We start from the raw sequence: 144,179 nt of genomic DNA, 5'->3' as shown, positions 1-144,179 counted from the left end.
AGCACCATTTGTCTAATTAATGCAATTTCGGTGTTTTGCATTTCATCTACTTCCAAACTGGCATTTACAAACACTTGAAACCTGTAGTCAATTGTTTCAATTCGTAGCATGTTTTTAGCCACTCCAATTTGTGGAAAGAGCTAACATCACCTTACTTCCCGTGCTATGGTGTTTGAATTGTTCTGGAACATCAGTTCCCCAGATCGAATCATGGGGCTTAAACGACACTCTTCTTTTCACATGATGGTGCGCTGGACGACTGGTAACAATGAAAGTATTGTCAGTTACAGTAACAGGTGCGCACAAACCGTAGGCTCTCGGAGGAATAAAAGAATATACTTTCCAACCGCATAACCACCAAAGATGTGAAGATACGGGTAAGATGGTGACATTGGTGTTTAACGGTAGCACATATAAACATCTATCCTCATCTATAAAACCTGAGTTTTAACCTGTACCGTATATTGCAACGCATACTGGTAATCGCAATCCGCTCTCGGTCATAACCTGATTTTCAGTTTCCAAAATGGTATCTAAACTTGGAACAATCTCTCCTCTCGAAGCATTGCGAAGAACTGGAAAATGTTGATCAGGTTTATGCGAAGATATTAACATATATGCAGCTCAAGCCATTTTATCTCCAAATACCTTTGAATGCACTCGTTGTTGCGTCACTGAATGTGGCATATACGAACAAACAAAGCAATTACTTTTCCTATTTTGTTTAGCAATTAGTGTAGCATAACGATACCACATGTTTGATAACAACGAATTCCAGTCATGTTTTTCTCCTGCAAACGGTTGATATAATGCGCCCATGACACCTGAATTTTGGGCTTTTTTGGCAGGTATTTCAACATAGGCTGTCAGTCTAATGTGCGGTTTATTTTGGAACGGCGATGTCACGACTGGTGATGTCAAAGATGACATGATGCATATAGTTACGGGAAAACCAGTGTGATGTTCACGAGAATCAGGACAGAGTCTCAAGTCCATGCATCCTGCAACATCATGAGTTATGATAGCGAGTTGGATATCAGTCATTGTACCTGTTCCTAACCAGTTCCCTCGAGCTATCTTGACGACGATTCGTTTTGCTTCTTGGGCACAGCTATTTCGAACCCATTCTGTGTTAGGCTTAGAACGGACCACAACGGAATCCCAAACAGTGGTCCAAGCCTTCCCGGACTTGATACGAGCGTACCAAAACTCTTGAGGATAATTGCTTCCATCTTGTCGTGCTTCGTTCACGAGGACGCTAAGGGGAAATGACACAATTCCTGCAGCTTCTAGTGGAAAGCAGGCTACAGGATGTGCCATGCTTGGGCACTTTTCTGCCGTCGTTGGATGTAAGGGTGGAGTTTGGCAGGCTGATGGAATGCGAGGCTTTACGTGCGTCATCTGGATTGCCTCCACTAATTCATACAGCAAGATGATGTGGACCAAACCCATGGCTATTGAGTAGTTTGGCTCCGTCTCTCTTCCACCTGCTCCGGATCTGGTTGGTGAACGATTTTGCAATGGCTTTGATGCACCCAGGTAGATCTGTCGGCGATCTTGATGGCAGTTGGCGTTGTTATCAGCACGGTAAATGGCCCCTCCCACTTTGGTGCAGACCAGGACTTCCTCTTGATCGGTTTGATCAGCACCTGGTCTCCGTGGCGCAGCAGCCTCTGTTCCTGTGGAGGGAACAGAACGGACTGCAGCAGTACACATGCTGACTGGACCTCTTTTGTTGTAAACATTTCACACAACCATTTTGCCAACAAAGTGCCTGGATCTGATTCATTTTCTTGCCAGGGCACACCTTCCCATAATGGGAGGATGAAAGGTCTGCCATGCAAGATCTCAAAAGGCGTTAAGCCGTTATTAGTGGGTGTTATTCTCATATATAATTTAACCAAAAACAGACATTCAGGCCATGGTTTGCCTGTTGCCTCCATAGTTTTTCTAAGTCGATTTTTTATCGTACCATTCGTTCTTTCAACTAATCCTGCACTCTGTGGATGATATGCCCCTCCCACTTTGGTGCAGACCAGGACTTCCTCTTGATCGGCTTGATCAGCACCTGGTCACCATATTACAGGAGTGATGCCAATAATAGCATCCTGTTTTAATGGATATTGTTTAAGTCTTGGTCGATAAGTCGTTTTAGGCAATACTTCAACTGGTTTTGCTGTTTTAAGTAAGCCCACATCTGTTTTTCCCGATGACCAAAGGGTGGCAGGGACATCTGGAAAGTCCTCCGCCCTTAGAGTGGCCATTAGTCATAATTCTAGTGAATCAACTTTTACTGGGTCTCCCATAGCGTCAACTACGAAGGACTCCAGAAAGTTCACTTTTCTGGGTTTGTACCCTTCTTCTGTTGGTATTAAAGCTATTTGTAGTTGTTGTAACAGGTCTCTCCCCAACAAATTTATAGGACAATCTCCACTCAAGACCATAGTGACCTTGTATGGAGTTAGTCCCTCATCTAAAATTTTTATTGGTTTAGAAATAGGTAACAATGTCACTTTCCCATTTGCAGATACCACAGAAATTTGTTGTCGACTTGGAGTGACACCTGGAATGGTGTCTCTTAACACTGATCTGCATGCACCACTATCGCAAAGAAATTTGACATCCTTTTTCCCAATTTTTAGCCAATAATAAGGTTTTTCGTTTTCCGGCAAAGTCAAGGCAAAGACATTTGTCAAATCCAAGATTTCAACTGGTTTCATTGATCCCCATTTCCCACTGTTGTGACTGTTGTCATCAGTGTCGAAATGGGGTTCCGCACGTCAATCTGAATGTTTTGTTTTTTGTCCTCCACCATATCGTGTATTATATGGTGGAGGTCTGTAAGGTTTCCCATGTTTCCTTTTGCAGTGGCGAGCAATATGCCCTACACTGCCACAACTGTAGCATTGATCACAGGGCGGCATCCGTCTCTTCACCCGATCTTGGTACAACACGTTCTCCATTATGTCACCCATGGTAGATGCCATCACATGTTCCATCGGCGAATTTACACCATTTCCCCACTTTTTTCTCACCACTTCTTGGGCGTGTATTGCCCACTCCATGAGATCAACCAACCTTCCAGTCCTGTGTTGGACATAATGTTTGCGAATGAAATCTCCAATTTCCGGCGTCAAATTCTGGAGAAATGTTTGCTTGAATTGGTTGACATTAATGGAATTCTCATCAGCAGATTCAGGAATACAGCAGTGGTTCCGAAAAACATTTTCCAGGCGTCCCCGAAAAATATTAATATCTTCTCCACGTAACTGTCTACAATTTTGAATCATGCCAAAGTTTGGTGATTTTTTCCATAATGTTTGGTTGTTCTCACAAACCGATCTCCGTTGGGCTGTCACCTCCTCATACGTCATATTTGTTCCAGTTGACGTTTTCCCAGTATAGTCACCTTTCACCCGATTCCAATGGTGTACCAGGCATCTTCTGAGAACCTTCAGCGTTTCTTGTCCATTCAACTGATAAGAAGCACAATTCCTCAAAATTCTCAGTCCAACTTTCTGCATTCTCAACAAAATCACCTAACCCTCTTCACGCTTCAGCTACATCACTGTCGCACCAAGGCCAATAAACCAAGATCGTTTGGTCCTGTATGCCCGTCTATCTAGTCTATCTGTCTATCTGTCTCTCTAGTTTGTCTATCTCTATCTCTCTCTCTCTTTATCTCTCTACCTCTCTCTGTGTCTACCTCTACCTCTAAATCTCTATCTATCTCTATCTCTATTTCTATCTCTCTCTCTCTCTCTCTCTCTCTCTCTCTCTCTCTCTCTCTCTCTCTCTCTCTCTCTCTCTCTCTCTCTCTCTCTATCCCTATCTCTCTCTCTATCTCTAAATCTATCTCCCTATCAGAATCAGAATCAGAATCAGAATCATCTTTATTGCCAAGTATGTAGAACACACAAGGAATTTGTTTCCGGTAGAACACGCTGCACTAGTATCGTTGTCAAAAAAACTGCTAAGTGGCACTATACAGTTCCATTTTGGCTACTGTTGAAAGAGTTCAAAGAGTTAATGGCTTGGGGGAAGAAGCTGTTTAAATGTCTGCTGGATTTGGTGCGCATGGATCGGTAGTGCCTGCCTGAGGGGAGTAGCTGGAAAAGGTGGTGGGCAGGGTGCGGAGGGTCCAGTAGGATTTTCCGCGCCCTAGTTTGGATTCTTGCAGTGTGCAAGTCCTCGAGAGTGGGTAGGGCGGTGCCAATGATTTTTTTCGCCGTCCTAACTGTCCGTTGAAGTCGGATTTTGTCCATTTTTGTGGCGGCCCCGAACCAAACGGTGATGGAAGAACACAGGATGGATTCGATGACAGCCGTGTAGAAATGTTGCAGCACCTCCTGTGGCAGGCCATGCTTCTTTAGCAGCCTCAGGAAGTACATTCTCTGTTGGGCCTTTTTCAGGATAGAGTTGGTGTTGACCTCCCACTTCATGTCCTGGGAGACTGTGATTCCCAGGAACTTGAAGGTCTCAACGGTTGACACCAGGCAGTTGGATAGTGTGAGGGGTAGCTGTGGTGATGGATGTTTCCTGAAGTCCACCATCATCTCAACTGTCTTGAGCGTGTTCAGCTCCAGGTTGTGACGGCTGCACCAGAGCTCCAGCTGCTCCACTTGTTGTCAGTACGCAGACTCGTCGCCGTCTTTGATGAGACCGATGACCGTGGTGTCGTCTGCGAACTTTATGAATTTGACAGCTGGGTGCGTTGAGGTGCAGTCGTTCGTGTAGAGAGAGAAGAGCAATGGAGAGAGGACGCATCCCTGCGGGGCTCCAGTGCTCGTGGTTCGTGTTGTGGATGATATATTTCCCAGTCTGACCTGTTGTGTCCGTCCTGTCAGGAAGCTGAGGGTCCACTGGCAGATCGTGGGGGACACACCAAGCTGGAGAAGTTTGGGGATGAGGAGTTCTGGGATGATGGTATTGAACGCAGAGCTGTAGTCTCTCTCTATCTCTACCTCTACCCTCTCTATCTCTCTACCTCCCTCTATCTCTACCTCTACCTCTCTCTATCTCTACCTCTACATCTCTATCTCTCTCTCTCTCTATCTCTAGTTATCTCTGTCTATTTCTATCTCTCTCTCTATCTCTTTCTATCTCTACCTACCTCTCGATCTCTCTCTCTACCTCTACCCTCTATCTCTAGATCTCTCTCTCTGTCTCTCTCTATATCTATCTTTACATCTCTCTCTATATCTCTCTCACTACTGACGATGGCACACTACAGACGATGTGTGTCATCTACGATGTCCCAAAGTCACAACCTCCCATCCCTGAGGCACAGCTCCCACACCACTCTCAACATCAAGGCTAATCTCATGTGAGGACCATCCATTGGCACAAATGGACAGAGTAACATCACGTCCAGTGTTTCATGATTCTTTGTATCTGGATGCTATCCAGTGACTGCTGTGAAAGGACAGCTGACAACATAGGAAAGTCTGTGTGACAGCTTGGAAAGACAGCTGACAGGAGGGAATAGACCCCACTGGGGCTGTCATGGGCTAGCTACCCATTGTGGCAGTCACCAACGCTGGTTCAGTTTGTTGGAGGCACCCGCTAAATGCTACAGAAAGAATACAAAGAAAGATACCCCTAGAGGCTGCGAGAGCGGCGGCGCAAGATGGCTCAATGACTGACAACACGGTTACCGACCCAGGAACGAACCTGACTACGAGCAAGAACATGGCACATGAGACAACGGCAGCAGGATACTCACTCAAGGTGTGCGTCTGTGGCTGGGCAAAAGTAACATCAGCTATCGGGTTAAAGATCCACCAAGGGAAGACACAGTGCTTGGGAAAGCAGAGACAAGGGCCTCGCATTGACTAATATTTCTTACGAAGTCAGACGTCAAATAAGTCGAGTGAAGCACAGCGACGGGACGACAACCAAAGTTCGCAGAGCGTCTACACCCCTGTCAGGGACGATGGTAATGCACTCACAGAACGAAAGGTGGAAGAGCCCACGCAACCACAGAGACCTCCCAAGGAGGACAAGATCAAAGGGCACAGACCAAGGTGAAGTGGCCAAAAGCTATCGAGAAAAGAGAGTGGGAAACCGTCAATAACGATCTGACCAAAATCTTGGAGCAACAAGTGGGCACAGCAGAGAAAAAGCTGGGAAATATTGGTGACATCATCTATCACTACGGGGAGGAGCGCTTTGGAGTGTACATCCGGAAAACCGCCAATGCAAGACCACCACCAACCAAATCCAGGAGGCAGCAAGAGATAGACAGACTGGTCAGAGAAAGAAGGGACCTGCGAAAACAATGGAAGAAGGCCTCTGATGCAGAGAAAGAAGGTCTCATGCTGCTCCAAGGGGACATCAAATGCCGGTTGGCAACCTTACGAAGGGCAGAAAACTTGAGAAAACATCGCAAGAACAAGGAACAAACAAGAACACGGTTCTATAAAAACCCCTTCAAGTTTGTCAAAGACCTCTTCGCGAAGGACAAAAGCAGAATCCTTAAAACCTCCAAGCAGGAACTTGAAAAGCATCTGGAAAAGGTCCACCAGGACACAAAAAGGCAGGAAAAACTAGCTATCCCACATGACATCCCCCCTATTGAACCACCAGAATTCAACCTCGAGACTGGCCCTCCAAAATGGAAGGAAGTGGACAATACAATACGGCGTGCAAGATCAGCATCAGCCCCGGGGCCAAATGGAGTTCCATATAAGCTCTACAAGAACGCACCAGATGTTCTGCGTTATCTTTGGAGACTCATGAGGATTGTGTGGCAGAAAGGGATAATACCAAAGGCATGGCGGAGAGCCGGAGGCGTACTAATTCCCAAGGAGAAGAATGCGGCAGACATCAGTCAATTCCGTCCAATTAGCCTTCTCAACGTTGAGGGGAAAATCTTCTTTAATGTTTTAGCACGGAGACTTTCCACCTACCTGGAGAAGAACAAGTACGTCGATACATCTGTACAGAAGGCAGGCATCCCTGGGTTCTCTGGTTGCTTGGAGCACACAAGTATGATCTGGCACCAAATCCAAGCGGCAAAGAAAGACAAGAGAGATCTTCATGTCATCTTCCTCGACCTGGCCAATGCCTTTGGCTCAGTTCCCCATAACCTTCTCTGGGAATCGTTCAACTTCTTCCATGTTCCACTACCCATTACTGCCCTGGTAAAAGCCTACTTCGAAGACCTGCAACTCTGCTTCACAACACCTGACTTCACAACATCATGGCAGCGTGTAGAAGTCGGCATCATGGCAGGTTGTACGATTTCACCAGTGGCCTTCACAATGGCCATGGAGGTCATCATCAGGGCGGGAGGTGATCAAACAAGGAATGGGATCCACCTCCCACCTATCCGGGCATACATGGATGACATGACCACCTTGACCACTACCGCAGCTTGCACCAGGCGGCTACTTGGAAAACTGCAGGAAAACATTAAATGTGCCCGGATGAAAATCAAGCCGAGCAAGTCACGCAGCATCTCAATCGTCAAGGGACAGCTAAAAAATGTGAACTTCTGCATTGGTGATGACCCAATACCAACGGTGTCTGAGGAACCGGTCAAAAGCCTGGGCAGGTGGTACAATGCAAGCCTCAGAGACAAAGATCAAGTGCAGCAACTGAAGCAGGACATCACCAATAGTCTGGAAAACATCAACAAGACTGAGCTGCCAGGAAAGCTCAAGCTCTGGTGTCTGCAGTTTGGACTTCTCCCTCGGGTAATGTGGCCACTCACAGTCTATGAGGCCCCACTCTGAACTGTGGAGAAGATGGAGCGAACCATCACTAGATATGTGAAACGCTGGCTTGGTGTTCCACGCTGTCTGTCTAACATCGGCCTTTATGGCAAAGGGGTCCTTGAGCTTCCAATCATAAGCCTCACCGAAGAGTACAAGTGCGCTAAAGTGAGACTTCAGATGACCCTCACAGACTCCAGAGACCGGAAGATCAGTCAAGCTGCACCCCCCCTATCAACGGGACGGAAATGGACACCATCCATTGCAGTGCAGCAGGCCACAGCAGCCCTAAGGCACAGCGACATTGTGGGACACGTTCAGCTCGGAAGAGGGGGGTTTGGCCTTACAAACAAACCTTCTTGGCATAAGGCTTCAACATCGGAAAGAAGGAAAATGGTGATAGCAGAGGTGCGCCGCCAAGAGGAAGCTGAAAGAACTGCACGGGCTGTCTCTCTTGCCAAGCAGGGACAATGGATGAGGTGGGAAGGCCTGGAGAAGAGAAGGCTCAGCTGGAAGGATCTCTGGGAAATGGAGGCAAGCAACATCAGCTTCATCATCAGAGCTATCAATGACGTGCTCCCATCTCCAAAAAACCTCCACCAATGGTATGGCAAAGATCCAACCTGTGACCTCTGTCGAACGCCAGGAACTCTCAAACACATCCTGACCGGTTGTAAGACCAGCCTCACACAAGGCCGCTACACCTGGAGGCACAACCAGGTCCTAAAGAGTTTGGCAGTTGTCCTTGAGAGCAAGAGGAATACCATCAACTCCTTGCCAATGCGAGCCACCACATCCAGCACAGCACCATTGATCTTCATCCGAGAGGGACAGGAAAAGCCCAACCATCCTACTGCCAAACCAGAAGTTGGACAGCTATCCGGGGCCCGCGATTGGGAGATGCGGGTTGACCTTGGCCAGCAATTGGTTTTCCCAGCGGAGATTGCAGCCACCACCCTCAGACCAGACTTGGTGCTCTGGCCCTCGTCACTCAAGGCTGTCTACATCGCAGAACTTACAGTCCTGTGGGAAAACTCTGTTGAAGAGGCCTTTGAGCGTAAGAAGCTGCGCTACACAGAACTCGCAGTGGATGCGCAACAGCGGGGATGGAAAACGAAGGTATACACAATTGAAGTTGGATGCAGAGGGTTTGTGGCTTCCTCCACCATCAGGCTCCACAAATAACCTGCACAAGTCATCTGTACATTTACTGCAAAAATCTATAGACCCAGCTAAACAGAACACAATTGATAAAGAACTAGGCAAAATAATCGCAGAAAAAAGCACCTCCAAGGGATCATTCTTCAAGATAGTGAAAGAAGAAGGCTCCGTTCCTTATCAAGTGTTTAATTCTGATGAAACCGGCCACTCCATTCCATCAAGGCATCAACGACCATCACCAAGGTAAATAAAACGACTTTATTATACAGTTTATTTATATAATTATAATACAATAGCACATTTATTATACATAAAATAAGGTATATTTTGTGTAGTTTTAAGGCTTAGAAATTAGAAAGTAGAAAATTATGTTTTATGGGGACCTGGGAACAGATTATTCTCATTTAAATGGTTTCCAATGGGAAATTATTTTTTGGGATACAGACTTTTCGCCTTACACACTCTGTCTGGTAACCAATTAAGTTCGTAAGTCAAGGTATCACTGTATTTGAATTTGGCAGCCCAGTGGTTACTGATTAACACGACCGCCATACGGTGCAGTTGTGCAGAGTTCAACTCCAGCTCTGGCCTGTGAGGAGTTTGCATGATCTACGCATGCCTTTGTGGGTTTTCTCCGGGTATTCCGGTTTCCTCCCGCGTTACAAAAATATACATGGCAAGTTAATACAACGCTTCGGATTGTCCCTTAGTGTAAATAGTTGTTCATCTATGTGTGTGCTCTGCAATTGTGTGTGACCAATTCAGGGTGCACCTTGCTGACTGCTCGATGACGGCTTGGATAGCCTGCATGACTCTCGTGAGGATAAACCGTTTGGATAATGGATAGGTGGAATAAGTGTTCGTATTTGAGTTCTGAAGTTATGTTGCATAACAGAATTGTAACAATTTGTGCAGCTGTGACAAAAAAATACAGACCAATTGCTTTTACTCTCCAAATGAATGTGCAATTGTAATGAGAGGCTGAGGATAAATAAACACCACACAATGACAGTTCAAGATGCTTGGCGGTTTCTTTCAAACCTGGCTTTGGTAATGCCGTTCCAGCATTGATCTTTGTTGGCGCCACCTGCTGCCAATTTGCTGCAGAGTGCTATGGAGAGCTGCAGCCAATATTGGCTCATTTCCCTTAATTTACTGGAGAGATCCAACACCTGAAGATGACATTCAAACACATAATCCAAAGGAAAACTATTTGGCATCAATCTACAATACGTATTTCCGTCCATTTCAAGAATGGATAGGAATACAGGAGTACAGTCAGTTCCTAGGCAAGCCGCAGACAATCAATCACATTGACAGTTACACCAACAAGAACAGAATAGTCCTAATTTTGAAACCCTGGCTGACAAATGTTTACTACATCACTATGATGGGAGATACATTAGACTTTTATGAATGTTTTTGTCATATTTATGATTATAACCCAGTTTTCATTTATCAAGCACATCCGGTTTGAGTAATAATAATAATAATAATAATAATAATAATAATAATAATAATAATAATAATAATAATAATCATGATTATTATTATTATTATCATAATCATAATCATAATAAAATATGACCCTGCACCTTAGAAGCCGGTACGGCTTATAATGTGTATGTGGCTTATAAAGTGCAGCGGCTTATAATACTACTACTACTACTACGACTAATAATAATAATAATAATAATAATAATAATAATAATAATAATAATAATATGTACTGTATTTTCCGGTGTACCCAAAATCCTTCATTTTCTTCAAAAGATGATCCTTATATTTATGATATATTCTATATGATACATTATTATTATTATTATTATTATTATTATTATTATTATTATTATAAGTTGATGCGCCTTATAAGCTACATATTATAAACTGTACCAGCTTATAAGGTGCAGGGTCATATTTTATGTGCCTTATATGTGAAGTAATATTGAGCCATAACAGGTCTCGCAACTATCCTGTCAGCAGACATGACTCCATTTCCCCCTGTAGAAGAAGCGGTGCGTGGTCCATGTTGGGGTATGTAAAACGTAACCGCAGCCTCTACTGTAGCGACTTAATGTGGTGTGCCTTCTGTATATATGGAAAACTTTATTAACCCTCAAATTATGTTACGGGTCAATTTTACCCGTTTCCAAATTTGTGTTGACGAAAGCACCAGAGATCTGACATCAGAAAAACGTTTTATGGCATCTAAAATACCCAAAACACGCAGTATTGTATTTTTAGTCAAATGCAAAACACCAATAAAAATGACTGAAAGGACAACCGACGTCTCCGGACAAGTTGTGTCCATAATTTCTAAAATGGCTTCAAATGACTTCTACTGAGCGTATTTTAATAAGATTCCACCACATATAGCTATATTTTACGTTTTAAGACTCGCTCTGAATATTCAGGAAGTCTTGTTTTTGAGTTGGTGACGAGTCCGTACGTGACGTCATGAAAGGACCACCCCCTGACCGTAAAAAAGACGCATTGTAGCGTCCTTCCATCACGTCAATGTATTTTGCTGTACATGTTTGGTTTGAGAACCGTGTTGCACCCAAAAGCCGCCAGAAGAGGGAATCCAAGCTCCATATAAGGCATTTATCAGCCTGTGGAAGCGGAGGTGGCCACTGGAGGTCGCCATTTTGTGCCTCTTTTCTGTTGATCCATAGTTGCCTCAAAATGGCATGGAATAAATTCTTTAATCGATTGCAAACATGTATGCTTTCCTCTTCAGGACTATTTGCATCATATTCATAAGTGGATGTGTAACAAGAAAGCATATTCTCCGAATCTGAAGCCATTGTTTGGATTCTCCAACAATGCAAGACGTCTTGGCGTGACATCACGAACTGGGGGCGGGACTTTCTGAAAATGCCCAATTCGCAGCTCATTTTTTTGCAGATTTTGGACACTTTAAGTCATTTTTATTGGTGTTTTGCATTTGACTAAAAATATCATACTGCGTGTTTTGGGTATTTTAGATGCTATCAAACGTTTTTCTGATGTTAGTTAAAAAACAAAAAAGTGATGTCGGTTGTCCTTTAAAGTGTCCAAAATCTCCAACAAAGTTAACCCGGAAGTGGCCAGTTTCAGAAGGTCCCTCCCCCCTTGTTCGTGATGTCACGCCAAGACGACTTGCCTTGCTGGAGAATCAAAACAATGGCTTCAGATTCGGAGAATATGATTTCTTGTTACTCATCCAGTTATGAATATGATTCAAATAGTTCCAAAGAGGAAAGCATACATGTTTGCAATCGATTAAATCATTTATTCTGTGTCATTTTGAGGCATCAGGGGGGATATGTCGCACCCAAAACGAGGCAGAAAATGGCGGCAAAGCTCTATGTAAGGAATTAATCAGCCCGTTTCCACAGGCTGACCAAACAAGTACAGCAAAATGCACTGACGTGATGGAAGGTAGTAACATCCGTTTTGTGCATGGTTGTTCGGTTCTAATTCTTGTTTCTCATCTGGTTCGGTGTTCAACGAAGTTCTGTGATGAAATACCAGCGAGGACGATAGATGGTGAACAAAAAACTACTTTATTCTAGTGAAACAAAATGAGAACATCTCTCGTCGGGATGGGAAGCCAAGAGAACAAAGCCCGCCCGCTCAACCTAGTTTTGAAAGTACACAGCAGCGATCTGTTGTCCAATCAGCTACGGAGAAGTATAGGAAGTCACACAGCAGCGATCTGTTGTCCAATCAGCTACGGGCAAGTATTTTGGAGGACATCAGACTGAAAGTTGATACTTGTTACAGTCTGCTTTCACAACTATTCAACTAATAAACTTCATAATTCCATGTAGTCTAAATTAAACATGCAATAACATAATATGTACTGATATAAACATAAAATAACATAAAATGTACTAAGCTAAACATGGAATAACATAATGTTTACGAATGTGCATAAAAACACTCTATCAATGGTTATAGGTGAAACCTAAAAAACTAAATGAAAATCCATCTAAAAATTAAGTAGACGTTTCTTTATTCAGTGTGAAAAATAAATTAAGGGACATGAAAAGCTATGTCTGACTAAAATTCTCTGTTGACTCGTGTTGTTGAAATATTGGATAATACATGTGTCTATACTGAGAAACCAGTCAAAAAAGGAAGATCAATTTCACACAGTAAGATGACTTTCTTTCCATTGGGTAAGAAGTGAGCTCCATACCTGTATCTCGAGTCTGAGCCCTGCAGTAGGAGAAGGTTTGTATTCTGAAGCAGTCAAAGAACCACTCTTTTTTTTCTTTGGCCCGAGAAGTGTTTGACTCCCCGTGCCTGGCTCAACTGGAGTGCCACAGGTTTGGGACACCTATTTTGGGATAAATTCAAATGTTGCAGGCTTATTTTCAAGCACATTTTAGTATTTCACAACAAGGAAAATAACAAATGGGATATCTTGACTTTGTCAAGAACAGCAACTTTGTCATGTTGGAGCGAGTCTGTTTTCGATTAAATACACAATTACTAGTGTTAAATAATAATAACAATAATAATAATAATAATAACAAATTTCATTTCTAAACGCCTTTCAAAATTCTCATGGTCACTTTACAGTAGCAGGATATTTTTTCTGCGGGTGAGCAACGGCAGCCACACGTGCCAGCGTTCGTTCACTCAACCCGGAAGAAACTCAAATAGATAGCAAGCTAACAAGCCAATAGATAACTAATACCTAGCGAATAGATGGCCATTCGCTCGCGAATAGATATCTAAAAGCCAGTGAATAGATAGCTAATAGCTAGCGAATAGATAGCTAATACCTAACGAATAGTCATTCGCTAGCGAATAGATAGCTAATAGCTAGTGAATAGATAGCTATTAGCACTTGAGACGTGAAACAAAATGGCAGAACAAACAATGAACATGCTTAAAGATCGTGTACACGAAACAAACACCAGAATCACCCCATCAAAAACTGTCAGAGAAGAAGTTTTTTGTGTGGGTGAGCAGCGGGAGACACACGCGCCAGCATTCACTCACCCCGGAAGTAACTCAAATAGATATAAAGCTAGCTAATATACAGTAGAGCTAATAGCTTGCCCGCTAGATAGCTAGCCAGATAGATATCTAATAGCCAGCTAGATAGCTAATATATAGCCAGCAAGACAGCGAATAGATAGCAAATGGGTATCTAGATAACAAATAGATAGCCAGCTAGGGTAGCTAGCGAGATAGACAGATAGACAGACGGCCAGATAGACAGCTTGATGACAACAATAATAATAATAATAATAATAATAATAATAATAATAATAATAATAATAATAATAATAATGTGTTTGTTCTTTTCTTATACTGTGTATACGAGTGCATCAGAGTTAATCTCTGGCATAGTGACTATGAAAAGTAAAATTCGCCACTAGATGTCCCCATAGACATACAGTATTTAAAATGTTCATTTTTTTGGTAGTAGAATAGAATTGTCAACGTTTTCGTTTATTGGACAAAATAAATTAAACATTAAATCCATTTCCGATCGGTGCTGCTTGATTAATATACTGCATTACAATAAAACCAGTCTTCAAACAGAATTAGTTTTAATATATATTGATTATTAATACATCAAAAAGTGGATTTCGAAAAAAAACATCCAAGATTTACACCTAACAATGACTGCAAGACGTTTCACAAAAATATGACATTTAGCTGTCGGAATGACAGTGGAGTTCAGTCCTTTTTATGGGTTCCATACTGTAGTATCAAGGCATACTACAATACAATGCAATACGTATTGCTTTATACAGCTGAATCTGTAACACAATAAACGACATTTTCTTCAACAGTGGTCCTGTTTCAGCCCCAAGTATTAAGTACCAAAGCATCCATAACCTTGTCCTCCCATACCTATCTGACCTTTTTCAAATTTCTGTTCCATCTCGTTCCCTCAGATCCTCATCCTCCCTCCACCTCTGTGTGTGTTAGGGTTGTTGTTTTAGTTATCATACATTTGCTCATGATACATTGATTCTGCTTGAAATGAATGCTTATGCTAATAGTAAAAATGCTCAACCATGTAATCATACATGTAATCAATCACACATTCACATTTCTTCTTTGTCTTTCACGTTCCACTTAATCATTCAACTATAAATTCAATGTCGGTCTGAAGTTATTAATGTGTGCTGTGAAGAGGTAGTATTCTGGATGGAATGGAAGGGAAAGTTGGAGGGATGTTTTCAGATAATCTTCAACGACTGGATGGCAGAGTGACCCAACTGTCGGCCAAAGGTCTGCGGGGATGTTCCAAGTGCCACAAGAACTTGGATTAGAGTAATAGAATATCTTGTTTATGAGAAACTATCTACCAAGGCCAGTCACTGTAATAAAGGGGAAGGGTAGTAAGATTGTTTTGAATAGGTGTGAACGATATACCCTGTACTCTGTCTTGTCTATTCTCCTTGCAAGTAAAAAAGCAACAAAGGGATGTCTTCCCTCCTTTTTGTGTAAGTTTCAATTATTTCTTCATTTCAACTCTAACAGTTTGCCCCCTGCCTCAGCAAGATGAGGGACAGGGCTTTCGGCCTCTCCGCCCCCATACTCTGGAACTCTCTTCCTCCCAACATCGAGAATATTGATTATTTTCCCACCTTCAAAACCCACCTATTTAAAATGACATTATCTGTATAGTTGTATGTCTTTGATGGAGAATAAGAAGTTATCATATTTGAAAGTTTCATGCTGTTATATGCTTAGTCAACATGTGTGACTCGAATACACAATTGAAGCACAGACAACCTGGGGTCAATCTGAGGTCAACAGACACAGCTTGTTAAACTGTCATCTTCATCTAGGAGATCTGGCCTGGGACAGAATTTAGGACTTGGGAAACTCATTTATCACAAGAGCAATTTACGACTTGAAACTCCTTCACAGGAAGAGCTCATTAGCCAGGTTACAAATTTATCAGTTCATGGAAAAGACAATGTTTTATTGCTTACAGTTGTTCGTGTCATGATCTGGTTGGTGCTGTCGGCCCCGCTTGCACCTGCACAGGTGCTGGTCATCCCGATCAGTGGCAGACTGCCACGTTCGGATTGGCGACCAACGGGTAGCGCTGTCAGCCCTGCTGGTTGTTTCCAAGGTCATTTTGAAGCAGTTTTGGGACACTTTTAGTCATTTTTATTGGTGTTTTGGAGGTGCTTTGTTCAGCTAATAGTAGGCTAATGTAGCTAATAAAGATACATACAGCATGTGTTGCCTCCATTATGAGGCTTAGTGTATTTTGTAGTGGCTTCAATGGCCCTTGTTTATGTTTTTCTTTGGTGCAATATAGCCATTTCAACATTTTGAGTTACTGAGCCCTGCCCGAACCAAAAGAGTACTTTTGGTTCGGGCTTGTAATACTTACATACTTGTAACATAATTTGTCCATTCAGGCAAGAAATTAATACTAACCATGTTGGATTTACACTTGCAGACAATGTACCAGTGTTTGAAATAACGTCTGCCCGGAGGCCCGGGGCGTACAACTTTTACGTCGGGCGTACAACTTTCAAAACATCTCGGTGGCCGACAACGTCTTCCAGAAAAAAAAAAGTTTATTTCTTCAAATCAAACGTTTGTTGTATTCAATAAAGCAAAAGGTACAAGCAAACAGCTACACGCCACGTGGACTCCTCTTTCTAAGCGCCTTTCAAAACATTCAGAAAGAAACAACAGTCCAGTGGCTTTAAGCAAACAAGGCAACGCAAACATTTCATTGTGCACCATGACGACAAACGACAACTGGAGCAAAATCTTCAGCAAGGGATATTTACCATAAATTAAGCAAGGGAGCATTTGTGACTGGTACTTCTTAATTTAAAAAATCCTTTATACTTTGCATCAATGTTTTTTTTTTCGATTAGTCATCTTATTTCAAGTTGTGAAAAATGGGGCAGGCAACTTTATGGCCGAGCAGGCAACGTTACCAAGTTGTCTGCCCTAATGTCCGCTAACTTTTTGTCATGCGTTTCAGACACTGCAATGTACAGAAAGAAATGTTCAATAATGGTAACTTACTTTGGCTGAGATGGTGTCAACATTTTCTGTGAGCAAGCGGACAGCCTCAAACACTTGAGAGGGCATGGATGACACAACCACATCGAGACTGGGCTCTGTGCTGAAACTCGATGCCACTTGTATCATGGTATCTGAAAATTCGATTGCAATTGCTCAATATGCCATCATTTTAGTCAGGTTCCCTTGGACTTGTATGTTGGGATATTTTTTACCAATAAGATTCTGCCACTCAGGGTTAAGATCGGCTTGGTTTGCCAGGCAGCCCTTCACAACATTGGCGCAGTAGTTGGCGCAGGGTTTGACAGAGGCAAGGCCACGGCAATGTGGGCAGTAAACAAGTTTCAACAAGGCCTTCACGCATTCTGGGCTCAGAGGAACCTGGAGAGGAATGATGTACTGTAATTAGTTTGTATTGTATTCTGGACTGTATGCCATGATTTATAACTCTTAAAACTTGTATCTGTAGCAAGCAAGATAAAAAAATGAAAAGGGTCATTGTGCTCTGAAATGTCAATAATAGAAATTGAAAAATGAAATACAGGCATACATTGGCTTATGAACTTCATTGGTTCCCAGACAGAGTGTGTAAGGTAAAAAGTGTGCATCCCAAACATTAATTTCCCATAGGAAACCATTAAAATGAGAATAATCCGTTCCCATAAAACATACTTTTCTACTTTCTAATTTTCTAAGCTTTAAAACTACACAAAATATACCTTATTTTATGTATAATAAATGTGCTATTGTATTGTAATTAAAGAAATAAACTGTACTGTATAATAAAGTCGTTTCATTTGCCTTTGTGATGGTCGTTGATGGCTTGATGGAATGGAGTGGCCACCTTGAGGAAAGATTACTTGTAAGCTTTGGCAGCTTTATCGTCAGAACTAGCTGCCTCACCATTGACGAATGACACCATGAATCCCTGTACGACACTTAAAGTTCTCGAACCATCCGTGGCTAGCATTGAAATCATCAATGGATGACAAACTTCCAGGTTGCCTCTTGACGGTATCCAAGTGAAGTTGCCGTGCTTTCTCTGCGATAATTTTACGTAGTTCCTCATCAATTGTGTTCTGTTTAGCTGGGTTGATAGCTTTTTGCATTAAGTGTACAGATGGCTTGTGCGGCTTATTTGTGGAGATGGGATATTTTAACCTTGCAGTCTAAAATCTGCCTTTGAACTATCAATAAAGTTGAAACAAGTCCAAATTTCACTGTTTTCTATCCATTTCTCACTTTCTCTCTGTCGTCTGCCTATCTATTTTATTTGCAGTGTTTCTGTACGCCCCCTTCACTGCTGCGTTCTTGACCAATCACGTGCGGCTTTAATCTATTTTTATTTGCAGCTCTGTGTTTCTGTCAACCCCCCTCACTGCTGCGTTGTTGACCAATCACGTGCGGCTATAATATATTTTCATTTGCAGTTCTATGTTTCTGTAACCACCGCCCCCTCACTGCTGCGTTCTTTGGATTGGATTGGATTTGCCTTTATTAGTCTCACAGTGGAGAAATTTTATTTCACAGCAGAAAAGCGATGAAAGGAATGAAAGGGTCACTGTCCACCCCAGGGCCGACATCTCCTGGGACAGGGCGACACACAGCTTGTCGTGTCGGCTGATAACATTGTCTTTGAGTGCGACGCAGCGACCCAACACATGGGCCTGGGATTCTTTGGCCATACTACAAGCTCTACAGGTAGTCAGGCCACCCTGACCCGTCGCTCCCCGCCTCAGATTGGGTAGCGCGTTGCCGGCTCTCAGAGCCAGGGCCCTGATGTAATGCTTGGGGCGGATGATGCTGTCGGTGGCTCCCCCAATCCAGGCATTGCTAAGCTTGTCGTTCCGAAAGGCTGCTACGCCATGGCCCTGGACCTCGAGGCGCTCCCAGTCTTCGTTCTCTTTGATCCTCCAGCAGGGAAGTTTCGGCTTAGAGGCGGTGGCCAGATCCGCAACGGCCGGAAGGTCCTCTTCCGCGCCGCCTGCGGCCTTCCACCACAGGGACCAGACGGGTTGACTGATAGTCTCGCGGGCCGCCGCACGGGCCCAGTGGTCCTCACTGCGGCCCATGCGCCAAAGCCTCCTGATCATTGCGGCAGGCACATGCTTCTCCAAACGGAGGATTCCAAGACCCCCGTCCTTGCGGCGGGAGTAAAGAATGCCGTTGCATGTGCTTGGTTCCAGATGGAGCCACCGTTTGACGGCACTCCTCACTAGCCGGTCCAGGCCCCTTAATTTGGTGACGGGGGCTCTTCCAAGCGTCACGGCATAGAGTAGTCTGGGCAGCAAAGATTGGACGAGGATACCGACTTTCTGGCCGGGCTTGAGCGAGGCGCGGCCTACCGCCTCCAGCCATAAGTGTGCTTTTCCGGTCATGTCCTGGTAAGTGACCCCTCTGGTGGGGCCGATGTGTATCCCCAAATACTTTATCAGGCCATCAGGGCCACAGCTGGCTATGGGTTCATTGGACACTATCCAGGGGTCCATCCTGGAGAGGCAGCCCCTCCGCAGCATGAAGCCCTGGCATTTCTTTGGTTGTACCGACAAACCGGTGTATCTACAAAATCTATCTAGAACGGCCAGTTGAGCCGCCATGTCGCAATAAGAGCCACTCACCAGGACAAGATCGTCGGCAAAGGCCAGGGTAGCTAATTTCAGGCCCCCCCAATCGAGGCCAAATTCGCCTCGCTCAAGCGAGGCCAGGAGCGGGTCCACCGCCAGGTTGAATAGGAAGGGTGACATCGGGTCGCCCTGCTTAACTCCCACCTCCATCCGGATCATCCGGGATTCTTTACTCCCGCACACAATCTGGGTGGTGCAGTTGTCGTACATGTGCCTAATCAGCTCGCGGACATGCTTATCAACTCCGGCCCGGTTCAGGGCTCTCAATATATGGCAGTGGTCCACCGTGTCGAAGGCCTTGGCGAAGTCAATGAAGACCACTGCCAGGTCATCCTTCCAGCGGACCGAACTGCGAATGATGAAGTCCAATATCGTAAGGTTCTCGCCGCAACCGTCGACCCCCGCCGAGAAACCTTTCTGCCTTGGATGTAAGGGGCATGCTAGGGTGAGTCTTTTAGTTACTATCCTAGAGAATAGCCTCATCAGGACGGAGCTGATCGTGATCGGGCGCCAATTGGTAACTGCCCGCAGCTCAGCCGGGTCCTCGGTCTTGGGGATCAGCGTGGTGCGACAGCGTTTTAAGCTGGCCGGGGTGGCTCCGTTCGCCAGCCAGGTGGTGAAGATCGAAGCCAACGCGGTATGCTGTGGGTCGTGCTGCATGATAAGGGCTTTGGTGATCCTATCGGGTCCAGGGGCAGAGTCGCCCCGCATGGCCTTAAGGTGTCTGGCGACTTCGGAGGGACGGATGGGTTCACACAGCAGGCTATTGTCGGCTACGGTGTCGGAACGAAACCGACCGAGCTTAAGGAAGCTGTGTCGGCCGCTCCACCTATCACGGAAGTGGGCCTCTAGTGTCTCTATGGCCACCGGGCATCCGGGCCGTTCACTCCCATCGAGGATGGCCTGGGCGAGACAACGGCGGGCGTCTTGGTATTGTTCCTGTTGGCGTCGGTATGTATTCTTACGCCTGTTCCTTCGCGTCAGGGCGTTGTTCGGATACGGTCGGGGCCCGCGCCTCATTGTGTGCTCGCTGATGGTAGGGATGGGAAGTGCCATGGCTCGCATGAGCGCCCTCAGCTTCCGCCTCGCGTCCTTGTCGGTGGCCACGATTGCGGCCTTGAGAGCCCTAGATTCGCTATCAGCGGCGTCCCCGATCGATCGTGTTAGTTTGTCGAGGAATTCCGATTTAGCTCGAGCCGGGGGGGGGCGGGGGCCTCTGGGTCCGAACTGCACGGTGCTCTTGGTCTTGGCCCACAACGCGGTTTGACGTTCCAGGGTGGCAGCTTGGGCGCGTTTGAGGGCCGCCCATTCCAACTTGATTTGCCGGACCGTGGGTTCACAGCCAAGCTCCTCTGCCACCCTTCGGAATGCGTCGTCGTTTTCCCCCTGGGCCTGCACGATGTCTCTGAGAATCGCCCTCGAGCTGGGGGACCATGTCCACCTGGATCTGGGGGCTCGTCGGACGATACGGCTCCATGCCGCGGGGTGTGCCTGTCTCCTATGCTGAGAGAGGCTCCTCCCGGAGGGGAACCGCCGGTGGCAATCAGGGCATGCATGGTCCCCCCCTGTTTCAGGTCCCCGGGGTTTGCATTTGGGCAAGTGGCAGGCGATGGGGTGGCTCTTGTCCGAGGTCTTGCCGCATGCTCGACAGGCGAACCGGATCCTGGCCCTACTGTGGCAGACAACGAAGTGCCTCACTAAGGCGGCGACACGTTCAATGAGTTTCCCGCAGAGGGGGCATGCTTGAACAAACCGCGGCAGTTTGACTGTCACCACTGGCGATTCACCCATGCAGTGTGCGTGCGCTAAGCTACTCGGTGTGGGGGCCGCTAGATCCGTCATCGCCCTTCTCTTGTTAGGTGGAGAACTGGGCTCTTCACTATCTCCCATCTGTTGGAAAGGAGGGGTGGTCAGTAGGGGAGCTAAGGGAAAATGTGCCTACTTGTCTGCCTCACGTTCCCCATAAAACCACACGGCGTTAGGTGCGTTGTAGTAGTTTATTGTGCTGCAGCAGCAGTTCCGATGTCGCGACTGTGACCCGCGGGCGCCCGTCTTGGAGTGGGGAGGTAAAGGGCTAAGATCTAAAGCGGCCCCTTGAAGTCGAACCCACCCCCGTGGACATGCAAGGAGGCGACAGGCACGAGAGACTACGGGGTACCTGGTACTTACCACCGTGGGCCCAAGGCCACGGGCGTGCCCGTGACCCCGGCCTCGTTAGAGGGTGGGTAGGGGTTGTCGGACCCCATTCTACCGACAGAGGGAATCTCGTTCATCCATTCATGCGCGTCACTAATTAGATGACGAGGCATTTGGCTACCTTAAGAGAGTCATAGTTACTCCCGCCGTTTACCCGCGCTTCGTTGAATTTCTTCACTTTGACATTCAGAGCACTGGGCAGAAATCACATCGCGTCAACACCCGCCTCGGGCCTTCGCGATGCTTTGTTTTAATTAAACAGTCGGATTCCCCTGGTCCGCACCAGTTCTAAGCCAGCTGCTAGGCGCCGGCCGAGGCCACCCCGCGGAGAAACGCCCCCGGGCGACCGCCCGCCCGCCCCCCCCGGAGGGGGAACGGGGGTAGCGGAGGCCGCCGCGTGGGGGAAACCCGCGGGGCGCCGCAGCTGAAGGGATCCGCGGGAAGGGCGCGGCTCGCGTCCGGAGTCGCCGCCGACACCCGCCGAAACGACACCCTCGCCCGACCGCCTTCCACCGGGGCGGGCGCGGACGCCCGGCGGGGAGCCGCCCGCGGACGACGGGCGCGGACGGGGCGACCGCGCCGGGTGGCCAGAGCGGCGGGGGGTCTCCCCCGCGCCGCTCCGCCTGCCCGGCGCGACCGCGCGCCGTCCGACGCCGCGCCGCTCGCCGGCGACCCGTATTCCCGCCGGGGCGGCTCCGCGCCCCGCGCGCCGGGTTCCGACGGAGGCGAGGGGCGGTCGGCGGGGCGGCGGCTCACTCCCACCCCAACCCCATCCCTCTTCAATTGCTGCTGTGGACTGCAAATTTCCCCATTGCGGGACGAATAAAGGTATTCTGATTCTGATTCTGAAATAATATGACAGCACAGAGACAATATGACAACACAAAGACACAGAGAGACATTCATTCTTCAGGACTTGCTGTACCCTCTTTGTGATGACATGAAGCAGTTCTAGATGAAAGAGGAGAGGATCAAAGCGTCTTTCCACCAGTGGATCAGGGACATCATGGTGGAATGTGCATGTCGACTACAAGCTAAATGTTGAAAGCAAACACGCAGCTGTAGCATCCATTGACGAAAAGAGATTGTCTCACATCTCCTGTTCCACATAAATCTGCTTCAATTCCAAACCGCAAATGTTCCACATAAGCATCGGCACTCTGCGCTGACGCGCTTGACCAATCACGTGCGGTTTTAACCACTGGGGGCAGGGAATAGAGGACAAATAGGGGGGGGGGGGGGGGGGCTCTCCCGGCCGTTTTCCACCCGCTGTCATTCTCTAATCACGGACACGGGGCATTTATGCGGTTCGCAATCACCTCGCCAATGCCGGATGATTGACTCAAATCGCCAACGTACCTGGACTCTTCCTTCGATGCGCGAGTGTACCCGGTCCGAGGTATTTTCCCTGCGTCCCGTAAATTTATGTCATCTTCCGGGATTGTGTAATTTTGCACCCTCGTGTGCCATTTGCTTTTTGGCGTAGTAAGCGGGTCGGATCACCCCCTGCCTTCTTACTCGTGTTTTCTTTGATTTGTGAATAAACATCCTGCTTGGGTAGTACGTGTCTGTTTTGGGATCCCAAACATTCCACTACGTTCCGACGAGTCATCTGCCGTCACTCTCGCTCGGAACGTGACAGCTTCGGATGACTCGGCTACAGGATGTTCTTTTCTCTTAAAATATCTATCCAATGACACTTGCTCTCACTCCCACAGCAACATCACTGTTTCACAGCCTCCTTATTCTTTAATATCATTCTGATCGTAGATTTCGCCATGCTGTATTCCCTCGCCAGATCAGACACTCACACACCTCCTTCATATTTTGCGATTATTTCTTTCTTAAATGCAATAGTTGTACGCACTACTTTTCTTTTGTCACTTTAAGCAGCACTTACTTTCTTTGGAGGCATGATTAGGGGCTAAAACTCTTTGTACACCTATATTAAACGCTAGAGCAAAACACAGCACGTCCGCTAGCGACAACAGTTGGTCACGGAGAGAGCGATACATCCGTGCGCTGCTAAGCTCCCCACCCTCGCGTACGCACTCACGCGTCGTATTGGCGTTCGAACACCGATTGATGTTTGAACGCCGAAGCAAGAATATCTTGAATATTTTGTTCGAACACTGATTTGTTCGAACAGTGAGGCATTCGAGAACCGAGGTACCACTGTATATATTTCTCTACTGTCCAGATGTGGCGGTGCCAGACTGCTATGATTGGTACCTGCTCTCAGGTTGGGGGGAGCAGGGATAATACTAGTGGGCCTCAATTGGCAGTACATATGCACCTAAAAGATAGCAACCACTCATTTGACAACAATTAGGTTAAAATCTTAGCAAAAAAAAAATAGATGGTTCGAAAGGGGAGTAAAAAAAGCTAGTTTCATAAAATAGCAAAATCCTTCACTATGGTGGGGTGAGGTTCAATTTGGATCGTTCGTACAACAGACTTCTTAGGCAACATAGGCTTAGTCATGCTGATGAGGTGATACCTGAGCAAATGGGCCAATCAAGCTAGTCGTAGACCTCATACTCAGGCAGGATAATAGAAGTAATCAGTCAGGACAATAGAAGTAATCAGTGTAGCCGCAGGGAGTAATCCTCTGCTACCCCCAACCTGAGACAGGGACCAATGACGGCTGAAGAAACCTTCCCATCGATGGACCACTCCCGTACCACTGAGAGCTTACACAGACATAATTCACCCTTGTATCTCGTAGCTGATTGGTTCCTTCGAAATGATGTCATTCCACTGGTATATATGTGCTGGAGACGCAGGCCCCCCTTCCCCTTTTGTCCCTCTCCTCTTGTGAAGAGCATATCTCTTTCTCTGCAGCCCAAGAAATTTCCTGCTGATTTAACATTATCACAACACCATCGAAGAACCCGAACCAGAAGAATAACCATTATTACCTAACAATTTACATTCATGAACATTTGATTTAACATTTTGAAAGGCGTTAAGATTATTTGAGGCTCTCATACCCAGGACCCAGCATTCTTTTATTAATTTTCTGTCCTGTTTAGGGTCACGGGTAGCGACAACTGATTCACGGCGATGGCAGATCAAACCCTGAACTGTGTCACAGGACACATATAAAGAAGAAACCGACAACCATTCAGATTTCCATTCACTGTTACGGAGCAGCAAGTCAAACCACCTTGACTGTGCCAAAGCCAAGGGAATATATCAAGTCTAATAATAATAATAATAATAATAATAATAATAATAATAATAATAATAATAATAATAATAATAATAATGCATTTAATTTATAAGTGCCTTTCAAAACTCTCAAGGTCACTTTACAGTCACAGGATATGGTTTTCTTTGGGTGAGCAGCGGAAGCCACACGCGCCAGCATTCACTCAGCCCGGAAATAACTCAAATAGAACGAAACCTAGCTAGCTAGCTAATAGATATCTATCTAGATTGCTAGCTAGGTATATATTGTATAAAATAGATCATTAATAGATAGCTAATAGATAGCTATCGAGATTGCTAGCTAAGTATATAGCGATACAGCTAACAGATAACTAAAATATGCTAAATTGAGCAAAAACTTCCCAAAAAGGATACTGTCATGCAATTTTGGGGGAGATTGGGGAGGGGTTGAGGTACTTACTACTATATAGCTAGCCAGCCAGCTAGATAGTTAGCTAGCCAGCTAATAAATAGTAAATAGACAGCAAATAGCTAACTCGCTTGAAATAAGGGACAGGCAAGACCCGATACCGATACTGGGTGTCAATATCGTGCCGGTATCAATGCATCGGTTTTCTCGGCCAAGTCTGAATTTATAAGAAATAAAGTAACACATATATGCAATGTTTGCAGGTTTTTTCAGTGGTCACAGTCACAACATGAAAGGGGTATTTTTCCTTGTGATACAAGATTGTGAAAGTCATAAACGGTTGGTTACTTATTGAAGCCACAGTGACCGACAGTCAGCGTGGCCATCAAATTGATTAAGACTGATTCACATGAGTCATGATGACATGTTTGTCACCTGCAGCATTCTGCCATATTTCTTGGGTCATCTGTCTTTTTGACTCCTTTCGCTTTTCTCCCTCCATTCCTTTATGTCTCAGATTTGCAGAGTTGCCTTCTCAGTGGGTCATCTGCTCATGAGCTGAACCAGCCATTGCCCCAGGGGACATCTCCTGTTCATGTGTGTGCGTGTGTGTGTCGTTAGGGATCAGTGGATCGGCTGATCATGTTTCATTGTGTCTGCCTGACTCTGCCCTCATTATAACACCCAGTTAGGGGTCCGCTGGACGGGTTTAACATACACCTCCCCCCCCTCACACATGCACCATTACGATTGAAGTTCTGACCATCTAGACCTTGAAGCAAACATAAAGTTGCCGAGCTCATCCAGTAATGAGTTCATTCTGCAAGCGTGTGCGCGCACACACACATACATGTAATCACACACCCACACACGCATGCACACATACACAAACACACACACACGCACTCACATGCACATGCACACGCGCACACACACATGTACATCTATATATGGCGATGCGGGCAACCACAGCGACTTGAGTTGACTTCAAACAAATTCATGAAACTGATCATCAGCAGAATAAACAACAAATAGCTTAAATTGAATTTCAGAACACCCACTGTGCCTATAGCAAGCATAGACATCTGCTCACTCAACAGTCATTAAATTTGACTCCGTTCATACGTAAAGCAACATGCAAAAGAAAACACTGCGGTTTGCAAATTCCGTGGCAAACTCACTGAGTTTGCAGACAATGTCAAACGTTTGCCTCTTTTCTGCAGCTCAAAGGGGCTGGTGGTTCAATCCCCGGCCATTGTGACCATGTTAAAGTGTCTTTGAGGAAAACACTGAACCTCTCGTTGCTCCTTAAGTCATCAATAAGTGAGTGAGGTAACCGTATACAACCCTTTAAAGGACAACCGACACACTTTTTTGTTTCCTTACTGACATCAGAAAAACGTTTTATAGCATCTAAAATACCCAAAACACGCAGTATGATATTTTTAGTCAAATGCAAAACACCAATAAAAATGACTTAAAGTGTGCTGCAACTGCAAAAAAATGAAACCGGAAGTGGCCAGTTTCAGAAAATCCCGCCCCCTTGTTCGTGGTGTCACGCCAAGACATCTTGCTTTGCCCGAGAATCAAAACAATGGCTTCAGATTCGGAAAAGATGCTTTCTTGTTACTCATCCAGTTATGAATATGATTCAAATAGTTCTGAAGAGGAAAGCATACATGTTTGCAATCGATTAAAGAATTTATTCTGGTCATTTTGATGTATCTGAAGAGAAATGTAGTGACAAACTCTTTAGTACTCACAGTACCCAAAAAAAGGCAGAAGATCGCAACAAAGCTCCGTGGAAATTGTCTCATGGGAAATTTTGTCAGCGAATATCAAATACTTTTCGGTGCAACACACAAGGATTAACCATCGCATTATGTTTTCCTTCTCATTTCGCCATGCACACGCACACACACACATGTACATCTACAGTAAAGTCTCGTTATATCGATATCGGATATATCGATAGTCCCGGTTATATCGATACTATTTCTATGCACGCACGGAGAAAATTACATGCAAACAGGGTCGGATATATCGATAGTCCCGGTTATATCGATATTTTTTCGGACTCCCTTGAATATCGATATAACGAGACTTTACTGTATATATGGCGATGCGGGCAACCACAGCGACTTGAGTTGACTTCCAACAAATTCATGAAACTGATCATCAGCAGAATAAACAACAAATAGCTTAAATTGAATTTCAGAACACCCACTGTGCCTATAGCAAGCATAGACATCTGCTCACTCAACAGTCATTCAATTTGACTCCGTTCATACGTAAAGCAACATGCAAAAGAAAACATTGCGGTTTGCAAATTCCGTGGCAAACTCACTGAGTTTGCAGACAATGTCAAACTTTTGCCTCTTTTCTGCAGCTCAAAGCGGTTGGTGGTTCAATCCCCGGCCATTGTGACCATGTTAAAGTGTCTTTGAGGAAAACACTGAACTTCTCGTTGCTCCTGAAGTCATCAATAAGTGAGTGAGGTAACCGTATACAACCCTTTAAAGGACAACTGACACACTTTTTTGTTTCCTAACTGACATCAGAAAAACGTTTTATAGCATCTAAGATACCCAAAACACGCAGTATGATATTTTTAGTCAAATGCAAAACACCAATAAAAATGACTTAAAGTGTGCTGCAACTGCAAAAAAATGAAACCGGAAGTGGACAGTTTCAGAAAATCCCGCCCCCTTGTTCGTGGTGTCACGCCAAGACGTCTTGATTTGCCCGAGAATCAAAACAATGGCTTCAGATTCGGAAAAGATGCTTTCTTGTTCCTCATCCAGTTATGAATATGATTCAAATAGTTCTGAAGAGGAAAGCATACATGTTTGCAATCGATTAAAGAATTTATTCTGGTCATTTTGATGTATATGGAGAGAAATGTAGTGAAAAACTCTTTAGTACTCACAGTACCCCAAAAAAAAGGCAGAAGATCACGACAAAGCTCCGTGGAAATTGTCTCATGGGAAATTTTGTCAGCGAATATCAAATAGTTTTCGGTGCAACACACAAGGATTCACCATCGCATGATGTGTTTTCCTTCTAATTTCGACATCAACACGGATCAAACCAAACAAAGTACTGCTGTATGCATTGACGCCATGAAATGACTGCTACAATGTGTCCTTTCTCGGTCAGGGGCGTTCCTTCCGTGATGTGACTTGAGGGCTCGTCACCAACTCAAAAACAAGACTTCCGGAATATTCAGCGTGAGTCTTAAAACGTAAAATATAGCTATATGCGGTCAGTCGAAGTCATTTGAAGCAATTTTACAAATTATGGACACAACTTGTCCGGAGACGTCGGTTGTCCTTTAAGGAAGAACATAATAATAATAATAATAATAATAATAATAATAATAATAATAATAATAATAATAATAATAATAATAATAATAATAATAATAATAATAATACATTTCATTTATAAGCGATTTTCAAAACTCTCAGGGACACTTTACAGTCACAGGATATCTTTTCTGCGGGTGAGCAGCGGCGTCACAGGCGCCAGCGTTCACTCGGAAGTAACATAAAGTAAAAACATACAAAAATAAAGAAATAACAAATATGACAACACAAAGACACAGAGATTCATTCATTCTTCAGCACTTTCTGTACCCTCTTTGTTACATGAAGCAGTTCTAGATGAAAGAGGAGAGGATCAAAGCGTCCTTTTCAGCAGTGGATCTGGGACGTCATGGTGGAATGTGCACGTCTGCCTAAAAGCAATTTAGTGCTAGCCCATTTAGTATTAAGACATGCGTACATTACCTCAAAGTAACACAAAAATACATTAATATTTTGAGAAAAAGGGCTTCATTTCATCTTAGATTGGCTTTATTTAACATGTACATATGATATTTTGATCCTGCACTTTAAGACAAATCAAATAAATCTGTATTCATTCACTAATTACCAAATACTGTATATGCAAGCAATCATCCATCCATTTTCGATCCTCTTATGTGCACAATTTTTTTCCAAGATGGCGCCTGATTAGGCAGTCATCAGCAAGTGCTCTCATGGGCCTTGCTTTTGTGTTGTTTTTGTCTTGTTATTGTGTTTTCTTTTGTCACTTTATGTTGTTGTGCGTCACGTGGAACGGATACAGATTGATGAATATGCCAGTACTGTTTTTGAATGGGAGGAATGTCGGTGCCATTCGACTGCCATTGCTGGACAGCTCTGGGCCCCATTGTGCTTTTTTTGCGCCTGTAATGGGCAGCATCTTCACAGCCCCGCTTTGTTCAGCGGAAAGGTCGGTGCTGTTGGACAGTATGCGGCTGAATGGATGCATAGCTTGAGGAGCCCGTGATAAGAAGAAAGGATCGTCAGCGCAGAGCGCCGATGCGTATGTGGAACTGTTGCTGCTTGGAATTGAAGCAGATTTATGTGGGACAGGAGATGTGAGACAATCTCTTTTCGTCAATGGATGCTACAGCTGTGTGTTTGCTTTCAACATTTAGCTTGTAGTTGACGTGCACGTTCCACCATGATGCCCCTGATCCACTGGTGGAAAGACGCCTTGATCCTTTCCTCTTTCATCTAGAACTGCTTCATGTCATCACAAAGAGGGTACAGCAAGTCCTGAAGAATGAATGACTCTCTGTGTCTTTGTTTTGTCATATTGTCTTTGTGCTGTCATATTATTTGTTTATTTTTAATTTTTTTTGTTCTTTTGACTTCAAGACGACGCCGCGAGAGTGGCTGCCTTTCCAACAGCTCATGTATTTTGTTTTTCTACTTTCATTCCTTTCATCACTTTGCTGCTGTGAAATGTAAATTTCTCCACTGTGAGACAATAAAGGCAAATCCAATCCAATCCAATATGCCAGTACTGTTTTTGAATGGGAGGAATGTCTGAGCCATTTCACTGTCATCGCTGGACAGCTCTGGGGCCATTGTGCTTTTTTTGTGCCTGTAATGGGCAGCATCTTCACAGCCCCGCTTTGTTCAGCGGTAAGGTCGGTGCTGTTGGACAGTCTGCGGATGGATGGACGCATGGCTTGAGGAGCCCGCGATAAGAAGAAAGCAGCGTCAGCGCAGAGCGCCGATGCGTATGTGGAACTGTCGCGGCTTGGAATTGAAGCGGATTTATGTGGGACAGGAGATGTGAGACAATGTCTTTTCGTCAATGGATGCTACAGCTTTGTGTTTGCTTTCAACATTTAGCTTGTAGTAGACGTGCAAATTCCACCATGATGTCCCTGATCCACTGCTGACATGGATGCTTTGATCCTCTCCTCTTTCATCTAGAACTGCTTCATGTCATCACAAAGAGGGTACAGCAAGTCCTGAAGATGAATGACTCTGTCTTTGTGTTGTCATATTTGTTTTTTTTTTTGTTTGTTTTGTTTTTCCCAAGATGGTGGCGCGTGAATGGCGCGTCAAATTTATTATGTTTGTTAAATCCATTATAAGTGCCTTGTATGCTGGGTCCGAGAGGACAGTCATTTCATCTGTGCTGTATGTCATGCATATTAGCATATTTGACAATAAAGCTAACTTTGACTTTGACTTTTGACTTTGAAATGTCGCGGGAGGTGCAGGAGCCCATTCCAGCTGTCTTCGGGCAAAAGGCAAGGGACACCACAAAACTGTTGCCAGCCAATCATCGAGCACACAAAATCGAACACCTATCATTCATGTTAAGTCTCACGATTTGGTCGGGAGTCTCCCGATTTTGACCACAATACTCACAATACTCACTTTATAAAGTAATTTGTGGCACAATACAGACAGTTAATTTGTAAGGTGTAACAAAAGAAAATGTAAAAACCAAAATACATTTTTATCGTACTTGAATGTATGATTGAATTAGACAGATATAAACAAGGCAAGGGTCGCCTTCTCGTTCCTGTTCCATGGGAAGGCAGGGTTGTCGTGGCCTTTTTTGTGCCTGTTCCCTGGCAAGGCGGGCTTTTGGATGAATGTTGGGACTTCTGGGATCAGTCCCTTGAGGGAGGGATACTGTCACATTTCTGTTTGTGACCGGTTTGTGTCATTGTGTCATTTGGAGTATAAAACGACTACTGTACGAGCACAACCACTCGGTGTTGGGTCACTCTTTGTTTGACCTTGTCATGTTTGTTTGATCCTGTCCTGCTCATTGTTTCTTGTCATGTTTGGGTCATGTTTTTTGTTTTACATTTACTCCATTTACATTTACTGGAGATGTAACGGCACCAATGTTCCCTGTAAACTGAGAAACTGCGCACTGGTGGCTCAGTGTCAGCACAAAAGAAAATCTATCTAGTGCAGTTAGCACACTGCAAATGAATTTGATATTTAACTTGTTTTCTGCAATAATTTTCTGTGTAATTCAGTGAGTGACAGGTGTCCAGCCAATCACATGATATGATGTAATGATGCTATGCAGCCAACCATTGCATTGATAGTACTGGCTTGTTCTGCATTAACGATAAAAGTGCAGTGGCAAAAAGTAACTCTAATGCCAATCCTCTATTACAGTGAAACGGCCGGGGAGTGAAGGTGATACGTCGACTCCTCAAATCACAATAAAATGAAATGCTGTTCTTTGAAGTTGCAGTAGTTGAGGGAGTATATGTAAATAGTTTGGTCGCCACGGCGACTAAATTGCCCAAGAAGCAAGTTTGCAATACTTTCTTGAAGTGTAGCAAGTTTATTCCATTTGTGTTCACATGTGCAATTTTACATCAGCTGCCCTGCAAACAAGCATTTGCTCCGGAAGAATTTGTTAACGCACCTCCCCAAGCAGGGTTACATTTTCTCCAGTTTAAGCTGTTTTCTGGGGCCTCACCAGTGTAACTTTGCAACGCTCTACGGAGCAACCACAGTCTTACATTGATTAAATGTTGCAATGCAGCAAGCTAGCTAGATAGTGAGCCAGATAGCTACCTAGCTAGCTAGATAGATAGATCGATAGATAGTTATCTTGCTACCTTGCTACCTATTAACTTCCAGGTTGAGTGAACGCTGGCGCGTTTGGTTGCCGCTGCTCACCCACAGAAAAACTTATCCCTTGACCTTGAGAGTTTTGAAAGGCACTTATAAATGAAATACATTATTATTATTATTATTATTATTATTATTATTATGTGAACCCCCCTGTGTCCTATGTCACAAATTAAACAGTAGGTGGTGCAAAGCTACAACAAGAAAACAGAGTAGCAACTGATGCTCAAGATAAACTGGCAATATTCAGTTTTAAATGATTCATTCAAACATCCAATCGTGTCCTCATAATGTGGGATATATATTATTAGCAACATTCACAATTGTGTTTTTTTGGGGGCGATTGTGACCAATCGATCAACAGCCGTTGTACTTCCAGGACATTTGGAAGGTTGTAATATGTATGTCAATTACTAAGTGAAGTTGTAAGTTAGAGAGAGAGTAAGGTGGGGGTGAGAGGGGTTGTGTTGGGTGGGGGTTGAGGCTGACAGCGAGCTCCGCAGTGTCAGGCTTCACATTCAGCTTTTAAATCTCAGTGTATGCACAGAGCAACCCCTTTTGGGAGTCACATTTACAATCCAGTGCCCACCGTTCTCAAGCTTTTTTTTTAATTTTCCAACTGAGATGTTGCAATGTTCCGTGCTGTCTTACAAAACGTGGATTTGTGTTGGCTGATTTTTTTTAACTTAGCTCTTACACTTGGCTGGATATCAGCTGATGCAGACAGCTGCCATGAGATGAAGACAGCATACATGATGCGCCAAATAGGACAGGTGGAACTGGTGCCAGACAGTCCCCAAACAGGTCAGTGAATCACACTTGAATATTCATCATGACACATACTTTGACAATTGAAAGGGTTATACAAATGTCTGAAAATAAAATATAACATCTTTTCCATACTATAAGGGCACACAAAAGCCTTCATTTTCTTCAAAACGTGCATCTTATATTCCAGTGCGTCTGAAATGTGAATATTGAGTTTCAAAAGGTCTCACAACTACTGTCGGCGGCCGCCGTTTCTATTTTCCCCCATAGAAAAGTAGTGTGTGGTGCATGCTGTCAAATATAAAACAGTGTTTCATGTTGATAAAAAGTATGGGTCCTTTGGCAAGACCCTTCACGCTAATGCCTACTTCATAAAATGATGAGAGACAATACATCGAATGACATGCTCATTCGATGCATCGCCCGGCTAAACAAGGTCTGCGTCGGGTGCTGGGGAACCAGTGCACCTTGATGAAAAATGGGCTACTGGAACAAAGCAGAGATGGATGAGATGCGATAACATTCTGTTGGAATGCTACTACTCAAGCAACCCTAGTCAGAGGGGTTACATGAGAAGAATGGGGGCTGAATGGTTACTTCGAAACCCACAGTCACGGTTGGCCACGAAAGGACAATCCAACACATAACTGCAGGGTGTAAGATGCTGGCAGGGAAAGCCTACATGGAGCGCCATAACCAGGTGGCTGGCATAGTCTACCAAAACATCTGTGCGGAGTATGGACTGGAAACCCCAAGGTCAAAATGGGAAACACCTCCAAAGGTAGTAGAGAATGACAGAGCAAAGATCCTGTGGGACTTCCAGATACAGACTGACAAGATGATAATGGCCAACCAACCAGATATCGTGGTCATAGATAAAGGGCAAAGGAAAGCCGTTGTCGTGGATGTAGCGGTCCCGAGTGTTGGAAACATCAGAAAGAAGGAACATGAGAAAATCGAGAAATACCAAGGGCTCAGAGAGGAGCTGGAGAGAGCCTGGAAGGTAGAGGTGACAGTCGTGCCTGTGGTGGTGGTTGGAGCACTCGGGGAAGTGACCCACAAACTCGACGAGTGGTTGCAACAGATCCCGAGAACAGCATCAGATATCTCGGTCCAGAAAAGCGCAGTGCTGGGAACAGCACGGATACTGTGCAGAACCCTCAAGCTTCCTGGCCTCTGGTAGAGGACCCGAGCTAAAGATGGGGGACAGACACCACCCATGAGGGGTGAGACGAGGATTTTATATATATATATAGTGATACCATGAGAGAATTCACAAGCAACAAAGGTTTCGGATAGTGTCTCTTCCAATACTTAAATCAAACTAAAGTCTCTTCTGAGGTAAAACTGAAGACGGAGTTCTTTTCCAAGAGTCTCTAGGCCTCACCCCTCTTGACGTCCTCCTCATGTAGCCTAGCCACCTTAGCTAGATCCAAATCCAGTGTCCAGTCGTGTGGTCACAACTGGCAATGAGTTCCACGCAGCAATCAACTTCTTCACAGAGCACAGCAATCAAGCTTGTCTTTCCCCAAGCTGCACACTCAGAGGCTCTCTGCCTTAAGAGCCTTGCCTGCCAATCCCGTCCTGATCAGCTGCAGGTGTGTGGTTTTAATTGATGCCTTCCACCAGATGGGGCCAAGACTCTCTCTGGGTGGAGCCATCTTAGGGGGATGTATTTGCCCTCCAGGACACAGCCTCTCGTGACATCACACATCCCTGCCCTTGAGACCGACGTCCTCGGCGGGGTGAAGGATGCGAAACAGGCCAGGAAGGCCTTCCTTCGGGAGAGGGCATCCGCATTGCCTTGGCGCTTGCCAGCCCTGTTGACAACAGAGAAGTTAAAGGCCTGCAGACTCAAGAACCACCTGGTTACTCTGCTGTTGGTCTCTTTGTTCCTGGCCATCCATTGGAGAGGAGCATGATCAGAGACCACTGTGAAACGTCTTCCCAGGAGATAGAAGCGTAATGACTCCAGCGCCCATGTAATGGCAAGGCACTCCTTCTCCACTGTGGAATAATTCTTTTCCCTGGGCAACAGCTTCCTGCTAAGGTACAGGATGGGATGTTCCTCTCCTCCATGTACTTGCGAGAGTACAGCCCCTAGACCAACTTCTGATGCATCCGCTTGCACCATGAAGTCCTTGCTGAAGTCTGGTGCCACCAGGATCGGACTGGAACATAGCGCCTGTTTTAGATTGGCGAAGGCCATTTCGGCCTCTGGGCTCCATTTCACCAATCGGGAGTGTTTTTTGGTCGTCAATTCTGTCATGGGGGCTGCTATAGTAGCAAAGTCAGCGATAAAGCGTCTATAGTAGCCAGCCATGCCTAAGAACGACCTCACCTGCTTCTTGGTAAGGGGTGGGGGCCAATCTTGTATAGCCCGTAGTTTTGCTTCTTGAGGCTTCACCAGCCCCCGTCCTATAGTGTAGCCCAGGTAGTTGGTCTCGCCAAATGCCAACCTGCACTTTTTCGGGTTTGCTGTGAGACCTGCTTTTCTGAGGGAGTCAATCACAGCTTGCACTCGGGGTAAGTGACTCTACCAGTCGGGACTCTGTATGATGACATCATCTAAGTATGCTGCTGTGTACCTCTTGTGGGGGGTGAGAATCCGGTCCATTAGGCGCTGAAACGTGGCGGGTGCTCCATGGAGACCAAACGGGACCCTGGTGTATTGTTAGAGCCCCTCAAGCTGTCTTCTCCTTTGATGCCGGGGTCAGGGGCAATAACCCTTTGTGAGGTCGAGAGTGGTGATGAAGCGTGCCTGTCCCAGGGAGTCAATAAGATCATCAACACGAGGCATCGGATACGCATCAAATTCAGACACCTCATTCAACTTCCGATAGTCATTGCAGAATCGTATTGACCCGTCTGGCTTGGGAACCAACACGATCGGACTTGCCCAGGCACTTTGGGACTCCTCAATTACTCCAAGTTCCAGCATCTTCTGTATCTCCTCCTGAATAGCTGCCTTACGGGCCTCCGGCACCCGGTATGGACGTTGGTGGACTGTTTTTCCAGGTGTGGTGCGTATCTCGTGTTGCACCACGTCAGTGTGTCCAGGTATGGAGGAGAAGACGTCTTGGTTACGCTCAACCAATTCGAGGGTCATCTGGCATTTGTGTGGGGACAAATTTGGACCCATCTGGACGTCTTCTCTGGCCGGTTCCTTCGCCTCGCTGGGGGGTAGGCAACTAAACAGCGCCTCTCTGGCATGCCATTTCTTTAGGAGGTTAACGTGATAAATCTGCTCAGGTTTCCTCTTACCAGGTTGCCTCACCTTGTAGTTTACCTCCCCCACGCGTTCGATGGCCTCAAAGGGCCCCTGCCAGGATGCCAGGAACTTGCACTCCACGGTTGGTACCAAGACCAGCACTCTGTCCCCTGGCTTGAACTCTCGAGGCTGGGCAGGTCTATTGTAGGAGGCTTGCTGCTGTCGTTGGACCCCTTCCATGTGTTCTCGCACTATCGGATAAATGGCCTTCATCCTTTCCCGCATGTCCCCCACATGCTCGATGAGGGTACGTTGTCGGCACGGCTGCTCTTCCCAAGCCTCATTGGCAATATCCAGCAGTCCCCGGGGTCTGTAAGAGTACAACAACTCAAAGGGTGAGAAACCGGTAGAAGACTGTGGTACGTCCCTCACGGCAAACAGCAAGTATGGGAGCAGTTGATCCCAGTTTCGGCCATCTTCTTTGATAACTTTCCTCATCATGGCCTTGAGTGTTTTGTTGAATCGCTCTACACATCCATCTGTCTGTGGGTGGTAGATGGAGGTTCTCAGTTGCTTGATCTTGAGCAGGGCACACAGGTCCTTCATGACCTTGGACATAAAGGGGCTTCCCTGGTCGGTCAGTATCTCCTTTGGGATCCCTACCCGGCTGGCGAGAGCAAACAGTTCCTTTGCAATCTGCTTTGTGGTAGCCTTTCTGAGGGGAACAGCCTCTGGGAACCGAGTGGCATAATCCATCATAACCAAAATATACTGGTGTCCCCTAGCACTTTTTGGTAGAGGTCCTACTATGTCCAGGCCAAGCCTCTGAAAAGGGGTCTCAATGATGGGTAAGGGAATGAGCGGGTTTCTGTATGTGGGCTTTGGCGCCATCTGTTGGCACTCGGGGCAAGAACGACAATAGTTCTCCACATCCTTGTGCACCCCTGGCCAGAAGAACCGTTGCAAGATTCTCTCTTTTGTCTTTTCGACCCCTAGGTGTCCCCCTAGCAGGTGTGTGTGTGCCAAGTCCACTACTGTGGCTCGGTGTGGTTGTGGCACAAGAAGTTGTTCACGTACTTCATCCTTTTGCTTCGTCACCTGGTATAACAGCCCCCGGTCAACCGCAAAATGGGGGTATGTGGGGCTTGTCCTTTCCCCCAGTACTACACCCTCTAAAACCTGCACATTCTTCATGGCGTTGGCAAGGGTAGGATCCTGTAACTGGGCTGTACCATACCGGCCTGTTAGAGGAGGCAGCTTCTGGGTCCCTGGGTTCTCATCCCCACTGGAAGCCGGGAGATTTTCTGGGGCTTGAGTTTCCTCGGCGGTCTCTGGGCCAGACTCCGTCTCCGGTGGTGCATTTGCTGTCCCTAGGAGGGCACAGGCTGGGGAGAGTGAATCAGAGGGGTAGGCTTGGGTATTCACTACACACGTCTTACCTCTCCCCTTCCTAGGTAGTCGGGCCAGTCTTTCCTGTGTCTCTTTCCACAGGGGGTGAAAGGCCGGGCAATCGCGTCCAATCAGGAGGGGGACAGGGAGAGATTCAACCACACCGGCTACCGTGCGGATGATTCCCTTGGTTGTGGTCATGGTGAGTTCAGTAGTGTGGTACTCTCTGGTGTCTCCGTGGATGCACGAGACTGGAAGGGTTTTCTCTGGAGACAAACTGGTTGGATCCACCAGCGTTTGGCGCACCAAGGTGACCAGGCTTCCGGAGTCCAGCAGGGCTTCAACATCCTGTTGATTCACCGTCACTGGACAGGTGGGGGGTTTTGTTAGTGAGCTTTCACTACCCCCCAGGAGGGAGGCATAGTGAGCAGGGTGGGCACTGGAAGAGTCAGCGGTCGGCATGGACTCTTCCGTTGGTTTTCCACACTGCCATGAGATGTGTCCCGTCTCTCCGCATCTGTAGCATCGTCTGGTTTCGGTGCCACTGGGCGTCCGCCGCTGCCTGGGTGGACTTCTGACACTACATGGAGCAATCTTGGCTGTGTTGGCGGGCTTAGGCAACTTTGGGCGGGCCATTTCAGTCCGGGATGGGGATGTGTTGCCGGTTTCCCTCTTGGTCGTTCGCAGCATCTCCGCTGTGGCCTGGTACTGCACTACCGCTGCCACTGTTTGACACGCAGTAGTCAGCGACTGCTGACTGATTATCCTTTTTTGCCTCATAGGGCAGGGCTCGTAAATAGCGATCCACGACAATGGCCTCGACCACCTCAGCTGCCATGCTCCTTTTCGGTTCCAGCCACTTCCGTGCGATGCGGGCCAATTCGTGCATCTGTGCCCGTGGAGGTTGGTCTGGCTGGAAAGTCCAGGTGTGGAAGCGCTGTGCCATCCCGAACTTGGTGAGCCCATGTCTGCTGAGAATTTCAGCTTTTAATAGTCTTGGCTAAAAAATCACCTGCCTTGCTAAAAAATCACCTGCCTTTACCCGAGGCATGTTCTTGGCGGCCATTTGTTTTTGCAAGAGCAATTCCTCTGCCTTCAGTTCATTGGCTCTCTTTTGCTCCTCCAGGAGAGCCAAATTGGCCTGATATTGGGCTTCCTGACTTGCAAGCAGGGTTTTCAAAATGTCTTCCATTTTTGTAATTGGGGATATTTTCAATTTAGAAAAAACATAACACAAACCATCAATGTCCATGCACTTACTAATGCTTGTCCAGTGCCCGCATCCTCCACCATATGTGATATCATGAGAGGCTAGCTCTCAGCGGGACAGGACAAGAAGTGCAATGGACGACAGGTTTGGATACAAACAAAAGGTTTTAATCAAGGGTCCAGGGGGAATTCACAAGCAACAAAGGTTTGAACAGTGTCTCTTCCAATACTTATCAAAAATAAAGTCTCTTCTGATACTTAAATCCAAATAAAGTCTCTTCTAAGGTAAAACTGAAGACGGAGTTCTTTTCCAAGAGTCTCTAGGCCTCACCCCTCTTGACGTCCTCCTCATGTAGTCTCGCCACCTTAGCTAGGTTCAAATCCAGTGTCCAGTCGTGTGATCCCAACTGGCGATGAGTTCCACGCAGCAATCAACTTCTTCACCGAGCACAGCAATCAAGCTTGTCTTTCCCCAAGCTCCACACTCAGAGGCTCTCTGCCTTAAGAGCCTCGCTTGCCAATCAAGCCCTGATCAGCTGCAGGTGTGTGCTTTTAATTGCTGCCTTCCACCAGTGAAAGAGCCACATGCGGCTCCGGAGCCGCGGGTTGCCGATGTCTGTTCTAAGTGCTTCTTATTTATAGTACTGAAAATATGTTAATTACAGTTTGTTGTTGTTTTGTGATGACATGTTGCAAAATGGAAGCAACGTGTGACAAGTGATTGGAAAAATGTTTAGATTTTTTTGGTTAAAAAGTATTGATGGAGGTACAGCATTTATCAAATGTCATATTGTCATTTCTCTACCTCATCAGGTGAACATCTGAGGACCTATCCCCAGGGTCCAACCTGTTGTACGAATACCATGGAGGAAAACCTGGAGGGTTTAAGTGCACGAGAGACAGAGGCACTGATCAAGGAGGCTGGCAGGTCATTGCAGGGTGCCTTCAACACCAGTGATGTGCAGTCAGTTGAGGCAGTGCCTCACCTGTCATCATGGAAAGCTGTCATGGAAATATCAAATGAAAAAATAAATTAAACAGTTATATGTATTTAGTGATTTGTACTTTAAAGTTCTTGTCCATTTAACTTCACCGTTTTAGGATTTTTTTCAAAATCGCTGAATTTTCACATTTACCGTTCAAATACTAAGTAGAGACGAGCAGTGAGGCACCAGCCGGCTGATCCTCACCGTGGATTGCGCAATCACTATGCTTACTGTGTTGGCTTGCTCTGCAGTGAGACCACATTGCTGTCCTTCTGCATATCGCTATTAAAGCGTTCAAACACGTTTAGTATATGAACTAAATTTCTACAGTTTAGCTGGTGTATATAATGTAGAGTCATTGTACATTATAAACACTGCACTACAGTGTTTATTTTGTTTTATTCTTATCAAAACGCTGTGCGTAGGTGAGGCGAACAGTTCTCCCGCCTCACGACCTGCAGGGGGCGCTTGTGATTCCAGAGATACTTCTTACTCCACGTCTGCAGAATAATAGAATTAGAGACAGAAAGCTACAGTAAACAGTTAGCAAGTAAAGTGCAACCCTGCAGTCATTTTTCCGTGTTGCTTGGCCTCACTTTCAGAATGGAGGATTACATATCTAAAGTGAAAGAATTTTCTAAACTGGACTTTCAATCGAAGCAGGAGGTAATAATTAAAGGAAGACCAACACCGGAGCTAAAAGATTTGCTTCAGACAACGGGACACAATACTCGCTCTTTTCAGTCGGACTGGTACACACGAAAAGACTGGCTGTGTGGATGTCCAGCAAGAAACCGCCTTTTCTGCTTTTCCTGCCTTCTGTTCTCAACTTGTGACAATGTCTGGACTCAAATGGGATCTTGTGACCTGAAAAATTTACAAGGGAGCCTCATCAAAAATGAGCGAAGACTCAACATCAGCATCCACAATGCTAAGGTAAAGAGAAGCGGGAGATTTTAAAAGATCTCATCAATGTCACCTGCTTCCTTGCCAAACAACAGCTGGCATTTCGTGGAAATGATGACAGTAAGGGCTCTGCTCATCGTGGCAACTATGTTGAACTATTACATGCTTTCGCTCAGAAAGATGACAGGCTAGCCAGTCATTTTGGGACATCCACTGTATTTTCTAGCCTGTGAAACAGAATACAGAACGATTTAATTGAAGCAGTTGGTGATGTCATTAGAAATGACATTAAAAAGGAAATCGGTGCAGCCCCATTTATTGCTGTAGAAGTAGACGAGATTGTCATTCTCAGCACTGAAAACATACAGTCGGAACAGGACTGATCAAGGACGACTTCCTTCACTGGCAGTGATCTCCGTTGAGACAGAGAGACTTTTAAAACTGAAGAAAGATAAGGAAGGCTTCTACAAAGAAGTTATCCATGCCTTTCTTCAGAAGGAGTGGCGCATGGACTTCATTTACAAGTAAAGGTAACACGATAAAAACGTCTTTTTAATTATTTTTTTCTATGCTACAGTTTGTATATATAAAGAATGCTGACATGAAATTTTAAACAAAATACGTTAACTGTTGCCAATCAAATGGTGAATAAACTACTCTGTAGAGTTAATATGTTTGTAAATCTGACTATGATGACGTCAGTGCCTCACCAGCCATGAACCTCACCGCACGTCACTGTTCAACACCCTCCATAGGAGCTTTGACAGTAGGTAGTGTGTCTGTGTTTCTTTGTGTGTTTGTGTTTGTGTGTGTGTGTGTGTGTGTGTGTGTGTGTGTGTGTGTGTGTGTGTGTGTGTGTGTGTGTGTGCACGTGGGCATGTGTGTGTGTGTATGTGCGTGTGCGTGTGTGTTAGAGGCAAAATTGGGCCAAAAAAAATCAGCCGACCCGACAGCGAGCCTGACCAATTAACTGATTTGCAGGCCTGAGCCCAAAACAAACCCAAAATTTCACGTTATTTGTGAGGACTCAGGAGGATTTATAGATACAGATGAAAGCCTTTGTAACAAAATCTAAATTAAACAAGACCGTAGAAGCATTAACATATTTCATATTTCTGTGCAGGTTACATGAACCGACTATTTTCTATCATTGACTGAGTTTTTTTTTTTTAAGAGTTGACGGAACATTTAAGGTCGTCCGTCATTTGGACGGGTTGTGCCACAAACCATTGCAACAACAGTACGTTTTTAAGAAGCGCGTTACTTTAAAGGACAACCAACATCTCCGGAAAAGTTGCGTCCATAATTTGTAAAATCACTTCAAATGATTTCTACTGAGCGCATTTTACAAAGATTCCACCGCATATAGCTATATTTTACGTTTTAAGACTCGCGCTGAATATTCATGAAGTCTTGTTTTCGAGTTGATGACGATGCCCGAAGTGACATCACATTCGGAAGCCCCTGACTGAGAAAGCGACACACAATGCATTTTGGGTACTGTTTGGTCTGAAAACTTTGTGTTGATCCATGCTGATGGCGAAATAAGAAGGAAAACACATAAATGAGCGATGGTGAATCGTGTGTTTCACCAAAACTACTATTTGATACTAGTTGACACAAATTCCCAGCAGACAAATCAGCCCATTTCCAACGGAGCTTGGGCGCCATCTTGTGCATTTTCTGGTACGCTACATTGTACGCACATACGTTTTAAGGCTTGCGCTGAATATTCATAAAGTCTTGTTTTCGAGTTGATGACGATGCCCGAAGTGACGTAACATTCGGAACGCCCCTGACTGAGAAAGCGACACACAATGCATTTTGGGTACTTTTTTTGCCTGAAAACACCGTGTTGATAGCAAAATTAGAGGGAAAACTGCATAAATAACGTGATGGTGAATCGTCTGGCAGCCAATTGTGGTAACACGCATAAAGAAGTTGTAAGTTTACACAAATTCCCAGTGTTATCGCTACACGAATGCTTAGACTGCACTGATTGGAGCGTCTTTGAAACTTCAACGGGCACATTGGATGAATACACAGACACTGTAACATCATACATCAGTTTCTGTGAGGACATGTGTGTACCAACAAAGTCCTTCCGCTCATTCAACAACAACAAGCCATGGTTCACTCCCAAACTCAGGCAGCTTAGGAAAGAGAAAGAATCCGCATTTAAAAGCGGCGATCGAGCAGTTTACAAACTCGCCCGAAACAGGCTGACGAAGGAAATTAACATCGCAAAGAAACGTTATGCGGAGAGGCTTAACAAACAGTTCTCCGCTAACGACTCTGCATCGGTGTGGAATGGCCTGAAAGCAATAACAAATTATCGTTTACCTTCCCCCCAAGCAGTGTACAACAATGGTATGGCTGATGAGTTAAATACATACTTTTGCCGATTTGAAAAGGACATCTCCATTTCCCCGGTCTGCCTACCATTACCAGAAACTACCGTATCTCCGCCCTCTGCCCTACACATCCACGAACTGTACGTTAGACGGCTCTTCAAGCAGCAGAAGATCAAGAAAGCTGCAGGACCTGACAGAGTGTCCCCCTCCTGCCTGAGAGTCTGCGCTGACCAGATGGCTCCGGTCTTCACACAAATCTTCAACAGATCCCTGGAGCAGTGTGAAGTCCCATCCTGCTTCAAACAGTCTACTGTCGTAGCAGTTCCAAAGAAACCAGCTACCTCGGGATTGAACGACTAAAGACCTGTCGCTCTGACGTCTGTGGTCATGAAGTCCTTTGAACGCCTCGTGCTGAACCACCTAAAGAACATCACCGGACCTCTGCTAGATCCTCTTCAGTTTGCCTACCGGGCAAACAGGTCTGTGGAGGATGCAGTCAACATTGGACTGCACCACATCCTCGACCACCTTGACAACACAGGAACCTACGCAAGGATCCTGTTTGTGGACTACAGCTCTGCGTTCAATACCATCATCCCCAAACTTCTCCAGCTTGGTGTGTCCCCCATGATCTGCCAGTGGACCCTCAGCTTCCTGACAGGACGGACACAACAGGTCAGACTGGGAAATATATCATCCACAACACGAACCACGAGCACTGGAGCCCCGCTGGGATGCGGCCTCTCTCCATTGCTCTTCTCTCTCTACACGAACGACTGCACCTCAACACACCCAGCTGTCAAATTTATAAAGTTCGCAGACGACACCACGGTCATCGGTCTCATCAAAGACGGCGACGAGTCTGCGTACCGACAACAAGTGGAGCAGCTGGAGCCCTGGTGCAGCCGTCACAACCTGGAGCTGAACACGCTCAAGACAGTTGAGATGATCGTGGACTTCAGGAAACATCCATCACCACAGCTACCCCTCACATTATCCAACTGCCTGGTGTCAACCGTTGAGACCTTCAAGTTCCTGGGAATCACAGTCTCCCAGGACACGAAGTGGGAGGTCAACACCAACTCTATCCTGAAAAAGGCCCAACAGAGAATGTACTTCCTGAGGCTGCTAAAGAAGCATGGCCTGCCACAGGAGGTGCTGCAACATTTCTACACGGCTGTCATCGAATCCATCCTGTGTTCTTCCATCACCGTTTGGTTCGGGGCCGCCACAAAAATGGACAAAATCCGACTTCAACGGACAGTTAGGATGGCGGAAAAAATCATTGGCACCGCCCTACCCACTCTCGAGGACTTGCACACTGCAAGAATCCAAACTAGGGCGCGGAAAATCCTACTGGACCCTCCGCACCCTGCCCACCACTTTTTCCAGCTACTCCCCTCAGGCAGGCGCTACCGATCCATGCGTACCAAATCCAGCAGACATTTAAACAGCTTCTTCCCCCAAGCCATTAACTCTTTGAACTCTTTCAACAGTAGCCAAAATGGAACTGTATAGTGCCACTTAGCAGTTTTTTTTACGACGATACTAGTGCAGCATGTTCTACCGGAAACAAATTCCTTGTGTGTTCTACATACTTGGCAATAAAGATGATTCTGATTCTGATTCTGATTCTAAGTTTAGTATACACACATCATTTCAGTATACATTTTGACAAACATAAAACAAAAAAAAGTCAGCGAGAGAGACGCACCGCACCGCCCAGCCCCGACCCGCCTCGAACGCAATGATTTCCATTTTGAGCCCGACCTGACCCAAATTTCGTGTCGGGTCAGGCTCGGGCTTAATATCTTACCTCGAGTGTGTTTGTGTGTGTGTGCGTGTGTGTGTGTGTGTGTGTGTGTGTGTGTGCGCGTGTGTGTGTGTGTGTGTGTGCGTGCGTGTGTGTGTGTGTGTGTGTGTGTGTGTGCGTGTGTGTGTTTGTATGACTAGTCTTGTGAGGACCACTAACATTTTATACCTTACGTAGTGAGGACATTTTTGACAAGTGAGGACCTTTTGACCGGTCCTCACAAGTTTTTCATTCTAAAGGCTGCTAGAGGGTCTATATATGCATAAGTTAACGTTTCAGAAAGGTCCTCACAAATTCACCCAAAATGATTTTTTTTGGGTGTGTATTTTCATTTCACTTGGATACACACACCTTTTACTCACTGTGTGTGTTTATGTGTGTGTGTGTTAATGAGAGGAAAAAGTTCATACCACAAAAAGTAAAACGATATTTGAACCAAATTCACAACAGGGGTGAGGACTTTGAATGTACCCATTCAGAAACCACACTCCTGCTGTTATTTCAGTTTCAAGTCAACTTTTATTTCTTTGTTTTTAAAGAAGTTGAAGTGGGAAAAGGGGTGACATTTAGTGTTCAAATGTAACATTAGTTCTTCACTAAACTTATCAGCAACGGTGGTCCTCCTTATCTGGAGTTATCCGGACCACACGAAACCATTGAAACAGAAATGCGTATGTGTGTGCGTGTGTGTGCGTGTGTCTGTGTGTGCGTGTGTGCGTGTGCGTGTGCGTGTGTGTGTGTGTGTGTGTGTGTGTGTGTGTGTGTGTGTGTGTGTGTGTGTGTGTGTGTGTGCGCGCGTGTGTGTGTGTGTGTGTGTGTGTGTGTGTGTGTGTGTGTGTGTGTGTGTGTGTGTGTGTGTGTGTGTGTGCAGTAATGATCAGCTGAAAACTCCTAACCTTGCATGGAGGGTTTCATCCCAAATCCAGGACTTCTAGACTGTACACAAGCTGTAAGGAAAGAGTCTGCGGACTAGTTATTGTGAGAGCCAATGTCCAGGATGAAAGTTCCATGAATATGAATACAGGAGAAGGCTCCAACAAATGATATATTCAAAGAATGTCTCGGACAATGGTGAACAGAGAAAGAAGTGCTGCAAGAAGGACCCAACATGGGAGGATCAGCCTTTACACGGGATGTACAACCAGACCATCACTGAAATGGCTGATCTTTTCAACTTAAAGCAGGGGTCTCAAACTCAATTTACCCGGGGGCCGCTGGAGGCAGAGTCTGGGTGAGGCTGGGCCGCATTAGGATTTCCACAAGAAAAGCACAGATAAATGATTCCAATGTTCTCAAACTCTTTATTTTTAACACACACAAAAAATGAATTCATGAATAAATGGAAAAATGAATACAAAATAAATTACCCAGTAATAAATAAATAAAACAATTATAATGATCATAAGGCAGATACAGACGACTGAATAAACCACATGAAAACTAATTATTTTATTAAAGTTTCAAATTTCACAGTTCTTTCATCTCTAACTTTCTCAACATAAATAAAATATTGAACATGAACTGTCCTAAACATGGCTTCTCTTGCCTACTTCTTGCTGCCAGAGACCTGGCAGCGCCTCTTTTCACAAAGCCGAGCCACATTTGGCTTGAGGGAGGAGGCAGTGAAGACTCTGAGTAGGGCTTGAAGATGCTCATCAGTAAGTCTGGACCTGCACTTGGACTTAATGTAGTTCAAGGTGGAGAAGAGCTTCTCACATAAGTATGTGCGTCCAAAAAGACACATGGTCCGCTAGAACATTCGGGAAAGTTCAGGGAAGCTGGGGGTTCACTCTCTCAAAAATGGCCCAAGCTTGTTTGCTTCTCCATGCACATCGCTGAACTTGGCTTTTAGTGCAGAGTTGCACTGTAGGTCACAGAGCTCCATTTGGAACACAGGAGGGGCATCTTGCACATCAAAAGAAAATGGGTCCGCAAAAATTTGAAATGTGGCTTTGTGTGTCTTGAAGTCTGCAAATCTATGATCAAGTTCCCTTTGTAGCTCCAATACGGCTTCAACATAATTCTCATCACTGAATGGTGTGCCTGCATCCAGGAGTGCCTTGCATGCTGGGAAATGGAAAAGGGTTGTCTGAGAGAGCTGGGCCTTCCATAACACAAGTTTTGTGCAGAGTGCTTTCACGTTGTCATAGGCAGCACTGACAAGTTGCCCCTGACCTTGTAGCTTCTTGTTCAGTACATGAAGCTCATGTGTGATATCCACAAGAAAAGCTAAGTCAAAGTCAAAGTCAAATTCAGCTTTATTATCAAATATGCTAATATGCATGACATACAGCACAGATGAAATTAATGTCCTCTCGGACCCAGCGTGCAAGACATGCAAGGCACTTATAACATGGCTAAAAAGACATACAATTGACAACAGACAATACATGTAATTTCTGTATGTAAAGTGAGGTAGTGTCGTCTGGAAAGTGAGGCAGTGACGTACGTAAAGTGAGATAGTGACATATGTAAAGTGAGGAAGTGACGTATATGAAGTGACGTAATGTAGTAATGCAAAAACAAACAACAAGAAAGGGTTGAAGTGAGGTCTTGCAGAAAAAAAATGAGAAAGAACAAAAAATAGAGTTCAGGGTGATCGTACAGCATGTAGCGTGTACTCAGAGTTCGGTGAGTGAGGCAGTGGGAAGGGGCAGGCCGGGCAGGGCTGGGAGGGAGTTGAGTCTCCGGACTGCCTGGTGGCAGAAACTGTCCTTGAGCCTGCTGGTCTTGGCTCGGAGACTCTGCAGTCTCCTACCCGATGGCAGCAGGCTGAAGAGGCTGTGGGAGGGGTGTGTGGGATCGCCAGCGATCCGGATGGCTCTGCGGGTGAGGCGGGTGTTGTAGATGTCCTGAAGGGGGGGGAGAGAGACACCGATGATCTTCTCAGCTGTCCTCACGATGCGCTGCAGAGTCTTACGGCAGGACACGGTGCAGGCGCCGTACCACACGGTGATACAGCTGGTCAGGATGCTCTCTATGGTACCGCGGTAGAAGGAGGTCGTGATGGGGGTCGGGACTCCAACTCTTTTGAGCTTGCGGAGGAAGTACAGGCGCTGGTGGGATCTCTTGGCCATTGATGCCGTGTTGTGGCTCCAGGACAGGTCTTCGGATATGTGCACTCCCAGGAACTTGGTGCTGCTCACTCTCTCCACTGCAGCACCGTCGATGGTTAGTGGAGCATGCTGACCATCGACGGTGCTGCAGTGGAGAGAGTGAATGAGCCATTTGGGATCACTTAGCACAGAAACAGCCACCCCAAAAAATCTCTTCAATATGTTTCCCCTGCTGAGCCAACGTACCTCAGTGAAGTAGAGCACATCCCCATATTCTGACTCCATTTTCTCTAAAAAAGCACGGAACCCTCTGAGCTTTAAGCCCCGGGATCTGATTTGGTTGATGCATTTCACAACGACAGATGTCACATTGTCAAACTTCAGGCATCTGCTGCATAGGGCCTGCTGATGAATAATGCAGTGCAGTGCTATGGCCTCCTCCACACCCTCCACTCCCAAGTGCTACCCACTAGTAGCACTTGTTTTGAACAAGTGCTACCAGTCCATTCTTCCTCCCTGTCATTGATGGGGCACCATCGGTTGTTATTCCAACAGAGTTCTTCCATGACAAACTGGCATTCTCAATAGCATCACACAGTTGTTGAAATATGTCCTTGGCGGTGCTCTGGCCGTACATTGGAGTTCCTGTGAGCAACTCCTCCAACACTTCAAAATTGTCATCAATACCACGGACATAGATTGCGAGCTGGGCAGTGTCTGTGATGTCTGTGGTCTCATCAAGAGCCACTGAATATACACTGAAACATTTTGCTTTCTCACACAGTTGATCATAAATGTCATTTGATACATCAGAAATGCGCTCTGCCACGGTGTTGCCAGAAAGGCTGATGTTGTTAAACTGGCCTGTCTTTTCTGGATAGACAATTTCTGCAGCCTGTAATATGCACTTTTTGACAAATTCACCTTCTGTGAATGGCTTTCCCGCTTTAGCAATCATCTCACTGACGACGGAGCTTCGACTGCTGCTAAATTCTCTTTGGTTGCTTTCTTGAAGTAATTTTGTTGCCTCAGTCGACGTTTTTTAAGATTGGCAACCTGGTTGGCTCTCTCACCTCAGCATGTCGAGTTGTATAATGACGTTCCAAATTGTATTCCTTGTGCACCGCGACTTTTTCAGTACAGATAAGACACGTCGGGGTGCCCCTGTGCTCAACAAAGAAATATTGCACTCTGCACTTTTCCTGAAATTGTCTGTGCTCATCACCGCTCTTTCTCTTCACCGCAGGCTTTGAAAAAGACATCTTTGGGGCTCTGTAATATGTGATTCCAGACGGTGTGAGTCTCAAGTTAAACTTAAACTTTCTGTTCGCGCGGGACTGTGGCGCATGCGCACTTTCAATCTATGATGTTATTAAACGTCAGATTATTAAAAAGGCGTATACATGGCAGAATGATCCGGATAGCTAACGCAGTTCTTTTTCTCTAATCGTATCGGATAACGACAGTTATCCGAATTTCCCAAGTGCCGGGTAAACGCTGTCACGTTCCGAGCGTGACAGGAATAGCTGACTCGTCGGAACGTTGATTGATAAAAGCAGGCGGCAGAGACGTAGGTGCTGGAAGAGATTTTATTACAACAAAAAGCGCGCGTCCGATGATAGCACAGACACGGAAATAATGTGACAAAAGAAACCCCAAAAGGGGTACAGCGAGGAGGCTGGCGGGGCGAGCCTGAAAAGCAACCACTTGCACGATCGCGGCAAACAATCACCTTGGGCGAAGCAAACTCTCGTACTGGCAAAAAGTCCAAGGCGAGGCGCGAGGCGTCGTATCATCCAGCCCGAGTAGGGTCACAGCGACAAGTTTAAATGTCCCAGTGTAGGGGATTGACTGCAGCTGGCGGATGTCGGGAGTGGCGGCCCCGCCCCAGATGTCAACTCGCACGTGACAAACGCACTTATTGTTAAGTTTCAGTTTCACTCGGGATGTGCCTATAAGAAGTAAAAATAAACACACAGCAGCTCTCTGAGCGCGATCGGCCAGGATGGACATGGCTACTGACACGGCACAGGCCGGATCATAAATCACAGCGCCTTCTTCATTTCTGAGCTGAGAGCAGTGGAGGACAATAGGAGCTGAGTGGAGTCGGCGGCTTCATGGCTGCCCCACCGCCCAGCTGACTGGAGGAATGAATGAATGAGTGAGCGAAGCACTGGACAGCCTGACCGATGCGCCACCCTTCAGAGCCTTTTACCCCAACGTGGTTTGTTCAGCTCCACACACAAGTTTCATTCATATCAATCATGCGGGCTGCAGTAACATTAATCTTTCATATCAAGGCGGGCTGCAAAAATAATCTTTCGGGGGCCGCAGTTGGCCCGCGGGCCGCGAGTTTTACACCACTGATATAAAGGACAACCGGCACCTCCGGACAAGTTTCGTCCATAATTTGTAAAATCACTTCTAATGACTTCTACTGAGCGCATTTTACAAAGATTCCACCCCATATAGCTATATTTTACGTTTTAAGATTTGCGCTGAATATTCATAGTCTTGTTTTCGAGTTGATGATGATGCCGGAAGTGACGTAACATTTGGAACGCCCCTGACCGAGAAAGCGACACACGGTGCATTTTGGGTACTTTTTTCGTCTGAAAACACTGTGTTGATCGCAAAATTAGAAGGAAAATGATGGGTTAAAAGTGATCGTTCATTCCTGGTTTATCGCTCTTCAGAAGTGGGATGGTGAAATCAGCAGGAAGCCAGGTTTTGAACAGAATAAGTTATTTTATTCTTGTCGACAGCAGGGACATTGTGAGGTCGGTTGAGGGGAGACAGAGAGGAAAAGAGGATGATAGACGCGCTGGGAGAGCATTTACATAAGGCGGACAGGATGTGACATAATAGGATGTGATGTAATAGGATGTGAGGTCATGTAAAGGCAGGCAGGATATGATGTAACAGGGACTCCAAGAAAAACAAAACAATGCAAAAAGATGTTTAAAGATGTTCGTATAGCGAATTACTCCAACATATCCCCCCTGACGAACATATGTAACATCGGTGTAGGTGAATAGAAAGAAGATAAGAAAATCATAAAATAAAACATTCACAATGGAAACAATCTCTAATTAAAGTCATGTCATTCTACAACAGTCAAATATTCCATGGTGATCACCAGGACGTGGAGAGGGAACAAAATTGTTTGTAGCATTTATCACAAGCAGGCCCCAGGGTGTGATACGGATGAGCAGGTGAGTGGGAAAAGGGTGTGATTTGTCGACGTGGCTCCAGTGACGTGCATCGGGAATCTCCTTGACGAACGATGTCCTCGCGAATCCAGATGATGCTTGTGGCTGCTAAGACGGCTAGCAGCTCCGCGAACGCTCCATCCCACGTTGGTGTGGCCCACATCCTTCTCTTCAGACCATAGCCTCGTTCAGTGGGGAACAAAAAGACTTGCGGGAGGTCAACGGGATGATTTTATTCTACACATCACATTTTCTGGGCGTTTCTTTCCCTATCAAAGTCTGTCTCATCGTTCAGGCTCTGCAATGCATTCTCTCACAGAAATGGCAGTAAATCATTGTTACATGTTAGTTGGTTAGTACATATTAGTGGTTAGTGAGTCTGCATTTCTTGGAGGCCACAAACTTTCTTGGGGAACGACTTTGCAGCCAACTGCACTCATGACCAAAAGTGAAAATTTTGGTAATGGGGATTTGAGCGATTTATCGTCACTGCCCCTTGTTGAGACATGAAAAGTATCCATTTGCCAACTGGGAATGTGTTTGCGTGGAAAATCCGACCCGTTTCGCAGATGTATCAATTTGCAAAGCACCTTTTGTCAATCACTGCTCTTGAATTTGGAAGACAAATTTCAGCATGTCTCTCAACACCTGCATGGGCACCAATTCATGTGGCATTTGCCACAAAAAAATTGCACGTTGAGCACAGCTTCTCCTGCTGCTACTTCTCTGCTGGGACCCAAACAAATCATCCCTGCAAATTTTGTCTGGGGTACACATTTGCATGTCGCCACATTCTTTGGGTAGAGGACAGCCTTCTACAATTCTTAAGCAGCAAACATTATGGAAATCTGTATAAATGGTCATCATACTTGCCTTTTGTCATTCATTAGGAGTGCACCGTTGACCGTCAGTCTTGTTTCTGCATCGTACATCAATCCGCACCGACACAAACCAGTTTCATCTCCGGTCACCCTGGTATGGATGCCCAGGAGGTCTCCCTTCTGGAGAATCTCAAAGTCAAGGCCCGCAGGCCAAACCCGAGCCGCCACATCATTTTTTTCGGCCCGCGAAAGCAAATCAAACTTGTTAAATTCCATGATGATTGCTAAAATCTGAGCCAAAATTTCATATTTTTAGATGTCAACCACAATAAAAGTCATTATTCTTGACTTCAGATTTGAAAACGAGGTATTCATTAATTTGCTGTGTGCTCTATATGTAATATTTGAAGGGATTTAAACATTCTAATGGGTTCCCCAAATTCATAACGGCCCTCGAGAGGAAGCCATAACTACAATGTGGCCCACGGCAAAAAATGACTTTGACACCCCTGCGTATACAATATAATAACTTATTCCGCCTGAATCTCTGATTGACACCGGTGCCCACTCAACTTATATGTCAATTCCACACTTACCGACCTGAACAGCGAAAAATACCTCTCATGTGCACTGCATTCAATTACTCTAATATGCACTGCATTCAATTAATAATAATAACTAGGAATCAAATCAATCACAACAGGTTACCCTGCCTTTTTAGCCGTAACTATAAACTACTTTTGAACTAACAAACGCAAAACGCAAAAGGCAGCTATAAGATAATTTAGCATTTGCGGCTGATTTAATAAACACTGGATTTCCGCCATTGCATCTCCAACGTTGAATATTTTTCATTTGATCAAGCACAATTTTCACAAGTCGTCGCTGGCTCCTGTGTTGTCGAAAAATTCCAAATGCCAAAACCAAATTTTGCGGAACTTAGAACTATTTAACTCTGAGGCTGTTGGATGAGAAATATTCTTACATGATGAGTTCAGGGCGAACTCATCTTACACAATCTGAGGCAAACTGGAACTTTGTTTCATGGTATGAGGAGTCAATATTTCATGTTGTTTTTGAAAATTATGAATGCTGTGTCCTCTGGGATAAATTCAGAACTTCAACTGGAATTGGGGTTTGGAAAAGGAAGTATGAAAACTTGGCATTTACACAAAGTATTCTGATGAAATATGTCTTATGGAAAGATGAAAAAAGGCAAATGCCATTTTGTAAGTCATAGTAATCCAAATGCTTTAATTACTTAAATAATTCGACAAATATGGTCAATTGATTAAATTTGACAGAAATAAACTATAGGTAACATCCCACTTACGACCAACTCGACTTACAACCACTCGTACTTACGACCATGACCTCTGGACCCCATTTTTAAAATTTTAATTCTACGACTGGCACCGCAACGCGCTAGCAGGCCGGCAACGCGTAGGACAATTTTGGCCAGCCAGCCAGCATCTCACTTTCGCACGGCAATCGACCATGTGATAGGACCAGAGGGAGGGGAGTTTGCGTGTCATTTAGCTTCCGAGTCTCTCGTCAACATTTTGAATTCGACTTACGACTATTTCGACTTACGACCGTTTGGTCAGAATGGAACTCGGTCGTAAATTGGATGTTACCTGTATATAAAACAACAACCAAATATATAGTTAGCACTGTAGCTTCAAAAAAGGAGGGGAAAAATAGAACAGTACAATGCTGCAAACAAGGTTTACTATTGTAATTTTCTCGAATTACATTTATTACCGAAACATATTTTTTTTGGTTGAGATTTTTTTTCTCAAAGGTTCCTACAGAATCGGAACAGTGATATTAAATTTTGCCCTTGTGCATAAAGTTTAACATTAAAAACACTTGGCACAAACAAAATTCATTTCAAAAAGAAAATGAAGACTACATTTTATTTGCACATTTTTCACTATTAGTCTTCTGATTTTCCCTTCCTTTTTTCACTGTTAGTGTTTTGTTTTTTTCAGTATCAAAATTCTCTGAATGTCGTCAGCTGAAGTAGAAATTAAAATCATTGCAGGAATACAAGTGATGGACTACAAGCATTACATTATATTGAAATTTAATGATAAAATGTGTAAAACTCCAAAAAGTTAAAGGCATTCCAGTGATCCATACGTGTTGCTTGACAATTGTCCTTTTGTCATCTCAATTTATGGAACTCTTTTGTCCATGCAACAGTACAAGTACATTGACAGCATCAAGGCAGCAACCTGGGGAAATAAGATTGAATGCTAAATCCGTTGTTTATGATCAGGTGTATTTTCTGATAAAGGTCTTTTAGCGGAAAGTATTCTCACAGTATTCTCACAATGATGATGTTAGATCCAACTCTGTACATACTTGAACAAGTGTTATTGATCTATATGTAACGGAGTTGTGCACTTAGATTATTGAATTATGACGGAAGTGACGCAAAGACGCAGTGTGGCTCCAAGTCCCGCCCATAGTTTCCAGAACAATCTGGACGAGATTTATGGTGAGTCGCATTTCTGTGATGGTCTGGATTAACGTGCATTTTCATGACAATAACTTGTTTTTTGTTATCTACAATGTTTTGCATAGCCAGAACAATCTGGACGAGACTTATGTTAATCACAAGACGAAACCCATGCGACTTCCCCCATCCCTTCTGCCATACTGTGTTGCAGAAATAAAAGAAATAAAAAGACACATCCACGTGTCTGGTCTTATTAAGACGGCAGCATCGTGGAGCTCAAGACAGTCTCTGTTGTGACACCCGTCACATTGTTGCCGTGACCTGTCGATCACAAGTGACTCTCCACTTCGGACCGGGACCGCGATGCTGCACAGTGTCTTCATCCCATCCAGTGGCGGTCCGTGCATTTCACACCTAGGCCTTCAGTGAAGTCCTACTTAGTCCGACTTGAACAAATATCCCTCATAATACCATAATTTATGACACAACGGCTGGAGATATCTTTTACAAAAGCACACGCACACAGTACTGGGCATGGCATGACCTTAATCGTCTACAACACAGGCTATTTTCCGAAGCAATTACACATCAATAAATCTGCATCAGCAATTAGAACTTGTCACTATATGTGATACTGCAAACGCTTAAAAATAAAAGGAAATTTAAAATCATTTGTCCACAAAGTTCTATTAAGTCCACCAAGAATATGCAATCTTTAACAAGATTTTACGTTAAATTACAAAATGTCAGTTTAATATAAGAAAAACAACAAGACGTTCACAAAACGAACTATTTGTTGAAAATAAAAGTAAACAAATCTTTTTCATTTGTTCTTGAGAATAGGCCTACATGCGACAGCGAGTTGTCCTCTCCTTCAGCCATCGTGGGTTAAAAAAGCGAGTAGATATACTTGGTTTTTCTGCTAAAGTTTCCGGGTCTGATCTGTTGTAGCTTGGTTGATTTGCATAGCGCTGCCTCCGCTGAGGGCTGAGGTAAAGTGAGTATCGAATCACAGGACGCGTACATGTCATGTTCAACGCGAGGCCCTCTAGCTGGCCTTACTGTGCCAACTCGTGATCTGATTGGCTATCGCAACTATATATCAACTACATGCTCTTGGCATAGGCGATATAGGCGGTCGCCTTGGGCGCCATCTGCTGGCGGTGCGCCGCCACGCCGCCAGTCCCTCTTGGCCTCGAGGGAAAATAATAATTTTCTATGCCCATTGGTGCCCTCACTTAGTGTGTTCTGTCTAGAAAAAAAAAAAAAATATATATATATATATATATATATATATATATATACAGTAAAGTCTCGTTATATCGATATTCAAGGGAGTCCGGAAAAATATCGATATAACCGGGACTATCGATATATCCGACCCTGTTAGCATGTAATTTTCTCCGTGCGTGCATAGAAATAGTATCCATATAACCGGGACTATCGATATATCCGATATCGATATAACGAGACTTTACTGTATATATATTAACATTACAAATAAGAGTATTTTATGGTGTTCCTTGAGGCAGAGGAGTCCACTGGAGAAAGCCTTTCAACTCTCATTCGCAAGAGACTTAAAGAGCTCAGCATCCCATTTGAAGACTGTAGAGGGCAGTCTTATGATAATGGAGCAAATATGAAAGGGAAGAGGAAAGGAGTCCAAGCCAGGCTTCTGGAAAAAAAAAACCCAAGGGCTTTATTTGTGCCATGCGGAGCACACTCAGTGAATCTGGTGGTAGCTGATGCAGCAAAAAGCTCTCCAGATGCCACTTGCTACTTTGGCTACCTGCAGAAGATGTTCACACTGTTTTCGGTCTCTACTCAGCGATGGTCCATTTTAACAAAAACATGTGACCATAACCCTGAAATCCTGGTCAGATACAAGATGGGAGAGTCGAATCAACAGTGTAGAAGCTGTGAGATACCAGGCTGCAGAAGTCAGAGATGCACTTATAGAGGTGAGGGACAACGCCACAGACCCAACAATAAAAATTGAGGCACAAACTCTAGCTGAAGAGGTTGGATCTTACAGATTCTCAATCTGCACTATGGTCTGGCATGACATCCTGACTAAGATTCAACATGTCAGCAAATTATTGCAGTCAGTCACAATGCAAATGGATGTTGTTGTTGACCTTCTGAGAAGAACTGAAGCCTCCCTTGTAGCCTACGGACACAGTGGATTTTCTTCTGCTCAAGTGTGTGCCAAGGAGATGTGTGAGAAGATGAATATAGAGACTGTCCTTAAGCAGAAGAGATTGCGAAAAACAAAGAGACAGTTCTCCTATGAGGTTCCTGACCAGGAAATGAAAGACGCCCTCAAGAAAATGCTAATTTCCTTCTTTAATGTGGTGGTGGATGTCTCCATTGTGTCACTGCGGGAAAGATTTGAGACATTGGGTGAAGTTGAGAAGAAGTATGGCGTACTTGTCAATTTCCCTGACCTGCCCAATGAAGAGCGAAGTCAACAATGTCAAACACTCAGCAACACCCTAAGCTGTGGTGGGCAGTCAGATCTGGACTGGAAGGAACTGGTACAGGAATTGCAGAGTTTTCCAGCCCCGGAAAAAGCCAAAATGACAACCTTTGAACTTCTCAGCTTCCTACAGGAGAAGAAATTGAAGGAAGTTTACCCCAATATGTGGGTCACCCTGAGGATTGCTGTCACCATTCCTGTAACAGTTGCTGCTGCAGAGAGGAGCTTCTCCAAATTGAAGCTCATCAAAACGTACCTGAGATCCACCATGTCTCAGGAGCGTTTAAATGGACTTGCCCTGATGAGTATAAACCGTGAGATGTCTCGGCAGGTGTCAGTTGATGACACCATAGATGCCTTTGCTGCCAGGAAGTCCAGACGTGTCAAATTTTAGTCTTTAGTTGAAAGATACACTGGACAAAGTAACTGTTGTTACTGTTGAGTTTGTTGTTACACAAATTAAACTGTTGTGATTGCTCAGTTGGCTGTTGTCATTGAATTGTATTGGGGGCGTCGGGATGTAATCTCGCCTAGGGCACCAAATTGGGTAGAGCCGGCCCTGACTACATGTGCCCGTTCATGTACAGCGCACAGACGGCCTCACTGTTAATTCTGAAGGCGTCAGTCAGATTTCATACAGCCTGGCGAAACAAGCTAGCTGAATTCTGATTGGATTAAAAACTCTGACCTAAAACTACAACACTGAAAGGAGCATAACCAAATGGATATAATATAACATCAAGAAAACAGTATGTGTAGAATAATTATATATATATTTAGAAAAAATACTTTTTTAATGAAATTGACTTTTATATAATAATAACATTATATTAATAACATAATTATAATTATGATAATGATGTCTGATTATGTTAGGCCAGCAGAGAAGGCCTTGCTGGCTCTGACGGCTCACCACTGATCCCATCACTTGGTGGACGGTGTGTCGACCCCGTTCTTTAAATTGTGTGTTAATTGTCTGAGCCGCTGTTTGCAATTGGTGTGTTTTTTTTTTCTTGTAAGTTTGTGTGTGTGTGTGTGTGTGTGTTAAGTTTGAGAATGAGTGTTCGGTTAAAACTTCTTGTTTGTCTTTCCCGGTTCGGTATTGTCTGGAGTTCACTTGATAAAAATATCAGCAAGTACGATAGATGGTGAACAAAAAACTACTTTATTCTAATGAGACAGAAAAGGCACTTCTCGTCTCGGTGGGACGAAGACATGAGCACACGAGCAAAGAGAGAACAAAGAGACAAAGAGACAAAGAGACAAAGAGAACGAGCTCCCGCTCTGACAAGTTTTTAAACATACACAGTGGCGATCTGTTGTCCAATCAGTTGCGGACAAGTCGACCTTTCCCGTCCAATTGGTTACGAACAATTCAGCGTTGGGCGGGTCTCAGATTGGAGTTGGAGCTGTTGCTTTTTCCCAACGACTATTAAACTAATAAGACTGATAGTTTTATTTAACTAAATTAGACTGAAATTAAACGTGCACAATTCATAATATATACTAAGCTAAACATGAAAAAACATATGTTTACTTAATCTAAACATGAAATAATGTAATATGTTTACTAATGTGCATAAACACTCTATCATTCCCTCCTGTTGTACATTTAAACATCAGTTCATACATTTCCAAAAGTTTTCATGCATGCACGTCATACTAATTGCACAGGGAACCATTCTAATCTCATCTATCCAACGTCTAATATTATTTAACTAACCATGGAGAAGGCGAAAAACCTCTATCACAATTTTGCTGCTGTGATATATAACCTCTCCATTTTTGAGGGTTTTTAATGAGGAAAATTCCTTCTCGGCTCTCCGTTTCCTTTTTTTGCTTTTGTTCTTTGGAGCAACCACTCTCTGGCCATGGTGTTCTATCCCTAGCTACAACACTGAGTCCCCTTCACGCATTTGTTGATACAAAACCTTTGCGTAATTCACCTGAGAATTAGTTATCATATTCATTAGCATTGTTCTTAAGCATGGAATAATACAACCAATGACTAAGAAAATAAGTACAATCACAATTGCGAATGGGATAAACATTCTGAGCAAAGTCTTATACCAAGAGCCCCCAAAGAGCCCGTCAAAAATCCACGGTTGATCAGGCCGGTGATCTTTGGCCATGGCATCTCTGAGATCCCTGACAACAGACAGAGCATCAGTCATGTTTATGGAATTCGCTTCTTCGGGTATGTACGTACAACAAGTATCACCCACCATAGCACAGACGCCCCCTTGTGGGGCTGTCAAAAGGTCCAAAACCATTCTATTTTGCAGCACCATTTGTCTAATTGCTGCAATTTCAGTGTTTTGCATTTCATCTACTTCCAAACTGGCGTTTACAAACACTTGAAACCTGTAGTCAATTGTTTCAATTCGTAGCATGTTTTTAGCTACTCCAATTTGTGGAAAAAGAGCTAACATTACCTTACTTCCCGTGCTATGGTGTTTGAATTGTTCTGGAACATCAGTTCCCCAGATCGAATCGTGGGGCTTAAACGACACTCTTCTTTTCACATGATGGTGTGCTGGACGACTGGTAACGATGAAAGTATTGTCAGTCACAGTAACAGGTGCGCACATACCGTAGGCTTTCGGAGGAATAAAAGAATACACTTTCCAACCACATAACCACCAAAGATGTGAAGATACAGGTAAAATGGTGACATTGGTGTTTAACGGTAACACGTATAAACATCTATTCTCATCTATAAAACCTAAATTTTGACCTGTACCGTACATTGCAACGCATACTGGTAATCTCAATCCGCTCTCGGTCATAACCTGATTTTCAGTTTCCAAAATGGTATCCAAACTTGGAACAATCTCTCCTCTCGAAGCATTGCGAAGAACTGGAAAATGTTGATCAGGTTTATGCGAAGATATTAACATATACGCAGCTCGAGCCATTTTATCTCCAAATACCTTTGAATGCACTCTTTGTTGCGTTACAGAATGTGGCATAAAAGAACAAACAAAGCAATTACTTTTCCTATTTTGTTTAGCAATTACTGTAGCATAACGATACCACGTGTTTGATAACAACGGATTCCAGTCATGTTTTTCTCCTGCAAATGGTTGATATGATGCGTCCATGACACCTGAATTTTGGGCTTTTTTGTCAGGTGTTTCCATCCAGGCTGTCGGTTTGATGTGTGGTTTGCGCTGGAAAGGCGATGTCACGACTGGTGTTGTCAAAGATGACAAGATGCATATAGTTACGGGAAAACCAGTGTGATGTTCACGAAAATCAGGACAGAGTCTCAAGTCCATGCATCCTGCAACCTTGTGGGTTACGATAACGAGTTGAATATCTGTCATTGTGCCAGTTCCAGTTCCTAACCAGTTCCCTCGAGTTATCGTTCTGACAATTCGTTTTGCTTCTTGGGCACAGCTATTTTGAACCCATTTTGTTTTGGGCTCAGAATGGATCACAACGGAGTCCCAACCAGTGGTCCAAGTCTTCCCTGACTTGATACGAGCGTACCAAGAACCATGAGGGTAATAACTTCCAGTTTGTCGTGCTTCGTTCATGAGGATGTTAAGAGGAAATGATATAATTCCTGCATCTTGTAGTGGCAAGCAGGCTACAGGATGTGCCATGCTAGGGCACTTTTCTGTCATCGTTGGTTGCAATGGTGGAGTTTGGCAGGCTGATGGAATGGGAGGCTTTACGTGCGTCATCTGGATTGCCTCCACTAATTCATACAGCAAGATGATGTGGACCAAAACCATGGCTATTGAGTGGTTTGGCTCCGTCTCTCTTCCACCTGCTCCGGATCTGGTTGGTGAACGATTTTGCAGTGGCTTTGATGCACCCAGGTGGACCTCTCGGCGATCTTGATGGCAGTTGGCGTGGTTATCAGCACGGTGAATGGCCCCTCCGACTTTGGTGCACACCTTGATCAGCGCCTTCGGGGGGGCCCAGCAGCCTCTCTGTTCCTGTAAAGGGAACACAGGACTGCGGCAGTACACGTGCTGTGGACCTCTTTGTTGTTGTAAAAAATTTTACACAATTTTGCCAACAAAATGCTTGGATCCGATTCATTCTTTTAGAATAAAATGCAACTGGTCTCAACTTTTGTCCATGCTTTTGTAGCAGGACTGAAGTCATGTATTTGTCTTTGCAGTCAACTGTTTGAACAAAAGGTTTGTCATAGTCAGGTAAGGCTAAGACGCTAGTGTTTGCTATCAATTTTTTTAATTCTGTAAATGCTTTACTGCCCTCTTCGGTCCACTGAATAGAGTCTTTCAGTGCCATTTCATCTTGGTATATAAGTGTCAATAATGGTTGGGTAACTTGTGCATAATGCGGAATCCAAGTTCTGCAATAATTGCACAGTCCCAAAAACGTCATCATCTGTTTTTTCGTCTTAGGTCGAGGAACCTGCAAAATTGTCTGTTTTCTCTTAGTTGTCAACTCTCTTCCCTTTCTTGACAAAAGATGTCCTAAGAAAACTACTTCTTCTTGACAGAACTACAATTTATCCAAAGAAGCTTTGTTACCTGTATTCGCTAAATATTGGAACAAAGCTATTGATACAGTCTTGTTCTCATCTTCAGTCGGTGAAGCAATTAAGATGTCGTCAACATACAAAAGAATCTGAGAAGATTCAGGATGTTTAAAATCAGCAATACACGAAGACATTTCCTGTGAAAAAATTGTAGGACTATCTGTAAACCCTTGTGGTAATCTTGTATATGTATATTTTTTCCCATTAAATGTAAATCCGAACCAATGACGTGAATTTTTGTGTAACGGAATGGAGAAAAAGGCATTGCTCAAATCAATTACTGTAAACCATTTTTTGTCAGGTTTTAAACTGTTCAATAATGTGTGCGGGTCTGGCACACACGGAGCACGTGATTGTATGGATTTATTTATCTGTCGTAAATCATGCACCATTCTCCAAACTCCAGATTCCACTTTTTTAACAGGAAATATCGGTGTATTACATTCACAAGTTGGGTCTTCAATCAAAATACCAGCTTTCACCATATCCCGTATTACAGGGGTGACGCCAATAATAGCATCCTGTTTTAATGGATATTGTTTAAGTCTTGGTCGATAAGTCGTTTTAGGCAATACTTCAACTGGTTTCGCTGTTTTAAGTAAGCCCACATCAGTTTTTCCCGATGACCAAAGGGTGGCAGGGACGTCTGGAAAGTCCTCCGCCCCTAAAGTGGCCATCAGTCATAATTCTAGTGAATCGACCTTTACTGGGTCCCCCATAGCGTCAACTACGAAGGACTCCAGACAATTCACTTTTTTGGGTTTATACCCTGCTTCTGTTGGTATTAAAGCTATTTGCAATTTTTGTAACAGGTCTCTCCCCAACAAATTTATAGGACACTCTCCACTCAAGACCGTAGTGACCTTGTATGGAGTTAGTCCCTCATCTAAAATTTTTATTGGTTTGGAAATCGGTAACAATGTCACTTTCCCATCTGCAGATACCACAGAAATTTGTTGTCGACTCGGAGTGACACCTGGAATGGTGTCTCTTAACACTGATCTGCATGCACCACTATCGCAAAGAAATTTGACATCCTTTTTCCCGATTTTTAGCCAATAATAAGGTTTTTCGTTTTCCGGTAAGGTCAAGGCAAACACATTAGTCAAATCCAAGATTTCAACTGGTTTTATTGATTCCCATTTCCCACTGTTGTGCTTGTTGTCATCAGTGTTGAAATGGGGTTCCTCGCGTCAATCTGAATGTTTTGTTTTCTGTCCTTCACCATATCGCGTATTATATGGTGGAGGTCTGTAAGATTTCCCATGTTTCCTTTTCGGTATAGGTTTCTTTTTGCAGTGGCGAGCAATATGCCCTACACTGCCACAACTGTAGCATCGATCATTGTGCGGCATCCGTCTCTTCATCCGATCCTGGTATAACACGTTCTCCATTATGTTACCCATGGTAGATGCCATCACATGTTCCATCGGCGAATTCGCACCATTTCCCCACTTTTTTCTCACCACTTCTTGGGCGTGTATTGCCCACTCCATGAGATCAACCAACCTTCCAGTCCGGTGTTGGACATGTTTGCGAATGAAATCTCCAATTTCCGGCGTCAAATTCTGCAAAAATGTTTGCTTGAATTGGTTGACATATATGGAATTCTCATCAGCAGATTCAGGAATACAGCAGTGGTTTCGAAAAACATTTTCCAAGCGTCCCCGAAAAATGTTAATATCTTCCCCACGTAACTGTCTACAATTCTGAATCAAGCCAAAGTTTGGTGTTTTTTTCCATAATGTTCGGATGTTTTCACAAATCAATCTTCGTTGGGTTGTCGCTTCCTCGTACGTCATGTTCGTTCCCATCGATGTTTTCCCAGTAAAGTCACCTTTCACCCGATTCCAATGGTGTCCCAAGCATCTCCTGAGAACCTTAAGTGTTTCTTGTCCATTCAACTGATAAGAAGCACATAATTCCTCAAAATTCTCAGTCCAACTTTCTGCATTTTCAACAACATTACCTAGTCCTTTACACGCCTCTGCGACATCACTGTCGCCCCATGGCCGATAAACCAAGATAGTTTGATCATGTATGCTTGAAGAATTAGGATTTGCTACCTGAATAAGTGGCAAAGCGTCACAGTCGCTTCCATTATTCATTTTAATTCCATTCAACTCTTCAAACGGATACAATTGTCCAGAACAATTGGCTTTGCTCCTTGTACGTGAAGAGACACAATCAGCAGCAATCTGATTTGCCATATCAGGTTGTAATCCTCGTATTCCTCCAGTAGGGGTCAGAAGCGCTCCATTCTGCTGGTCTGCCCAACAGTCATTTGGAGTCATCACCGGGGGGGCCCACCCAGGGGGGGCCCACCCGCCCCACAGGGGTTGAACAAATGGCGTCCTCCCCTTTCTTCAGCCCTGCGGAGGAGGGGTAGAAGGAGGAGGGGGAAGAGAAGGAGTGGTAGGAAGGGGGTTGTGGCGCCTGCCCGGGGCAGCCCCCCGCCTCTCCCCCTCGCCTCCCGTGGGGGAGCTCTGGGGATTGAAACAATGGCTGCTTTCCATTTTCCACCAACTTTTCATTGGGACGTGCAACCGACGAAGCCACAGTCTCATCGTCAGAGCTCACTTTGGAAGACATTGCAACTATCGCTTTCTCCTCTTTTTTCATCCGTTTGGCTTCCATTTCCCTCTCTCTGATTTTTGCTTGCGCAATCCAAGCTTCGCAGGCAATTATCTCGGCATGTATCTTTCCAAGAGATTTTTTCATCGCGGATGCTTCCTGAAGTTTCAATCGAAAAATGATTTCCCCTCAAAGGTTGTAGTTGCAACGCACCAGAGAACGTACTACAGTCCATCCACTTCTTGCAATAAAGTTCGCTACCTGGGAACTTTTTGGACATAAACTCTACGTCCCTATGAATTGGGGTCTTTTTAGAAAAAATAGCACCCATTTTCACGATTGCAACAACAAATTCCTTCTTTAACTATCACCAGAAAGGAAGCACACCTCGCGATGTTGATTCAAACCCAAGAACAAAGGGCGTGATTAGCGCCAATCCTCAACCAGGATGCGCGTTCACGCACACACACAAGGAATGCTCTTACGCACACACGCACACACACACACACCAACGGCTCAAATGACTTCGCCCCCACCCTTTCTTCTCTCCGAGACAAAGAACTTTCTCTGTGCCACTATGCTAGCATAGACAAACCAAGTTAAGAATGTATTTTTGATCTTATTTCTTTCCTCTCGACTCCGCACTATAGCAGCTGCCCTAAAATACTTCCGCTTTTCAGAATAAAAGCGGTCCACCACACAAACTGAATCCCAGCTATCACCACCTCGTGAACAATATTCTTTCGCTGGAAAACTTCCGAATCACAATTCGGCGTGTGGATGTCTCGTGCACATTAATATGCACTCCTCCGCCGGCATACGTATTCTCATTTGGCCACCTTGCCTAACGAAAATCGCTTCACACCGGTTCGTACGTGAGTCAAGTGGAAAAGACCGTCTCTGGCCAGGAGAAGTCTCACAATGCATTCAAACAATGGCTGCTAGCTAGCGCGCTACTTACTTAGTGAACTTTTGAATACTGCCGTGTAGTCGTCCAGCCAGAACGCCAGGAGCCACAACGCCACCAGAAAGGAGTGATTCTTCCCGTCTCTCGCGCGGATTGCACGAGCAGGCTTCAGTGAAGAACGAAAAAAATCTTCGTTTCTTCCGTAGGTTGGCGCCAGCCAAGGAGCAGGTTCGACGCGCGCCTCTATGCGTGTCTCCCGTCAAAATTTTAAAACGGGCTAACCACCAGGAGCTTCTTTAGCTGTGTTCCCGTCTCGCCTTGACTGGGTCGCCCAGGTGGTAGTCCTCACGCTAAGGCTGGTTGACTGGCACGGGTTCTCCGGCACCAATTAATGTTCGGTTAAAACTTCTTGTTTGTCTTTCCCGGTTCGGTATTGTCTGGAGTTCACTTGATAAAAATATCAGCAAGTACGATAGATGGTGAACAAAAAACTACTTTATTCTAATGAGACAGAAAAGGCACTTCTCGTCTCGGTGGGACGAAGACATGAGCACACGAGCAAAGAGAGAACAAAGAGACAAAGAGACAAAGAGAACGAGCTCCCGCTCTGACAAGTTTTTAAACATACACAGTGGCGATCTGTTGTCCAATCAGTTGCGGCCAAGTCGACCTTTCCCGTCCAATCGGTTACGAACAATTCAGCGTTGGGCGGGTCTCAGATTGGAGTTGGAGCTGTTGCTTTTTCCCAACGACTATTAAACTAATAAGACTGATAGTTTTATTTAACTAAATTAGACTCAAATTAAACGTGCACAATTCATAATATATACTAAGCTAAACATGAAAAAACATATGTTTACTTAATCTAAACATGAAATAACGTAATATGTTTACTAATGTGCATAAACACTCTATCAATGAGCTCCTTACAAGGAACATTTAGCACACCTTTAAAAGGGTGTGTTTGTAGAGGTAGAGGCATCCCGACCATGTTACAGTTATGGAGTCCTATGCAGAGTGATGTAGTTTGTACAGAGGGGGGTGGGCAGGTTCTAGCTGAGGCCACTTATGTTAGTGGGGACAGAGTTCCTTCCCAGACCCAGTGCAGTGCACCTACGATGACCGCACAGACTCCTGACACACCAGCGACAGATCCCTTACTCCAGTCACCTGACGTAGTTGGTCAGATGAGTGACATAATTAGACTTATTGGCCAGCAGCTGGCAGACAGCATTGTTGCACACCTCAGCCCAACACATAACGTTACCTTGGACAACACATCAATCCTACATGACACGCCCATTGACACACCAACACAAAGTCTTGACTCATCACAAGTCCTGATACTGCCGCACAGGAAAGTTCGCGAACCCCCAACCTTCAAGGGTGAGCACACTGATAGAGTGATTGTAGATGAGTGGGAAGACCTAATGAGGAAATACATGAGGAGAGCAAAAGTAGCACCTGAGCATCAGGCAGAGGAAATCCTCACGAACATCAGCGGCAGAGCTAAAGATGTTGTGAAAGTTAGCACAACAAACAGTGGAGTTGATGTAACCCAGAACCCAAATGCCATCTATAGCCTTCTTTGCAAGCATTTTTCTACTGTCCCTTGTTCACCTCTCCCTCGAGCAGACTTTTACACCACGCTGCCCAGGGATAAGGAGGCCACATATGACTATTGGTTGAGGCTTAACAATGCAGCTGAAGTTGCCACCAATCGTCTCAAAGAACAGGGCAGAGATTTTGATTGTTCTTTCCTGGATGTAACACAGATGTTTATTAAAAATTACCCATCCAAAGATCTTTCCATGACATTTAGGTCAAAAACAATATATATATATATATAATAAATGGTCGGCAGTTGAGGTCCAAGCCATCCTGGAATAGTACCAGACAGAAATGAGTCCCAGGACTGCCACTCCAGCTGCTGCGAACAGTCAACCCATTCATGTAAATAAAAGTGAAATGCTGCAGAATACAGCATGTCAGGACAAGGGTCGAATATCCTACTCAGCCAGGCTGCCCGACTCCGCAAATCTTGAGCGTGTCATTTCCATGCTGGAAAGACTTTTGCTGCTAACCATCCCTCTGCCTCTGGTAGAAGCAAGGCAAGGCTTCCTATGGTGGACAGTTTGAATAAGCTACCACGTTCTGTCTGTGCTAGCGCTGACCATTCTGCGCTTATTCACTGCCGCGAAAATAGACTTTGCTTTCTGTGCTTTTCGCCCGATCACTCCAGACGCAACTGCCCCACACAAGTGCAGCCTCAAGATCACCACTGTCGGGAAACTAATGTCTCTGCATCCAAGGGAGTATGATGAGGATGAAGTTCATGACCCTCCCAACAGTTCGACAGATGATCTTGAATCGATATTAGAATCCCTCACTTCCAGTGTCCCCACGGAGAAGACTGTTATCTTCCAAGGCACACACAAGGTCCTGAAGTCGGATAGCTTGTTCTACACCACTGCCATTGTCGCAGGCATTTCCCTGACCGCAATGATTGACAGCGGCTCTACTGGATGCACATTGAGTGAATGTTAGTGTGCAACCCTGACATGAAACGTTACTCCGCAGATGACGTTGTCATTGTTGGATGTGGTGGTCATCAGGTGATGCCTTCGGTCATATGCGATTTGGAAATAGTGGTGTACAATTGCAAGCTAGCTGTGCCCATGTTTGTGGTGCCTGGACAAACCGATGACATAATTCTTGGCAGCAATGCCATTAAGAAAATCCTTCACCTCATGCGGAAGACTGAAGGCTACTGGCGGCTCATGTCAGGGCCCGGTAGTACGATTGATGATGACTCCTACCACTTTTTCTCACTGCTTTCCAACAGAGAAATGGAGGGGTGGAACGATACCTGACAAAGTTGGCATGCTGAATTTGCAGCAGTGTGTGATGTTGCAACCAGAGAGTGAACTTCTTGTTTGGGCTAAGCTTCCCGCCTGTGCACCGATGTCATTTGGCAGCACGGTCATAGTTGAACAAACCCAAGCAAGGTGCAGATCCAGGAAGATTCTGGTTGGCAGGATTATCACACCGATGTGGGGCGATGAATGGCTCCCAGTGAGGGTCATCAACCCCTCGACTGAAAAAGTGGTGTTGAGAAGAAACACAAAGCTGGCAGATATTTATATATATTTCCCTGCATTGCGACAGAAGACATGTCTGAACCTGACAACATCCAAATTTTGTCCCAATCTGTTCAGAATGCCACTGCAAGGCCAAGGTCCAAAGAAGATATCAAAATAGCACTGGACAAGCTTGGACTACATGATCTGGACTTGGATCATTCGGAAATCCACGAGTGAATACGCATCTCCATTAGTCCTAGTGTGGAAGAAGAATGGGGAGTTGCACATCTGCACGGATTTCAGATGGCTAAATGCACGGACACAGCGGGATGCTCACCCATTGCCCCATCAGGCTGATGCTCTTGCCGCACTTGGAGGAAATGTCTTCTTCTCCATCATGGACCTCACCTCGGGATTTTATAATGTGCCCCTGTTTGAGGACCATAAGAAGTACACCGCCTTCTCGTCCCCATTTTGCCTACATGAATATAACCGGATGCCACAAGGCCTTTTGAACAGCCCGGCTACATTCATGCGGATGATGCTTTCCATTTTTGGGGACAAGAACTTCACCAGCATCCTGTGCTATCTTGACGATCTCATGGTCTTTGGTCCGACAGAAGAGATTGCGCTTGAGTGATTGGAAATGGTTTTCTCCCGCTTGAAGAATCATAATCTGAGGCTTGCTCCGAAGTAGTGTCACTTTCTTCGGAGATCTGTGAAGTTCCTTGGCCATGTCGTCTCAGAGTCAGGGTACAGACAGACCCTGAAAAGGTGGAAGCGATAAACAGTGTGCAGGTGCCCGACCTAATGGACAGTGATGGCCTCACTCCCTCGCAGAAGAAAATTAGATCTTTCTTGGGAATGGTGTTGTATTATCAAAACTTCATTGAGGACTGCTCCATCAAGGCAAAGCCCCTTTTCAAGCTCCTTTCAGGCCAGGAAACCCGTGGTAAAGCCAGACGAAGGTCGAAACCCACATTGGATGCTTCAAGTCATGTGAAGTTGATACTGGACCACTGAATGTCAAATTGCCTTTGAGACTCTGAAGCGCGATCTGTCAAACAGTGTAAAGTTGTCTGTCGCTGTCTCTCGCTGTCACGAGCCCGATTGAACTATCCTGCACATCGGCTCGAATTTCTCTCTTTAAAGTGGGCCGTATGTGACAAGTTTTCCCACTGGCTAAAAGGCAGACATTTTACTGCCTGGTCAGACGACAATACCCTGGCATATATCCTGACAAAGCCCAAACTAGACGCCAGCGAGCAGAGGTGGGTGTTGACGCTAGCAGAAGAATCATGAAACACTGGACGTGATGTTATTCTGTCCATTTGTGCCAATGGATGGTCCTCACATGAGATTACCCTTGATGTTGAGAGTGGTGTGGGAGCTGTGCCTCAGGGATGGGAGGTTGTGAATTTGGGACACATCGTCAGTAGTGAGATAGATAGATAGATAGATAGATAGATAGATAGATAGATAGATAGATAGATAGATAGATAGATAGATAGATAGATAGATAGATAGATAGATAGATAGATAGATAGATAGAGAGAGAAAGACAGATGGAGAGAGATAGAGATCGAGAGATAGAGATAGAGATAGAGATAGAGATAGAGACAGAGATCGAGAGATAGAGATAGGGATCGAGAGATAGAGATAGAGAGATATAGAGGGTAGAGGTAGAGATAGAGGTAGAGAGATAGAGGTAGAGAGACAGAGAGGTAGGTAGAGAGGCAGGTAGTGAGGTAGGTAGAGAAAAGAGATAGAGATAGAGATAGAGATAGAGATAGAGATAGATAGAGATAGAGAGAGAGAGAAATAGAGGTAGCGATAGAGAGATAGAGAGAGATAGTGATAGAGAGAATAGAGAGAGATAGAGAGAGAAAGAGAGAGATATGACTTTGACTTGAAGTACGTCCCAGGGCTCAAAAACATAGTGGCTGATGAACTGAGTCGAGAACCCTTCGTCCAGTCATGTGTGAGTCATCGCTTGGTGAAAGAACCCTACCAATACTTACTAAACGGCGTCCAAGTGGCCGTGCATGAGACTGTACAGGATGCTTTCCGATTCACCGCCAACTGTAAGGCTGTCCACATGGCTGATGACCATGATGGAGAAGTTACCCATGGCGAAGCTCCTGATCAGTCGTCTGGGAGTGTAATTGATGCACAGGACGTGTCTGCAGTTTTAGACGTCCATCAGACTAGTGGTACCTCTCGACCCCCTGGAGCAACCCCATTGTCACTACAGCTACCTGAAGAAGACACTTCCATTGTCGTTCCCCATAGTCAGTTATGTGACCTACAGCACCAAGATTCCTCAGTCAGCCGAGTCATTTTCTATGTGCAGTGACATATGAGACCCACCAAACATGAAAGAGCAGCTAAGACAAGCTGTGTGCTTTTGTTGCTGAGGCACTGGAAGAAGCTGAAAGTTCGTGACGAGACTCTTTACAGAGTAAAGAAAGATCGCCACATGAACAGAAGAGTCTTTCAGTTTGTCATACCTGGGTCTCTGAAACACCAAGTCCTACATGGTGTTCATGACGCAGCTGGTCATCAGGGCTGTTCTAGGACACTCTCTTTGGCTAGTGAACGGTTCTTTTGGACAGGGATGGAGAAAGACATTACAAAACATGTAGGGCAGTGCCAGAGGTGCCTCTTGGGTAAGACCCCCGAGCCAGACGCCCGGGCAGCCCTGGTGAACATCCGCACTTCGGCTCCAATGGAACTGGTATGCATTGATTTTTGGACAGCAGAGTCCGGCGACAAGAAAACCACCGATGTCCTCGTTGTCACCGACCACTTCTCAAAGTTGGCTCTTGCCTTCCCCTTCAGGAACCAATCAGCAAAGCAAGTTGCCCGCTGCCTGTGGGACAAGTTCTTCTGCATTTATGGGTTCCCCAAAAGGATCCATTCGGATCAGGGAGCCAACTTTGAGAGTAGGCTCATCAAGGATCTTCTTGAGATGGCAGGGGTGCACACGTCCCACACAACACCGTATCATCCCATGGGTAATGGCATCGCAGAAAGATTAAACCGGACCCTTGGAGGCATGATCAGAACACTTCCCCCAAAGTCTAGGTCCAAATGGCCACAAATGTTGAACATGTTGACTTTCTGCTATAACTGCACAGTACATGAGACGACGGGCTTTGCACCATTCTATTTGATGTTTGGACGTGTCCCTCGCTTGCCCATTGACATAATGTTCCATCATGTCTTGGAGAACGCCAATGTTGCCAGTCACAATGAGTTTGTGAGCACCTTGAAGAAAGACCTTTCTGAAGCCGCGCAAATTGCTCAACAACATGCAGCCAAGCCAACAGACTCGTGGCGCCTAGATCTACAACTGCAAAGTCAAGGGGTCGCCATTGGCTGTTGGTGACAAGGTGCTACTAGCCAATCGAGGCAAGAAGGGCAAGCGGAAGGTTGCGAATCGTTGGGAGTAAAACCCTTATGACGTGGTGTCTGTGAAGCCGTTGATCAATGTCTACAGGATGCCACAGGCAGAGAGAATGTCGTACACAGGAACTTACTGCTCCCGGTTGACTTCTTGACATTCTCGGGGCAGGTGGAGCCTGGTTCGTGTTCAGATGGATCAGAGATGGACGTACATTGTAGGAGTGACAAAAGCTCAGTTCCAGATGATCAGGAGGACACTCAGCTGCACACTGAGAACTGGGTCATGCAGTCTCCGGCTCAGGCAGAGGAACATGAGCACTTGTCCACAGAGCATTATTCCGCCGATGCATGTCGAGGGGATGTCAGTGAGAGAAGTCAGTCAGTAGGTCATGACATCCACACACAGACTGAACCTTCGACATACCCGGTGTTTGACATAGTACACTCGACTCCTGACTCAGCCCCAGATGAGACTGAACTTGAGGAGGTCATTTGCACACAACCACAAGGCACACAGGGCCTCGTCAATTTCACAAGATGTGGTAGGACAGTTAAACCCCCTGACAGGCTGATATGTGAGATGTCCTATCAGAGAGTCGGAATGCCAACATTAATATGGGTTTAATATGACCATTTGATTTTTTTGGGCTTGTGCTGTGTGCCAATTGTTGCCATTATCTTTATGGCTTCACAGTAACGGGTGTAGTTATGTGCTGTTTTGTGAAATGTAAATCGCATTTCTACTAGTCTGTGATGGGAATGTGTTTTGAACCACCCTATTACTTCACACTTCTGAAAGAAGAATTCCTATGATTGACTTCCTTGTACATCTTTGCCCGATAACCTTGTCTATTTTGCCGTTGGGCTTTCTATTGTCTTCCGTGTGTATGTTGCCTCACTTCTGCATAATTTAAGGGGGGTGTATGTAACGGAGTTGTGCACTTAGATTATTAAATTATGACGGAAGTGACGCAAAGGCGCACAGTGTGGCTCCAAGTCCCGCCCATAGTTTCCAGAACAATCTGGACGAGATTTATGGTGAGTCACATTTCTCCGATGGTCTGGATTAACGCGCATTTTCATGACAATATCTTATTTTGTTTCCCCTTTTGTACTGTCTAGTGTTATCTAATTAGTTCCCTTATTCATTTCGAGTCCAGATTACTTTTTGCGTCATTATTTAATTCACGTTTTGTTGAGTGGAACTTTGAAGCACATGTGCTTCATAGTGCTTTTCTGTTGCGCAGTTAATCACAAGACGAAACCCAGCGACTTCCCCCATCCCTTCTGCCATACTGTGTTGCAGGTAATAATTGTTTCATTTCGTTTTTATTGTACAATATTTAGTTTCTTGTGTCGTGTTTCATTTGCGCCATTACAAGCGCACTGCGTGTTCTGCCGACATCTCCGCATATGATACGTTCAGGGACATACTGTAAATAACCGTGAACTTGTGTTGTTTTCTCTTTTTCTGTAAATAACCACTATACGATCACACGTTATTCATTCTGTTTTGTTATCTACAATGTTTTGCATAGCCAGAACAATCTGGACGAGACTTATCTTAATCACAAGACGAAACCCATGTGACTTCCCCCATCCCTTCTGCCATACTGTGTTGCAGAAATAAAAGAAATAAAAAGACACATCCACGCGTCTGGTCTTATTAAGACGGCAGCATCGTGGAGCTCAAGACAGTCTCTGTTGTGACACCCGTCACATATATTCCACAGTACCAGAAACTTTAAAGTGCTCAGGGACTTTCCGTATAATTTAATATATAAAGGTGTACTACAATCGTCTTTGCCCGTCTCTCACCCCTCACCCCACTGCTATCCTTGTTCATAGTCTTGTCACCTTCCGGATTGACTATTGCAATTCACTTTTCCTTGGTGTCCCTCAGAAACTTCTCCACAAACTTCAACTCGTCCAGAATTCTTCAGCCCGGATCATCACCAAACCTCATCCTTTCACCACATCACCCCCGTCCCCCAAGAGCTCCAGTGGCTCCCGGTCAAATATAGAACCAACTTTAAAATTCTTCCTTATACATTTAAAGCTATTCATAACCGTGCCCCCATACCTTTACTCATTTACTCCCCTTTGAAACCATCTATCATCTTTTGCTAAGATTTTAACCTGGTCTTATTAAGACGGCAGCATCGTGGAGCTCAAGACAGTCTCTGTTGTGACACCCGTCACATATATTCCACAGTACCAGAAACTTTAAAGTGCTCAGGGACTTTCCGTATAATTTAATATATAAAGGTGTACTACAATCGTCCCCCATGAGTCGTCACCTTACCGTGGTGGAGGGGTTTGTGTGTCCCAATGATCCTAGGAGCTAGGTTGTCTGGGGCTTCATGCCCCTGGTAGGGTCACCCATGGCAAACAGGTCCTGGGTGAGGGACCAGACAAAGTACGACTCAGAAGACCCCATATGATGAAAAAGATAAATGGATTCAGTTTTCCCTTGCCCGGACGCGGGTCACCGGGGCCTCTCTCTGGAGCCAGGCCTGGAGATGGGGCTCGTTGGCGAGCGCCTGGTGGCCGGGCCTACACCCATGGGGCCCGGTCGGGCTCAGCCCGAAGAGGAAACGTGGGTCCCCCTTCTCAAGGGCTCACCACCCATGGAAGGGGCCAGAGGGGTCGGGTGCAATGTGAGCTGGGCAGCGGCCAAAGGCGGGGACCCTGGCGGTCCGACCCTCGACTGCAGAAGCTAGCTCTGGGGACGTGGAATGTCACCTCTCTTACAGGGAAGGAGCCTGAGCTGGTGCACGAGGTTGAAAAGTTCCGACTAGACATAGTTGGGCTTGCCTCCACACACAGCCTGGGTTCCGGTACCAGCTCTCTCGAGAGGGGTTGGACTCTCTTCCACTCTGGAGTTGCCCACGGTGAGAGGCGTAGAGCAGGTGTCGGCATACTTATTGCCCCCCGACTCGCCGCCTGTACATTGGGATTCACCCCAGTAGACGAAAGGGTTGCTTCCCTCCGCCTTCAGTTGGGGGGACGGGTTCTGACTGTTGTCTGTGCATATGCACCAAACAGCAGTTCAGTGTACCCATCCTTTTTGGAGACCTTAGGGGGTGTGCTGGAGAGCGCTCCCCCTGGGGACTCCCTTGTTCTGCTGGGCGATTTCAATGCTCATGTGGGCAATGACAGTGGGATCTGGAAGGGCGTGATTGGGAGGAATGGCCCCCCCGATCAGAACAGGAGTGGTGTCTTGTTATTAGACTTCTGTGCTCAACACGGATTGTCTATAACAAACACTTTATTCAAACATAAGGGTGTCCATATGTGCACGTGGCACCAGGACACCCTTGGTCGCAGTTCGATGATTGACTTTATAGTTGTATCATCGGATTTGCGGCCTCATGTTTTGGACACTCGAGTGAAGAGAGGGGCGGAGCTGTCAACTGATCACCACCTGGTGGTGAGTAGGCTCCGTTGGTGGGGGAAGATGCCAGTCCGACCTGGAAGACCCAAACGTGTTGTGAGGGTTTGTTGGGAACGTCTGGCAGAATCCCCTGTCAGAAGGAGTTTCAACTCCCACCTCCGGCAGAACTATACACATGTCCCGGGGGAGGTGGGGGACATTGAGTCCGAATGGACCATGTTCCGTACCTCCCTTGCTGAGGCGGCAAATCAGAGTTGCGGCCGTAAGGTGGTTGGTGCCTGTCGTGGAGGCAATCCCCGTACTCGCTGGTGGACACCAGTAGTAAGGGATGCCGTAAAGCTGAAGGAGTCCTACCGGGCTTATATAGCCTGTTGGACTCCTGAGACAGCTGACATGTATCGACTAGCCAAGCGGAATGCAGCCTCGGTGGTCGCCGAGGTAAAAACACGGGCATGGGAAGAGTTCGGTGAGGCCATGGAAGCCGACTTCCGGACCGCTTCGAGGAAATTCTGGTCCACCATCCGGCGTCTCAGGAGGGGAAAGCAGTGCACCACTAACACTGTGTACAGTGAGGGTGGGGCGCTGCTGACTTCGACTCGGGACGTCGTGAACCGGTGGGCAGAGTACTTCGAAGACCTCCTCAACTCCACCAACACGCCTTCCTTGGAGGAAGCAGTGTCTGGGGACTCCGAGGTGGGCCCTCCGATCCTTGTGACTGAAGTCACCGAGGTGGTTAAAAAGCCCCTCGGTGGCAAGGCCCCGGGGGTGGATGAGATCCAACCGGAGTTCCTAAAGGCTCTGGATGTTGTGGGGCTGTCCTGGCTGACACGCCTCTGCAACATTGCGTGGTCATCGGGGAGAGTGCCTCTGGATTGGCAGACCGGGGTGGTGGTCCCCCTTTTTAAAAAGGGGGACCGGAGGGTGTGTTCCAACTACAGAGGGATCACACTCCTCAGCCTCCCTGGAAAGGTCTATTCAGGGGTCCTAGAGGGGCGGGTCCGTCGGAAAGTCGAGCCTCAGATTGAGGAGGAACAGTGTGGTTTTCGTCCCAGCCGCGGAACAGTGGACCAGCTCTACACCCTTAGCAGGGTCCTCGAGGGCGCATGGGAATTCGCCCAACCACTCTACATGTGTTTTGTAGACTTGGAGAAAGCGTTTGACCGTGTCCCTCGTGGAGTTCTGTGGAGGGTACTTCGGGAGTATGGGGTACAGGAGCGGCTGATACGGGCCGTTCGGTCCCTATATGACCGATGTCAGAGTCTGGTTCGCATTGCCGGCAGTAAGTCGGAACCGTTTCCAGTGAGGGTTGGGCTCCGCCAAGGCTGCCCTTTGTCACCGATTCTGTTCATAACCTTTATGGACAGAATTTCTAGGCGCAGCCGAAGCGTTGAAGGTTTCCGTTTTGGTAGCCTCAGTATAGCATCTCTGCTTTTTACAGATGATGTTGTACTGTTGGGGCCTTCAAGTGGAGCTCTCCAACTCTCGCTGGAGCGTTTCGCAGCCGAATGTGAAGCGGCTGGGATGAGAATCAGCACCTCCAAATCTGAGACAATGGTTCTCAGTCGGAAAAGGGTGGAGTGCCCTCTCCGGGTCGGGGAGGAGATTTTGCCTCAAGTGGAGGAGTTTAAGTATCTGGGTGTCTTGTTCACGAGTGAGGGTGAAAGGGATCGAGAGGTCGACAGGCGGATCGGTGCGGCGTCTGCCGTGATGCGGACTTTGTACCGATCTGTCGCGGTGAAGAAGGAGCTGAGCCAAAAAGCAAAGCTCTCAATCTACCGGTCGATCTACGTCCCAACCCTCATCTATGGTCACGAGCTATGGGTTGTGTCCGAAAGAACGAGATCCCGGATGCAAGCGGCCGAAATGAGCTTTCTCCGTCGGGTGTCCGGGCTCTCCCTTAGAGATAAGGTGAGAAGCTCGGTCATCCGGGAGGGGCTCAAAGTCGAGCCGCTTCTCCTCCACATCGAGAGGAGTCAGATGAGGTGGCTCGGGCATCTGATTAGAATGCCCCCGGGACGTCTCCCTCGTGAGGTGTTCCGGGCATGCCCCACTGGCAGGAGACCCCGGGGACGACCCAGAACACGCTGGAGAGACTATGTCTCCCAGCTGGCATGGGAACGCCTCGGGATCCGCCAGGACGAGCTGGAAGAAGTGGCTGGGGAGAGGGAAGTCTGGGCTTCCCTACTGAAGCTGCTGCCCCCGCGACCCGACCCCGGATAAGCGGCAGAAGATGGATGGATGGATGGATGGAAGATTTTAACCTCATTGTCGTCAAATGAGTGGTTGCTAGCTTTTAGGTGCACCTAAAAAACAGATTGAAATATCAGCAACTCATAGAAAGACATTGAAATGAGGGATACACTGTGTTGTCACAGTAGTTGTGCTCCCCTTCAAAACATGCGAGCACTCCGGTTCTTTATACAGATGGTTAATCCTTTAATTTGATTTCACTTGCATCATCAATCACCAACGACACCACCGTAGTACTACAAACAAGCATGAAAATATAGCTATTAATACCACATAAACCACTCCCATATAAATAACTTAACCCGATCTGCGTACTTCCATCTACACAGTATCAATCGTCTTCGCTCCTCTCTCGCCCCTCACACCACTGCTATCCTCCTTCATAGTCATGTGACCTCCCAGATTGACTATTGCAATTCACTTATCCTTGGTGTCCCTCAGAAACTTCTCCCCAAACTTCAACTCGTCCAGAATTCTTCAGCACGGATCATCACCAGAACCTCATCCTTTAACTATATATATATATATATATATATATATATATATATATATATATATATATATCCCTTAGAGATAAGGTGAGAAGCTCGGTCATCCGGGAGGGGCTCAAAGTCGAGCCGCTTCTCCTCCACATCGAGAGGAGTCAGATGAGGTGGCTCGGGCATCTGATTAGAATGCCCCCGGGACGTCTCCCTCGTGAGGTGTTCCGGGCATGCCCCACTGGCAGGAGACCCCGGGGACGACCCAGAACACGCTGGAGAGACTATGTCTCCCAGCTGGCATGGGAACGCCTCGGGATCCGCCAGGACGAGCTGGAAGAAGTGGCTGGGGAGAGGGAAGTCTGGGCTTCCCTACTGAAGCTGCTGCCCCCGCGACCCGACCCCGGATAAGCGGCAGAAGATGGATGGATGGATGGATGGAAGATTTTAACCTCATTGTCGTCAAATGAGTGGTATATATATATATATATATATATATATATATATATATATATATATATATATATATATATATATATATATAAATCCTCGTCTCACCCACCATGGGTGGTGTCTGGCCCCCATTTCAGCTCGAGTCCTCTACCAGAGGCCAGGAAGCTTGAGGGTTCGGCGCAGTATCCGTGCTGTTCCCAGCACTGCGCTTTTCTGGACCGAGATATCCGATGTTGTTCCCCGGATCTGTTGCAACCACTCGTCGAGTTTGGGGGTCACTGCCCCGAGTGCTCCGACCACCACAGGCACGACTGTCACCTTTACCTTCCAGGCTATCTCCAGCTCCTCTCTGAGCCCTTGGTATTTCTCGATTTTCTCATGTTCCTTCTTTCTGATGTTTCCATCACTCGGGACCGCTACATCCACGACAACGGCTTTCCTTTCCCCTTTATCTATGAGCACGATATCTGGTTGGTTGGCCATTACCATCTTGTCAGTCTGTATCTGGAAGTCCCACAGGATCTTTGCTAGGTCATTCTCCACCACCTTGGGAGGTGTTTCCCATTTTGACCTTGGGGTTTCCAGTCCATACTCCGCACATATGTTTCGGTAGACTATGCCAGCCACCTGGTTATGGCGCTCCATGTAGGCTTTTCCTGCCAGCATCTTACAGCCTACAGTTATTTATTTATATATATATATATATATATATATATATATATATATATATATATATATATATATATATATATATATATATATATATATATATATATATATATATATATATATATATATCGGGAGACAAGAAGATCATAATCTTCTTGGAAGCATCTGCTTGTTGTAACGCGGTGGAGCTCTCCGGCATTCTGGCTAACTACACGGCTGTGTTCGACGAAGTTCGCTAGGTGAGTGACGCGCTCGCAAGCAGCCATCGTTTGAATGTATTGTGGGATCCTTTTATGGCTAGAGAGTATCCTATTCATGTTAATCCACGTATCTACGGGTTTGTAACATGACTTTTTGGATTTTCATCGGTTTCTGACCCGTGTCCGGGTCCGTTCCTGGTGATCTGATCGAGGTGGAACTCCATAAAGCCGGACCGAACTGTGCATTGACGTACTAATGCACGCGATGATCCGGTGCTTATATAGATCGTATGCGTCTGGTTGTCCGCACGCCGACGTAGATTCGGAGTTTTCCAGTGAAAAATTCTTCACGAGGTGGTGATTTCCTGGAATTCAGTTCTGTGCGAGGGCTGGTTGATAAATTGGAAAATTGAAAGATTTTTTAATTTTGATCCAGACGTTATATGTTATTTTCAAACGCAGCTGCTATTGGTACTGGATTCTCTGTGAAATTAATACATTCAATTTGGTTGATTTGTGCTAGAATAGTGAAACACAAAAGTTTCTTTGTCTCACTAAGATCTTGAACAAAGAAGAGTGGGGGCGAGGGAGTCATATGAGCCGTTAGTGCGCTTGTGAGTGCATTCATTGTGTGTGTATGTGCATTCATTGTGTATGTGAGCACGTCTTGTGGCTGGAGACTAGACACAGTGGGTGTCTTCTTTGTGTTTGAATTACCACTGTGTGCCTTACTGGAAAATAGTTAACAGGAGCATATTGTTGGTGAATTGCGGGATTTGAGAAAATGGGTGCAATTTTTTCAAAGAAAGCTCCAATTCATCGGGATATTGAATTCATGTCTAAAAAGTTCCCAGGATGTGAACTTTACTGTAAGAAGTGGATGCAGCGTGGTGAATTTTCTGGTGCTTTGCAAGTTCAGCCATTGAAAGAGATTGTTTCGTTTGAAGCTCCAGGAGGCATCTGCGGTTGGCAGACCTCTCCAAAAGATACGTGATGAGATTTTAGCTTGTTATAGAATTCTTGCACAAGCACGGATTACAGAGCATGAGCTAGAGGTAAAACAGATTAAAAAAGAGGAGAAAGTAATGGTCGCGAGGACTTCCAAAGTGAGCTCTGACAATGAAACTATTGCTTCATCTGTTGCACGTACCAATGAAAAGATGGCGCTCGTGGCAGATAGAAAGCAGCCATTGTTTCAAACTGCAGAGCACCCCCATGGGGAGCCTGGGGGAGGGGCTGTGGGCTGCCCTGAGCGAACGCCTCAGACCCCTTCCTCCTCCTCCTCCTCCCCCTTCTCCCCCTACTTCGTTGCTCTCAAGAAGAGAGAGGAAGTCAATTGCTCCACCCCGAGGGGGCGAGTAGCCCCCCCGATGGTGACTCCAACTGTGACTTGGGCAGACCAGCAGCATGGAGTGCGCATGACCCCCTCTGGTGGGTTATGGCCATTACAACCTGACTTTGTAGATCAGATTGCTGGTGATGGTGATTGTGTTTCTTCGCGTACAAGGAGCAAAGCAAATTGTTCTGAACAATTGTATCCGCTTGAAGAATTGAATAAAAATAAGATGAATAATGAAAGCGATTATGAAGCTTTTCCGCTTGTCCAAGTGGCTAACCCTAATCCTTCAGGCCTGCAAGACTATTCTGGTTTATCGGCCTTGGTGTGAAAGTGATGCATCAACTTTATAACTACAGAGGATTAAAGTTGATGAGCCATACAATGAAACTCTGGGAAAGAGTAGTTGAAGCTAGACTAAGAGCAGAAGTGAACATTTGTGAGCAGCAGTATGGCTTCATGCCAAGAAAAGAGTACGACAGATGCAGTGTTTGCTTTAAGAATACTGATAGAGAAGTACAGAGAAGGTCAGACGGAATTGCATTGTGTCTTTGTAGATCTGGAGAAAGCATACGACAGGGTGCCTAGAGAAGAGCTTGTGGCATTGCATGAGGAAGTCTGGAGTGACGGAAAAGTATGTCAGAGCGGTGCAAGACATGTATCATGACTGTAAGACAGTTGTGAGGTGCGCTGTCGGTATGACTGAGGAATTCAAGGTGGTGGTGGGACTCCACCAGGGGTCAGTTCTGAGCCCCTTCTTGTTTGCTATGGTGATGGACAGGCTGACAGACGATGTTAGACAAGACTGTCCTTGGACCATGATGTTTGCAGATGACATTGTGATCTGTAGCGAGAACAGGGAACAGGTGGCGGAGAAACTAGAGATGTGGAGATATGCCCTGGAAAGGAGAGGAATGAAGATTAGTCGCAGCAAGACGGAATATATGTGTGTGAATGAGAGGGATCCAAGTGCAAGAGTGATGCTACAGGGAGAAGAGATAAAGAAGATGGAGGATTTTAAGTACTTGGGGTCAACTGTCCAGAGCAATGGAGAGTGTGGAAAAGAGGTGAAGAAGCGTGTCCAGGCAGGCTGGAGCGGCTGGAGAAAAATGTCAGGTGTGATGTGCGATAGAAGGGTTTCAGCTAGGATGAAAGGAAAAGTGTATAAAACAATGGTCAGACCAGCCATGATGTTTGGACTGGAGACAGTGCCACTGAAGAAAAGACAGGAAGCAGAGCTGGAGGTAGCAGAGCTGAAGATGTTGAGGTTTTCTTTGGGAGTGACCAGGTTGGATAGGATCAGGAATGAGTACATTAGAGGGACAACTCATATTGGAGGCGTTGGAGAGAAAGTCAGAGAGGCCAGACTGAGATGGTTTGGACATGTTGTTGTTGAGCCTTGAACTGTCAGGCAGGACACCGAGAGGAAGACAGAAGAGGAGGTTTATGGATGTGGTCAAAGTGGACATGAAGGTAGCTGATGTGAGGGAAGAGGATGCACAAAACCGGGATAGATGGAGGACATTGATTCGCTGTGGCGACCCCTGAGGGGAAAAGCCGAAAGGAAAAGAAGGGGGTGTGACAGTGATGTAGCTGAAGCGTGCAAAGGATTAGGTGATTTTGTTGAAATGCGGAAAGTTGGACTGAGAATTTTGAAGAATTGTGTGCTTCTTATCAGTTGAATGGACAAGAAACATTGTAGGTTCTCATGAGATGTCTGGGGCATCATTGGAATCGGGTGAAAGGGTGCTATACTGGTAAAACTTCAACGGAATCAAACATGACGTATGAGGAGGTGAAAGCCCAACGGAGATTGGTATGTGAGAACATCTGGACATTATGGAAAAAAATCACCAAACTTTGGCATGATTCAACATTGTAGACAGTTACGTGGAGAAGATGTTAATATCTTCCGGGGACGCCTTGAAGATGTTTTTCGGAACCACTGCTGTATTCCCGAATCTGCTGATGAGGATTCCGTATATGTCAACCAATTCAAGCAAACATTTCTCCAGAATTTGAGGCTGGAAATTGGGGATTTCATTCTCAAACATTACGTCCAACACTGGACTGGAAGTTTGGTTGATCTCATGGAGTGGGCTATACATGCCCAAGAAGTGGTGAGAAAAAAGTGGGGAAATGGTTTAAGGTCGCCGATGGAACATGTGATGGCATCTACCATGGGTGACATAATGGAGAACGTGTTGTACCAAGATCGGGTGAAGAGACGGATGCCGCCCAGTGATCGATGCTACAAGTGTGGCAGTGTAGGGCATATTGCTCGTCACTGCAAAAGGAAAAATACACCGCAAAGGAAACATGGGAAACCTTACAGACCTCCACCATATAATACATGACATGGTGAAGGACAAAAAACAAAACATTCAGATTGACACTCGGGACCCAATTTCGACACTGATGACAACAGTCACAACAGTGGGAAATGGGGGTCAATGAAACCAGTTGAAATCTTGGAATTGACAAATGTATTTGCCTTGACTTTGCCGGAAAACGAAAAACCTTATTATTGGCTAAAAATTGGGAAAAAAGATGTCAGATTTCTTTGCGATAGTGGTGCATGCAGATCAGTGTTAAGAGACACCATTCCAGGTGTCACTCCGAGTCGACAACAAATTTCTGTGGTATCTGCAGATGGGAAAGTGACATTGTTACCTATTTCTAAACCAATAAAAAAATAGATGAGGGACTAACCCCATACAAGGTCACTATGGTGTTGAGTGTTGTCCAATAAATCTGTTGGGGGGAGACCTGTTACAACAACAACTACAAATAGCCTTAATACCAACAGAAGAAGGGTACAAACCCAGAAAAGTTAACCTTCTGGAGTCCTTCGTAGTTGACGCTGTGGGGGACCCAGTAAAGGTTGATTCATTAGAATTATGACTAATGGCCACTCTCGTGGCTGAGGACTTTCCAGACGTCCCTGCCACCCTTTGGTCATTGGGAAAAACAGATGTGGGCTTACTTAAAACAGCAAAACCAGTTGAAGTATTGCCTAAAACGACTTATCGACTCAGGATTAAACAATATCCATTAAAACAGGATGCTATTATTGGCATCACTCCTGTAATACGGGATATGGTGAAGGCTGGAATTTTGATTGAAGACACAACTTGTGAATGTAATACACCGATATTTCCTGTTAAAAAAGTTGAATCTGGAGTTTGGAGAATGGTGCATGATTTGGAACAGATAAATAAATCCATACAATTGTGTGTTTCGCATGTGCCAGACCCACACACATTATTGAACAGTTTAAAACCTGACAAAATAATGGTTTACAGTAATTGATTTGAGCAATACTTTTTTCTCCATTCCGTTGCACAAAAATTCACGTCATTGGTTTGGATTTCCATTTAATGGGAAAAAATATACATATACAAGATTGCCACAAGGGTTTAAAGATAGCCCTACATTTTTTTCACAGGAAATGTATTTGTGTATTGCTGATTTTAAACATCATGAGACTTCTCAGATTATTTTGTATGTTGACGACATCTTAATTGCTTCACCGACTGAAGACGAGAACAAGACTGTCTCAATAGCTTTGTTCCAATATTTAGCGAATACGGGTAACAAAGCTTCTTTGGATAAGTTACAGTTTTGCCAAAAAGAAGTTGTTTTTCTAGGACATCTTTTGTCAAGAAGGGGAAGAGAGTTGACAACCAAAAGAAAAGTCAATTTTGCAGGTTCCCCGACCTAAGATGAAAAAACAGATGATGACGTTTTTGGGACTGTGTAATTATTGCAGAACTTGGATTCTGCATTATGCAAAAGTCACTCAACCATTATTGACACTTATATACCAAGACGAAACGTCACTGAAAGACTCTATTTAGTGGACTGAAGCGGGCATTAGAGCTTTTACAGAATTAAAACATTTGATAGCCAATACGAGTGTTTTGGCCTTGCCTGACTATGACAAACCTTTTGTTCAAACAGTTGACTGCAAAGACAAATACACGACTTCAGTCTTGTTACAAAAGCATGGACAAAAGCTGAGACCAGTTGCATTTTATTCTAAAAGACTGGATCCAGTGGCTGCAGCTCTTCCAGCGTGTGTTAGAGCAGTGTGTCCCGCAGCGTTGGCAGTTCAGTCGTCAGCTGAACTTGTACTTTTCCATCCCACAACACTGATGGTACCACACTCGGTTGACTTATTGATTACAGGCACGAAAATGACTTTCTTGTCACCAGCACGACATTTGTCTATCATGACAACCTTGCTGGAACAACCACACATAACCGTTGAGAGGTGCAATAGCATTAACCCAGCGACACTTGTACCTCTACCTGTTGACGGAGAACCACATTCATGCGTTGACAGAATAAATGAGAACTGCAAACCACGACCAGACTTGAAAGACACACCTTTACCTGACAGCATCCACATGTACGTTGACGGCTCTGCGTCTAGGTCAGATGCAGGGGCTAACAGGGTAGGCTATGCTGTTGTGACCGATGTTGAAATTATTGCTGATGGCTCATTACCAAACACGTATTCAGCGCAAGAATCAGAAATAGTTGCATTGACTGAAGCGTGTAAATGGGCAGAAGGAAAAACAGTGACGATTTTTACAGACAGCCAATATGCGTTTTCCACACTTCACTGCTTTGCAGCTCAGCGGAACCGCAGAGGAATGACTACATTGAACGGAAAATCTGTTGAACATGCAGATTTATTGAGAGGCTTATTGAAAGCTATCCTCCTTCCAAAAAGTGTGGCTGTATGCAAATGTGCAGCACACACAAGGGCTAAAGACAGGATAGATCAGGTCATGCTAGAGCAGACGCAGCTGCCAAGAAGGCTGCTCAAACTGTTCTCAATGTAATAAATCAAGAGACACGTGAATTAGTGCCCACACAAGTTTTGAAGGATATGCAAACGTTAACCACAAAATTCGAAAAAGATCTGTGGCTGGACGATCGTGCTAAGCTAGTTGATGAGCTGTATAAAATAGACAATAAACCATGTTTACCGAGAAACATGTTTCCTATGGTGGCTCCAGTGGTGGGCCGTCAGAGCCAGCAAGTCCTTCTCTGCTGGCCTAACATAATCAGACATCATTATCATAATTATAATAAAAGTCAATTTCATTAAAAAAGTATTTTTTTCTAAATATATATATAATTATTCTACATACTCTTTTCTTGATGTTATATTATATCCATTTGGTTATGCTCCTTTCAGTATTGTAGTTTTAGGTCAGAGTTTTTAATCCAATCAGAATTCAGCTAGCTTGTGTCGCCAGGCTGTATGAAATCTGACCGACGCCTTCAGAATCAACATTGAGGGCATCTGTGCGCTGTACATGAACGGGCACATGTAGTTGATATATAGTTGCGATAGCCAATCAGATCACGAGTTGGCACAGTAAGGCCAGCTAGAGGGCCTCGCGTTGAACATGACATGTACGCGTCCTGTGATTGGATACTCACTTTACCTCAGCCCTCAGTGGAGGCAGCGCGATGCAAATCAACCAAGCTACAACAGATCAGACCCGGAAACTTTAGCAGAAAAACCAAGTATATCTACTCGCTTTCTTTTTAACCCACAATGGCTGAAGGAGAGGACAACTCTTCTCGAGAACAAATGAAAAAGATTTGTTGACTTTTATTTTCAACAAATAGTTCGTTTTGTGAACGTCTTGTTGTTTTTCTTATATTAAACTGTCATTTTTTGTAATTTCGCGTAAAATCTTGTTAAAAATTGCATATTCCTGGTGGACTTCATAAAACTTTGTGGACAAATGATTTTAAATTTCCTTTTATTTTGAAGTGTTTGCAGTATCACGTATAGTGACAAGTTCTAATTGCTGATGCAGATTTATTGATGTGTAATTGCTCCGGAAAATAGCCTGTGTTGTAGACGATTAAGGTGATGCCACGCTCAGTACTGCGTGCGTGTGCTTTTGTAAATGATATCTCCAGCCGTTGTGTCATAAATTATGGTATTACTAGGGATATTTGTTCAAGTCGGACTAAGTAGGACTTCACTGAAGGCCTAGGTGTGAAATGCACGGACCGCCACTGGGTGGCTCGATTGAGCCATGGCAGGTCACATGTATCAACAGGAGGGCTGGAGTTTATAGCAGGAAAAGTATTCCATTTAAGCAGAGGTTTCAACTCGTATGCAAAAATCTTTTGTCGGAGTTGTTTGATATGCTGTAAACATAATCCACAGGGTAATATGCGACCAAAAAGAGGAAAATTTCCACAGGGGTCACACCCCTTTGAGGTGATCCACATGGATTTCATTGAACCTAGCACAAGTAGTTCTTACACATACTGTTTGGTGCTAATTGATTCATTCTCCAAATGGGTGGAAATTGTGCCTTCAAAGAAATCTGACGCATTATCCGTTGCAAAAGCATTATGCAAACATATTATTCCAGAACATGGCATACTGAGAATAATTTGGAGTGATAATGGGCCACATTTTGTTAATGGCGTAATAACCAAAATTTCCGAACATTTAGGTATTAAATTAAAGAACCACTGTGCATATCATCCACAGAATGCAGGATTAGTTGAAAGAACGAATGGTACAATAAAAAAATCAACTCAGAAAAACGATGGAGACAACAGGCAAACCCTGGCCTGAATGTCTGTTTTTGGTTAAATTATATTTGAGAATAACACCCACTAATAATAGCTTAACACCTTGTGAGATTTTGCATGGCAGACCTTTCATCCTCCCATTATGGGAAGGTGTGCCCTGGCAAAAGAATGAATCAGATCCAAGCGCTTTGTTGGCAAAATCGTGTGAAATGTCTACAACAAAAAGAGGTCCACAGCATGTGTACTGCCGCAGTCCTCTTTGTTCCCTCCAGAGGCTGCTGTGCCCCGTAGACGAGGTGCTGATCAAGGCAATCAAGAGAAAGTCCTGGTCTGCACCAAAGTGGGAGGGGCCATTCACCGTGCTGATCACAACGCCAACTGCCATCAAGATCTCCAAAAGAGCCACCTGGGTGCATCAAAGCCATTGCAAGATCGTTCACCAACCAGATCCTGAGCAGGTGGAAGAGAGACAGAGCCAAACTACTCAATAGCCATGGGTTTGGTCCACATCATCTTGCTGTACGGATTCGTGGGGGCAATCTAGATGACACACGTAGAGCCTCCCATTCCATCAGCCTGCGAAATTCCATTTTTACATCCAACAATGGCAGAAAAATGTCCAAATATGGCACATCCTGTCGCCTGCTTTCCACTAGAAGCTGCAGGAATAGTGTAATTTCCTCTTGGCATCCTCGTGAACGAAGCACGACAAGATGGAAGCAATTATCCTCAAGAGTCTTGGTACGCTCGTATCAAGTTAGGGAAGGCTTGGACCACTAGTTGGGGTTCCGTTGTGGTCCATTCCAAGCCCAACACAGAATGGGTTCAAAATAGCTGTGCCCAAGAAGCAAAACGAATTGTCGTCAAGATAGCTCGAGGGAACTGGTTAGGAACTGGAACTGGTACAATGACTGATATCCAACTTGCTATCATAACTCATGATGTTGCAGGATGCATGGACTTGAGACTGTGTCCTGATTTTCGTGAACATCACACTGGTTTTCCCGTAACTATATGCATAATGTCATCTGTGACATCACCAGTCGCCTTTCCAGCATAAATCACATATGAAACTGACAGCCTGGATGGAAACACCTGGCAAAAAAGCCCAAAATTCAGGTATCATGGACGCATTATATCAACCGTTTGCAGGAGAAAAACATGACTGGAATCCGTTGTTATCAAACACGTGGTATCGTTATTCGACACTAATTGCTAAACAAAATAGGAAAAGTAATTGTTTTGTGTGCTCCTATATGCCTCATTCAGTGACGCAACAACGCGTGCATTCAAAGGTATTTGGAGATAAGATGGCTCGAGCTGCGTATATGTTAACATCTTCGCATAAACCTGATCAACATTTTCCGGTTCTTCGCAATGATTCGAGAGGAGAGATTCTTTCAAGTTCAGATACCATTTTGGAAACTGAAAATCAGGTTATGACCGAGAGCGGATTGCGATTACCAGTATGTGTTGCAATATACGGTACAGGTCAAAACTTAGGTTTTATAGATGAGGATAAATGTTTATATGTGCTACCGTTAAACACCAATGTCACCATTTTACCCGTATCTTCACATCTTTGGTGGTTATGCGGTTGGAAAGTATATTATTTTCTTCCTCCGTGAGCCTACGGTTTGTGCGCACCTGTTACGGTAACTGACAATACTTTCGTCTTTACGTCCAGCGCACCATCACGTGAAAAGAAGAGTGTCGTTTAAGCCCCATGATTCGATCTGGGGAACTGATGTTCCAGAACATTTCAAACACCATAGCACGGGTAGTAAGGTAATGTTAGCTCTTTTTCCACAAATTGGAGTGGCTAAAAACATGCTACGAATTGAAACAATTGACTACAGGTTTCAAGTGTTTATAAATGCCAGTTTGGAAGTAGATGAAATGCAAAACACCGAAATTGCAGCAATTAGACAAATGGTGCTGCAAAATAGAATGGTTTTGGACCTTTTGACAGCCCCACAAGGAGGCGTCTGTGCTATGGTGGGTGACACTTGTTGTACGTACATACCCAAAGAAGCGAATTCCATAAACATGACTGATGCTTTGTCTGGATTGGATTGGCCTTTATTAGTCTCGCAGTGGAGAATTTTACATTTCACAGCAGCAAAGTTATGAAAGAAATGAAAGTAGAAAAGCAAAATACAGGAGCTGCTGGAAAGGCAGCCACTCTCGCGGCGCCGTCTTGAAGTCAAAAGAACAAAAAAAAAACCTAAATAACAAATAACATGTCCCTGTTATCAGGGATCTCAGAGATGCCATGGCCAAAGATCGACAGCTTGATCACCCGTGGAGTTTTGACATGCTCTTTGGGGGCCCTTGGTATACGACTTTGCTCAGACTGGTTATCCCTATCGCGATCGTGAAGGTACTTATTTTCTTAGTCATTGGTTGTATTATTCCATGCTTAAGAGCAACGCTAATGAATATGATAACTAATTCTCAGGTGAACTACGCAAAGGTTTTGTATCAACAAATGTCTGAAGGGGACCCTGTGTTGTAGCTAGGAATTGTACACCATGGCCAGAGTGTGGTTGCTCCAACCAAAAAAAGAAACGGAGAGCCGAGAAGGAGTTTTCCTCGTCAAAATTTTGATTGAATTAAATTTACCTTCAAGACTCTCGCAAATGGAGAGGTTGCAAATCACAGCAGTAAAGTCATGACAGAGGTTTTACGCTTTCTCCATGGTAAGGTAAAGTAAAAAAAAAAATGATTCCCTGTGCAGTTAGTATGACGTGCATGCATGAAAACCGTTTTGGAAATGTATGTACTGATGTTTAAATGTGCAACAGGAGGGAATGATAGAGTGCTTATGCACATTAGTAAACATATTACGTTATTTCATGCTTAGATTAGTAAATATATTATGTTATTCCATGTTTATCTTAGTACATATTATGTTATTGCATGTTTAGTTTAGTCTACATGGTTTTATGGAATTTATTAGTTGAATAGTTGTGAAAGCAGAATGTAACAAGTATCAAGTTTCAGTCTAAATGTTCGCCCAACAAACTTGTCCGTAACTGATTGGACAACAGATCGCTGCTGTGTGATTTCCAATACTTCTCCATAGCTGATTGGACAACAGATCGCTGCTGTGTCTTTTTAAAACTAGGTTGAGCGGGCGGGTTCTTTCTCTTTGTGCTTTTGTTCTTCTTGTGTTCGTGTGTTCTTGGCTCCTCGCTCCAACGAGAGATGTGCTCCTTTTTGTCTCACTAGAATAAAGTAGTTTTTTGTTCACCATCTATCGTCCTCGCTGATATTTTCATCACAGAACTTCACAGAACGTTGAACACCGAACCAGATGAGAAACAAGAATTAGAACCGAACAGGGGGCACACAGAGGTGGAGGGAGGAAGAGGATCTGCGGGAACGAGTGGGAATAGAAATTTGAAGAAGGTCAGAAAGGTATGGGGGGGCATGGTTATGGATAGCTTTAAAGGACAACTGACGTCTCCGGACAAGTTGTGTAAAAATATCATACTGCGTGTTTTGGGTATTTTAGATTCTATAAAACGTTTTTCTGATGTCAGTTTGGAAACAAAAAAGTGATGTTGGTTGTCCTTTAAGGTACGTCTTCCTTTTGTCATCTAAAATCTCGGTACACTGAAGAGTAAATCCCGACAGGCTTTGCCATCTTCTCTCGCTCTGCTGTTCATTATTTTTACTTTTAATTGACATGGTGATGGTGCTGTTCAGTCAGTATTGCTGGTACTTTGAAAATTTGCGATGACAATATGGATCAATCAATTAATTGATAAGTTAATGTAAGATAAGAACACCTTTTTTAATCTCACGATGGAGAAATTCCCAAGTAGTAAAGTTATGAAAGGAAGAAGTAATTGAATCAATCAAGCATTCATTCGTTCGTTCGTTTGTTAGTTCATCAAAATCCTTTTGTTGTGGCACTGTATATACACATGTATGTTGCATCCTAACCACAATCCTTAATGAAGGTGTAAAAATGCGGAAATCCAATTTTATAGTGAGAATTGGTTTCAACATTGCATAGAACATGTTTGCACATAATTACCTCTAAAGTACCAATACCAGCTGCAATTGCACCCACAATCTTCGCATGTAGTTTAAGGGATTCCAAGATTTCTTCAAAACAACCCTATGAAAGAGTCCGAATGTCAGTTGTCCATGGCATACAAGGTATGATTTATCCATAAAATTAAAGCAAGTTATACACGAATGCATGAAATTTACATATTGATGAAGTCTCTCCTCCATCTTGTAGACTTCTGTCACTTCAGAAGCACACCTGACCACTGTCCTACAATTCTTGAAAATGTGCTGAATTAAAACAATGTAAAGTGATACCTCGGTTTACGAACCCCTTGGCTCACGAACTTTTCGGTTTACGAACGTTAAATTTATGAAAAATTTACCTTGGCATACAAACTTTTTTAAGGATACACACGGAGTTGCCTCAATGAGTGATCGATGAGAAGGTTTCTTCAGCCGCCATCTGTACTTATTTGAAGGTGTCGGACGTTTCGCCTCCTATCCAAGAGGCTTCGTCAGCAAACTAAATTCGAACCGGTCGTATCGGCCCTATTTATATATCCCTAATGTCCAGACATGACACAACTATGATAGGTCCCTACTCTCAGGTTGGGCGGAGCAGAGGACCCCTCCCTGTGGCCCCACTGATTGTTCCTACATTCCTGAATAACGACTGGCCTGTTTGCCACACTCCCTCCGGTATCACCTCATCAGCATTACAAATGTTGCCTACCCCGTGTTGCCTAAGCAGGCTATTGTATGAACGATCCAAACCTCACCCCACCAGACCGGTTTAATGAAGGATTTAGTTGTTTTATGAGATTGGCTTCTTTTACTCCCTTTTCAAACCATCTATGTTCTTTCGCTAAGATTTTAACCTCATTGTCGTCAAATGAGAGGTTGCTAGCTTTTAGGTGCAAATGTACTGGCGATTGAGGCCCACTAGTATTATCCCTGCGATGTTGATAGTCTTTTTTTGAAAATTTGTTGAGTCTCCCCAATGTACTGCTCTTTACAATTTTCATTCTTACAATGTATTGAATAAACTACATTACTTTGTTTTTCATTTGGCAGCCTATATTTTGGATGCACTAATTTTTGCCTTAACGTGTTTATCGGTTTGAAATAAGTAGGAATTTTGTGTTGCCAAAGGACTCTGTAGTTTTTCAGAAACTCCTGCAATGTAAGGTACTGCTACTCTTCTCCTTTTTGTATCTTGAGAATTTTTGGTTTCATTCCCTATTCTTTCTTTCTGACATTCGTTGAATGACCACTGAGGGTACCCACAGTGAGTGAGTGCTCTCCTGATATGTTTTGACTCCAAAGAAACCTTCTCATTGATGGACCACTCCTGTACGACTTAGAGCTTACACAGACGTATCAATGAGTGATGTGTCGTTCCCCAACGAGGCCGTTCTTGTAACAACAAAATGGCAGCCGACTGTTTTTCTCCCCTATTCCCCGCCCCCAGTCTTCGGTTAAAGCCACATGAATGGTCAAGAACGCAACAGTGGGGGGGGGGGGGGAGAGAGAGAGAGAGAGAGAGAGAGAGAGAGAGAGAGAGAGAGAGAGAGAGAGAGAGAGAGAGAGTGAAGGAAATGCCTGCTGACTTTTTTTGTCCTCTATTCCCCGCCCCCAGTCTTCGGTTAAAGCCACGTGATTGGTCAAGAACGCAGCAGTGAGGGGAGGTTTAAACATTAAAGAGGCAGGCAGACGACAGTGAGAGTTTCAACTTTGATAGTTCAAAGGCACAGTGTAGACTGCAAGGTTAAAATATCCCATCAATCAGGCTCAACAAGCAACCCGCACAAGCCATCTGTACACTTGATTCAAAAAGCTATCAACCCAGCTAAACAGAACAGAATTGATGAGGAACTAGAATTATCACAGAGAAAGCACCGACAAGGGATCATTCCTCAAGATGGTGAAAGAAGAAGTTACCTCATCAAGTGTTTAATGCTGATGAAACCGGCCACTCCATTCCATTTTGCCATCGACGACAATCACAAAAGTAAATAAATGACTTTATTATACTGTACAGTTAATTTATTTAATTATAATACCATAGCACATTTATTATAAATAAAATAAGGTGTATTTTGTGTAGTTTTAAGGTTTAGAAAATTAGAAAGTAGAAAATTATGTTTTATGGGGATGTGGGAACGTATTATTCTCATTTTAATTGTTTCCTATGGGAAATTAATTTTTGGGATACACACTTTTCACCTTACGCACTCTGTCTGGGAACCATTTAAGTTCGTAAGCCAAGGTATCACTGTTGTTCCTTACTGCTTAAGACTTCCTTCTACAATACGGTACAGCAACTGGTCCTTTGGCACCTGATCATATCACTGGCCTCACGTGGAACCCTCACATATGAAAAACCTTCACTTTTCAGGAAAAAATAAATACATGCATAAACACATTTTTTAAAATACAGTAAAGTCTCGTTATATCGATATTCAAGGGAGTCCGAAAAAATATCGATATAACCGGGACTATCGATATATCCGACCCTGTTTGCATGTAATTTTCTCCGTGCGTGCATAGAAATAGTATCGATATAACCGGGACTGTCGATATATCCGATATCGATATAACGAGACTTTACTGTAAATAAATACAAATAAAACAGTGCGTTTCAAGATTACATTGCTACAGACCAATAGATGAAATGTGTGTTTTGAAAATTTGCCATTTTTTTAAGATCGTTTCTGTCTCATGCTGAAACAGCAATGGTCCGAGTACGAAGTGATTGATGATTATTTCGGGATTTATAGTTTGTTATGATTAACAGTGTTATTTCTTAAGTACCAATTTGCAGCACTGAGTTTTAACTGTCTTTTTTATTTGTTGTTTATTATCAGTAGCAGGTTCAGTGCTGAGTACATGTATGGTTCAGAAAATTGTTGTCACTGTTTTTGATCAGTTAACCTTGGCAGTTTCTAAGGACCTGATGTTCTATTTTATTTTTGTTTCATAATTCATTGGAGATTTACATGAAAACACATTCATTCATTCATTGTCCGGACCACGTTATCCTCAAAGGGTTCGCGAGGTGTGCTGGAGCCTATCCCAGCTTTCTTTGGGTAGTATGCAGGGGACACCCTGAACCGGATGTCAGCCAATTGTAGGCCACTCAAACAAAACAAAGTGCTACCCTTGAAGTCGAAACTAAAGGTTGCAGGTAGGACTTTGACTAGTGTCAAATACAACAGAAAGTAAATGGCTTGGACTGCATTTGTCCACGTGAATTAAAAAAAATAAAAAATTAAATATGATATCAAGCAACATTTTCTTCTTATCTTTTACTCTGTATCAATAATGTAAGGAATTTAAATTGAAAATATGGGTTTCCTAAAAAAATGTATGAGATGATTAAAAATAGATTATAAGTAAAAAATTAATTACATAAACCAATTAAATGATCACACTCAATTTTTGATTGCCTGACAGCACTATTAGTTTCATTTTATCCTATTGTGTTTGAATTATTTGCTTGTTTTACATACGTCATTTTTTGTTACTTATTTCATCCAAATCCCATTGGAACATTATCACAAGAATTGCATTAAGTAATTTGTTTGTTTTGAATCAGTTATTAACATTTAATTTAAAAAAATGAACTAGAACCCCACAAATATTGCATCCTTTGATTTAATTATTATAATATATTCTAGTTTTTTGTTTTGCCTGTTCTGAACTCAATCCAATCTCCATCACAATCTATCCTTGTCGGCTCTGTTGTCTCCAGATGCATTAAAGGACCACCGACACCTTCGGACAAGTTGCGTCCATAATTTGTAAAATCATTTCAAATGACTTATTTTTATTCTTCTTCTTTTCCTTTCGGCTTTTCCCTTCAGGGCTCGCCACAGCGAATCAATGTCCTCCATCCATCCCGGTTTTGTGCATCTTCTTCTCTCACACCAGCTCCCTTCATGTCCTCTTTGACCACATCCATAAACCACCTCTTCGGTCTTCCTCTCGGTCTCCTGCCTGGCAGTTCAAGGCTCATCATCCTTCTCCCGATATAGTCACTGCATTTTACAAAGATTCCACCGCATATAGCTATATTTTACGTTTTAAGACTCGGGCTGAATATTCATGAAGTCTTGTTTTCGAGTTGATGATGATGCCCTAAGTGACATCACGGAGGGAACGCCGATGACCGAGAAAGCGACACACAATGCATTTTGGGTACTTTTTTTTTGTTGTCTGAACACACAGTGTTGATCGCGAAATTAGAAGGAAAACATAAATAATAATAACCACATAAATAACGCAATAGTGAATCGTTGTGTGTCGCAGCCAATTGCGGTAACACACATAGAGAAGGTATAAGTTTACACAAATTCCCAGCGGACAAATCAGCCCATTTCCAACGGAGCTCGTGCGCCATCTTGTGCATTTTCTGGGAGCTACATTGGAGTCCAGATGGCTCGAATTGATACGGAAGGACTTAGATTGCAAGCATTTATGCTTTCCTCTTCAGAACTATTTGAATCATATTCATAACCGGATGAGTAACAAGAAAGCATCTTCTCCTAATCTAAACTCTCTGAAGCCATTGTTTTGATTCTGGAGCAAGGCAGTTTGTGAATCAGTATCCTGGCGAGATGTCATGAACAGGGGGCGGGAGTTTCTTAATATCCCCAGTTCCAAGCTCATTTTGGGCCAGTTTTGGGACACTTTAAGTCAGTTTTATTGGTGTTTTGCATTTGACAACGTATTTCTGGTGTCAGTAAGGAAACAAAAAAATGGTGTTGGTTGTCCTTTAAAGTTTAATGTAGGCAGCGAATAAAATTACCATTAATTAATTAAACAAGTACAATTAATTGAGCCATTATCACTACACAACATAAAAATATTCAGGATCACTGTTAGGCAGCTTCATGGCAAATGACCTGCATTGCCCTATAGAATGAGAAGAAGACAATTATCATGATGCATCCCACCTGGACAAACCTTCTCTTTGCTTTCTCTGGACTACAGGGCAACGTGTTAGTGCGGCAGCACCACGGTGGGAGGTTGCCACTATTCTCTTTTGCAAAATTGGAATCCACAAAGTCTGAGAAACTGTTGAAACCACAGCAGTTCATCTGAAAACACACACACACGCACGCAAACACACACACACACACACACACACACACACACACACACACACACACACACACACACACACACACACACACACACACACACACACACACACACACAGGTAGATCTTTCTCTCTGGTTCATGGGTCTTTACGGTGTTAGAAGATATATATGTATGTATATATAAGCGGCTGGATAGCTCAGTTGATAAGGCATCGCTTTGGCATATAGGAGACGAGGGTTCGAATCCCACTTGGGGCAGAGAAAATGAGCACAAAAAGATCATCCAGTGTGGGTCCTTGGGCAAGACCCTTCAAGATAATGCCTACCTCATACAATGATGAGAGACAATAAATGCAATGACATGCAGGCTCAGACGTCGCCCGGCCAAACAAGGTCAGCGTCAGGTGCTGGGGAACCAGAGCACCTTGATGAAAAATGGGCTACTGGAACAAAGCGGAGATGGACGAGATGCGATAACATGGCTCTGTTGGAATGCATGTTCCAATATCCACAAACGGCAATTGCTATCACAATTTGAGATTGATGACGTACAATACAAATTCCGAGGTGAAGGGCCCCAGGCTGCCAAATCAAGAGGAAGAGGTTCAACCAGAGATTGGGAGGCAAGCCCCAATGAATGATGAGATTGGGAAGCCAGCCCCAATGAATGACCTGAGAGATAAGGTCATCGCAAGAATGAAAACTGGGCAACTAAGAAACCGATTACAACGGCTATGTGAAGTACCACCTGAAAGTCTCATGGAAACTGTGAATCCAGCACTGAGAATGATCCTGACCGGAATGATCACGGAAGCCAATGAGCTGCTATACGCCTAAGCATCAGTGATCCTAGAGATGCTTGGCTACAAGAGCAACCATGAGAGCAACCATTACCCACCATGGAAAAGACGGTTGGAGGCTAAGATCAAGGCGGCTCGGAAAGATGTTAGTCAATTGACGGAGACCCAGAGAGGTGTGAATAAAAGGCCAATACCCAAGAGGTACATGCAGATAACCATACCTGAAGCACTCGAAACTGCCAAACAAAGGCTCCAGGCCTTGTCCAGTCGCCTAAAGAGGTACACGAAAGAGAATGAGGCCAGAAGAATAAACAGGCTGTTTGCAACACAACCTGCGAAAGTGTACGCTCAGTGGCAGGGTTCTAACAGCAGAGCAGCCCCTCCAAGGCTGGAAACTGAAAGATACTGGAAAGGCATATGGCAGAAGGAGGTCACACATAACAGCAGTGCACAATGGCTGGTGACTCTGAAAGAGGAGCACAGCAACCTCCCTGAACAGAACCCAGTTACCAACACAGCGGCAGATATACAAGAAAGAGTCTCAGGTATGAAAAACTGGACGGCACCAGGCCCGGATATGGTCCACACCTACTGGCTAAAGAAACTCACAGCTCTCCAGGGGCGCCTAGCAGCACAAATGAACCAGTTGCTGATGGATGGAACTCACCCAGGATGGCTAACCGAAGGGCGAACAATCTTGATCATGAAGGATTCCTCAATTCCAACTGGAAGGATTCCTTCCAACTATCGGCCAATAACCTGTCTCTCCAAAACATGGAAGCTCATGTCAGGCATCATTGCGACTAAGATAAGTGGACACATGGATCAATACATGAGCAAAGCACAGAAAGGCATTAGTAGAGATACTAGAGGTGCTAAACGTCAGCTGCTGGTTGACAGAACAGTCGCACATGACTGCAGGTCCCGACATACCAACCTGTGCACAGCCTGGATTGATTACAAGAAAGCATATGACTCGATGCCACACACATGGATCACTGAATGTTTGGAGTTGTATAAGGTCAACAGGACCCTGAGAGCCTTCGTTGCAAACTCGATGAGGATGTGGAAAACCAATGGCAAGCCACTAACGCAAGTGTCCATCAAATGTGGCATATACCAAGGTGATGCACTCTCCCCGCTGCTGTTCTGCATAGGACTGAACCCCCTCAGCCAGATAATCGCCAAGACAGGCTATAGATACCGCCTCAGAAATGGAGCTACGATCAGACAGCTGTATGCTAAGAGCGAAAGGGACATAGACTCCCTGATCCACACAACCAGGATCTACCGCAGTGATATCGGAATGTCATTCGGCCTGGAGAAATGCAGTCGGATGGTGACTAAGAGGGGCAAGGTAGTCCACACTGAAGGGGTCTCACTCCCTGAAGGTACAATAGCAGACATTGAAAACAGCTACAAGTACCTTGGTATACCACAGGCCAATGGCAACCTCGAACTAGCAACAAGGAAAGCGGCTACGACCAAATACCTCCAGCGGGTGAGGCAAGTCCTCAGAAGCCAGCTCAATGGCAAGAACAAGACCCGGGCAATAAACAGCTATGCCCTGCCAGTGATCAGATACCCTGCAGGAATAATAAGGTGGCCAAAGGAAGAGATTCAGACCACGGATGTTAAGACCCGGAAACTCATCACCATGCATGGAGGGTTCCATCCCAAGTCCAGCACCCTGAGACTCTACACAAGCCGTAAGGAAGGAGGCCAGGGACTAGTGAGTGTGAGAGCCACTGTCCAGGATGAAACATGCAAGCTCCATGAATACATCAAAGAGAAGGCTCCGACGGATGACGTACTCAGAGAATGTCTCAGACAATGGGGAACAGAGGATGAGGTGCTGGAAGAGGGACAATCATGGGAGGAAAAGCCCCTACACGGGATGTACCACCGAACCATAACTGAAGTGGCTGATCTCAAGAAGTCCTATCAGTGGCTAGAGAGGGCTGGCCTAAAGGACAGCACAGAGGCACTCATCCTGGCTGCTCAAGAGCAGGCCCTGAACACCAGAGTCATAGAGGCAGGGATATACCACACCAGACAAGACCCAAGGTGTAGGTTGTGCAAAGAGGCACCTGAGACAATCCAACACATGACTGCAGGGTGTAAGATGCTGGCAGGGAAAGCCTACATGAAGCGCCATAACCAGGTGGCTGGCATAGTCTATCGAAACATCTGTGCGGAGTATGGACTGGAAACCCCAAGGTCAAAATGGGAAACACCTCCCAAAGTAGTAGAGAATGACCGAGCAAAGATCCTGTGGGACTTCCAGATACAGACTGACAAGATGGTAATGGCCAACCAACCAGATATCGTGCTCATAGATAAAGGGGAAAGGAAAGCCGTTGTCGTGGATGTAGCGGTCCCGAGTGATGGAAACATCAGAAAGAAGGAACATGAGAAAATCGAGAAATACCAAGGGCTCAGAGAGGAGCTGGAGAGAGCCTGGAAGGTAAAGGTGACAGTCGTGCCTGTGGTGGTCGGAGCACTCGGGGCAGTGAGCCCCAAACTCGACGAGTGGTTGCAACAGATCCCGGGAACAACATCGGATAGCTCGGTCCAGAAAAGCGCAGTGCTGGGAACAGCACGGATACTGCGCAGAACCCTCAAGCTTCCTGGCCTCTGGTAGAGGACCCGAGCTAAAATGGGGGACAGACACCACCCATGAGGGGTGAGACGAGGATTTTTTTTTTATATAATCAGTGGAGCCGCAGGGAGTACTCCTCTGCTCCCCGCAATCTGAGAGCAGGGACCTATCATAGCAGAGTCCGGCACCGCCACGTCTGGACAGTAGGTATATATATATAGGGCCGAAACTACCAGTAAGACTTTAGTTCGCTGAAGAAGCATCTTGGATATGAAGCGAAACATCAGACACCTTACAGTACAGATGACGGCTGAAGAAACGTTCTCATCGATGGACCACTCCTGTACGACTGAGAGCTTACATGGGTATTAGGGATAAATGATATTGCTAAAAATAATGGTAAAATATTTAATACTTTTCGGCAGCATGAATATGCCAGTACTGTTTTTGAATGGGAGGAATGTCGTGCCATTCGACTGTCATCGCGGGACACCACAGGGGCCATTGTGCTTTTTGTGCGCCTGTAATGGGCAGCATCTTCACAGCCCCGCTTTGGTCAGTGGAAGGTCGGTGCTGTTGGACAGTCTGCGGCTGGATGGATACATGGCTTGAGGAGCCCGCGATAAGAAGGAAGCACCGATGCATATATGGAACTGTCGCGGTTTGGAATTGAAGCGGATTTATAAGGGACAGGAGATGTGAGGCAAACTCTTTTCGTCAATGGATGCTACAGCTACGTGTTTGCTTTCAACATTTAGCTTGTAGTCGACGTGCACATTCCACCATGATGTCCTTGATCCACTGGTGAAGAGACACTTTCATCCTCTCCTCTTTCATGTGGAACTGCTTTATGTACCAAAGAGGGTACAGAAAATGATGGATGTCTCTCTGTCTTTGTGAAGTCATGTTACTATTTTTTTCTTCGTTTTTTTGACTTCAAGACGGCGCCGCGAGAGTGGCTGCCTTTCCAGCAGCTCCTGTATTTTGATTTCTACTTTCATTTCTTTCTTAACTTTGCTGCTGTGAAATGTAAATTTCTCCACTGTGAGACTAATAAAGGCAAATCCAATCCAATCCAATAAGTCTTTCATATATGTTGTTATCTCTCAATATATCTATTGTTTAATTAATTAGAGATTAAAATGTCATGGTTCCTTATTGTGTGTCGGTGAATCCCCCGTTATCTTCTGAAGGACAATAGAGGTAGGGGGAGGTGATACTATGAAAATTAATATGACCGTTCCAACCACTTGCATATTTACTCCATGGGACATGGCGGGAATCTTAGTCATAGCAAGTTCATGATTGTCTGCTAAAAATACTAAGTGTATCTGTAAACTCCTGCCTTGGACACAGACCAAAGGTTAAAAGGGCAGATTTATTTGAGGGATAGTCAGATCTTTGGCTGGAGACTAGAGTGCACGCACAAAGATGAAACGCACTGGCACCGGACGAGAACTATTTAAACATAAGGTAAGGGCCAGTAGGTGGAAACAATCAGGGTGGAGCCGACAATCACACTGGTAGCGGAAGAAGGATAGGTGACCTAAACATTCTCTCTGTCTCTGTATTTCTGATGGATCAAAGCAACCACGGACGTTTCTACATTATTCTACAGTGTTCATATTTTCATGTAAAAGTCTATATCTCAGTACAAAGAAAAAAAAATAATATTCTAAACACTACTTTTTATGATCATTGATGGGTTTAAAAATGATTGTTCCCTCTAGTTCATGGCTCTTCACTGTGTTAGAAGATGGTAGTAAAATCAGCAGGAACCAAGGTGTTGAACAAAAGAGATTATTTTAATCTTGTAGACAGCAGGGACATTGTGAGGTCGGTGGAGGAGGGCCAGAGAGAGAGAGATAGAGCCGCCCCTTTCACCTGGTTTTATCATACAGCAATGATGACATCATATCGACCGGGCCTATCAGCGATGAGCAGGGTATAACAGGATATCAGACTGAAAGTAAAGGTGTTTAATAACGGTACACCCTACAGATACGCAAAATTTTCTAATAAACTACATACATCCATATATAGACTAAACTAGAAATTAAATAACATAGGGTGTTTATGGACGTGTCTATAAACGTTCCATCAATCATGTTGCCAAAAAAAATGTATAATCTACATACATAAAGACACTTGATTTACATACAATAGAAGACGGAAAATTCACCTGTGTCATGGTGGAGTTCCAGAGTTTAGTGACCACTGCATTATTACCGTAATCCTTCTGTAAAGCAGGGTGAGCCCATGAATTGAGGATCCCCTCGTCCTGTAGAAAAGTGAAACAGGTAAACATGTAGTACAGGAGCAAGCGCTCATTTGACCTTAGCCCATATATCCTTTCAGCATTTATTTCCACATGATTTTAGGCCACGATTGTTGGTGACATTAGTGCGTTTGCAATACACCTTGATTCTTGTGCAAATTCCTCTGATGTAAATAATCTACTGATTCTAAAACCCCTTTCTTGCAGTTACAGCCCGTTTTCTTCTTTTCCTTTCAGCCTTTCCCTTCGGGGGTCACCACACCGAATCAGTGTCCTCCATCTAGCCATGTTTTGTGCATCCTCCTGTCTCACACCAGCGAGTTTCATGTCCTCTCTTACTACATCCATAACCTCCTCTTTGTCTTCGTCTCGGTCTCTTGCCTGGCAGTCAAGGTTCAGCATCCTTCTCCCAATATATTCACTCTCTCTCCTCTGGACATGTCCAAACCATCTCAGTCTGGCCTCTCTGACTTTTTCTCCAAAACCTCTAATATGAGTTGTTTCTCTGATAAATTAATTCCTGATCCTATCAAACCTGGTCACTCCTAAAGAAATCCTCAATATCTTCATCACTGCTCCCTCCAGCTCTGCTTCCTGTCTTTTCTTCCAGGCAGCCTGGACACATTTTTACACCTCTTTTCCACACTCGCCATTGCTCTTCACAGTTGACCCGAAGTACTTAAAATCCTCCACTTTCTTTATCTCTTGTCCCTGTAACCTTACTCTTGTGTTTGGGTCCCTTTCATTCACACACATACATTCCGTCTTGCTGCGACTGACCTTCATTCCTCTCCTTCCCAGGGAAAACCTCCACCTCTCAAGTTTCTCCCCCACGATGTCATATGCAAACATCATCGTCCAAGGAGATTCTTGTCTCACATTGCCTGAGAGCCTGTCCATCACGATAGCGAATAAGAAGTGGCTCAGAGGTGACCCCTGGTGGAGTCCCACCTCCACTTTGAATTATTCCGTCACACTGGCAGCACACCTCACAACTGTCTTATAGTCATGATACATTTCTGTGTAAGCTCTCAGTCGTACAGGAGTGGTCAATCGATGAAAAGGTTTCTTCAGCCTGGCACAGTCTCTTGGATGAGAAGCGACACGTCCGACACCTTCAAAGATGTACAGATGATGGCTGAAGAAACCTTTTCATCGAGAGAGTCATAATACATGTCTTGCACAACTTTGACATACTTTTCTGTCACTCCAGAATTCCTAATGCAATACCACAATGCATACCCTGTCATACGCTTTCTCCAGATCTACAAAGATACAGTGCAATTCCTTCTGACCGTCTCTCGACTTCTTTATCAGCATTCTTAAAGCAAACACTGCATCTGTTGTACTGTTGTTTTGGCATGAAGCTATACTGCTGCTCACAAATGTTCACTTCTGCTCTTAGTCTAGCTTCAACTACTACTCTGTCCCATCGTTTCATTGTATGGCTCATCAACTTTATTCCTCTTTAGTTACTACAACTCTGCACATCTCCCATGTTCTTAAAAATGGGCACCAGTACACTTCGTCTCTCTTCTTCACGCATCTGCTCACCATCTAAGATCTTGTTGAACAACCCAGTCAGGAACACCACTGCAGCCTCTCCTAGATACTTCCATACCTCGAGTGGTAAACCATCAGGCCCGAGTGCCTTTCCTCCCTTCATCCGCTTCAGCGCCCTCCTCACTTCATCCTTGCTAATCTTGGCTCAAGCTCCACGCCACGATCAAGCTCCACGCCACGATCAAGCTTTGGGATACACCTGCATGTTACTTGCCTGGGAGATCTGACTACTACCAATTTACAAATAAAGATAAACATCAAATTCTTTAAACTTACAAATGAGGAATAAGACAGAGCTACAACTGCAGCTGCCAATTCAGCAATGAAAATGATGAGAATGATGGAGAAGAACTGTAAAAGAAGAGAAAACAATAGTTATTTTTTTGTCACAGTCACCAGATTGTTTCACCCGGTTTGTACGTCCATTTGATATTCTGCACAACCACACAACTGTATAAATTTTCTTATTTCTATATACAGTGATACCTCAGCTCACAAACATAATTGGTTCCCACAAAGTGTGTTTAAGGCGAAAAGTTCCTATTCCGAACATTTATTTCCCATAAGAAACCATTAAAATAACAACAATCCGTTCCCAGGTCAACATAAAACATAATTTCTACTAAAGCCTTAAAACTACACAAAAATATACCTTATTTTATGTATCATAAATGTGCTATTGTATTGTAGTTAAAGAAATAAACAGTACTATATAACAAAGTCGTTTTATTTACATTTGTGATGGTAGTTGATGGCTCGATGGAATGGAGTGGGAGGAGGAGGGAGGGAATTACTGTTTGGAAGAAGATTGGATTGGATTTGCCTTTATTAGTCTTTATTAGTTTAGTTAGAAGAGTCACCTTCCATAAACACACTCTCCCCTGCTAGGTGCTTTTTATTAATCCAAATCAACAGAAGTTTTACAACCTCTTCTATTGCCTGAGACTGTTGCTTAACACAACACAAAAACACCGTTACCCACATGACTTTCTGATGGCCTCAAGGGTTTTCTGGCCCACCACTCGGCATCTTAGGAAGGGGAAGAAGTGCACTATTAACATTGTTTTGATGAGATGTAGTGGGAGGAGGAGGGAGGGAATTCCTGTTTGGAAGAAGATTGGATTGGATTTGCCTTTATTAGTCCCAGAACTCCTCATCCCCAAACTTCTCCAGCTTGGTGTGTCCCCCACGATCTGCCAGTGGACCCTCAGCTTCCTGACAGGACGGACACAACAGGTCAGACTGGGAAATATATCATCCACAACACGAACCACGAGCACTGGAGCCCCGCAGGGATGCGTCCTCTCTCCATTGCTCTTCTCTCTCTACACAAACGACTGCACCTCAACGCACCCAGCTGTCAAATTCATAAAGTTCGCAGACGACACCACGGTCATCGGTCTCATCAAAGACGGCGACGAGTCTGCGTACCGACAACAAGTGGAGCAGCTGGAGCTCTGGTGCAGCCGTCACAACCTGGAGCTGAACACGCTCAAGACAGTTGAGATGATCGTGGACTTCAGGAAACATCCATCACCACAGCTACCCCTCACACTATCCAACTGCCTGGTGTCAACCGTTGAGACCTTCAAGTTCCTGGGAATCACAGTCTCCCAGGACATGAAGTGGGAGGTCAACACCAACTCTATCCTGAAAAAGGCCCAACAGAGAATGTACTTCCTGAGGCTGCTAAAGAAGCATGGCCTGCCACAGGAGGTGCTGCAACATTTCTACACGGCTGTCATCGAATCCGTCCTGTGTTCTTCCATCACCGTTTGGTTCGGGGCCGCCACAAAAATGGACAAAATCCGACTTCAACGGACAGTTAGGACGGCGGAAAAAATCATTGGCACCGCCCTACCCACTCTCGAGGACTTGCACACTGCAAGAATCCAAACTAGGGCGCGGAAAATCCTACTGGACCCTCCGCACCCTGCCCACCACCTTTTCCAGCTACTCCCATCAGGCAGGCGCTACCGATCCATGCGCACCAAATCCAGCAGACATTTAAACAGCTTCTTCCCCCAAGCCATTAACTCTTTGAACTCTTTCAACAGTAGCCAAAATGGAACTGTATAGTGCCACTTAGCAGTTTTTTTTGACAACGATACTAGTGCAGCGTGTTCTACCGGAAACAAATTCCTTGTGTGTTCTACATACTTGGCAATAAAGATGATTCTGATTCTGATTCTGATTCTGATTTATTAGTTTAGTTAGAAGAGTCACCTTCCATAAACACACTCTCCCCTGCTAGGTGCTTTTTATTAATCCAAATCAACAGAAGTTTTACAACCTCTTCTATTGCCTGAGACTGTTGCTTAACACAACACAAAAACACCGTTACCCACATGACTTTCTGATGGCCTCAAGGGTTTTCTGGCCCACCACTCGGCATCTTAGGAAGGGGAAGAAGTGCACTATTAACATTGTTTTGATGAGATGAGGTGCGGCTGACTTTGATAGTTTTAAGAAATCCTCAATTCTACCGAGATGCCTACCATTGAGTTAACAGAGCATGGAGACTCTAAGGTGGTCTTCTATCTCTGAAGCTGAAGTAACTAAGGTGGTCAAAAAGCTCTTTCGTGGCAAAGCCCCAGGGGTGGATGAGATTCGCCATAGTTCCTAGAGGCCTTGGATGTTGTTGGGCTGGCCTGGTCGAGACTCCTCAAACACATTGCATGGACATTGTGGACAGTGCCTCTCGATTAGCAGACTGGCATGTTGACCATTTCATCAAAAAGGGGGGCATGAGGAATCACATTAATCAGCCGTTGTGGTCTATTTATGGGTGCTGGAAAGGAGGGTCAGTCAAGAGCAGTATTGCTTTCATCGATGATGCAGAAATTATTTAGTTAAGATGAGAGATAAATGTAGCTCTTTGACCACTAAAGTATGACGTCACATGTCAATTTTGGATGAAAATGTTGAAGATACTAAAAGGAGAGGAGTAGCAGTACCGTACATTGCAGGGGTTTCTGAAAAACAACAAAGGGTCCTTTGGCAACACAAAATTCCCCTTTATTTCAAACCGATATACACTTGAAGACGAAAATTAGTGCATCCAAAATATAGGCTGCCAAATGAAAAACTAAGTAATGTAGTTTATTCAATACATTGTAAAAATAAAGATAGTAAAGAGCAATACATTGGGGAGACAAAACAAATTCTCAAAAAAAGACTATCAACATCGCAGGGATAATACTAGTGGGCCTTAATCTGCAGTACATATGCACCTAAAAGCAAGCAACCATTCATTTGACAACAGTGAGGTTAAAATCTTAGCAAAAGAAAATAGATGGTTGGAAAGGGGAGTAAAATAAGCTAGTTTGATAAAACAGCAAAATACTTCACTAAATCGCCATGGTGGTGTGAGGTTTAATTTGTTTACAACACACTTTCAGATTGTTACCGTATCGGTTTAGTCAAGCTGATGAGCTGATGCCAGAGTGAATGGGGCAATCAGGCCAGTCGTAGACTATAATCAGTCAGGACAATCAGGTAATCAGTGTAGCCTCAGGGAATGCTTCTCTGCTCCCCCTACTTTAGAGCAGGGACCTATCATAGCAGAGGTCTGGCACCGCCACACCTGGACAGTAGGGATATTTATATAGGGCCAGAGCTACCAGCAAAATTAAAAGCGAACTAAAATCCTTCTTAAAGGATAAGAAGCGAAACGTCCCACACTTTCAAAGAAGTACAGATGACAGCTGAAGTAACCCTTTCATCGATGGACCACTACTGTACGACTGAGCGCTTACACAGACGTATGTGAATTTTCATTGATGAGACCAGACTGAAGAAATTTTAGAAGGGATTGAACAGCCCGTGTCAGAAGACTTGGTACGCCATACTCCCGAAATACATGTAGCCTTACCGATCTCCTAGAAGGACACATTCAACATCTTCTCCAAGTCCAAAAAAAACTACATACTGGTTGGGTGAGCTCCGATGTACCCTCAAGGACCCTTCTAAGATTTTAATTTGAAAATGCATGACACTTCTTTCTATTGGGTATGTAATGTGTTTGTCAAAAGTATCAGGATACTGGTGCAACATATCATTGTTTGGGAACAACAATACACAATGTGGCCACAAACTAGGTGGCATTTACAGTAGCGAAACTCATCCGGCTTCTGAAAGCTGACCATGCAGATACTGTATTTGTTCACAGGTAAGTCGCAAATTGTCCTTACAACAGGTCACACGTTAACTGTATACATCTGATCATGTTGAATGTTACACCACAGTTGGCTTGTGATCAATTTCATTGTAAACGTAAAGTTTTCCACGTAACTCCTGGGCTAACATTGGGCTTAAGTTATTTTGGTTGTGTGAACTATGAATACAATACACATACACAATTGTTAAAAGTAGATTTAAGCACACATAAGAAATATAACAAGGTGGTTAAGGAGTATTTTCTGCAATTTAGTTGGACGATGGGATGAACCACCACCTCACAAACAGGCCAGAGTATGTGAAGGCAAAGAACTGGGACTCGAACAGGCTTCTCTTCAGCACTGGATAGCTGGAGGGGACAGTCCTGGCTCCATTCCTGTTCACCTTCTACACCTCGGACTTCAACTGCAGCACTCCAACCTGCCCCCACTCAGACGTTCTCAGATAACTTCTATTGTCGGCCTCATTACAGAGGGAGCAAAGGGGACTGACCAAGGACTTCGTGGACTGCTGCCAGTAGAATCTCCTCCAGATCAACCCCGGGAAAACCAAAGAGTTGGTTGTGGACTTCTGCAGGAAACAGTCCTCACCTGCACCGTTGAACATCTAGGCCTCTAGGGTACGGACATTGAGAAGGTGACCTCCGACAAGTACTTGGGTGTCATTCTAAACATTAAACTGGACTGGACTAAAAACAGGGATGCTTTGATCAAAAAGGGACAGAATCGCCTCTTCCTACTCAGGAAACTGAGGTATTTTGAGGTTCAGGGGTCACTCTCTACGACCTTCTATGACTGTGGTCGATTCAACCATCCACTATGGAATTGTCTGGTCAGGCAGCATCACCAGCAGGGACAGAAAAAGACTGGAGCACCTGGTCAATAGGGCAAATTCTGTCCTGGGCCGCTCCCTGGACTCTATGGAGAAGGTGGGCAACAGACGGACGCTAGCTAAACTAAAATCTATGATGGAAAGCCCCTCCCACCCTCCCTGTTACACCCGTGCTGCAAGAAGGACATGTACCGCCGTTCCTACCAACGGCTGTAAGGCTTCTTAATAATTTCGTTAAAGAAAAATACAAAACTGGACTTTTGCATTATAAATAGCACAGCCACCTTATGTCGACTCAATACAGTTACATATATTTAATATGCTTTTTATACTTTTATATTTTTTATACTTTTCACGATGTACAGTTCTTTTTATGAAACATTTTTGCGCAGTTATATGTGTCAGTCTTCTGACATTTCTATTATGCATAAAATAATTTTTTGTTATTATCTTTTCAGCCCCCCGCCACCCTGCTGTAGATTGCACATTTCCCCATTGTGGGACGATTAAAGTCTTTGTAATTCTGAATCTGATGAAATGTGTCAATGACAGTAAAGTCCCGTTATATCGATATCGGTTATATCGATAGTACCGCTTATTACGATACTATTTCTATGAACGCAAGGAGAAAATTACATGCGCGCAGGATCGGATATATATCGATAGTCCGGTTATATCAATATTTTTTCGGACTCCCGAGAATATCGATATAACGAGACTTTACTGTATTTCGAATGGTATTCTGAGTTGCAGTGATGGAATCGGGGTGTAAAAATCATCCCCACTATCACCTCTGAGGATAAGTATGAAATAAACTTGACATCATAACTGCACGAGGCAGAGGAACCCCCAGTATACGTTGTAAATCATTCTTGTAAAATATTGTGCTTATTTATGTTTCTTAAAGTGATAGCTTCTACCACGTTGACCTCACAGTGCAGAGGTTCGATTCAACATATTGTCACATCTCGTTGCCATCCTGGGCGCGCCCCGCCCCTCCTGTCACCTCCTCCGCCACTCCCGGGAGACGGCCCCTCCAATCATCACTCACCTGGGTTCCCACAGCTGATTGTCATTTACTGATTGTGCCTTCTGTCTATATCTGCCTATCGCTCACGACCGTCTCCGTCGCAGTATTTTTGGATGTTGCCATTACCACTACTGCGCTGCCAGGTCTGCAATTGTTTAGTTATCTTCCTCCACCCTCCCCTGTTTGTTATTTTCGATACATGTCTCAGTAAAGACTCTTGCTCCTTCCACGCCTGTCACGTCGTGTATTTCGGGTCCTACCCTTTCGCCAAACCCCGTCGCTCGAGTCCTGCCTTTTTACTCGAGCGTCGTCACACAATACGCCGACCACCAATGAACCCCGCCGGCGATGACAGGTACTTTGCCGCCCTTGTTCAAGAGGCGGAGCGTTCGAGCCAGCTGGCCCAGGCGATCGAGGAAATGCGCCACATTACTTCCTCGCTGGCTCAACGCCTCAAGGAGATGGAGACATGCATCGCCACCCTCACTGTCCCTTCCTCCCCACCCGTGGGATTCAATGCCCATGACCCGTCCATTTCCTGGGAGGGTCCCACCATTCAGGGCTGGAGCCCCTACTGGTACGCCAACTGCCTGCGGTCGGCAACGGCAGAGCGAGACCCCTCCCGCGGTGGCCCGCCCGAGGCCATCTGCCTCAAGGGCGTGCCACAGTGCTACCACGACCTGCGGGAGGTGGTCAGCAAAGACAACGCCCAATCCCTGCCGCCCCACCGACCATATGACTGTGCTATTGACTAGCAGCCAGGGGCTCCATTACCGGACTCCAGACTTTTCCACATTTCACAACCAGAACGGGAAGCCCTGAGCACTTACATAGACTACTCCCTAGCGGCGGGACTCATTCGCCCGTCGCGTTCTCCGCTGGGCGCAGGGTTTTTCTTTATCGATAAGAAGGACGGATCCCTGCGCCCATGCGTTGACTACCGGGGTCTGAACGACATCACCATCCGTAACAAATACCCTCTCTCCCTCATGGATTCAGCTTTCGCGCCCCTTCAGTCAGCTACCATTTTTTCAAAATTAGATCTCCGTAGCGCTTATCATTTGGTCCATATCCGTGAGGGGGATGAATGGAAAACAGCATTCAAGACACCTTTAGGGCACTTTGAGTACCTGGTGATGCCGTTCGGGCTCACGAACGCCCCCGCCGTCTTCCAGAATCTGATCAATGATGTGCTCAGGGACTTCCTCAATGTTTTTGTTTTCGTTTACCTGGATGACATTTTTTCTCGTTCTGCAAAGGAGCACCGGCAACACGTCCGACGGGTCCTGGCGCGGCTCCTGCAAAACCAGCTCTACGTGAAGGCAGAGAAGTGCGAATTCCATGTCTGCTCTCTGTCTTTTCTGGGGTTCGTCGTGGAGCAGGGGCAGCTCAGGGCCGACCCCGCCAAAACTAAAGCGGTGGTGGAATGGCCGATCCCAAAGACGCGCAAGCAGCTCCAGCGGTTTTTGGGTTTGCCAACTTCTACCGCCGCTTCATTCGCGGGTATAGTCAGAAGAGACTCCCCCTCACTAACCTCACGTCCACCAAGATCCCCTTTAAGTGACTTTAAGCAACAGCCACTCGAGAAAGGTGGCCCAAGCAGCAGTGGGTGCGATTGCTTGCACCCTTCCTGACAGGGGAATCACTGAATGCTGTCCTGGACTTGACCGCAGACAGAGCAGAAGACTATGATTATCTAAAAGCTGAAATTCTCAGCAGACATGGGCTCACCAAGTTCGGAATGGCACAGCGCTTCCACACCTGGACGTTCCAGCCAGACCAACCGCCACGGGCACAGATGCACGAATTGGCCCGCATCGCCCAGAAGTGGCTGGAACCGGAAAGGAGCATGGCAGCTGAGATGGTCGAGGCCATTGTCGTGGATCGCTACTTATGAGCCCTGCCCTATGAGGCAAAAAAGATCATCAGCCAGCAGTCGCTGACCACTGCCTGTCAAACAGTGGCAGCAGTGGAACAGTACAAGGCCACAGCGGAGATGCTGCGAACGACCAGGAAGGAAACCGGCAACACATCCCCACCCAGGACTGGAATGGCCCGCACAAAGGCGCCCAAGCTCCCCAACACAGCCAAGATGGCTCCAGGCGGCACCAGAAGCCCACCCAGGCAGTGGCAGATACCCAGGGGCACTGAGCCCAGACAATGCTACAGATGCGAAGAGACGGGACACATCTCATGGCAGTGTGGAAAACCAACGGAAGAGTCCATGCCGACCGCTGACTCTTCCAGTGCCCACCCTGCTCACTATGCCTCCCTCCTGGGGGGGGTAGTGACAGCTCACTAACAAGACGCCCCACCTGTCCAGTGACAGTGAATCAACAGGATGTTGAAGCCCTGCTGGACTCCGGAAGCCTGGTCACCTTGGTGCGCCAAACGCTGGTCGATCCAACCAGGTTGTCTCCAGAGAAAACCCTTCCAGTCTCCTGTGTCCACGGAGACACCAGAGAGTACCACACCACCGAACTCACCATGACCACAACCAAGGGAATCATCCGCATAGTAGCTGGCGTTGTTGACTCTCTCCCTGTCCCCCTCCTGATTGGACGCGACTGCCCGGCCTTTCACCCACTGTGGAGAGAAACACAGGAAAGACTGGCCCGACTACCTCGGAAGGGGAGAGGTAAGACGCGTGTCCTGAATGCTCAAGCCTACCCCCCTGATTCACTCTCCCCAGCCTGTGCTCTCCTAGGGACAGCAAATGCACCACCGGAGACGGAGTCTGGCCCAGAGACAGCCGAGGAGACTCCAGTCTCAGAAAATCTCCCGGCTTCCAGTGGTGATGAGAACCCAGGGACCCAGAAGCTGCCTCCTCTAACAGCCCGGTATGGTACAGCCCAGTTACAGGATCCTACCCTTGCCAACGCCATGAGAAATGTGCAGGTTTTAGAGCAGGCATGGGCAAACTACGGCCCGCGGGCCACATACGGCCCGTTAGGCTTGTCAATCCGGCCCGCCGAATTTAAATTATAGTACAAACAGTGTCTAAAACTCATGACAAAAAGCTAGCGAACAACAGGGCAGATAACTGAAAAGTTGCCTGCCCCATTTTTCCCAACTTGAAGCAAAATGAGACCAATCCCATTAAGAAACATTGTCACAAAGTATGAAGTTTTTTTTTTAAATCAAGAATGCACCAACTACAAATGCTACCTTGCTTAATTTACGGCAAATGCGCATGGCTGTAAATTTTGCTACAGTAGTCGATTGTCATTGTGGTGCACAATGCAACGTTTGCATTGATTCCTACGAGCCACTAAGCCTCTTTCATAAGTCTCACGTACACTTTACAGTCACGGTTTAATGTAAATTTACGTTTTGTAGCGTCACATATGTTGTTAGCTTCTTTTGAATCTTTCTTCTAGTTTGAGGTTCTGTGCATCTATTTTGGAAAATGACATGCAATTGCACGACTTTATAACGCTTGCGAAAGTCCGGAAGAAAGAAGCAGGCTTCTGATTGGCTGCCGAGCCGAGTATGCAAATTTCAACTGCAGGTAGTCTATGTTTGTTTGCTCGGCGACGGTACACGTGTACTGTTTGCGCGTGAAGGCGAGAGCGTCAGTGAAGAGTTTGTTGAGCGCGCGGTCAGGACAAACCATCTATGATTTGGCGGAATTTAACACAAGTAGGTATTATTGAGCTTGAATATTTCGTTGTGTAATAATATGTTTTGAATGTTGAAAGTGATTCCATTTTTCAATAAATGTTGATTTCTTTGCCCCTTCGATGGAAACTTAAAAACAGACGCAATCTTGATAAATCACAGTGCATGTTATTTTAATCTATTTCCATTTCCTCCTCCAAGTATCTGCGAAATAGTATGCAAACGCCATATTCCTTGAGACAAATTTATTAACTGATCAGGGATATTTTTCACATTTGAAAGACAGTTAATAAATTGGGTTGTAGTGTTTTTACTGTGCTATGAGGTTTGTACATACTACATTTAAAGGACAACCGGCACCATTTTTTGTTTTTGTTTCCCACTGACATCAGAAAAACGTTTTATAGCATCTAAAATACCCAAATCAGGCAGGCTGATATTTTTAGTTAAATGAAGAACACCAATAAAAATGACTTCAAAATGAATCCGGAAATGGTCAGTTTCAGAAGGTCCCACCCCTCTGTTCGTGACGTCACGCCAAGACGTCGTGCCTTGCTCGAGAATCAAAACAATGGCTTCAGATTCGGAGAAGATGTTTTCTTGTTCTTGTTCTTCTGAAGAGGAAAGCATAAATGTTTGCAATTGATTCTAGGAGTCCTCCCATATCAATTCGAGCCGTCAATGACAGCAATGTAGCACCCAGAAAAAGCAGAAGATTGCGCCCAAGCTCTGTTAGAAATGGGCTGATTTGTCAGCTGGGAATTTGTGTCAGCGAATATCAAATAGTTGTCTTGGTGCAACACACAACGATTCACCATGGTGTTATTTATGTGTTTTCCTTCTAATTTCGCCATCAACACAGATCAACATGAAGTTTTCAGACCAAACAAAGTACCCAAATTGCATTATGTGTCGCTTTCTCGGTCAGGGGCGGTCCAAACGTGATGTCACATGGGGATCGTCATCAACTCGAAAACAAGACTTCATATATTCAGCGCAAGTCTTAAAACGTAAACTATAGCTATATGCTGTGGAATCTTTGTAAAATACGCTCAGTCGAAGTCATTTGAAGTGATTTTATAAATTATGGACATAACTTGTTCGGAGTATTTCCGGCCCAAACACTCCCTCCAAATGCTCCTGGCCCGGCCCCTCTGTCAAATTTTAGAACCCAATGCGGCCCGCGAGTCAAAAAGTTTGCCCACCCCTGTTTTAGAGGCTGTAATACTGGGGGAGAGGACGAGTCCTACATACCCCCATTTTGCTGTTGACTGGGGGTAAATATACCAGGTAACGAAGCAAAATGGTGAAGTACGTGAACAACTTCTTGTACCACAGCCACACCGAACTACAGTCCTGGACTTGGCATACACACCTGCTAGGGGGGCACCTAGGGGTAGAAAAGACGAAAGAGAGAATCTTGCAACGGTTCTTCTGGCCAGGGGTGCGCAAGGATGTGGAGAACTATTGTCGTTCTTGCCCCAAGTGCCAACAGGTGGTGCCAAAGCCCACATACAGAAAACCGCTCATTCCCTTATCCATCATTGAGACCCCTTTTCAGAGGCTTGGGCTGGATATAGTTGGACCTCTACCAAAAAGTGCTAGGGGACAACAATATATTTTAGTTATGGTTGATTATGCCACTCGGTTTCCAGAGGCTGTCCCCCTCAGAAAGGCTACCACTAGGCAGATTGCAAAGGAACTGTTTGCTCTCACCAGCAGGGTGGGAATCCCAAAAGAGATACTGACAAACCAAGGAAGCCCCTTTATGTCCAAGGTCATGAAGGACCTATGTGCCCTGCTCAAGGTCAAGCAACTGAGAACTTCCATCGATCACTCGCAGACGGATGGGTTGGTAGAACGGTTCAACAAGACACTCAAGGCCATGATTAGGAAAGTGATCGAAGAAGATGGCCGAAACTGGGGCCAACTGCTGCCGTACTTGCTGTTTGCTGTGAGGGAAGTACCACAGTCTTCTACTGGTTTTTCACCCTTTGAGCTGTTGTACTCTTACAGACCCCGGGGACTGCTGGATGTCGCCAAAGAGGCTTGGGAAGAGCAGCCGTGCTGACAACGTATCCTCATCGAGCATGTGGGAGACATGAGAGAAAGAATGAAGGCCATTTATCCTATAGTGCGAGAACACATGGAAGCGGCCCAACGACAGCAGCAAGCCGCCTACAATAGACCTGCCCAGCCTCGACAGTTCAAGCCAGGCGACAGAGTTCTGGTCTTGGTCCCAAACAGTGGAGTGCAAATTCCCGGCATCCTGGCAGGGGCCCTTTGAGGTCATCGAACACATGGGGGAGGTAAACTACAAGGTGAGGCAACCTGGTAAGAGGAAACCTGAGCAGATTTACCACGTTAACCTCCTAAAGAAATGGCATGCCAGGGAGGCGCTGTTCAGTTGTCTCCCCCCAGTGAGGCCAAGGAACCGACCAGAGAAGAAGTTCAGATGGGTCCAAGTTTGTCCCCCCACCAATGCCAGCTGACCCTTGAATTGGTTGAGCGTAACCAAGATATCTTCTCCTCCATACCTGGACACACAGACGTGGTGCAACACGAGATACGCACCACACCCGGACAAACAGTCCACCAACGTCCATACTGTGAGCCGGAGGCCCGTAAGACAGCTATACAGGAGGAGATAAGGAATATGCTGGAACTTGGAGTAATTGAGGGGTCCCAAAGTGCCTGGGTAAGTCCGATTGTGTTGGTTCCCAAGCCAGACGGGTCAATACGATTCTGTAATGACTTTCGGAAGTTGAATGAGGTGTCTGAATTTGATGCGTATCCGATGCCTCGTGTTGATGATCTTATTGACGCCCTGGGACAGGCACGCTTCATCACCACTCTCGACCTCACAAATTATTGGCAGTTGCCCCTGACCCCGGCATCAAAGGAGAAGACAGCCTTCGCCACACCTGAGGGACTCTACCAATACACCAGGCTCCCGTTTGGTCTCCATGGAGCACCCGACATGTTTCAGCGCCTAATGGATCGGATTCTCACCCCCCACAAGAGGTACGCGGCAGCATATTTGGATGATGTTGTCATACAGAGTCCCGACTGGGAGAGTCACTTACCCCGAGTGCAAGCTGTGATTGACTCCCTCAGAAAAGCAGGTCTCACAGCAAACCCGAAAAAGTGCAGGTTGGCATTTGGCGAGACCAACTACCTGGACTAAACTATAGGACGGGGGCTGGTGAAGCCTCAAGAAGCAAAACTACGGGCTATACAAGATTGGCCCCAACCCCTTACCAAGAAGCAGGTGAGGTCGTTCTTAGGCATGGCTGGCTACTATAGACACTTTATCGCTGACTTTGCTACTATAGCAGCCTCCATGACAGAATTGACGACCAAAAAACACTCCCGGTTGGTGAAATGGAGCCCAGAGGCCGAAATGGCATTCGTCAATCTAAAACAGGCGCTGTGCTCCAGTCCGATCCTGGTGGCACCAGACTTCAGCAAGGACTTCATTGTTCAAGCGGATGCATCAGAAGTTGGTCTGGGGGCCGTACTCTCGCAAGTACATGGAGGAGAGGAACATCCCATCCTTTACTTTAGCAGAAAGCTGTTGCCCAGAGAAAAGAACTATTCCACAGTGGAGAAGGAGTGTCTTGCCATTACATGGGCGCTGGAGTCATTGCGCTTCTATCTCCTGGGTAGACGTTTCACGGTGGTCTCTGATCATGCTCCTCTACAATGGATGGCCAGAAACAGGGAGACCAACAGCAGAATAACCAGGTGGTTTTTGAGCATGCAGGCCTTTAACTTTTCTGTGGTCCACAGGGCTGGCAAGCGCCAAGGCAATGCGGATGCCCTCTCCCGAAGGGAGGCCTTCCTTGCCTGTTTCGCATCCTTCACCCCGCCGAGGACGTCGGTCTCAAGGGGGGTATGTGTGATGTCACGAGAGGCTGGGTTCTGGAGGACAAATACATCCCTCTAAGATGGCTTCACCCAGAGAGAGTTTTGGCCCCATCTGGTGGAAGGCAGCAATTCAAACACCACACCTGCGGCTGATCACGGCTTGATTGGCAGGCAAGGCTTTTAAGGTGGAGAGCCTCTGAGTGTGGGCCCCGGGGGGAGACAAGCTCTGTTGCTGTGCTCTGTGGAGAAACTGATTGCTGCGTGGAACTCATTGGCAGTTGGGACCATACGACAGGATACTGGATTCGGACCTTGCTAAAGGTGGCTAGGCTACATGAGGGGCGAGGCCTAGAAACTCATGGAAAAGAACTCCGTCTTCAGTTTCACCTCAAAAGAGACTTTATTATGATTTAAATATTGGAAGAGACACTATTCTTGCCTTTGTGAATTCCCCCCTGAAACCCCTTATTAAAACCTTTGTTTGTATTCAAACCTGTCGCCCATTGCACTCCTTGTCCTCTCCCGCTGAGAGCTAGCCTCTCATGACATTACATTATATCTATATATATATATATACAGTAAAGTCTCGTTATATCGATATTCAAGGGAATCCGAAAAAATATCGATATAACCGGGACTATCGATATATCTGACCCTGTTTGCATGTAATTTTCTCCGTGCGTGCATAGAAATAGTATCGAGCAGCCGTGCTGACAACGTATCCTCATCGAGCATGTGGGAGACATGAGAGAAAGAATGAAGGCCATTTATCCTATAGTGCGAGAACACATGGAAGCGGCCCAACGACAGCAGCAAGCCGCCTACAATAGACCTGCCCAGCCTCGACAGTTCAAGCCAGGCGACAGAGTTCTGGTCTTGGTCCCAAACAGTGGAGTGCAAATTCCCGGCATCCTGGCAGGGGCCCTTTGAGGTCATCGAACACATGGGGGAGGTAAACTACAAGGTGAGGCAACCTGGTAAGAGGAAACCTGAGCAGATTTACCACGTTAACCTCCTAAAGAAATGGCATGCCAGGGAGGCGCTGTTCAGTTGTCTCCCCCCAGTGAGGCCAAGGAACCGACCAGAGAAGAAGTTCAGATGGGTCCAAGTTTGTCCCCCCACCAATGCCAGCTGACCCTTGAATTGGTTGAGCGTAACCAAGATATCTTCTCCTCCATACCTGGACACACAGACGTGGTGCAACACGAGATACGCACCACACCCGGACAAACAGTCCACCAACGTCCATACTGTGAGCCGGAGGCCCGTAAGACAGCTATACAGGAGGAGATAAGGAATATGCTGGAACTTGGAGTAATTGAGGGGTCCCAAAGTGCCTGGGTAAGTCCGATTGTGTTGGTTCCCAAGCCAGACGGGTCAATACGATTCTGTAATGACTTTCGGAAGTTGAATGAGGTGTCTGAATTTGATGCGTATCCGATGCCTCGTGTTGATGATCTTATTGACGCCCTGGGACAGGCACGCTTCATCACCACTCTCGACCTCACAAATTATTGGCAGTTGCCCCTGACCCCGGCATCAAAGGAGAAGACAGCCTTCGCCACACCTGAGGGACTCTACCAATACACCAGGCTCCCGTTTGGTCTCCATGGAGCACCCGACATGTTTCAGCGCCTAATGGATCGGATTCTCACCCCCCACAAGAGGTACGCGGCAGCATATTTGGATGATGTTGTCATACAGAGTCCCGACTGGGAGAGTCACTTACCCCGAGTGCAAGCTGTGATTGACTCCCTCAGAAAAGCAGGTCTCACAGCAAACCCGAAAAAGTGCAGGTTGGCATTTGGCGAGACCAACTACCTGGACTAAACTATAGGACGGGGGCTGGTGAAGCCTCAAGAAGCAAAACTACGGGCTATACAAGATTGGCCCCAACCCCTTACCAAGAAGCAGGTGAGGTCGTTCTTAGGCATGGCTGGCTACTATAGACACTTTATCGCTGACTTTGCTACTATAGCAGCCTCCATGACAGAATTGACGACCAAAAAACACTCCCGGTTGGTGAAATGGAGCCCAGAGGCCGAAATGGCATTCGTCAATCTAAAACAGGCGCTGTGCTCCAGTCCGATCCTGGTGGCACCAGACTTCAGCAAGGACTTCATTGTTCAAGCGGATGCATCAGAAGTTGGTCTGGGGGCCGTACTCTCGCAAGTACATGGAGGAGAGGAACATCCCATCCTTTACTTTAGCAGAAAGCTGTTGCCCAGAGAAAAGAACTATTCCACAGTGGAGAAGGAGTGTCTTGCCATTACATGGGCGCTGGAGTCATTGCGCTTCTATCTCCTGGGTAGACGTTTCACGGTGGTCTCTGATCATGCTCCTCTACAATGGATGGCCAGAAACAGGGAGACCAACAGCAGAATAACCAGGTGGTTTTTGAGCATGCAGGCCTTTAACTTTTCTGTGGTCCACAGGGCTGGCAAGCGCCAAGGCAATGCGGATGCCCTCTCCCGAAGGGAGGCCTTCCTTGCCTGTTTCGCATCCTTCACCCCGCCGAGGACGTCGGTCTCAAGGGGGGTATGTGTGATGTCACGAGAGGCTGGGTTCTGGAGGACAAATACATCCCTCTAAGATGGCTTCACCCAGAGAGAGTTTTGGCCCCATCTGGTGGAAGGCAGCAATTCAAACACCACACCTGCGGCTGATCACGGCTTGATTGGCAGGCAAGGCTTTTAAGGTGGAGAGCCTCTGAGTGTGGGCCCCGGGGGGAGACAAGCTCTGTTGCTGTGCTCTGTGGAGAAACTGATTGCTGCGTGGAACTCATTGGCAGTTGGGACCATACGACAGGATACTGGATTCGGACCTTGCTAAAGGTGGCTAGGCTACATGAGGGGCGAGGCCTAGAAACTCATGGAAAAGAACTCCGTCTTCAGTTTCACCTCAAAAGAGACTTTATTATGATTTAAATATTGGAAGAGACACTATTCTTGCCTTTGTGAATTCCCCCCTGAAACCCCTTATTAAAACCTTTGTTTGTATTCAAACCTGTCGCCCATTGCACTCCTTGTCCTCTCCCGCTGAGAGCTAGCCTCTCATGACATTACATTATATCTATATATATATATATACAGTAAAGTCTCGTTATATCGATATTCAAGGGAATCCGAAAAAATATCGATATAACCGGGACTATCGATATATCTGACCCTGTTTGCATGTAATTTTCTCCGTGCGTGCATAGAAATAGTATCGATATAACCGGGACTATCGATATATCCGATATCGATATAACGAGACTTTACTGTATATATATATATATATATATATATATATATATATATATATATATATATATATATATATATATATATATATATATATATATATATATACATAAGTCGGAAAAAATATCGATATATCCGATCCTGCGGCATGTAAATTTTCTCCTTGCGTTCATAGAAATCGTAATAAGCAGTATAATAAATATCGTAATAAGCAGTACTATCGATATAACGAGACTTTACTGTATATATATATATATATATATATATATATATATATATATATATATATATATATCGAGAAATCGAGAAATACCAAGGGCTCAGAGAGGAGCTGGAGAGAGCCTGGAAGGTAAAGGTGACAATCGTGCCTGTGGTGCACTCGGGGCAGTGACCCCCAAACTCAACGAGTGGTTGCAACAGATCCCGGGAACAACATCGAATATCTCGGTCCAGAAAAGCGCAGTGCTGGGAACAGCACGGATACTGCGCAGAACCCTCAAGCTTCCTGGCCTCTGGTAGAGGACCCGAGCTAAAATGGGGGACAGACACCACCCATGGTGGGTGAGACGCAGATTTTATATATATATATATATATATATATATATATATATATATGGCCAATACTACCAATAAGACTTTAGTTCTCTGAAGAAGCATCTTGGATAAGAAGCGAAATGTCCGTCACCTTCAGAGAAGTACAGATGACGGCTGAAGAAACCTTTTCATCGATGTTAGATATGTTTGTCAGGGGGGATAATAATGATGGGTTTAAAATGATCGTTCATCCCTGGTTCATCGCTCTTCAGGGTGTTCGAAGTGGGATGGTGAAATCAGCAGGAACCCAGGTGTTGAACAGAATAAGTTATTTTAATCTTGTAGATAGGTCGGTTGAGGAGGGACAGAGAGAGATATAGACGTGTTGGGAGAGCTTTATAAAAGACGGACAGGACGTGGCGTATAGGTTGTGACGTATAGGATGTGACGTCATGTAAAGGCAGGCAGGATATGATGTGTCAGGAAGTCCAAGAAAAACAAAATGATGCAAAGAGCTGTTTAAAGATGTTAGTATCGCGAATTGCCCCAACATATAATATATTTGTATTTGTGTGTATATTAAGCTGTCAGTTATACAAGGAGTGTGAATTAATACATTTTACTTCAGCTGACTCCTTTTTAAATATACACAAATATTTTCTTCCATATGTAGTGTTTTTTCTCTTTGCCTAAGTGCAAAAAAAATCATTTTTTTACATAATTGAAATAAACAAAAATAGTTGCAATTTAGTTGAACATTGCACTTTTGTGTGTTTTTTATTTCCCTTTGTTATGTTGCAAGATGGTGTTGGAATTTGATGGCTGGAAGACAGATCCCGCTGTTGAGGCCGGTGGTTTTTAAACTGGGTTCGATCAGACCTTACGAGTTTGGTCAATCAGAAGAGCCTCTCCCACCCAACTCAAGATATTAATTAGTTATGACACACCTGCTTGGACAACGCTAGCTGCAGATGGTCCCAGGACATTGCTTGTCCCATCAGTGATACACATCCAGCCATTCAGGCTATTGGTTCAGGAAATTTAGTTTTCTCAGTAGTCACCTTGTGACTGTTAAGAACCACTGGGAAATCCTGATAAAACCAACATGTAAATGAATTGAGAAATGCAGAAACATTTTTCTTTTTATTATTTAGCAGTATGAACATTATGAATGTAATCGGATACAACAAAGAGCAGTAGAAAAGGGCAAACATTAGAAATGCACAAAAGTAGCATTTGTATGTGTGTGTCTGTGTGTGTGCATATGTGTGTGCATGTGCATTTGTGTGTGTGTGTGTGTGTGTGTGTGTGTGTGTGTGTGTGTGTGTGTGTGTGTGTGTGTGTGTGTGTGTGTGTGTGTGTATGTGTGTGTGTGTGTGTATGTATGACTAGTCTTGTGAGGACCACTAACATTTTATAATAAACGTAGTGAGGACATGTTTGACAAGTCAGGACCTTTTGGCCGGTCCTCACAAGTGTTTCATTCTAAAGCCTCCTAGGGGGTCCATATATGCATCTGTCAACGTTTCAGAGAGGTTCTCACAAATTCACTCAAAATGATTTTTTTGTGTATTTTCATTTCACTTGGATACACACTTTTTACTCACTGTGTGTGTGGGTGCATGGTCAACGAGAGGAAAAAGTTCATACCACAAAATGTAAAACAATATTTTAACGAAATTCATTACAGGATTGAGGACTTTGAATGTACCCATTCAGAAACCTCACTCCTGCTGTTATTTCAGTTTCAAGTCCACTTTTTATTGCTTTGTTTTTTGAAGGAGTTGAAGTGGGAAATGGGATGACATTTAGTGTTCAAATGTAACATTAGTTCTTCTCTAAACTTATCAGCAAAGATGGTGCTCACTCCTTATCTGGAGTTATTCGGACCTCACAAAACCATTGAAACAGGAATGTGTGTGTGGGGGGGTTGTGAACCGATTCTTCACAGATTTCTTAAAACCACTGCAGCCTTGCTTTTCACAATGAAAGGTCACTGTTGCAGATGATTCAACCATTGAAGCCATTTTCGAAACAACTGGCCCAAGTGTCTGGTGACTCACAATGGCTACATTTGTCCATCATTGCTGAAAGGGGAAACCATATCTTCATCAGAATTTCCTCACTGGTACTTTGCCACCTGTGACTTGTTTTTTGGAATAATAGTTGACAGGAGATGAACTTGACTCCTGTAATGTGCCGGGTATGGCTTCCACATCATGTCTTGAACTTCGTCACTGGCACTGTAGTACTGCTCAAGTACAGCTCTAATGAAACTACAGGTGCAATATTTGTTAGAGCCAGACACATATTTATAAACAGTTGAAACATAGATATTTAAACTAAACCTAAGAAGTTGCAATTTAACTTCTAATGCAAAATCCTTTAAATATATTATGACTCACCTATCTTAAGACAATTGACATGTTTGTAAATATATGTACCATCTCATGTAATTTGATGAATAATTGTATAAGAATTTCGCCACATAATTTTTCATTCATTCGTTGGTTCGCTCATTCATTTTCCGATCCACTCTTGCCTCACAAGTGTCATGGAGAGTGCTGGAGCCTATCCCAGCCATACTCAGAATCAGAATCAGAAAACCTTTAAAGGACAACCAACATCTCTTTTTTGTTTTTTAACTGACACCAGAAAAACGTTTTATAGCATCTAAAATACCCAAAACACACAGTACAATACTTTTAGTCAAATGAAAAACACCAATAAAAATGACTTAAAGTGTCCAAAATCTGCAAAAAATTGAGCTGCGAATTGGGCATTTTTAGAAAGTCCCGCCCCCAGTTCGTGACGTCATGCCAAGACATAATGCATTGCTTGTGAATCAAAACAATGGCTTCAGATTCAGAGAATATGCTTTTTTGTTACACATCCAGTTATGAATATGATTCAAATAGTTCTGAAGAGGAAAGCATAAATGTTTGCAATCGATTAAATAAAAATGTGCCATTTTCAGGCAACATTGGGGGAAACTCCCTCACCCATAAAAAATAGGCACAAAATGGCGACCTCCAGTGGCCACCTCCGCTTCCACAGGCTGATAAATTCCTTATATGGGCCTTCTGGTGGCCTTTGGGAGCAACACGAGGTCCCCAGACCAAACAAGTCCAGCAAAATACATTGACGTGATGGAAGGACCGTTACAATGCGTCTTTTTTACGGTCAAGGGCGGTCCTTTAGTGACGTCACGTATGGACTCGTCACCAACAAGACTTCCTCAATATTCAGCGCGAGTCTTAAAACGTAAATTATAGCTATATGCGGTGGAATCTTCGTAAAATACGCTCAGTAGAAGTCATTCGAAGCCATTTCACAAATTATGGACACAAATATTTTCTTCCATATGTAGTGTTTTTTCTCTTTGCCTAAGTGCAAAAAAAATCATTTTTTTACATAATTGAAATAAACAAAAATAGTTGCAATTTAGTTGAACATTGCACTTTTGTGTGTTTTTTATTTCCCTTTGTTATGTTGCAAGATGGTGTTGGAATTTGATGGCTGGAAGACAGATCCCGCTGTTGAGGCCGGTGGTTTTTAAACTGGGTTCGATCAGACCTTACGAGTTTGGTCAATCAGAAGAGCCTCTCCCACCCAACTCAAGATATTAATTAGTTATGACACACCTGCTTGGACAACGCTAGCTGCAGATGGTCCCAGGACATTGCTTGTCCCATCAGTGATACACATCCAGCCATTCAGGCTATTGGTTCAGGAAATTTAGTTTTCTCAGTAGTCACCTTGTGACTGTTAAGAACCACTGGGAAATCCTGATAAAACCAACATGTAAATGAAATGACAAATGCAGAAACATTTTTCTTTTTATTATTTAGCAGTATGAACATTATGAATGTAATCGGATACAACAAAGAGCAGTAGAAAAGGGCAAACATTAGAAATGCACAAAAGTAGCATTTGTATGTGTGTGTCTGTGTGTGTGCATATGTGTGTGCATGTGCATTTGTGTGTGTGTGTGTGTGTGTGTGTGTGTGTGTGTGTGTGTGTGTGTGTGTGTGTGTGTGTGTGTGCGCGCGCGTGTGTGTGTGTGTGTGTGTGTGTGTGTGTGTGTGTGTGTGTGTGTGTATGACTAGTCTTGTGAGGACCACTAACATTTTATAATAAACGTAGTGAGGACATGTTTGACAAGTCAGGACCTTTTGGCCGGTCCTCACAAGTGTTTCATTCTAAAGCCTCCTAGGGGGTCCATATATGCATCTGTCAACGTTTCAGAGAGGTTCTCACAAATTCACTCAAAATGATTTTTTTGTGTATTTTCATTTCACTTGGATACACACTTTTTACTCACTGTGTGTGTGTGTGGGTGCATGGTCAACGAGAGGAAAAAGTTCATACCACAAAATGTAAAACAATATTTTAACGAAATTCATTACAGGATTGAGGACTTTGAATGTACCCATTCAGAAACCTCACTCCTGCTGTTATTTCAGTTTCAAGTCCACTTTTTATTGCTTTGTTTTTTGAAGGAGTTGAAGTGGGAAATGGGATGACATTTAGTGTTCAAATGTAACATTAGTTCTTCTCTAAACTTATCAGCAATGATGGTGCTCACTCCTTATCTGGAGTTATTCGGACCTCACAAAACCATTGAAACAGGAATGTGTGTGTGGGGGGGGTTGTGAACCGATTCTTCACAGATTTCTTAAAACCACTGCAGCCTTGCTTTTCACAATGAAAGGTCACTGTTGCAGATGATTCAACCATTGAAGCCATTTTCGAAACAACTGGCCCAAGTGTCTGGTGACTCACAATGGCTACATTTGTCCATCATTGCTGAAAGGGGAAACCATATCTTCATCAGAATTTCCTCACTGGTACTTTGCCACCTGTGACTTGTTTTTTGGAATAATAGTTGACAGGAGATGAACTTGACTCCTGTAATGTGCCGGGTATGGCTCCCACATCATGTCTTGAACTTCGTCACTGGCACTGTAGTACTGCTCAAGTACAGCTCTAATGAAACTACAGGTGCAATATTTGTTAGAGCCAGACACATATTTATAAACAGTTGAAACATAGATATTTAAACTAAACCTAAGAAGTTGCAATTTAACTTCTAATGCAAAATCCTTTAAATATATTATGACTCACCTATCTTAAGACAATTGACATGTTTGTAAATATATGTACCATCTCATGTAATTTGATGAATAATTGTATAAGAATTTCGCCACATAATTTTTCATTCATTCGTTGGTTCGCTCATTCATTTTCCGATCCACTCTTGCCTCACAAGTGTCATGGAGAGTGCTGGAGCCTATCCCAGCCATACTCAGAATCAGAATCAGAAAACCTTTAAAGGACAACCAACATCTCTTTTTTGTTTTTTAACTGACACCAGAAAAACGTTTTATAGCATCTAAAATACCCAAAACACACAGTACAATACTTTTAGTCAAATGAAAAACACCAATAAAAATGACTTAAAGTGTCCAAAATCTGCAAAAAATTGAGCTGCGAATTGGGCATTTTTAGAAAGTCCCGCCCCCTGTTCGTGACGTCATGCCAAGACATAATGCATTGCTTGTGAATCAAAACAATGGCTTCAGATTCAGAGAATATGTTTTTTTGTTACACATCCAGTTATGAATATGATTCAAATAATTCTGAAGAGGAAAGCATAAATGTTTGCAATCGATTAAATAAAAATGTGCCATTTTCAGGCAACATTGGGGGAAACTCCCTCACCCATAAAAAATAGGCACAAAATGGCGACCTCCAGTGGCCACCTCCGCTTCCACAGGCTGATAAATTCCTTATATGGGCCTTCTGGTGGCCTTTGGGAGCAACACGAGGTCCCCAGACCAAACAAGTCCAGCAAAATACATTGACGTGATGGAAGGACCGTTACAATGCGTCTTTTTTACGGTCAAGGGCGGTCCTTTAGTGACGTCACATATGGACTCGTCACCAACAAGACTTCCTCAATATTCAGCGCGAGTCTTAAAACGTAAATTATAGCTATATGCGGTGGAATCTTCGTAAAATACGCTCAGTAGAAGTCATTTGAAGCCATTTCACAAATTATAGACACAACTTGTCCAGAGACATCGGTTGTCCTTTAATGGTCCACACAGGGGAAATTTGCTCTTGTTGCAGTAGGCTGGGGATACCCTATCGACGTTGCCAGTCAACCAAAGGGCACACAGACAAACAACTATCCACACTCAAACGTCCACGTTGGGACAATTTAGAATGTTCCACAAACCTACACTGCAAGTTTTTGGAATGTAAGAAGAAGCCTGAGTACCCGGAGAAACCCCACTCAGGAGATCATGCAAACTCCACACAGGTAGGCCACAAACGCATCATAACCACAATATCTACACTGTGAGGATGTCACATCTCGTCGCCGTGCTGGGCGCGCCCCGCCCCTCCTGTCACCTCCTCCGCTGCTCCCTGTAGACGGCCCCTCCCATCATCACGCACCTGAGTTCCCACAGCTGTTTGTCATTCCCTTGATTGTGCCTTCTGACTATATTTGCCGATCGCACACTACAGTCTCCGTCGGAGTATTCTGAAAGCCACCCTTGCTACTACCGTGCCGTCAGGTCTGCCGTTATCTATCATTACCTATTACCTCATCCTGCTGTTATCTTTGCATGCGTGTCTCAGTAAAGACTTTTGTTCATGAGAATCTGTCTCGCCGTGTATTTTGGATCCAACCTCCCCGCTTTCCTTTCCTCACTCGAGCCCTGCCCTCAAGCATCAAGTGAGGTGACATAATACTCCGACCACCCATGGATCCCGCCGGCGAAGACAGTGTCCTCGCCGCCCTGACCATGCAAGCGGAGCGTTTGAGCCAGCTGGGCCGAGCCATCGCGGAAGTCAGCCAAATTACCACCATGCTGGCTCAACGCTTCGAGGTGGCTGAGACACGCATTGCCGCCCTCACAGCCAAGTCTTCCCCGCCCGTGAGTAGGCTACAGCTGCCTCTTCCCTCACGCTATGCAGGCGAAACTGGGTGCTGTGGTCAGTTTCTAATGCAGTGCACACTCGTGTTCGAACAACATCCATACGCCTACGTTAGTGATGAGGCGAAGATAGCCTTCATTACCAGCCTGCTCACGGGAGAAGCCGAGACCTGGGTGCTGGCCATCCGGAAGTCCCGACCGGAGCTGCGCGCCTCGTAGCCAGACTTCGTCGCTGAGATACGCCGTTTTCCATCACCCGGTGATGGAGTTCAAAGCGGAGGGGAGACTACTCGACTGTGTCCAAGGGGCCTGTTCGGCCGCGGAATACTCCGTCGCCTTCGGCATCCAGGCCGCTGGCAGCGGCTACAGGGACCGATCGTTGAGGGTGGTGTTTCGTCACGGTTTGAACGCCGACCTCAAGGACGAGTTGTCTACCCGTGACGCTGGCACCACCTTCGACGACCTGGTCGCCATAGTTATCGGCCTGGATCACCGTCTTCGGGAGCGGCAGAGGGAGCAGCGCGGCCGGCGGCTCAACGAGCCCCGAAGCCAGCAGCGAATTAATCGGCCCGTCCAGCCGTGCGGGCCCTAGTGGACTCGGGGGCCGACGGGTGCATCATTGACCCCCAGCTGGCTGACTCGTTGGGCTGCCAGCTGATCGATCTCCGTCCCCCTAAGGAGATCGTCGACCTGGACGGCAGACTGTTAGCCCGAGTTACCCAACTCACTGGCCCGCTTAAACTCCGGGTAGCGGGGAACCACGTTGAGCACCGCCAATTCTTAGTTATGCCCTCCCGGAACGCGCCGTTGGTATTGGGTCTCCCCTGGCTCAATACCCACGACCCGTCCATTTCCTGGGAGGGCTCCACCATTCAGGGCTGGAGCCCCTACTGCTACGCCAACTGCCTGCGGTCGGCAACGGCAGGGCGAGACCCCTCCCGCGGTGGCCCGCCCGAGGCAATCTGCCTCAAGGGTGTGCCACAGTGCTACCACGACCTGCGGGAGGTGTTCAGCAAAGACAACGCCCAATCCCTGCCGCCCCACCGACCATATGACTGTGCTATTGACTTGCAGCCAGGGGCTCCATTACCGGACTCCAGACTTTTCCACATTTCACAACCAGAACGGGAAGCCCTGAGCACTTACATAGACTCCTCCCTTGCGGTGGGACTCATCCGGCCGTCACGGTCTCCGCTGGGCGCAGGGTTCTTCTTTATTGACAAGAAGGACGGTACCCTGCGTCCGTGTGTCAACTACCGGAGTCTGAACGACATCACCATCCGTAACAAATACCCCCTCCCCCTCATGGACTCAGCCTTCACGCCCCTTCAGTCAGCAACCATTTTTTTCTAAATTAGACCTCCGTAGTGCGTACCATTTGGTCCGCATCCGGGAGGGGGATGAATGGAAAACTGCATTTAAGACACCGTTAGGGCATTTTGAGTATCTGGTGATGCAGTTCAGACTCACGAACGCGCCCCCCGTCTTCCAGAACTTAATGATGTGCTCAGGGACTTCCTCAATGTTTTTATTTTCGTTTATCTGGATGATATTCTCATTTTTTCTCGTTCTGCAGTGGAGCACCGGCAACACGTCCGACAGGTCCTGGCGCGGCTCCTGCAAAACCGGCTCTACGTGTGTCACGGTTTTGCGAGGTGGTGATGGCGGGTTCGGATCCCAAAAAGCAGGCAGGAGGGAGCAGGAGGTTGTTTGACAAATTGTATTAAAATAAAGTTCAGCAGTAACAAAATGTAAAACATCAAAATGATCTGAATGGAAAAAATACAAAGTAGCAAAAGAAAACCAAGTGTAAAATTCCGCCAAGGTTAAACAAACACGTACACAATGCATGCTGCAACAAAGCAGCAAACAAACAATGAATCGGCACCGGATGATCGTGCCAGGTGTCCTTTTAAGTGTTATTGATTATAACGACCAGCACCTGCGAGGCTGCCGGCAGGGCTGACGTCGCTACCCGCTGGTCGCCAATCTGATCGGGACAACCAGCACCTGTGCAGGTGCAGGCGGGGCCGACAGCGCCCCCCGTTGGTCGCCAACCAGATCATGACAACGTGAAGGCAGAGAAGTGCGAGTTCCATGTCCGCTCTCTGTCTTTTCTAGGGTTCGTCGTGGAGCAGGGGCAGCTCAGGGCCGACCCCTCCAAAACTAAAGTGGTGGAGGAATGGCCGATCCCAAAGACGGGCAAGCAGCTCCAGCGGTTTTTGGGGTTTGCAAACTTCTACCGCCGCTTCATTCGTGGGTATAGTCAGAAGGCACTCCCCCTCACTAACCTCACGTCCACCAAGATCCCCTTTAGGTGGACGCCCGACGCTGAGGGGGCGTTCAACCGCCTCCGTCTAGCCTTCACTAATCCCCCTGTCCTGCGTCATCCCGACCCGGACCTCCCGTTCACGGTCGAGGTTGACGCGTCCGAGTCCGGAGTAGGGGCCGTCCTTTCCCAGCTCTCTCCCACGGACCAGAAGCTACGCCCATGCGCCTTCTTCTCCCGTCGGCTCAGCCCCGCCGAGGCAAGCTATGACGTCGGCAACCGGGAACTGCTGGCGGTCGTCCTGGCTCTGCAGGAATGGAGACACTGGCTTGAGGGAGCTAAACACCCCTTCACCGTCTACACGGACCATAAAAACCTGGCGAACATCCGGTCTGCCAAGAGACTAAACTCACGACAGGCCCGATGGTCACTCTTCCTCACCCGTTTTAACTTTTCTCTCACCTACTGCCCAGGGTCACAGAACACCAAGCCCGATGCCCTATCACGCACGCATCCATGAGCCGGCAGAAAGGGAGGAGACCACCACCAACATCCTGCCGGCCCAGCGCATCCTGGGTACCCTTAGGTGGGAGGTTGAGAGGAAGGTTCATCAAGCCCAGGGGACGACCCCCATCCCCAGGGGCTGTCCCAAGGATCGCCTGTTCGCCCCCCCTCTACGCACGGAGGTGCTCATCTGGGGGCACACCTCCAAGATAGCCTGTCACCCGGGGGTCAACAGGACGATCCAACTCATCACCCAATGGTTCTGGTGGCCGGGGTTCAGGAGGGACATCACCCTCTTCGTGAAGGCCTGTCCGACCTGCGCCCGTGGGAAAGCCTCCCACCAGCCCCCGGCAGGACTCCTCCAGCCTCTACCGGTGCCGTCCAGATCCTAGTCCCACATCTCCATCGACTTCGTGATAGGCCTCCCCCCTCCCGTGGCAAGACGGTCGTCCTCACCGTAGTGGACCGATTCTCCAAGTCGGCCCACTTCGTCCCGTTAACCAGGATGCCGTCCGCCATCGAGACGGCTCAACTCCTGGTTAACCACGTCGTCCGTCTCCACGGGATTCCGACGAACATCGTGTCGGACCGGGGACCACAGTTCGTGTCCAAGGTATGGAAACGTTTCTGTCGGTCCCTAGGGGCGTCAGCGAGCCTGTCGTCGGGATACCACCCCCCAGACCAACGGACAGACGGAGAGGAAGAACCAGGACCTGTAGGTGGCCCTCCGGTGCGTGTGGCTCCACAGCCCGGCGTCGTGGGCCCTACACCTACCCTGGGTGGAGTACGCCCACAACTCCCTGGTCTCCGCAGCCACAGGTCGGTCCCCATTCATGTCCGCCTGTGGCTATAAGCCGCCCTTGTTTCCCACCCAGGAGGGCCAGGTGGAGGTCCCGTCTATTGAACATCACCTCAGACGGGCCCACCGAGTCTGGAAGGAGACCAGGGACGCCCTGACACGCACCGCATCCCGGAACCAGAGGGTGGCGGACCGTCATCGGCGACAGGCACCCAGCTACCAGGTCGGGCAGGAAGTTTGGCTGTCCACGAGGGACCTTCGGCTAGCAGGGTCTTCAGCCAAACTGGGCCCACGCTTCACGGGTCCCTTCCCCATCGAGGCCATCCTCAGCCTGGTCTCGGTGAGGCTCCGGCTGCCACCCACCATGCAGATCCACCCCGAATTCCACCTTTCCCTCCTCAAGCCAGTGGAAACCAGCTCCTTAGCCCCCACGCCAACCCCCCCCCCACCTCCCCGCCAGATGTTGGCCGACGGAACGGTCTACACCGTGCGGGAGATACTGGACTCCAGGCGCATGGGCAGGGGAGTGCTGTACCTGGTCGACTGGGAGGGCTATGGACCGGAGGAGCGACAGTGGGTCCCACGTGCCTGGATCCTCGACCCGTCTCTCATCCGGGTGTTCCATGTGGCTCACCCATCCAAACCTGGTGGGCCGCCAAGAGGCGTCCGTTGAGGGAGGGGGGGGGCACTGTCACATCTCGTCGCCGTCCTGGGCGCGCCCCGCCCCTCCTGTCACCTCCTCCGCTGCTCCCTGGAGACGGCCCCTCCCATCATCACGCACCTTGGTTCCCACAGCTGTTTGTCATTCCCTTGATTGTGCCTTCTGACTATATTTGCCGATCGCACACTACAGTCTCCGTCGGAGTATTCTGAAAGCCACCCTTGCTACTACCGTGCCGTCAGGTCTGCCGTTATCTTTCATTACCTATTACCTCATCCTGCTGTCATCTTTGCATGCGTGTCTCAGTAAAGACTTTTGTTCATGAGAATCTGTCTCGCCGTGTATTTTGGATCCAACCTCCCCGCTTTCCTTTCGTCACTCGAGCCCTGCCCTCAAGCATCAAGTGACGTGACAGAGGAAAACGTGTTCACCATTCGCCTGTCTCCCATGTTGAAACAACCATGCTTGAAGTCTTATTTTCAAAGTCATTAAATGTCTCAACACTTTGGCCAGAATTATAAAAACAACCAACATATAAACTGAGAAATTTCATGGCAATCCAGACAAGTGCTAAATGAACCATTTAGACAGCACCGAAAAGCGAGCAACCACTCATATGATGGCAATGAGGTTAAAAATGGTTTGAAAGGGGAGTAAAAGAAGCTATTTTCATAAAACAGCAAAACCCTTCACTAAATCGCCATGGTGGGGTGAGGTTCAATTTGGATTGTTCGTACAACCGACATCTTAGGCAACATAGGCTTAGTTACGCAAATGAGGTGATACCAGATCAAATGGGGCAATCAGGCCAGTCGTAGACCCCATACTCAGGCAGGACAATAGAGGTAATCATCAGGACAATATAAGTAATCTGTGCCGCAGGGAGTACTCCTCTGGTCCCCCCAACCGGAGAGCAGGTACCAACCATAGCAAAGTCTGGCACAGACACATCTGGACAGTAGGGATATATATAGGGCCGAAAATACCACCAAAAGACTTTACTTAGCTGACGAAGCCTCTTGAATAAGAAACGAAACGTCCGACACCTTCAAAGAAGTACAGATGATGGCTGAAGAAACCTTTTCATCGATGGGCCACTCCTGTACAACCGAGAGCTTACACAGACGGAAGGTCTAGCAACGCATTTTCATGAAGATAAGCCAAGACTCGTGTTGGATGAAATTGTTATATTTCCAACATTAATATGGGATGGATTGATGATTATGCTTACAACCATGTCAATTGTAAAAATTCTGTATGACAGAGCATCTGCAAGACCAAGTCGAGAATGCACACTCTGGAAGAAACTAATGTAATTCCTTCATGTAAAATGTCACCTTTTTGGAAAGTAAAGTCAACAGACGATCACAGTTGACTATTTTGTTTCAAATCAAAGTGTATGAAGACATAATCATAAAACTATTCATTTCAAACGGTTTGAGACTAACTGTTGCACTTAGCTGCAAATAAGCAAATAGTTTATACAGAGTAAGTTTGATGACTCAATCTTGAATACCTCGGATGATGATTGACATCTTTCTTGTGATTCCTGGGCGAGTATGGCTTCTGATTTAATGTCTAAGGGGTGAAACATTTTATTTAGTACTATCATCCACAAAGTAATTAACATGACTTGCAATGTACCTGTAATTGACTTTACACAAATACCAATTACCGTATTTTCCATACTAGAATGCGTACCTAAAAGCCTTGAATTTTTTCAAAAGCTGACCTTGCAATGGTTCTGGTGGCCGGGGTTCAGGAGGGACATCACCCTCTTCGTGAAGGCCTGTCCGACCTGCGCCCGTGGGAAAGCCTCCCACCAGCCCCCGGCAGGACTCCTCCAGCCTCTACCGGTGCCGTCCAGATCCTAGTCCCACATCTCCATCGACTTCGTGATAGGCCTCCCCCCTCCCGTGGCAAGACGGTCGTCCTCACCGTAGTGGACCGATTCTCCAAGTCGGCCCACTTCGTCCCGTTAACCAGGATGCCGTCCGCCATCGAGACGGCTCAACTCCTGGTTAACCACGTCGTCCGTCTCCACGGGATTCCGACGAACATCGTGTCGGACCGGGGACCACAGTTCGTGTCCAAGGTATGGAAACGTTTCTGTCGGTCCCTAGGGGCGCCAGCGAGCCTGTCGTCGGGATACCACCCCCAGACCAACGGACAGACGGAGAGGAAGAACCAGGACCTGTAGGTGGCCCTCCGGTGCGTGTGGCTCCACAGCCCGGCGTCGTGGGCCCTACACCTACCCTGGGTGGAGTACGCCCACAACTCCCTGGTCTCCGCAGCCACAGGTCGGTCCCCATTCATGTCCGCCTGTGGCTATAAGCCGCCCTTGTTTCCCACCCAGGAGGGCCAGGTGGAGGTCCCGTCTATTGAACATCACCTCAGACGGGCCCACCGAGTCTGAAAGGAGACCAGGGACGCCCTGACACGCACCGCATCCCGGAACCAGAGGGTGGCGGACCGTCATCGGCGACAGGCACCCAGCTACCAGATCGGGCAGGAAGTTTGGCTGTCCACGAGGGACCTTCGGCTAGCAGGGTCTTCAGCCAAACTGGGCCCACGCTTCACGGGTCCCTTCCCCATCGAGGCCATCCTCAGCCTGGTCTCGGTGAGGCTCCGGCTGCCACCCACCATGCAGATCCACCCCGAATTCCACGTTTCCCTCCTCAAGCCAGTGGAAACCAGCTCCTTAGCCCCCACGCCAACCCCCCCCCCACCTCCCCGCCAGATGTTGGCCGACGGAACGGTCTACACCGTGCGGGAGATACTGGACTCCAGGCGCATGGGCAGGGGAGTGCTGTACCTGGTCGACTGGGAGGGCTATGGACCGGAGGAGCGACAGTGGGTCCCACGTGCCTGGATCCTCGACCCGTCTCTCATCCGGGTGTTCCATGTGGCTCACCCATCCAAACCTGGTGGGCCGCCAAGAGGCGTCCGTTGAGGGAGGGGGGGGGGCACTGTCACATCTCGTCGCCGTCCTGGGCGCGCCCCGCCCCTCCTGTCACCTCCTCCGCTGCTCCCTGGAGACGGCCCCTCCCATCATCACGCACCTTGGTTCCCACAGCTGTTTGTCATTCCCTTGATTGTGCCTTCTGACTATATTTGCCGATCGCACACTACAGTCTCCGTCGGAGTATTCTGAAAGCCACCCTTGCTACTACCGTGCCGTCAGGTCTGCCGTTATCTTTCATTACCTATTACCTCATCCTGCTGTCATCTTTGCATGCGTGTCTCAGTAAAGACTTTTGTTCATGAGAATCTGTCTCGCCGTGTATTTTGGATCCAACCTCCCCGCTTTCCTTTCGTCACTCGAGCCCTGCCCTCAAGCATCAAGTGACGTGACAGAGGAAAACGTGTTCACCATTCGCCTGTCTCCCATGTTGAAACAACCATGCTTGAAGTCTTATTTTCAAAGTCATTAAATGTCTCAACACTTTGGCCAGAATTATAAAAACAACCAACATATAAACTGAGAAATTTCATGGCAATCCAGACAAGTGCTAAATGAACCATTTAGACAGCACCGAAAAGCGAGCAACCACTCATATGATGGCAATGAGGTTAAAAATGGTTTGAAAGGGGAGTAAAAGAAGCTATTTTCATAAAACAGCAAAACCCTTCACTAAATCGCCATGGTGGGGTGAGGTTCAATTTGGATTGTTCGTACAACCGACATCTTAGGCAACATAGGCTTAGTTACGCAAATGAGGTGATACCAGATCAAATGGGGCAATCAGGCCAGTCGTAGACCCCATACTCAGGCAGGACAATAGAGGTAATCATCAGGACAATATAAGTAATCTGTGCCGCAGGGAGTACTCCTCTGGTCCCCCCAACCGGAGAGCAGGTACCAACCATAGCAAAGTCTGGCACAGACACATCTGGACAGTAGGGATATATATAGGGCCGAAAATACCACCAAAAGACTTTACTTAGCTGACGAAGCCTCTTGAATAAGAAACGAAACGTCCGACACCTTCAAAGAAGTACAGATGATGGCTGAAGAAACCTTTTCATCGATGGGCCACTCCTGTACAACCGAGAGCTTACACAGACGGAAGGTCTAGCAACGCATTTTCATGAAGATAAGCCAAGACTCGTGTTGGATGAAATTGTTATATTTCCAACATTAATATGGGATGGATTGATGATTATGCTTACAACCATGTCAATTGTAAAAATTCTGTATGACAGAGCATCTGCAAGACCAAGTCGAGAATGCACACTCTGGAAGAAACTAATGTAATTCCTTCATGTAAAATGTCACCTTTTTGGAAAGTAAAGTCAACAGACGATCACAGTTGACTATTTTGTTTCAAATCAAAGTGTATGAAGACATAATCATAAAACTATTCATTTCAAACGGTTTGAGACTAACTGTTGCACTTAGCTGCAAATAAGCAAATAGTTTATACAGAGTAAGTTTGATGACTCAATCTTGAATACCTCGGATGATGATTGACATCTTTCTTGTGATTCCTGGGCGAGTATGGCTTCTGATTTAATGTCTAAGGGGTGAAACATTTTATTTAGTACTATCATCCACAAAGTAATTAACATGACTTGCAATGTACCTGTAATTGACTTTACACAAATACCAATTACCGTATTTTCCATACTAGAATGCGTACCTAAAAGCCTTGAATTTTTTCAAAAGCTGACCTTGCGCCTTATAATCCGGTACGCCGTATATATGGATCAATATTGAGCCGCAACAGGTCTCGCAACTATGGTATGCAGCTGATATACAATGCCGTCAACAGAGCACTCTAAGCTAGACTGCGAACTGCGTGGGAGCGGTGGATGCAGAAGGCGAACACACGTTGACCAAGACGGGGAGACAGTGCCGGGCGACATACGCTACTATCTGCCAGTGAATAGTAAATGCCTTGGTAAGAAGGCAAGAATTGTCACTGAACTGCCAGACAACAACAGCGACACTGACTCCATGAAACATGACTTGGATGAGACGGAGCCGGCTGGGCGTGTTGGATGCCGCATTCGCCGAGCTGTTCAATTCGGACACGGAAGAATTCCAGGGATTCGTACATGAGGAATAAACTGATAAAGTGAGCTTTACGTGTTTCCTTTGTGTGTTTACAGTTCAACAACAAGAGTCGAGATGGTCTTCTTGTTTAGATCATACAAGTAGGATATTTATTTGCCGCTGCGCTCATCGTTGTACGAGAAGTCAAACACATATACATAAACTGGCTTTTATCGCTGTCAAGTCACGTGACTGGGTTGCCAGATCAGCTCAGTATTACAGCATTATACAAACTGAGGATACAATCTAACTTTCTTAACACCCCCACTTATACTCAGTTTGCTGTAATGTAAACCAAAATAAATAGAACAATGTGACCTCTTTCTTATACATTTCAGCTTTCAAAAACAATGGGTGTAAACTCTCAAATACAATTGTTTTTGCATATTGCTAGTCATCAATAATGAAATCACCGTCCCATATGATTTTGATCACCTTGTCATTCTTGACTCTTTGGCATGAATACAATAATCACCTGGGTTTTGCTTGTACTCATTATCAGGTAAATAATCATGTAAGACCTTGTTCCCGTCTCGGCCAGATTGTTTAAAACCGTAAAGTGATTTTTCTAATTTATAAACTACACCATCATCCTTTTCTTCATTTTCTAGAGCTGCTTTTTGAAGCATCACTCTTATACCTGTTAGATTGGCTGTTGGTGAAAATGTCTCTCCATAGTCTATGTTTTAAACCTGGCTCTTGCCCTTTGCTACAAATCGTGCTTTGTTTTTGTCTATGATATCTACATCACATTTAGTAGCATAAAGTGCGTAAGAATGAATGCCTCTCTGTGTCTTTGTGTTGTCATGTTATTTGTTATTTAGTTTTTTTTTTGTTCTTTTGACTTCAAGACGGCGCCGCGAGTGGCTGCCTTTCCAGCAGCTCCTGTGTTTTGCTTTCCTACTTTCATTTCTTTCATAACTTTGCTGCTGTGAAATGTAAATTTCTCCACTGCGAGACTAATAAAGGCAAATCCAATCCAATCCAATCCAATCCAATCCAATCCCCATTTACCCCCTACTGTTTTCTTGCCCGCAGGTAGGGTTGTTACAGTAAATGTATTGTTGTCATTTAATGACTGAATTTTCTCATCATTTTGCCCATTCTTGAAAATAAGTTGATCTCATTGCCTCTGCATATGTTTGCGGAACACCACACACAGCTCTGTAACAGTAGTCTACTGTGTGTGCCCCATCGTTATCGCTGTACTCAACCACAAAATCATCAAAGTGACTAGGTTTCTTTCTTTCCCTAGTAGGATACTTTCTATTTTCAGGTTCATCATTTGTGTCACACTTTGTCCTGTGAGGTTATGTTCATTTGTCCTAATCTCTGTGACTGCACTTTCGCGTGCATCCCTGTCTTGTATACATGACTCTTGGGCTCTCTTATTAGGCTTCTGAAAGACCTCACTAGTTTTAGGCCTTAATCTCATGCCATAATACGTGTTTTCATCTGTTTCATTTATCTGTGTCTCTTTCTCAATATGTAAATAGTACAACTTTCCATACACGTGTATACCATATTTTGTCCCACCTTTCGTAATCAGTGAATTTTTACCTTCTTTAAATATCACTGTTGCCCTGTTGGTAGTTGCCTTCTTTACAGACAAAATGTACTGGGGGTATGAAGGAATGTATAAAGCGTCTTTCAGCGTTGCTTTATGTCTTTGTCCTTTGATGTCTATCAAAGAGACCTCAGCATCTCCCCTTTCATGGGCGACTCCGCTGCATTGTGTGCCGTCCGCCAGCTCCACGCTGTGTCTTTCCGGTCTGAACGTGCTGTCGAAATTGTTGAACATGGCTTTGTGGCCTTTGATCCCACACTTGAAACACACGATGCTTGTGCTGGTCACGGGTGTTGGTTTTGGTGGTTTGTCATCCCCTCCGACCCTGTGTCTTCATCACACTGTCCCCTGACTCAGTGTTCAATTTCTCAGTTGCTTCAAAACTCCTTAGCTTAGTCTTGAAATCTGCAAACTTGATTTCATGCGCCACATGTATTGTAAATGGCTTGAAACTTACTGGTAGTCCATTTAATACCATGGCCACAAGTAGTCCATCTCCCAAAGATTCACCTGCATTTCAAAGTGCTGTGATGGCGGTTTCAGCTTTCATGATATAGTCTGTAACACTTTCAACATTCCTCTTTTGAAGCGACGTGAGCGTGGTGTATAGATTTATTATCCGTGGTTTTCCTTTCCCGGCATAATATTCTCTCAATATCTTCAAAGACTTTCTTCCATCATCAGGCGCATCTCTAATTTTTAGTGAGAGGCTCTTGTCATCAAGCATATTTATCAATTCGGCGTACGCATCTGCATTTTTCTCTCCATCCGTAGCCATTTCGGAACATTTCGGCTCGCTTAGCACGGTCTTCTTTACTCTCAATAAATTAAAATGTCCGAGCATTTTTGTTTCCCATATCTCGTACTTATCTTCATCTCCGTCGAATGCCAGTCGAAGGTGCCTGCTTGCCCTTCCTTGATCCATCTTGACCGCTGTTTTAGCCGGTTAGCGATAGCCTCGTTTGCTCACCGCTCTTTCAAGTCTGGATACACTCCTGGCTTCACTTTATCTCCCAAACGTCTCCTGGGCCCACAACCTGTTGAGGTCTTCAGCGCTTTCGCGATGCATTTGGGAGAATAAAGAGTCGAAATGGTCCTCTTGTTTAGATCATACAAGTAGGATATTTATTTGCCGCAGCACAGACAACAGCAACCGCTGCGCTCATCGTCGTACGAGAAGTCAACACATATACATAAACTGGCTTTTATCGCTGTCAAGTCACGTGATGTCGCGTAGTGGCTGGGTTGCCAGATCAACTCAGTATTACAGCATTATACGAACTGAGGATAAAATCTAACTTCCTTAAGAGTGAATATGGACATTCACGCGTGAACAACAGTTATTATGCTATTGCTTCAGAGTTACTATTGTTATTGTTATTGCTTTGCACTATTAAGAGTGCTAGTATATTGTGATTGTGTAACCGGCCTCAGGCCTAGGGGATACCTGGGTCGGTCCAAAGGCGTCACAGGCAGACAGCACTGTGAACGACGAGGAAAGACGACACGAGACAACCGTGTTAATCAGCTTCACACAACGGCATTTATGACCATTTACTCATCAAAACATCAATTCAGCAATTTCAATATCAGAATACATTCATGTGTAGATCTATACATTCAACATCTATATATTGTATATATCCTCCACATTCGCACATGCTTATGCACGTCTGCCCGCTCGTGCGTGTTGTACTGGGAACTACAATTGACATCCAAAAATCCAAATTCATCAAAGCCACAAAATATTCATCAAAGCCACAAAATATTCATCAAAGCCACAAAACAAGATTCATATATAGCATCGCCCCAGCAAGTCCCCAATTACTTTAACATCTTGAGAATGTCTAACACTTATTATTTTGAATACCTGTGAACGACGAGGAAAGACGACACGAGACAACCGTGTTAATCAGCTTCACACAACGGCATTTATGACAACTGCGCATGCGTGAGCTGAGCCTACATCGCCTTCCTCTGTTCCATTCACAGGCGCGTAGCGCCTTCTCCTGACTTGGTAGTCTAATCGACTAACATACAATAACAGAGGTCGTTTCCAATCCCCTACACTCTCCCCTGTTTTAAAAGATGTCCCCCAACATCTTCACTATACCAACAAGTAGTCAAGTACCAGTAGAAGCACAGTCATCTGTCTGGTCTCCGTAGGGTGGTGTCAATCATATTCAAATGCAACTACATTCAAGTCCATACCGTCGGGGTAGGGTAGCAATAGTGTTCAGGTCGCACTAGATAATGAGTCGTGGGGTAAGGCATGCAAGTATACAACACATTTGCCCCAGGTCTCCAGGCCTGGTATTACGGATGACCCAAGTGTTCATATGTGAATATCTCTCTGGGTCTTCGAGTACGAGTAGACCTTCGTGGCAGCGATTCCATTCCACTTTGTGACGCGGTGTCCGATTCCACCAACCCCGCCGGCGCTCCTGCATCACCCTCATTATCATCCATTACAAGTTGTTCCGGGATTCCCTCAGCAGGCAGGCTGTCGCTGGTGTTGGTATTGGTAATGATGCTGGTAATGATGCTGGTACGACCAATGGAAACGCTTCCTCTAGCTGCTGCCCATCCTCTGGTTCCGTAGTTTGTGCCTGGGGGTGGAATTCTGATGCCACAGCTCTTAAATTGTGCGGTTCAGGTTGAGACACCTGATGACTGCCTGTCTTCTTTGTATACACAGGTAACCGTCGGAGATTGTATGAACATCCCTCCTCTTCATCTGAATATCCAGACTCCGGCCCAACTGCTTCCCTGCTATAAGCCTGTCTGTCTAGCTGTTTTTTCTGTTTATTTGCCTGTCTGTCTAGCTGTTTTTTTCTATTTATTTGGCTGTTCAACTGGCAAATCATTGACAGACATTAGGAGATTACGGTGCAACACACGGGTAGTTTTGTCTCCGTTTTCTGCCTGAACCTTGTACACTGGTCCATCTCCCACTCTTTCAGTGACCCTGTGGACATTTTCCTCCCAGTAAGCCAGGTCCACCCCTCTCAGATAGGTTCCTTACAAGTACACGATCCCCTGGCTGGAGTGCAATGCCTTTAACACCACGGTCATAGTATTTCTTCCTTTTGTCAGAGCTCTTTTGACTGTTCTCGGAGGCAATTCTGTAAGCATCTTGCATTCGACAGGCCCACTTACGTGCATATTCCTGTCGGCTTTTTACTTCTTCGTCCGCTGTCAGACCAAAAACTAAGTCGATGGGCAACCGGGGAGACCTTCCATAGAGGAGGAAGAATGGTGAATAGCCAGTGGACTCATGTCTTGTACAGTTGTACGCATGAACTACATGAGGCAAATAGTCTTTCCACTCACCTTTCCTTTCTTCTTGGAGAGTGCGTAGCATCTGTAACAATGTTCTATTCAGACGTTCTACAGGGTTGCTCTGCGGATGGTATGGGGTGGTTCGGGAATGCGCAATGCCAGACAACTGTTGAAGCCGCTGGAATAGACTGTTTTCAAACTCCCGACCTTGATCATGATGTAGTCTCTCCGGATAAGCGAACCGTGGAATAAAATCACTAAAGATTTTCTCAGCAGTAACCTTGCCTGACTTATTCTTAGTCGGGTAGGCTTGTGCGAAACGAGTAAAGTGGTCTACCAGGACTAGAATATACTCATAGCCTCCTTTACTTGGCTCCAGACGGAGATAATCAATAGAAATGAGCTCAAATGGGGCACTAGTAGTGATGTTGCCCATGGGTGCTTTTTCCGGAATGGTGGGTCGTTTCTGTTTAATGCAGGAACACTGGCGAATGACGTAGTTTTCTATTTCGTGCTGCATGAATGGCCAATAGAACCTCTGCCTTGCAAGGTTGATCACCTTGTCAGCTCCGACATGACCCATGTCATCATGTAGGTGTTTAAGCACCGTCGACTTCAGCTTACTAGGGAGAACGAGCTGTTTCCATTTCCCTGCCTGTCTGTATAAAATTCCCTTGTCCAGTTTCAGTCTATTCCATTCGTGTACTAGTCTCCTTGCCTCTGGTCCCATTTGTCTTTTATCTTTGTCATTGGGGTTCCATCCCCTCCTCTTCAGTGTCATTACCTCAGAGATTGACGCATCCTCTTCCTGAGCAGCTCTGATACCATCTGGAGTGATAACGGGGACTGTCACCGGAAGAAAATCCTCACCATCAGAGGTGAGTTGCAACACCGCCATCCATGGCACATCCTCCTCAGCCACAGCCTTGTCCCCCTGCCATATGGTGGAAACCACGTCTGGGGGCAAAGTTTCAGTGTACTCCTCTGTGTGTCCCTCCAGCTTAACTGGATAACGCGACAATGTGTCGGCATCAGCATTCGCCTTGCCTGGCCTGTACTTTATTGTGAAGTGGAAATCCGCCAATTCACCCACCCAATCTAAGCATAACAAAATAAAAATGTCAACTGTATACTGTGCAAATGTAGATGTGCAAAAACCGTTCTATAAACAAGACTGTACATAGTGCAGAATCAAGAAATGCATTTAGATATATTGCAACAACCCATATTTACAAGTGTCCAGTTTTTTTTGTGTTTTTTTTTCACATGTGATCATTGGGAATTGTGAAGCCTGACAGCAGTCGGTAGGAACGAGCGGCGGTACCTCTCCTTCTTGCAGCGCGGGTGTAATAGTCTCTGGCTAAAGGAGCTACCCAGAGCTGTCAGGATGGGCAGGAGGGGGTGGGAGGGGCTGTCCGTCATAGCTTTTAGTTTAGCTAGCGTCCGTCTGTTGCCCACCTCCTCTAGAGAGTCCAGCGAGCAGCCCACGACAGAACTGGCCCGCTTGACAAAGCGCTCCAGTCTTTTTCTGTCCCGGGTGGTGATGCTGCCTGACCAGCAGACAATGCCATAGTGGATGGCTGATGCCACCACAGAGTCATAGAAAGTCTTTAGGAGTGACCCCTGAACTCCAAAAGACCTCAGTTTCCTGAGGAGGAAGAGGCGACTCTGTCCCTTTTTGATTAGGGCATCCGTGTTTGTTGTCCAGTCCAGTTTATTGTTGAGAGTAACACCCAGGTACTTGTAGGAGGTCACCCTCTCAATGTCCGAACCCTGGATGTTCAATGGTGCAGGTGAGGATTGTTTCCTGCAGAAGTCCACCACCAGCTCCTTGGTTTTCCCGGTGTTGATCTGGAGGTGATTCTGCTGGCACCAGTCCACAAAGTCCTTTGTCAGTCCCCTGTACTCCCTATCGTCTCCCTCTGTAATGAGGCCGACAATAGCTGAGTCGTCAGAGAACTTCTGAAGGTGGCAGGTTGGGGTGTTGTAATTGAAGTCCGAGGTGTAGAGGGTGAAGAGGAATGGAGCCAGGACTGATCCCTGCGGCGCTCCGGTGCTGCAGAGAAGCCTGCCCGACTCACAGTTCTTTACTCTCACGTACTGTGGCCTGTTTGTGAGGTAATCTGTAATCCAGGATGTGAGGTGATGGTCGACTCCGGCATGCTGCAGCTTGTCCCCCAGTAGACTTGGCTGGATGGTGTTGAAGGCACTGGAGAAATCGAAGAATGTGATCCTCACTGTGCTCCTAGCATTCTCCAGGTGCAGCAACGCCGTATGGAGGAGGTAGATGATGGCATCCTCCACACCGATGCTGGGCTGGTAGGCAAACTATAGCGGGTCCAGCGATGAGCTTGCCAGCGGTCGCAGGTGGGCGAGGACGAGTCTCTCCAGCGTCTTCATCAGGTGAGACGTCAGCGCCACCGGTCTGTAGCTGTTGAGCTCTTTGGGGTTGGCAATCTTGGGCACTGGGACCAGGCATGACGTTTTCCACAGCTGTGGAACTCTGCCCAGCTTCAGGCTCAGGTTGAACAAGTGCTGGACAATGACACACAGCTGGTCGGAGCAGGTCTTGAGGAGTCGGGAACTGATATCATCCGGACCTGCTGCCTTCCTCACCT

The 144,179-nt window shown here is 45.6% G+C and overlaps 2 protein-coding genes and 1 long non-coding RNA gene across 3 annotated transcripts in view; 1 reads left to right on the top strand and 2 right to left on the bottom strand.

The window, feature by feature from the left end:
- LOC148895383 (glypican-1-like) overlaps positions 1-17,231 on the bottom strand; it is an 18,291-nt gene extending 1,060 nt beyond the window's left edge. Inside the window, exons 1-5 of the mRNA XM_089001551.1 lie at positions 17,111-17,231; positions 16,899-17,029; positions 13,066-13,206; positions 9,921-10,051; positions 1-1,679 (exon numbers count right to left, since the gene is read on the bottom strand). The exon at positions 1-1,679 is cut by the window's left edge and continues 1,060 nt beyond it. Coding sequence (XP_088857677.1) covers positions 1,643-1,679; positions 9,921-10,051; positions 13,066-13,206; positions 16,899-17,024 — 435 coding nt within the window. The 5' untranslated portion in view covers positions 17,025-17,029; positions 17,111-17,231 and the 3' untranslated portion in view covers positions 1-1,642. The remainder of the gene's footprint in view (positions 1,680-9,920; positions 10,052-13,065; positions 13,207-16,898; positions 17,030-17,110) is intronic.
- Positions 17,232-50,717: 33,486 nt separating this feature from the next.
- On the bottom strand, positions 50,718-133,247 carry LOC148895382 (tetraspanin-1-like). Its single transcript, XM_089001047.1, has 6 exons — positions 133,170-133,247; positions 103,437-103,511; positions 101,502-101,600; positions 95,770-95,913; positions 90,834-90,917; positions 50,718-52,168 (listed from the first exon to the last, which is right to left on the bottom strand). The coding sequence occupies exons 1-6, from the start codon at positions 133,245-133,247 to the stop codon at positions 52,022-52,024; spliced, it is 627 nt and encodes a 208-aa protein (XP_088857173.1). The 3' UTR covers positions 50,718-52,021.
- A 2,966-nt stretch (positions 133,248-136,213) lies between these two features.
- The window catches only part of LOC148895381 (uncharacterized), a 16,571-nt gene continuing 8,605 nt past the window's right edge, over positions 136,214-144,179 (top strand). The window contains exon 1 of the long non-coding RNA XR_016115629.1: positions 136,214-136,734. This is a non-coding gene — a long non-coding RNA (uncharacterized LOC148895381). The remainder of the gene's footprint in view (positions 136,735-144,179) is intronic.

Source organism: Hippocampus bargibanti, linkage group LG07 (assembly GCF_051943395.1).
Source record: "Hippocampus bargibanti isolate YZ-2025 linkage group LG07, ASM5194339v1, whole genome shotgun sequence".
Taxonomy (NCBI): Eukaryota; Metazoa; Chordata; class Actinopteri; order Syngnathiformes; family Syngnathidae; genus Hippocampus; species Hippocampus bargibanti.
Note: the sequence above shows the minus strand (reverse complement) of the source record. Positions and strands in the feature narration are given on the sequence as shown.

Coding starts and splice junctions, on each gene's coding strand:
- LOC148895382 (XM_089001047.1), bottom strand. CDS start 133,247: ATGTTTCACCCCTTAGACATTAAATCAGAAGCCATACTCGCCCAGGAA. Junction 103,512..133,169: donor GATGTCAATCATCATCCGAG/GTATTCAAGATT, acceptor CTTCTTTTACAG/TTCTTCTCCATCATTCTCAT. Junction 95,914..101,501: donor GGAACTCCACCATGACACAG/GTGAATTTTCCG, acceptor GTGTGTTTTCAG/ATGAACTGCTGTGGTTTCAA.